Here is a 144179-nt window from a genome sequence, read left to right as displayed (position 1 = left end):
GAACAAAGCCCAACACATCAGGCGCTGGTTGGGATTTTGCAGGGACCTCAGAAAAATAAGTGGGTTGTGGTCAGTGAACACAGTTAAAGGGGTCAAACCAGAACCAACATAGACCCGAAGTGTTGTAAAGCCCAAATGATTCCTAAAGCCTCCTTTTCAATTACAGAATAGTTCTGCTGATACTTATTACATTTCCGGGAGAAGAAACTGATTGGACACTCAACATTGTTATCATTCTCCTGGAGAAGCACAGCCCCAGCGCCGATTTGACTGGTTTCCCAAAATGTGGTGCTGCCAATACAGGTGCCAAACACAAAAGAGCCTTAACTGCATCAAATGCCTCTTGACACTGGGTGGACCAGATAAATTCAGCCTTGGCCTTCAACAGATTGGTCAGGGGGGACACTACTACTGAAAAGTTTTTTACAGAAAGCACGGTAGTACTCCGCCATTCCCAGGAAGCGCATCAGTTCTTTCTTTGTGGAGGGCTGTGGGAACTGCTTCACAGCCTGGACCTTGGCTTCCACGGGACAGACAAAACCCTGACCAACAACCTTGCCTAGGTATGTGACTGTAGTTTTGGCAAACTCACATTTAGCCAAATTAATAGTCAACCTGGCCCACACCAGTCTTTCGAACAGGGCTTGCACTCTCCAAACATGCTTCTCCCAGGAGTCTGAGTAGATGACCACGTCGTCCAAATACATGGCACACCCTTCCAGACCTGAGACCACCCAATTCATTAGCCTCTGGAAGGTGGCTGGAGCATTCCGCAAGCCGATAGGCATCACTGTATAAGAGAACAAACCAGATGTAGTTATAAAGGCAGCAATCTCACAAGCTCTTTTGGTAAGGGGTACTTGCCAATATCCCTTTAAAAGATCAAATTTGCTAACATACTTTGCTAACCCAACTTGATCAATGCAGTCCTCCATCCTAGGAATAGGCTAAAGGTCTGCTTTAGTAACAATGTTAACTTTTCTATAATCAGTGCAAGGTCTGAAAGTGGAATCAGACTTTTTGACCAAAAGACAGGGTGAAGCCCAATTTGAACAACATGGCTCTGCAATACCATTGTCCAACATATACTGCACCTCTGTTTCCAGTTTCAATCTCTTCTCCTCAGATACACGATAAAATCTCTGTTTGATAGGCTTAGCATCTCCGATGTCTATATCTGTTATGGAGAGTGAATGAGGACCCAAAAGCGAACTAACTTAAACAGAGCTTCTTTAATGACCAAACATAGGTAGGCTCAGATAGACCGGCAGATTCCGACAGGACAGGACAAGGTTACAGCAAACATGACGATAGTCTGGCTCAGGCATGAAACACAAACAAGAATCCGACAAGGACAGGAACAGAAACAGAGAGAGATATAGGGACCTAATCAGAGGGAAAAAGGGAACAGGTGGGAAACGGGGTGAATGGGTAGTTAGAGGAGACAAGGAACAGCTGGGAGAAAGCGGGGGAGAAAAGGTAACCTAACAACGACCAGCAGAGGGAGACAGGGTGAAGGGAAAGGACAGAGACAAGACACAACATGACAGTACCCCCCCACTCACCGAGCGCCTCCTGGCGCACTCGAGGAGGAAACCTGGCGGCAACGGAGGAAATCCTCGATCAGCGCACGGTCCAGCACGTCCCGAGAGGGAACCCAACTCCTCTCCTCAGGACCGTACCCCTCCCAATCGACAAGGTACTGGTGACCACGGCCCCGAGGACGCATGTCCAAAATCCTGCGGACCCTGTAGATGGGTGCGCCCTCGACAAGGATGGGGGGGGGGGGGGGAAGACGAGCGGGGGCGCGAAGAACGGGCTTAATACAGGAGACATGGAAGACCGGGTGGACGCGACGAAGGTATCGCGGAAGAAGAAGTCGAACTGCGACAGGATTGATGACCCGAGAAATACGGAACGGACCAATGAACCGCGGGGTCAACTTGCGAGAAGCCGTCTTAAGGGGAAGGTTCTGAGTGGAGAGCCAAACTCTCTGACCGCGACAATATCTAGGACTCTTAGTTCTACGCTTATTAGCAGCCCTCACAGTCTGCGCCCTATAACGGCAAAGTGCAGACCTGACCCTCTTCCAGGTGCGCTCGCAACGTTGGACAAAAGCCTGAGCGGAGGGGACGCTGGACTCGGCGAACTGAGATGAGAACAGCGGAGGCTGGTACCCGAGGCTACTCTGAAAAGGAGATAGCCCGGTCGCAGACGAAGGAAGCGAGTTGTGGGCGTATTCTGCCCAGGGGAGCTGTTCTGACCAAGACGCAGGGTTGCGAAAAGAAAGACTGCGTAAGATGCGACCAATAGTCTGATTGGCCCGTTCTGCTTGACCGTTAGACTGGGGGTGAAAGCCGGAAGAGAGACTGACGGAAGCCCCAATCAAACGGCAAAACTCCCTCCAAAATTGAGACGTGAATTGCGGACCTCTGTCCGAAACGACGTCTGACGGAAGGCCATGAATTCTGAAAACATTCTCGATGATGATTTGTGCCGTCTCTTTAGCAGAAGGAAGCTTAGCAAGGGGAATGAAATGAGCCGCCTTAGAGAACCTATCGACAACCGTAAGAATAACAGTCTTCCCCGCTGACGAAGGCAGTCCGGTGACAAAATCTAAGGCGATGTGAGACCACGGTCGAGAGGGAATAGGAAGCGGCCTGAGACGGCCGGCAGGAGGAGAGTTACCGGACTTAGTCTGCGCGCAGACCGAACAAGCAGCCACGAAACGACGCGTGTCATGCTCCCGGGTGGGCCACCAAAAACGCTGGCGAATGGAAGCAAGCGTACCCCGAACGCCAGGGTGGCCGGCTAACTTGGCAGAGTGAGCCCACTGAAGAACGGCCAGACGAGTAGGAACGGGAACGAAAAGAAGGTTCCTAGGACAAGCGCGCGGCGACGGAGTGTGAGTGAGCGCTTGTTTTACCTGCCTCTCAATTCCCCAGACAGTCAACCCGACAACACGCCCCTCAGGGAGAATCCCCTCGGGGTCAGTGGAGGCTACTGAAGAACTGAAGAGACGAGACAAAGCATCAGGCTTGGTGTTCTTAGAGCCCGGACGATAAGAAATCACGAACTCGAAACGAGCGAAAAACAGCGCCCAACGCGCCTGACGCGCATTAAGTCGTTTGGCAGAACGGATGTACTCAAGGTTCCTATGGTCAGTCCAAACGACAAAAGGAACGGTCGCCCCCTCCAACCACTGTCGCCATTCGCCTAGGGCTAACCGGATGGCGAGCAGTTCGCGGTTACCCACATCATAGTTACGTTCCGACGGCGACAGGCGATGAGAAAAATACGCGCATGGGTGGACCTTGTCGTCAGAGAGGGAGCGCTGAGAAAGAATGGCTCCCACGCCCACCTCTGACGCGTCAACCTCGACAACGAACTGTCTAGAGACGTCAGGTGTAACAAGGATAGGAGCGGATGTAAAACGATTCTTGAGGAGATCAAAAGCTCCCTGGGCGGAAACGGACCACTTAAAGCATGTCTTGACAGAAGTAAGGGCTGTGAGAGGAGCGGCCACCTGACCGAAATTACGGATGAAACGACGATAGAAGTTCGCGAAGCCGAGAAAGCGCTGCAGCTCGACGCGTGACTTAGGGACGGGCCAATCAATGACAGCTTGGACTTTAGCGGGATCCATCTTAATGCCTTCAGCGGAAATAACAGAACCGAGAAATGTGACGGAGGAGGCATGAAAAGTGCACTTCTCAGCCTTCACAAAAAGACAATTCTCTAAAAGGCGCTGGAGGACACGTCGAACGTGCTGAACATGAATCTGGAGTGACGGTGAAAAAATCAGGATATCGTCAAGGTAAACGAAAACAAAGATGTTCAGCATGTCTCTCAGGACATCATTGACTAATGCCTGAAAGACAGCTGGAGCGTTAGCGAGGCCGAAAGGAAGAACCCGGTATTCAAAGTGCCCTAACGGAGTGTTAAACGCCGTCTTCCACTCGTCCCCCTCCCTGATGCGCACGAGATGGTAAGCGTTACGAAGGTCCAACTTAGTGAAAAACCTGGCTCCCTGCAGGATCTCGAAGGCTGAAGACATAAGAGGAAGCGGATAACGATTCTTAACTGTTATGTCATTCAGCCCTCGATAATCTATGCAGGGGCGCAGAGACCCGTCCTTCTTCTTGACAAAAAAAAAACCCGCTCCGGCGGGAGAGGAGGAGGGGACTATGGTACCGGCGTCAAGAGCTACAGACAAATAATCCTCGAGAGCCTTACGTTCGGGAGCCGACAGAGAGTATAGTCTACCCCGGGGGGGAGTGGTTCCCGGAAGGAGATCAATACTACAATCATACGACCGGTGTGGAGGAAGAGAGGTGGCCCTGGACCGACTGAACACCGTGCGCAGATCGTGATATTCCTCCGGCACCCCTGTCAAATCACCAGGCTCCTCCTGTGAAGAAGAGACAGAGGAAACAGGAGGGATAGCAGACATTAAACATTTCACATGACAAGAGACGTTCCAGGAGAGGATAGAATTACTAGACCAATTAATGGAAGGATTATGACAAACTAGCCAGGGATGGCCCAAAACAACAGGTGTAAAAGGTGAACGAAAAATCAAAAAAGAAATGGTTTCGCTATGATTACCAGAAACAGTGAGGGTTAAAGGTAGCGTCTCACGCTGAATCCTGGGGAGAGGACTACCATCCAGGGCGAACAAGGCCGTGGACTCCCTTAACTGTCTGAGAGGAATGTCATGTTCCCGAGCCCAGGTCTCGTCCATAAAACAGCCCTCCGCCCCAGAGTCTATTAAGGCACTGCAGGAAGCTGACGAACCGGTCCAGCGTAGATGGACCGACAAGGTAGTGCAGGATCTTGAAGGAGAGACAGGAGTAGTAGCGCTCACCAGTAGCCCTCCGCTTACTGATGAGCTCTGGCTTTTACTGGACATGAAGTGACAAAATGACCAGCAGAACCGCAATAGAGACAGAGGCGGTTGGTGATTCTCCGTTCCCTCTCCTTAGTCGAGATGCGGATACCTCCCAGCTGCATAGGCTCAGCTCCCGAGCCGGCAGAGGAAGATGGTAGTGATGCGGAGAGGGGGGCAACGGAGAGCGCGAGCTCCTTTCCACGAGCTCGGTGACGCAGATCAACCCGTCGCTCAATGCGAATAGCGAGTTCAATCAGGGAATCCACGCTGGAAGGGACCTCCCGGGAGAGAATCTCATCCTTTACCTCTGCGCGGAGACCCTCCAGAAAACGAGCGAGCAAAGCCGGCTCGTTCCAGCCACTGGAGGCAGCAAGAGTGCGAAACTCAATAGAGTAGTCTGTTATGGATCGATTACCTTGACATAGGGAAGACAGGGCCCTGGAAGCCTCCTCCCCAAAAACAGATCGATCAAAAACCCGTATCATCTCCTCCTTAAAGTCCTGATACTGGTTAGTACACTCAGCCCTTGCCTCCCAGATTGCCGTGCCCCACTCACGAGCCCGTCCAATAAGGAGAGATATGACGTAGGCGACACGAGCAGTGCTCCTGGAGTAAGTGTTGGGCTGGAGAGAAAACACAATATCACACTGGGTGAGGAACGAGCGGCATTCAGTGGGCTCCCCAGAGTAACACGGCGGGTTATTGATTCTGGGCTCCGGAGATTCGAAAGCCCTGGAAGTGGCCGGTGGATCGAGGCGGAGATGGTGAACCTGTTCTGTGAGGTTGGAGACTTGGGTGGCCAGGGTCTCAACGGCATGTCGAGCAGCAGACACTTCCTGCTCGTGTCTGCCTAGCATCGCTCCCTGGATCCCGACGGCTGAGTGGAGAGGATCCGAAGTCGCTGGGTCCATTCTTGGTCGGATTCTTCTGTTATGGAGAGTGAATGAGGACCCAAAAGCGAACTAACTTAAACAGAGCTTCTTTAATGACCAAACATAGGTAGGCTCAGATAGACCGGCAGATTCCGACAGGACAGGACAAGGTTACAGCAAACATGACGATAGTCTGGCTCAGGCATGAAACACAAACAAGAATCCGACAAGGACAGGAACAGAAACAGAGAGAGATATAGGGACCTAATCAGAGGGAAAAAGGGAACAGGTGGGAAACGGGGTGAATGGGTAGTTAGAGGAGACAAGGAACAGCTGGGAGAAAGCGGGGGAGAAAAGGTAACCTAACAACGACCAGCAGAGGGAGACAGGGTGAAGGGAAAGGACAGAGACAAGACACAACATGACAATATCATGCTCAATTAAGTGGGTTTGCGATGGAGTGTCAGAAAACAAAACAGGGTAGTTTCTAATAAGAGCTACCAATTCATCACGTCTCTCAGAATCTAAATGATCTACCAAAACCCCAAGGTTTTGCAAAGTCTGGGAGTTTTTCAACCGACCTTGTAAGACCTCATCCGAAACCCTAACGTCCTCCTCTTCTCCCCCTCCACCAAATGAAAGACAAGATGCAGTGACTGGAGCAGCAGTCAACGCTGACCTCCCCGCTGGAGTGCCTTCAACTTTGCTTAGATCCTGGGAGTGATAACATTTTAACAGGTTCACATGGCATAATTTAGAGGACTTCCTATGACCAGGGGTTTCAATAAGATAGTTCAAATCTGACACGCAACACATTGAAAGGACCACAATATTTTGCCTGAAAAGGTGAACTTACAAGAGTGAGAAGAGCCTGTCCGTCCTATTTCAGTTTCATTTTCCGTTGAGAAGATTTTAGTTTTTCCTTCGCCAGTTCACCAGCCCTATACAACTTCAACCTAAAACCATTTACATAGTCAATAAGATTCTGAGGTGGTTCCTCAGGCAAACAACCATCCTGCAACACTGCTAAAGGCCCACGCACCTTATGACCAAACACTAAGTCATTTGGGCTAAACCCTGTGCTTTCCTGCACTACTTCACGAGCAGCTAGTAACAGCCAAGGTAACCCCTCCTCCCAATCTGCAGACAGTTCTGTACAGTATGCACGAAGCAAGTATTTTAAAGTTTGATGAAAGCGTTCCAAAGCTCCCTGGCTCTGGGCATGGAACGCAGTAGACTTGTTGTGTTTAACTTTAAGCTGTTTGAGAACCCGAGCAAATAAATGGGAGGTAAAGTTAGACCCCAGATCTGACTGGATGATTTTTGGAATCCCAAATGTTGAAATAAATTGAGTTAACGCTTTAACTACTGCAAGGAAAAAGCTGCCGAATATCTGGTTGCTTGACACATAACAGTTAATAAGTAGCTATGACCTGACTTGGACCTTGGTAAAGGCCCAACACAATCGACAATAAGATGCTCTAAAGGTTGCCCTACGGCTGGTATTGGATACAAAGGTGCTGGCTTTACAACCTGGTTTGGCTTGCTTGTGCGCTGACACGTATCACAAGTTTTAATAAACTGAGATACATCCCGCTTTAAACGTGGCCGGAAAAAATAAAGAAGTATGCGATCATAAGTTTTACGAACACCCATATGACCTGCCACATCACCATGTGAAGTTTGCAACACTTTATTTCGCAAAGTAGTAGGTACAACTATTTCAAAGATTGGTTCTCCTAGACCCTGATCATAGTGTGGAACCCATTTCCTGACCAACAGCCCATCAAGAAGAAAATAACACTGAGCACTATTCCTCACCACTGAATCAGGAACAACTTTATCAAACAGATCAGCCAAGTTAGTATCGGCCTTTTGCTCAGCCATCAATGAATCTCTAGAACTAGTCAACTGTTCTGTCTGGAGTTTGACTGGCAACTCAAGACTTTCTGGCTTACTCTCAATCGCCGCGCTGGTAACTGCACAAACTGGAAATACCTCAGGAGACATACAGTTTTGATCCTACGATTCCCTTGCAGGTGAGACTGAAGGTTGCTTCTTACAGATGTTTAGTTTGCCATCTGCCCACACCTTACTACCTGCCAAGTCATTCCCCAAAATCATGTGGACTCCCTCTACTGGCAACTGGGGTCTAACCCCAACATCTACATCACCCTCTACCAGACCACATTTTAGGGTAACTTCATGTAAAGGACAAGAGAATGGAACTAAACCCATACAACTGCCAGTATCAGACTCTTTAGAGAACGGCAAAACAGATTCCAGAATAAAATAATCTAAAGCTCCAGTGTCTCTTAAGATCTTGATTGAAACATTTTGGTCATCTACCAGGGACACTACACCATCTGAAATAAAGGCTGAAAAATCACAGTGGGAAGACTGAGAATCAAACTCAACGAGTGGCTGAAAAAGTTCACCCTGGTGGTCAGAGGCTGTAACAGGACTTGCCATCACAGCAGGTTTAACTTGACCTGACTTTTTTTTTATTTAAGCAGAGGACAATCTTTCTTCCAATGTCCTTCAACTAAACAGTAGCGACAGGTATTAGCATTAACCGGTGCTTTAAGTCCTCCAGACCCAAACTTCAGCTGAGGTCTTTGGAAAGAAGCCCCAGAAAAAGGTGACCTATGATTCCTAGGAGTAAAGTTATTTTTATGGTACATGTCACTGTTTGACTCAAAATGGCTTTTATGTGTTAGCCTGTACTCATCTTCAAGGATTGCTGCATCACTTGGAGACTTAACTTTACATTCATTCATGTATGTAGCAACCTGGTCAGACACAGAATTTTTGAACTGTTCTAACACAATCAAATTAGACAGACCCTCAAAAGTACTAACTTCAGAAGCTGTACACCAACGATTAAATGCAGAAGTCAAATCACGAACAAACTCAGAATAGGTTTGTGAATCTACATTTTTCCTGTAACGAAAACGTTGACGATATGCCTCTGGCACAAGCTCGTAGACCTTCAGAACTGCTGATTTAACTTTAGCAAAAACTTTACTGTCAGCTACACTCAGTGCTGTAAAAGCCTCACATGCTTTACCTGTAAGTACACATTGTGACAGTGTGTAAATGCTGTGTGTTTGTAAATGTTGTGTGTGTGAGTAAATGCTGTGTGTGCGTATATGCTATGTGTGTATATGCTATGTGTGTACAAGCTGTGTGTGTAAATTCTGTTTGTGTATATACAGTATGCTATGTGTGTAAATGCTGTGTGTAAATGCTGTGTGTAAATGCTACGTGTGTATATGCTATGTGTGTACATGCTGTGTGTGTATATACAGTATGCTATGTTTGTAAATGCTGTGTGAATGCTGTGTGTACATGCTGTGTGTATATGCTGTGCGTGTAAATGCTGTGTGTAAATGCTATGGGTGTACATGCTGTGCGTGTAAATGCTCTATGTAAATATATGCTATGTGTGTAAATGCTGTGTGTGAATGCTGTGTGTGTATATATGCTATGTGTGTACATGATGTGTGTGTACACGCTGTGTAAGTAAGTGCTGTATGTGTACATGCTGTGTGTCTAAATGTTGTGTGTAAATGCTGTGTGTGTATAAATGCTGTGTGTGCATAGGCTGTGTGTGTACATGCTGTGTGTTTAAATACTGTGTGTAAATGCTGTGTGTGTATATGATATGTGTGTACATGATGTGTGTATACGCTCTGTGTAAATGCTGTGTGTGTACATGTGTGTGTAAATGCTGTGTGTGCACATGATGTGTGTATATGCTGTTTGTACATGCTGTGTGTAAAGTATGTGTGTGTATATGCTGTGTGTAAATTATGTGTATGAATGATATGTGTAAATATTGTGTGTGTAAATGCTGTGTGCGTGTGCATGTAGCTCCAGAGTAAAATCAATAAGAAAATAGGTGTTTTATTGTCACATGCACCTGATAGGTGCAGTGAAATATGTTGTTTTACAGGGTCAGACATAGTAGTACGGTGTCCCCGGAACAAATTAGGGTTAGGTGCCTTGCTCAAGGACACATCGACAGATTTCTCACCTTGATGTCTCAAGTATTTGAACCAAAGCTCTAACTGCTAGGTTTCCTGCCACCCTTGTCGGTTGTTGGTTGTCGGTCTCCTCTGGCACAGGAGATGGATGTGGATCTGAGTTTGAACTTGAAGGGTGAGCTAGATGAGCAGCCAGCCAGCCAGCCTGCCAGCCGCTGTGACAAGACAAGACGCTTAGGGGACTTGGGCCAGAAACGGCAGGGGTGTGTGTGTTTGTGTGCGCGTGTCTGTGCGTGCACCCTTTTTACCAAATCCCCCCCATCATCCCTCTCTCTCTCCCTCTCTCATTCGTCAGTGGTTGGGGTCACAGCCCTGTCTGAAAGGAAAGTCTCCTGGGTCTCTCCTAGAGCATCTTTTGAAAGATCACAGCATAGGCTACATCTGAGAAGCCTTCCACTCCTCCATATCCACGTCTCCCTCTCCATCCCTTAAACTTCAGCAAGCGTAGATCTGTCACTTGGAAGGTCATTGATTTAGTTTGTTTTGAGGAATGCACTTGAAAGACAATAACATGCTCCATGGAGAACTAGACCTAGACATACGATTAATATCATCCTCACCAAAATACTCTTTTATGTCTTTTTGTACTGCCTGAAGGGGACATTTTGTAAACCTGAATATGTATGTGTGTACCTCTGTATGTGGTAGCTATAATTTACAGTAATTGTGGTGGTATATTATGTGTGGTCTTGCATCCAGATGCTCTGAGTTTTATAAAACTGCATTGGCTGTGTTTAAAAGCAGTTAAAAGTGATTTTGTTTTGATGAGACAGAGAATGTATCTGACAGACATAAAGGAAAAAGGCACTTCCATTTGCACCCATTTTTTTAACCTTGACTTCATTTTTGAATGATGTACATAGTAGGCCGTGTTCATTTATGGTTTCAAGTATTTTTGACTGTATGCTTGTTAATGGTCTTATGTTGATGATCTTGTGGAGCTGTATGCTTGTCATTTCTCTCTGAGGTCTTTTTGCCTGCAGACTGTGCTTGACTAGGGCAGGAGCTCACCGGAGCTGAGTACCGGCACCTCAGATGTTCTACTGCTTGAGCTCCTATTCGTCTTATAGAATATTAGCTCAAAAGTATTGTGGAGCTCCTGCACCTAAATAAAAACAGTACTGGCACCCAAAATGAGTACCGGAACCTATTTCAGTCCAAGTCAAGTACTGCCTGCAGTGTTTCCTGTGACATCAGCTTCACTTTCCTTGTACTGGTCAACGGTTCTAGAGGACAAAGGTGGGGATTTTGGGGTGGGTGGGCAGTAAGGAAAAGTTATGAGAAAATAATGTACAGCTATTAAGACTATATAAATGCACCTGATGCACGTAGATTATTTTGAAAAATGTGAAAAATATTAAATATTTTGTATAATCTTTGAAGGTTTTTCATTCATCGCCAAAATAGCGAGTCATTGAGCTCCACGAAGACCAAAACATAGCCAGCCAAAGGCGTGTGTAGGACTGTGTATGATTTGACACAGAAGGGTGATTTAAAGCATGTGTAGTTTGTGTGTGTTTTAGTTTCACAGTGCACAGAGGGGGATAGAGAGCCCTTCTACCCCCCTCTGTGAATCCTCTGACCAGATCATTTATTAGTCTGGGAGTGTCTCCACTGTCTGATACCCCTTCATCTAAACCCCTGTACACCACACAGCCCCATGAACGACGACATACATACCTACCCCCTCACAAGAGGTCAGGAAGGAACTGAGGGTTATTTGTTCTCCATCTCTTCTCTTCTCTGACGGACACACACCATCCTCACTTCTCATGTTCTAATCTCTATCTCTCCTAACACACACGCTACAGTATAAGCCGCTCTCTCCATTGATGTTCCCCTCTCAGGAAACAGGTCATCCCTCACCGTTGTCTGTGTGGCTAGGTTAGGGTTAGGCTGTTCCCTGGGCAGCCAGAGGGGGGGAAGGTGGGGGGGGGGGGGGATTACCACTGGCTACCACACCACGTGGCCCCCAGATGAAGCTCTTCCATCTCTGTCCTGTGCCTCTCTCAGGACATTACGTGACCAAACATGACAGGACCACTCCAGACCCCTCAATAGATGTTTCCACTGCCAAACACAAAGACAGAACTTTGAGTCTGCGTGCATGTGTACATGTTCAACAGATTTCTTCCCCAGTGTGTTACCCTTTCAAGAGCTCTGAAATTAAGTGTTGAGCAGCATGGTAGAACAGCATGGTAGAACTGCTACTGAAAGCACCAGTAGGTAATACTGCTGAGAGATTGTTGCTGTGTGCTTTATTTTGACTCCTGACCCACTAGCAACTATATATAAATCGGTTGTGTTGGAGGAAGGTGTAGAGTCAGTGAGAGTCACAAGAAGTGGTCTATTTAAAAATGTGTGTGTGTGTGCAGAGCAGAAGATGCGTTTTAAGACTCAAAAAGATATTGGTCTGGAATGTTTCCTGCGTGGATATTCATAGCAGGGTAACTATCAAGGGGGTTATTTCTGGGGTGGAGCAAGAAATAAAGGCAGAGGATATAACTGAAGACATCGATGGAGTGGTTGACTGACCTGTATAGTGGATGGAGAAAATAAATTCACTTCATCCATGCTACTGTTCTTTGATTAAGAGTCTCTCCCGTCTCATACGTATAAAGTTAGGATTCATGAGATACCCTCTAAAAGCTTTTGTGCAAAAGCCCCTTGAGTGTCATGAATGTAAAATATTTGGTTATGTGTCAAGTGTGTGCAGAAGAGAAGAGTATTGTATGCCAGGAGAAGTGAAATGCTGCAACGGTGGAGGAGAATGAGGTGGCATGGGTAAAGGTCTTCGTGATTTCACAGTGCAAGAAATCCTGTCGGTGAATGTTCCACCATCACAGGCCCCTGAGTCTGTGAATGGATGTATTTTGGAGTGGAATGTGATTGATGAAGTGGGATGGGTTTTGTTAGTTGACATGTTTAATTTTGTATTTTGTATGATGTCGTTTTATCCCTTTCCTGCAATGGTTTTTACATTTCTTATTCAATACCCCGTTCAGCTGGTGGCGGTAATGCACCATTAACATTGGATGCCAACCACCATTAAACCCCATCAAAGAAGAAGACGCATTGTGGGTTTGCCACATGGAGAGCAGCAGGAACTGCTGAAGACTCTCCAAGCTCCATGGACCTTTATGTTTGAAGGAAGGCCTTTGTTTCAGTTTGAGTAAGTTATATGCTCTGACAGAGCCTTGAACCTGCCTCTTGAGTGGTTGTACTGTGATTTTCTATTCCTGGTCCTTGTGAGTTGTGGTCAACCCTAGCTAGCACCATAATCTATGGATTTCACAGCCGTGGGTGGGCCTGGGAGGGCATAGGCCCACCCACTTCGGCGCCAGGACCATCTACTGGGGAGCCAGACCCAGCCAATCAGAATGAGTTTCCCCCCACAAAGGGCTTTATTACAGACATACAGTAAATTCTCCTCCTTTTCATTCTCAACTGTCCGGGTGGATGGTCTCAGGTGTTCCCGCAGGTGAAGAAGCCGGATGTGGAGTTCCTTGGCTGGCGTGGTTACACGTGGTCTCGGTTGCGAGAGCAGTTGGACGTACTGACAAAATCTTTCAAATGAGGTTGGAGGTGGCTTATGGTAGAGAAATGAACATGACATTTTCTGGTAACAGCTCTGCTGGACATTCCTTCAGTCAGCATGCCAATTGCATGCTCCCTCAAAATTTGAGACATATGTGGCATTGTGTTGTGTGACAAAACTGCACATTTTAGAGTGGCCTTTTATTGTCCCCAGCACAAGGTGCACCTGTGAAATGATCATGCTGTCACACCCTGACCATAGTTTACTTTGTATGTTTCTATGTTTTGGTTGGTCAGGGTGTGATCTGAGTGGGCATTCTATGTTACATGTCTAGTTTGTCCAGTTCTATGTTCGGCCTGATATGGTTCTCAATCAGAGGCAGGTGTTCGTCATTGTCTCTGATTGGGAACCATATTTAGGTAGCCTGGGTTTCACTGTGTGTTTGTGGGTGATTGTTCTTGTCTATGTGTTTTCACCAGATAGGGCTGTTTAGGTTTTCGTTACGTTCATTACGTTCTTTAATTTGTAGTGTTTGTATTGATTCGTGTTTTACGTTTGTTTATTAAAACATGGATCGCAATCTACACGCTGCATTTTGGTCCGACTCTCCTTCTCATATAGAAAACCGTTACAGAATCACCCACCACAAAAGGACCAAGCAGCGTGTCAACAGGCAGGAGCAGCGCGAGGAGATGCGCAATAAGGATTTCTGGACATGGGAGGAAATCCTCGACGGGAGAGGACCCTGGGCTAAACCAGGGGAGTGTAGCCGCCCAAAGGTGCAGCAGGAGAAGAGGCAACAGGAGCAGCCCAAAGAGGAGGTATGGACATGGGAGGACGAATTAGAAGGAAGAGGACCCTGGGCTCAGCCAGGAGAATATCGCCGCCCCAAAGAAGAACTGGAGGCGGCGAAAGCTGAGAGGCGCAGATATGAGGAGGCAGCACGACGTAGCGGATGGAAGCCTGAGAGGCAGCCCCAAAAATTTATTGGGGGGGGGCTAACAGGGAGTATGGCTACGCCAGGTAGGAGACCTGGGCAGACTCCCTGTGCTTACCGGGGGGCTAGAGAGACCGGACAGGCACCGTGTTATACAGTGGTGCGCACGGTGTCTCCAGTGCGGGTGCATAGCCCGGTGCGGTATATTCCAGCTCCGCGTGTCGGCCGGGCTAGATTGAGCGTCGAGCCTAATGCCATGAAGCCGGCTCTACGCAGCTGGTCCCCAGTGCGTCTCCTTGGGCCGGCTTACATGGCACCAGCCTTGCGCTCGGTGTCTCCGGTTCGCCTGCATAGCCCAGTGCGGGCTATTCCACCTCGCCGCACTGGCAGGGCGACCGTGAGCATTCAACCAGGTAAGGTTGGGCAGGCTCGGTGCTCAAGAGCTCCAGTGCGCCTGCACGGTCCGGTCTTTCCAGTACCACCTCCACACCCCAGCCCTCCGGTAGCAGCTCCCCGCACCAGGCTTCCTGTGCGTGTCCTTGGCCCAGTACCACCAGTGCCAGCACCACACATCAGGCCTACAGTGCGCCTCGCCTGTCCAGCGCTGTCGGAGCCCTCCTCCTCTCCAGCGCTGTCGGAGTCTCCCGCCTGTTTAGCGCTGTTAGAGCCTTCCTTCTCTACAGCGCTGCCGGAGTCTCCCGCCTGTTCAGAGCTGCCAGTTTGCAAGGAGTTGCCAGTTTGCAAGGAGATGCCAGTTTGCAAGGAGCTGCCAGTTTGCAAGGAGCTGCCAGTTTGCAAGGAGCTGCCAGTCTGCAAGGAGCTGCCAGTTAGCATAGAGCTGCCAGTCTGCAAGGAGCTGCCAGTCTGCAAGGAGCTGCCAGTCTGCAAGGAGCTGCCAGTCTGCAAGGAGCTGCCAGTCTGCAAGGAGCCGGCAGAGCTGCCTGTCTGCAGGATGCCGCCAAAGCTGCCAGTTTGCAAGGAGCCGCCAGAGCTGCCAGTCTGCAAGGAGCCGCCAGAGCTGCCAGTTAGCATGGAGCAGCCAGGGCCGCCAGTCAGCATGGAGCAGTCAGGGCCGCCAGTCAGCATGGAGCAGCCAGTCAGCATGGAGCAGCCAGAGCAGCCAGTCAGCATGGAGCAGCCAGAGCAGCCAGTCAGCACGGAGCAGCCAGAGCTGCCAGTCAGCATGGAGCAGCCAGTCAGCATGGAGCAGCCAGAGCAGCCAGTCAGCATGGAGCAGCCAGAGCAGCCAGTCAGCATGGAGCAGCATGAGCTGCCAGTCAGCATGGAGCAGCCAGTCAGCATGGAGCAGCCAGAGCTGCCAGTCAGCATGGAGCAGCCAGTCAGCATGGAGCAGCCAGATCTGCCAGTCGACCAGACTCTTCCAGATCTGCCAGTCGACCAGACTCTTCCAGATCTGCCAGTCGACCAGACTCTTCCAGATCTGCCAGTCGACCAGACTCTTCCAGATCTGCCAGTCGACCAGACTCTTCCAGATGTGCCAGTCGACCAGACTCTTCCAGATCTGCCAGTCGACCAGACTCTTCCAGACCTGCCAGTCGACCAGACTCTTCCAGATCTGCCAGTCGACCAGACTCTTCCAGATCTGCCAGTCGACCAGACTCTTCCAGATCTGCCAGTCGACCAGACTCTTCCAGATCTGCCAGTCGACCAGACTCTTCCAGATCTGCCAGTCAGCCAGACTCTGCCAGATCTGCCAGTCAGCCAGGATCTGCCAGAACCGCCAGCCAGCCAGGATCTGCCGGATCCAACTACCTGCCTGAGCTTCCTCTCAGTGCTGAGCTTCCTCTCAGTGCTGAGCTTCCTCTCAGTGCTGAGCTTCCTCTCAGTGCTGAGCTACCCATCAGGCCCGAGCTACCTCTGTCCCGAGCTGTCATTAAGGAGGGTAACCTATCTAGGGACGCTAAGGAGGTGGACTAAAACTATTATGGAGTGGGGTCCACGTCCAGCGCCAGAGCCGCCACCGCGGACAGATGCCCACCCAGACCCTCCCCTATAGGTTCAGGTTTTGCGGCCGGAGTCCGCACCTTGGGGGGGGGGGGTACTGTCACACCCTGACCATAGTTTACTTTGTATGTTTCTATGTTTTGGTTGGTCAGGGTGTGATCTGAGTGGGCATTCTATGTTACATGTCTAGTTTGTCCAGTTCTATGTTCGGCCTGATATGGTTCTCAATCAGAGGCAGGTGTTCGTCATTGTCTCTGATTGGGAACCATATTTAGGTAGCCTGGGTTTCACTGTGTGTTTGTGGGTGATTGTTCCTGTCTATGTGTTTTCACCAGATAGGGCTGTTTAGGTTTTCGTTACGTTCATTACGTTCTTTAATTTGTAGTGTTTGTATTGATTCGTGTTTTACGTTTGTTTATTAAAACATGGATCGCAATCTACACGCTGCATTTTGGTCCGACTCTCCTTCTCATATAGAAAACCGTTACACATGCTGCTTAATCAATTTATTGATATGCCACACCTGTCAGGTGGATTAATTATCCTCGCAAAGGAGAAATGTTCACTAACAGGGATGTAAACAAATTTGTGCACAAAATTTGAGAAATACGCTTTTTGTGCGTATGTAACATTTCTGGGATATTTTATTTCAGCTCATGAAACATGGGACCAACACTTTACATGTTGCGTTTTATATTTCGTTCAGTATAAATCAAAACCAAATCCCTGGTGTTGCTAGGACAATGTAATCCGACTGGTGGTTGTCGACAGTGCAGCTTTTAAAGTAATTTCCGATTGAGTCAACATTGTTTGCTAGTGAGTGAGATCTCCACTAGCTCGGGAACATTGCCTTTTAAAGCCGCATTAATGACAACATGCGGTTCGATTGAATCCTGGCCTAACTCGAAGAACAGGGTTTTGGAAAGGGGTTAGAGTGAATAGATGGAGTGAATCTCAGTTATTTATTTTTCTTTAGGGGGTAGATCAGCTTTAATATTGTATATAGCTTGTGGCTTCTATCAATTTAATTGTCTGCATGATTTCCAATCTCCCATAATATATACAGTACCAGTAAAATGTTTTGACACACCTACTCATTCAAGGGTCTTTCTTTATTTTTACTATTTTCTACATTGTAGAATAATAGTAACCAAAAAAGTGTTAAACAAATCAAAATATATTTTAGATTCTTTAAAGTATACACCCTTTGCCTTGATGACAGCTTTGCACACTCTTGGCATTCTCTCAACCAGCTACACCTGGAATGCTTTTTCAACCGTCTTGAAGGAGTTCTCAGATATGCTGAGCACTTGTTGGCTGCTTTTTCCTTCACTCTGCGGTCCAACTCATCCCTAACCATCTCAGTTGGGTTGAGGTTGAGTGATTGTGGAGGCCAGGTAATCTGATGCAGCACTCTCCTTCTTGGTCAAATAGCCCTTACGCATCCTGGAGGTGTGTTGGGTCATTGTCCTGTTGAAAAACAAATGATAGTCCCACTAAGTGCAAACCAGATGGGATGGCGTATCGCTGCGGTAGCCATGCTGGTTAAGTGTGGCGCAGCGGTCACAGACAGTGTCACCAGCAAAGCACCATCTCACACCTCCTCCTCCATGCTTCACGGTGAGAACCACACATGCGGAGATCAACTGTTCACTTACTCTGCGTCTCACAAAGACATTGAGGTTGGAACCAAAAATCTCAAATTTGAACTTATCAGACCAAAGGACAGATTTCCAGCAGTCTAATGTCCATTGCTCATATTTCTTGGCCCAAGAATGTATCTTATTCTTGGTGTCATTTAGTAGTCATTTCTTTGCAGCAATTCAACCATGAAGGCCTGATTCATGCAGTCTCCTCTGAACAGTTGATGTTTTTCATTTTAAGTGAACCTTTATTTAACTAGGCAAGTCAGCTAAGAACATGTTCTTATTTACAATGACAGCTTACACCAGCCAAACCCAGACAACACTGGGCCAATTGTGAACCACCCCATTGGACTCCCTATCACAGCCAGTTATGATACAGCCTGGATTTGAACCATGGTATATGTAGTGACACCTCTTGCACTTAGATGCAGTGACTTAGACTGCTGCGCCACTCAGGAGCCCAATGTTGAGATATGTCTATTACTTGAAATCAGTGAAGCATTCATTTATAGGTAACTCTGGGTCTTCCATTCCTGTGGCGGTCTTCATGAGAGACAGTTTCATCATAGCGCTTGATGGTTTTTGCGACTGCACTTGAAGAAACGTTCACATTTTCAGCTTTGACTGACCTTCATGTCTTAAAGTAATGATGGACTGTAATTTCTCTTTGCTTATTTGAGCTGTTCTTGCCATAATATGGACTTGGTCTTTTACCAAATAGGGCTATCTTCTGTATACTACCCCTATCTTGTCACAACACAACTGATTGGCTCAAACGCATTAAGAAGGAATGAAATTCCACAAATGAACTTTTAACAAGGCACACCTGTTAATTGAAATGCATTTCAGGTGAATACCTCATGAAGCTGGTTGAGAGAATGCCAAGTGTGTGCAAGACTTACATCAAGGCAAAGGGTGGCTACTTTGCAGAATCTCAAATATGAGATATATTTTGATTTGATTAACACTGTTTTTGTTACTACATTATGTGTTATTTCATAGTTTTGATGTCTTCACTATTATTCTACAATGTAGAAAATAGTACAAATAAAGAGAAACTATTGAATGAGTAAGTGTTCTAAAACTTTTGACTGGTACTGCATATATGTTTTTCAATTAATGTATTTGAGTTTAACCATAATAATTGTAATATTTGTTCTGTCTTTTCTGGTGGATTAAACTGAAATTGCAACCAGCTTTCTACTGCTTGTTTAAAAATAGCGATATTTTGGAGATAATTAAACATTCTAACAACCAAAAGTGAGAGGTTGTAATCTGAATCAAAAAGGCCATTCTTGAACACGGGGTGAGCCATTCTTACTAATCTGCTAGAGAACCAGTTCGGATTTAAGTATAGTTTTTGTATGACTGAAGCCTTTAGTGAGAGGTCCATGGCTTTAATATTTAATCATTTCTTCCCTCCGAATTCATATTCATTATATAAATATGCCCGTTTATTTTGTCTGGCTTGCCGTTCCAAATAAAGTGGAATGTATTTAGCTCATGTAATTTAAAAAACAAGTTGTTAGCTGTAGGCAGGGCCATAAGTAACTAAGTAAACTGGGATATGACTAAAGAATTACTCATGGGGATTTTTCCACAAATAGACAGGTGTTGTCCTTTCCATGGGAGCAAAATATTATCTAATTTGGCGAACTTTCTATTAAAACATATTGTAGTGAGATATTTTCTTTCTTTCGGGATATAAATACTGAGTATGTCCACTTCACCGTCAGACCATCTTATTGGTAAACTACACAGTAATGTAAAAGTTGCATTATTTAAGAGCCAGAGAAGTTAGAAAAAGTATCTCGATCCTCTATGAGGCTGTGCACGTGTCTAAATTGCGGATTCAAAAGAAAACATTAATCGTCAGTGTACAATGGTACTTTTGTTTTTAAGCCTTGGATTTCTAGCCCCTTGATATTATTGCTGGATCTGATTTTAACAGCTAATATTTACATGGCCATAATAAATTGATATGCCGATAATGAACAGCCTTATTTTACTCCTCTTGACAATTTAATACTTTCTGAGGAGTAACCATTATTTACTCTTTTTCAACTGGGGTTATTAAACATAACTTTAACCCATTGTATAAGAGATTCTCCAAAATGTAAAATAGTCCAGTCATTTATATATAAATTCCAGTCGTACTTTATCAAAGGCCTTTTCAAAGTCAGCTATGAATACCAGGCCTGGTTTCCCAGATTTCCCAGAGGACAACCAGCGGTTGGATTGAATCTCAGCCTCTCGAAGAACACTGTTCTGGAAAGGGGTTAGAGTGAATACATTGAGTGAATCTCAGTTGTCTTTTCTTGATTCCACCTTTCATCTTTTTCTAAAAGCACATTGGAGCAAAATGAGGTTCCTCCCTTGGATCTTCTCCTCCAGTGTGTCTTGAGAAGATCAAGATCAAGTAAGAAATCAGGGAAATACAATTGAGATTCACCCATTGCATAGAAACCCCAGTCATGGATGTTAGCGAATGTCCTCCATTGTCACAAACAAGAGTTGAAGGATGGTTTGGTTTTGAGGGTGAGCATTCCTTGCTACGAAAAGGTAACATAAATAGACCTTATTACAGAACGGGCATCAGCGAGATGTGAACATAGGACCTTCTGGTCCCCATCCTAGTGCCTAGTCCAATGAGGCAGCAGGGGGGAGAGCACCAGATACATTTTTCCACATATTTCATTCTGTTCAGTTCGAAACGTTGAAAGTTAGATTAGAAACGTGTCGTTGGTTAAGAATGTTGGGTATGGTTGGAAAACAAAAGTCGCAAACGGGATTCAAACTGGCAACCTTGCAAGTTGTGACCAGCGTGTAATGCCCTCCATGCACCTCCAACTTAAGACCTTTTTTAATTTGACTCTCACCTCACTCTCTCCACACTGATGTTTCACTCCAAGCTCTGCCCACTGAGCTTTAAATTGAACCAATCACAGTAGTTCAGCACTTGAAACGGAGCATCCTTTAGAACAAGATTAGTTTTGCGTTGCCCATGCGAAGATGCTGTGTGATGATGTCGTCTCATAAAGGCAGTTTTTCATTGAAAAAAATGAAACGGTTCCGGTCTTTGTAAGTTGGCATTCCCCCTCTCACGTGAGCATGCTTCACGTGTGAACTCACAGTTCCTCCATAATCTCTGGTATGATCACGCGAGAGAGGAAATGCCCATTTACAGAGACAGGATTTATATATTATTATATATATATTTTTTATAACAGCTGGCTCTGGTCTACTTATTACCATCGAGCTGCTTATTTTAGAACATTCCATTGGTCCTAAAGTGAAATCACGAACTACCCAGTGCACTGGGGAATGCAAACTGAACTTGCCCATTGGGGCTGTGATTCAGTCCAAGGCGCATTTAAATGTTCATTGTCAGCAGTTGTTTCGAGCGATGCTCTATAACACACCTTTTATTGAATCTCGGCCTGAATGAGGAAAACCCCTGAGCACGATTAACCCCCACCCCACCCCAGACAGAAAAAAATGTGCCACTTTTTACATACCTACATTATGATCCACTTTGGTTTTCCAACCCATAGTTTAAAAAAGGCTGCTGTAATTGGTTAAACCTACCTATCTACATAGCCCTTGGTTACATTCAGGTGAGGAAGTTGTGCAGCGGCTGTGAATTTAATTATCGATGGCTGATGCCTGGCTCTGACCCCAGTCTCGGAGGGTGTCTCGGGGGGAGTGGGATGTGCAAAAAACATATTTCCAATTCACACATACATTTGTAATAGTACCTAATTATCTTAATTATCTTAACATAACATATTGCACCAATTCCCAATAAAAAATATACACTGCTCCAAAAAATAAAGGGAACACTTAAACAACACAATGTAACTCCAAGTCAATCACACTTCTGTGAAATCAAACTGTCCACTTAGGAAGCAACACTGATTGACAATACATTGTACATGCTGTTGTGCAAATGGAATAGACAACAGGTGGAAATTATAGGCAATTAGCAAGACACCCCAATAAAGGAGTGGTTCTGCAGGTGGTGACTACAGACCACTTCTCAGTTCCTATGCTTCCTGGCTGATGTTTTGGTCACTTTTGAATGCTGGCGGTGCTTTCACTCTAGTGGTAGTATGAGATGGAGTCTACAACCCACACAAGTGGCTCAAGTAGTGCAGCTCATCCAGGATGGCACATCAATGCGAGCTGTGGCAAGAAGGTTTGCTGTGTCTGTCAGCGTAGTGTCCAGAGCATGGAGGCACTACAAGGAGACCAGTATATCAGGAGACGTGGAGGAGGCCGTAGGAGGGCCAGAACCCAGCAGCAGGACCGCTACCGCCACCTTTGTGCAAGGAGGAGCAGGAGGAGCACTGCCAGAGCCCTGCAAAATGACCTCCAGCAGGCCACAAATGTGCATATGTCTGCTCAAACGGTCAGAAACAGACTCCATGAGGGTGGTATGAGGGCCCAACGTCCACAGGTGGGGGTTGTGCTTACAGCCCAACACCGCGCAGGACGTTTGGCATTTGCCAGAGAACACCAAGATTGGCAAATTCGCCACTGGCGCCCTGTGCTCTTCACAGATGAAAGCAGGTTCACACTGAGCACATGTGACAGACGTGACAGTCTAGAGACGCTGTGGAGAACGTTCTGCTGCCTGCAACATCCTCCAGCATGACCTGTTTGGCGGTGGATCAGTCATGGTGTGGGGTGGCATTTCTTTGGGGGGCTGCACAGCCCTCCATGTGCTCGCCAGAGGTAGCCTGACTGCCATTAGGTACCGAGATGAGATCCTCAGACCCCTTGTGAGACCATATGCTGGTCCGGTTGGCCCTGGGTTCCTCCTAATGCAAGACAATGCTAGACCTCATGTGGCTGGAGTGTGTCAGCAGTTCCTGCAAGAGGAAGGCATTGCTGCTATGGACTGGCCTGCCCGTTCCCCAGACCTGAATCCAATTGAGCACATCTGGGACATCATGTCTCGCTCCATCCACCAACGCCACGTTGCACCACAGACTGTCCAGGAGTTGGCGGATGCTTTAGTCCAGTTCTGGGAGGAGATCCCTCAGAAGACCATCCGCCACTTCATCAGGAGCATGCCCAGGCGTTGTAGGGAGGTCATACAGGCACGTGGAGGCCCCACACACTACTGAGCCTCATTTTGACTTGTTTTCCACTTTAATTTTGAGTGTGACTCCAAATCCAGACCTCCATGGATTGATACATTTTATTTTCCATTGATAATTTTTGTGTGATTTTGTTGTCAGCACATTCAACTATGTAAATAAAAAAGTATTTAATAAAAATATTCACTCATTCAGATGTGTTATTTTAGGGTTCCCCCTATTTTTTTGAGCAGTGTATTTATACATAATCTATAAAAACACTGCTGACATAACACAAAATAACATGAACAATTGCTAAAAAAAAGAGTAAGAAGAAATATAATCGACAACAAAATGGCCCCTGAAACAGATTATTAATGACACAATCAGTTTGACATGTGGGCCGGGATTCATCCCAGTGCACGTTCTAGAGGAGGAGGAGGAAGTAGGGGGGTTGAAGAGCAAATGGGTCAGCAGGCAGGAGCAGGCCTCCAGGAAGGGCAGGCCCCTGACCTCATTGCCTCCAGGGCCACTTCTCCAGTCAGGGCGCTGCATCAAAGCTCCTCCCTCAGCATGGCATTTGAAACCAGCTCCAGTGCAGTCCGGCCATGGCCGTCTTTCTGCTGCAGCAGATCCTTCAGGACAGACGGACAGAGACAGAGGGAGGTCACCTTTCACCTTGACCCCAACAAGATCACTTTATTTCCACTTTAACCCTGCATTCCTTACTATTTTAATATTTTGGATTTTCCTATTTTTGCTATTAATACCATGTTCATGGCATCTTAAATCAAATCTCATTTTATTGGTCGCGTACACATATTTAGCAGATGTTATCGCGGGCGTAGCAGTGCAGTAATATTAAACACTACATAACAATACACACAAATCTAAAAGTAAAACAATGGAATTAAGATATATCAAAATATTAGGACGAGCAATGTCGGAGTGGCATTGAATAAACACAGTAGAATATAATACAGTATATACATCTGAGATGAGTAAAGCAGTATGTAAACATTATTAAAGTGGCCAGTGATTCCATGTCTATGTATATAGGGCAGCAGCCTCTCAGGTGATGCAAATGATGGCTATTTAACAGTCTGATGGCCATGAGATATAAGCTGTTTTTCAATCTCTTGGTCCCAGCGTTGATGCATCTGTACTGACCTCGCCATCTGGATGCTAGCAGGGTGAACAGGCTGTGGCTCGGGTGGTTGATGTCCTTGATGTTTTTGGCCTTCCTGTGACATCGGGTGCTGTAGGTGTCCTGGAGGGCAGGGAGTGTGGCCCCGGTGATGCATTGGACAGACGACATCACCCTCTGGAGGCCCTGCCTTTGTGGGCAGTGCAGTTGCCGTAGCAGGTGGTGACACAGCCCGACAGGATGCTCTCAATTGTGCATCTGTAAAAGTTTCTTAAGGGTCTTAAGGGCCAAGCTGAAATGTTCAGCCTCCTGAGGTTGAAGAGGCGCTGTTGTGCCTTCTTCACCACACTGTCTGTGTGGGTGGACCATTTCAGATTGTCAGTGATATGTACACCGAGGACCTTTAAGCTTTCCACCTTCTCCACTGCGGTCCCGTCACTGTGGATAGGGGCTCCCTCTATTTTTTCATGAAGTCCACGATCATGGCTAGTTCTCCCTTTATAATCCGTGATTGTCTGGAGTCCCTGCCACGTCTCGACTCTGAGCCTTGGAATTATGACTCCAAATCAAATCAAATCAAATGTATTTGTCACATACACATGGTTAGCAGATGTTAATGCTTGTGCTTCTAGTTCCGACAATGCAGTAATAACCAACGAGTAATCTAACCTAACAATTTCAAAACTACTACCTTATACACACAAGTGTAAAGGGATAAAGAACATGTACATAAAGATATATGAATGAGTGATGGTACAGAACGGCATAGGCAAGATGCAGTAGAGGGTATCGAGTACAGTATATACATATGAGATGAGTAATATAGGGTATGTAAACAAAGTGGCATAGTTTAAAGTGGCTAGTGATACATGTATTACATAAAGACGCAGTAGATGTTATAGGGTACAGTATATACATATGAGATGAGTTTGTCTCTCTACTGATTGTTTGATTGCCTTACAGCTGGACTGTTTGTGCTCGTCCCTGTTCACAGTCACATTGCCGTGGTTAAATGTGGTGGTTTGCGCTTTGTTTTGCAAATGCTGCCATCCATCCAGATTTTTTTGGTTTGGATACGTTGTTATCGTCACAGTGGAAACAACTTCCCTGATGCACTTCCAGTCATTGAGTCAGTGTATACATTTATACCCAGAATATATCCCAGTTCGCGTGATCAAAACAATCTTGAAGAATAGATTCTTATGACTGTAGGTTATAGGGAATCAATTGAAAACAAACATACTAAATTAAAACATTGCAACACACTTGTCCTAAATGTGTGATTTGGACCTGAAAAGTGGAGGGAGGTTAACACGTGCCCCATGCATTCAGCCAGCCGAGCATCATCGATCATATGACATACAATGATGCACCGTTGGGCAGCCAATTTAAGCAACATAATTATGAAATAATGTGGAAGAGAGACAACATGGGGGCCAATGGGAGGATACTGCAACAGATATAAATAGTGGATGCACATACACACTCACACACACACACACATACACACACACACACACACACACAGAGAGAAGAGAACAGCTGTTTACCCATTGGGCCACAGTGCCAGCCAGGGAATATAACGCACTTCACTAATTGTGTTGACACAATTAACTGGCTGACTCACTGGTCACATTGTGTTCGGGAATCTAGTGAGATAGTGACCTGATAGAGGTTTAGGGTTACATGTGCTTATGTAACACATTAGACTGTGTCAGTGCAGATGAATCAAACTGATTGGGAAGGGCTGGATGGAGTCATTGGGAAGGGCTGGATGAAAAAATCATGGAGGCTAGAGTACACTAAGGGCTGTAATTAAATCAGATCCGCTTTAGCTGACATCCTCAACACAGTTGTTTTGGCAGTGTCGGAGGTGGAACTGTGTTAGAGCCACAAACGGCTCATGGCATTATGCCATCTAGCATCTAGGCCTAAGATTAGTACTGTTTCGAACACAAGACTGATTTGATTTGACCCATATTGATCCTTCATCAGTAGGACTGTACATAACACACATACACATTTATATTAAGCCAGTTAACTGTGTGTAGTAGGGGGATGTGTTATATTACTTCTGCCTCTTCCCTTCTCTTTGTGTGTTCAGAATAAAAGCAATTTCCAGCAGCGGGCCCACGCACACATGGCCAATGTGGAGCAGGCCGAGTCAAGTGTGAGCTCTTTGTTTGCTTTTAGATATCCAATTTTTATGGCAAACTGTGCTTGATGGCACTTGACTGCTCAACCTCCGCAATGTTCCTGCCACTTGTGAGCTAGTTTAGGGCTCTCTGACGATTCGCCACAGCGCCTGAAAGCTTGCCGACAGACAGCCAGGCACCGGTTTCTGTTTGACAGACACTCTTTGAGGCTTGTGAAACATGACGTGTCAAGGAAGAAAAATTGTCCTTGTTGTTGGGTGTGTGCTGCTTGTGCGGAGACGGCATCAGATTTTAAAGACTATAAAGGGGCATTCCACTTTGATCCTACGATTTAACATGGCTAATGTTGTTCTTTACCTTACGAGTGCAAGCAGGCATTCAGTAAGATCAAGTTTAAGTAGTTGATTTGCTATTTGCAAGTATTAAAATAAATACATACATGCTCTCTTTCTCACATTCTCTGTCACATATAGTACATACACATCTACATACAGTACCTCCATATTCTCATGCTAAATAACTACGTATTCACAGTGCAACTTTGTGGAGGTATTCCCCTTTTAAGGCGGCCATCATGACTTGTGTAAAGAAAGGAACTTGAGAATTATGAAGCGTTTCTTTTTCCCTCTTGAGTACAACTAGGCAGTTATGGCGCTCTGAGGTATAGGGAAGGCCATGCGCATGGCTCAGGTACCACAGGGTCAGCGCTCATCTACCTTTTAGTGCTTCAAGCTCGAGTGGGAAAAACTCAATCTGAATAAATTGTTGCGTTAATCTACATAAACTTTTACATTAGCAGGAAAATGTACAATGCAGAGGTCAGCCATGAAGCAGCAGTTGAGGAAGTAAAGGATTTGATCAAAGCCACTCAAGAGAGGGGGAGAGAGAGACTGCTCGAGAGAGAGAGACTGCTAGAGAGAGAGAGACTGCTAGAGAGAGAGAGAGACTGTTAGAGAGAGAGAGACAGAGAGAGAAAGAGATTGCTAGAGCGAGAGAGACTGCTAGAGAGAGAGACTGCTAGAGAGAAATACAGACAGCAAGAGAGAGAGAGAGAGAGAGACTGCTAGAGACAGAGTGGGCGAGGTGAGAAGAGATCTTCACACATAGCAGGTAGTAATAGCCAACCACTCCAGGTTGATTTGGTCTTGACATCAGGCCCACGTTAAGTTGCTGTTCAACCATGTCAGGATCAGGCAAGCGCTTTGGGCCTTGAAGGGAAGCTTTCAGTGTTCACCGGGTCTATCAAGTTGGAGATGGAGTTGTCCAGTGTTAATGCTAAATTGTAATTATTTCACCTCTGTGGCCTATTTATTGCCTTGCCTTCCTACTCTTCTACATTTGCACACACTGTACATAGATGTTTTCTATTGTACGTTTGTTTATGTGTAACTCTGTGTTGTAGTTTGTGTCGCACTGCTTTGCTTTATCTTGGCCAGGTCGCAGTTGTAAATGAGAACTTGTTCTCAGCTGGCCTACCTGGTTAAATAAGGATGAAATAAAAATAAAATAAATACATGTAAAGTGTTGGTCCCATGATTCATGAGCTGAAATAAAAGATCCCAGAAACCCCATACGCCCAAAAAGCTTATCTCAAATTTTGTGCACAAATTTATTTACATCCCTGTTAGTGAGCGTTTCTCATTTGTCAAGATACTACTTCCACCTGACAGGTATGACATATCAAAAGCTGATTAAACAGCACGATCATTACACAGGTGTACCTTGTGCTGGGAATAATAAAAGGCCACTCTAAAATGTGCAGTTTTGTCACACAACCCACAGATGTCTCAAGTTTTGAGGAAGTGTGCATTTGGCATGCTGACTGCAGGATTGTAAACCAGAGTTTTTGACAGAGAATTGAATGTTCATTTCTCTACCATAAGCCGCCTCCAATGTTGTTTTACAGAATTTGCAATATGTCCAAATGGCCGCACAACCGCAGACCATGTGGATTGCGTTGCGTAGGGGAGCGGTTTGCTGGTGTCAAAGTTGTGAACAGAGTGACCGTGGTGGCGGTGAGGTTTGGGCAGGCATAAGCTACGGACAACGAACACAATTACATTGAATTCACAGAGAACAAGATCCTGAGGTCCATTGTCGTGCCATTCATCTTCCGCCATCTCCTCATGTTTCAGCATGATAATGCACGGCTCCATGTCGTAAGGATCTGTACACAATTCCTGGAAGCTGAAAATGTCCCAGTTTTTCCCTGGCCTAGATACTATCCAGACATGTCACCCATTGAGCACTTTTGGGATGCTCAGGATCGACGTGTACAATGGTGTTTTCCAGGCTATTCCAACTGAAGATCTCGTACAACGGTGTACTACTCCCTTCACAGAACAGTGCAAATTGGCTCTAACCAGAATAGAAAGAGTGGGAGGCCCCGGTGCAGAACTGAACAAAAGGACAAATACATTAGAGTGTCTAGTTTGAGAAACAGACACCTCGCAAGTCCTCAATTGCCAGCTTCATTAAATAGTACCCGCAAAACACCAGTCTCAGCGTCAACATATCCATATCCATTCCATATCTACTGTGTAGATATTCCATAAGAAATCTGCCATTTCCAGCTACAATAGTCATTTACAACATTAACAATGTCTACACTGTATTTTTTATCAATTTGATGTTTTAACGGACAAAAAATGTTGCTTTTCTTTCAAAGACATGGACATTTCTAAGTGACTCCAAACTTTTGAAAGTCAATTGACTGATTTCCTTATATACAATATAACTCTTTGAAATTGTTGCATGTTGAATTGATTTTTGTTCACAATAGCTGTAGCTTTCAGTGGAGGCTCCAGCCTTGGGTTGTGCTCTGTATGTGCCTTTCAGTGGAGGCTCCAGCCTTGGGTTGTGCTCTGTATGTGCCTTTCAGTAGAGTATTTCACACCGTCAAATGACATTTCAATGGCAGAAGGACATGTTCTAAAGTGCTTTTTGGGACTATTCTCCAAAAATAAGAATTTCTCTTTTCAATCAACAGAATTCAGGTTCATCTGAAGTTGCCTTCAATGTTCCATGATGTGTGTGCAAAAACCACAGAATAAAAACACGTGCACCTTCATCCATGACTGTGTATTTTCTGTTAAAGCATTATATGGGCCTCCCCTAAAATACAAGGAAACCAAATGCAAAACCTACAGATGGGTGTGATGGGCATAGATGCCAACGCTGTTCCGCTCCCCCTCTCTGTGAACTGAGCCCTCACCCCTCCTTCCCCTACCTCTTTCTGAGCTGACTGCTCTCCTCCCCACCCTCTCTCGTGCAAAAGAGGCCTAGGCCAAAATCAGAGCCATCAGCTGTGAGTGAGGCGTCAGGCTGGGTGAGGCTGGCTTGACGCGGTCCCTGCCTGCTGCCCGCTGCCATGTCAAACTGCCTGACAGACAGGCCCCAACCTGGGGGGTGACAGAGGCAGAGAGATTGGGGAGGGTGCAGCAGGGGCCTGTCTGTTTGTCTCTGGCTGTCTCTCTATCCCTGCCTCTCTTCACCCCACCCTTCTCCTCACATTCACAAGGGAGGGGACATGCACACGCTTGCTCTCACCCTGTCTGCCCAACTACCTCTCTCTCGCTCTCTATCTCCCTCTCTCTCTCTCTATCAGAATGTCTGTCTCTTTGTCTCTTTCTCTCTCTCTCTTCCTGTGCAGTTGCCAGTAGAACTTGATGAATGCACACAGCAGTGGATCTCTCTCTGTCCCAGGACAATGGAATCAGCCACTGCCTATTATTCACAATGAAATACACACCAGCCAGTGCTTTACTTCACACCTACACACACCTACACACACACACACACACACACACACACAAACACCTACACACACACACACACACTTACACACACACCTACACACTGACCTACACACTGACCTACACACACCTACACAAACACACACCTACAAACACCTACACACACACACACACACTTACACACACACCTACACACTGACCTACACACTGACCTACACACACCTACACAAACACACACACACACATACCTACACACACACACCCCTAGACACACACCCGCTAAGAGTGTTGTGAGAGTGGCTTGGTATGATATTGGCTCCCGTATCAAGGAAAGCGACTGAAGTCAGTCCAGGTATTGGCCCAATGTGTCAGATATGCTGCCCTGGCGATAAATAAAACACCTGAGGGATTAAATGTGAGCAGGGGTAATTACTCTGTGCCCTGTGTGTGAGTAGCCCTGCTCAGACTCGTGAATTCACACACCTCATGAACACTACTGCTGCCTGCACCAGCCAGACTCATTCTGACTGCTACACACACACACAGTGCGAAGCCCTCTGGCCTTTAGAGGGCAGGCGAAGACAAGAAATACAAAGGCCAGAGTGGAGGAGGGGAGAAACAGAGTGGAGGAGCTGAGTTCCATCTCTCTCTCTCTCTCTCTCTCTCTCTCTCTCTCTCTCTCTCTCTCTCTCTCTCTCTCTCTCTCTCTCTCCTGGAACTAAAGCAGACAGACTGGGATACAGCTCCACAGCACAGTGGAAAACATCCCTCTTTCTTTTTTCCCTTCCGCCTGACAAACACAGAGAGACTGTGTGAACTGAGGCCAGGGGCAGCACATCACACTCACACCCGGAGGAGCGCCCACCCTACAAAAACGGCAACAGCCATAGGAGGACAATACCACAGAGTCATCCAATGGCGCTGCACCACAGTCAATGTACACATCTCAGCCAGCGGAACAAAGCTTCCTTTCCTCAACGTCGTTTCCTTCATTCACACTGATCTAAAAAAATAAAGACTAGTTTGATGAAAAATATACAGAGACGGTGCATCCGGAAAGCTTACCTTCAACAGTCCGGTTCCACATCTCTGTGGATCAGACAACAGGAGACAAAGAAAGGAAACCACTTGCCATGACTGAGACGCAGCCCACATGCAGAAATCAGCAGTTGAAACAATAACAAAGCGTTCTTTCTGACCCTGTTTCGGTAAAAAGATACGGCTGGAGAACCATTCAAATTCATTGAAAGAGCTATGGATGCAAGGACTGACGATACATTATATCAAAATTATAGTTTTAACCATGTTTTGAGGCTATATTATGTTTGTTAACGAAGTAAATATAAACAAACATTGGAGTGAAACAGCCTTATATTTTGGGTTTTGAAAGGGTACTTTATATTCTTCAAGAATCAATGGGTAAATATAATTCATTTTAAAGTCCAAAAATGTATGTAGCAACTACAGATTGCTCTTGTTTAAGAGAACACAGCCTGCTAGCGATAGCTAGCATTGTCAGAATGATTGCTATCCGGTTCAATGGCTCCTCACCCAAATAAACATGGGCCTAGGCAGACAGAGATGAGAGCCAGTGGAACACTCAGACCAGTGAGAGTGGGCATCCACGCCATGTGCACAACTGCCATGACTGTTGCCCAGTATTTTGGGTTCATGCTGTTATCCAGGCTACTGTATGACTTTGTAGCGATTTGAAAATATCGTCAGTGAGATCCAGTGGCTGGTCACTAGATGATAGGGATGGGAATTGCCAGGGACCTCACTATACGATATGATCACGATACTTATAGTTGAAGTCAGAAGTTTACATACACCTTAGCCAAATACATTTAAACTCAGTTTTTCACAATTCCTGACATTTAATCCTAGTAGGAATTCCCTGTATTAGGTCAGTTAGGATCATCACTTTATTTTAAGAATGTGAAATGTCAGAATAATAGTAGAGAGAATTATTTATTTCAGATTGTATTTATTTCATCACATTCCCAGTGGATCAGAAGTTTACATACACTCAATTAATATTTGGAAGCATTGCCTTTAAATTGTTTAACTTGGGTCAAATGTTTCGGAAAGCATTCCACAAGCTCCCACAATAAGTTGGGTGAATTTTGGCCCATTCCTCCTGACAGAGCTGGTGTAACTGAGTCAGGTCTGTAGGCCTCCTTGCTCACATACGCTTTTTCAGTTCTACCCACACATTTTCTATAGGGATGAGGTCAGGGCTTTGTGATGGCCACTCCAATACCTTGACTTTGTTGTCCTTAAGCCATTTTGAAACAACTTTGGAAGTATGCTTGGGGTCATTGTCCATTTGGAAGACCCATTTGCGACCAAGCTTTAACTTCCTTACTGATGTCTTGAGATGTTGCTTCAATATATCCACATCATGATGCCATCTATTTTGTGAAGTGCACCAGTCCCTCCTGCAGCAAAGCACCCCCACAATATGATGCTGCCATCCCTGTGCTTCATGGTTGGGATGGTGTTCTTCGGCTTGCAAGCATCCCCCTTTTTCTTCCAAACATATCGATGGTCATTATGGCCAAACAGTTCTATATTTGTTTCATCAGACCAGAGGACATTTCTCCAAAAAGTATGATCTTTGTCCTCATGTGCAGTTGCAAACCGTAATCTGGCTTTTTTATGGCGATTTTGTAGCAGTGGCTTCTTCCTTGCTGAGCGGCCTTTCAGGTTATGTCGATATAGGACTCGTTTTACTGTGGATAAAGATACTTTTGTACCTGTTTCCTCCAGCATCTTCACAAGGTCTTTTGCTGTTGTTCTGGGATTGATTTGCACTTTTCGCACCAAAGTACGTTCATCTCTAGGAGACAGAACGTGTCTCCTTCCTGAGTGGTATGACGGCTGCATGGTCCCAAGGTGTTTATACTTGTGTACTATTGTTTGTACAGATGAATGTGGTACATTCAGGCGTTTGGAAATTGCTCCCAAGGATGAACCAGACTTGTGGAGATCTACAATATTTTCTGAGGTCTTCGCTGATTTCTTTTGATTTTCCCATGATGTCAAGCAAAGAGGCACTGAGTTTGAAGGTAGGCCTTCAAATACATCCACAGGTACACCTCCAATTGACTCAAACAATGTCAATTAGCTGAATTATTATCTGAAGCTTCTAAAGCCATTATATTATTTTCTGGAATTTTCCAAGCTGTTTAAAGGCACAGTCAACTTAGTGTATGTAAACTTCTGACCCACTGGAATTGTGATACATTGAGTTATAAGTGAAATAATCTGTCTGTAAACAATTGTTGGAAAAATGACTTGTGTCATGCACAAAGTAGATGTCCTAACCGACTTGCCAAAACTATAGTTTGTTAACAAGACATTTGTGGAGTGGTTGAAAAACGAGTTTTAATGACTCCAAGCTAAGTGTATGTAAACTTCCGACTTCAACTGTAGGTGCCAATACTATATGTATTGCGATTATATATTTACCACTATTGCATTTTGATATTCCAAGCATATTGCTCACTATATGCCTGCTCAGAGCCATGAGAAAACAAGTTTTGATCAGTCGTGGAAATAAAATTGATGGACCCATGTTGGTTTACCATTCAAGGAGAGCTTTGGCGCACATATAGCCGACTAGCGCTAGCTAACGCTAACTACCTAGCACAGGTATGTGAAAGTTGAGGTCTCTAAGTCAAAAAAAAAAAAGACATTGTCTAAGAAATGTCGAATAAAATGTCTAAGAAAGTCCATGGCGTAGGCAAATCATTTGGTAAATAGATTAGATTATCTCTTCATATGCCTATGACCCACTCAGACCAGAGCCCTGTATCTAAATACAGACTGGTTACCATGTAATGATTGATGTATCTTTAGTGCCCTTGGACCTTTATTGGCCAGTGAACAACATATCAAGTATAAGGAAGGCTACTTTAGTACCAGGTGAAAGACGGGATCCCCATGATAGTGAATGGGAAAATGGTGTTCTTTGTTGTCATTCTTTGTGTAAATGAAACATTTCCGAAGATAATCATGGTACCAATAATTGCTTCCAACACAGCAGATATACAGTGAGCTCCAAAAGTTTTGGGACAGGGACACATTGTTGTGTTGGCTCTCTATTGAAATGATACATTACTGTGATGGTTAAAGTGCTGACTGTCAGCTTTTATTTGAGGGTATTTTCATCCATATCAGGTGAACCGTTTAGAAATAACAGCACTTTTTTGTACATAGGGGACAAAAAGTATTGGGAAAAAAATCCTTTATGTGTATTAAAGCAGTCAAAGTAGCATTTTTTGGGGGGTCTGATAATCGTGCGGCTAACTTCTCACTCATCATTATTCATGATTAATTCAGGACTATACGTAATCATGGTAGCGTCCACATATATGTAGAAGTCACAAGGTTTATCTGTTTATTCTAGGACTTATTACTGTTCCATTACACTGGTATTGTTGTTTAGGTCAGGCCTGAACCGAGAGGAGGGACAGTCCTAGAAAAGCTGTGTCTATATTGGACAAGGTGATGCTAACTTTGCCTTGTTTCTATCCCTTCATCCTTTGTGTAATTATTATTAAGTGTTTTGTTTTTCTATTGTTTTCACTATTTTTTTTCTCTCTGCATTGCCAGTAAGTAAGCATTTCATTGGTAGTCTACACCTGTTGTTTACGAAGCATGTGACAAATGCAATGTTATTTGATTTCTTCTGAGAGGAAAGACATGAAACTGAACACGAATGGAAATGGTGTGCAGCAGTACCAGTTGCTCAGCCTATGTGTTTCTCACATAAAATAAGCCTCCCTCCTGCCAAGGCTGCCTTGAAACCACAAGGCCATGCATTGGTTCTAACAGAGGAGTGCTAGTTTAGTCTGTGTGGGGGTACAGTGAATGTACTCTTGGGCCTTTGGGGCTAGGTGGCCTGCCAGAAAACTTCAAGACTGAAAAATAGCACAAAGCCAAGTAGAAGCACACCCTTGAATAAATAGCAGCTTTCCTGCGCTCACACACACACACATGCTTACGCACACAGACACACCACACTCAGTCTTGAGCATGGGCTCTGCCAGCACAAAGACCAGAGTAAGGGTCTCGATATAAGCTGTGTGCTGAGAGAAGCCTGAAAGAGGAAACTCATTCTACGAGAGCGCTAGGAAGTGACATGAGGAGGGGGAGGGATAGAGAGGGTGGTGGGGGGGTTTGCAGACTCTATCCTGGCAAACACCCAACACCCCAATGAAGGTAGAGAAATAGAGAGTGAGAGTAGAAGATGTTGAAGAAAAGGCCTAGGGAGTTTTGGGAAGCCTTTTGAAACAGCGGCAAGTTGCAGTGCATGAAATCCGTTTTGGTCTGGATATGGCTAGCTTACAAAGTAGCAGTTGCTAACAGAATGTTACTGGTTCCATGAATTGGATTGGCTTGGGAAGGTAAAGGGGGGGGGGGGACTGTTTAGGAGACAAGCTGATGAATGCTGGTGGTGTGACAGACAAACAAAAAGCAGCAGGGGAAGGCCCTAAACAAAATGTCAAAGACTCCAGCCACCCTAGTCATAGACTGTTCTCTCTGCTGCCGCAGGGCAAGCGGTACCGGAGCGCCAAGACGAGGTCCAAAAGGCATCTTAACAGATTCTACCCCCAAGCCATAAGACCCCTTATACAGCTAATGAAAGGGCTACCCAGACCCCTCTTTTACGCTGCTGCTACTCCCTGTTTAAAATCTATGCATAGTCACTTTAATTCTACCGACATGCACATATTACCTCAATTATCTCGACTAACCGGTGCCCCCCCACATTGACTCTGTACCGGTACCTCCTGTATATAGCCTTGCTTGTTATTTTACTGCTGCTGTTTAATTATTTGGTGCTTTTATTTTCTATTTTCTACCCATCTATTTTTTACTTAACACTTTTTTTTTCTTAACTTCTTAAAGAATTGTTGGTTAAGGGCTTGTAAGTAAGCATTTCGCATAAGGTTCGGCGTATTTGACAAATAAAATTTGATTTGAAGAGCTGTCCTTTAAGCTTGCTTTAATCGACAGTCGGACAGAGACTCTGAGACTCTGAGGAAGGAAAAGTAGGATGAATATGAATCTAGTGTAGTGTAGTGTAATGATCTAAACTAGCTGGTAAGTGGGTCAGTTTTAGCCGGGTCTCAATGAGACTAGATGTGGAGGGCTCCTAGGCTCTGCTTACTAACATGGTTGGCTTTACAGAGCAGACGCCACCAGAGAAAATCTATTTTCTGTCTGCCTCTCTCCCTCTCCACGCCTCTCTGGAGCAGCCACAGGTCATTTTCCATTCCAATATGGTTCTCTCTCTCAACATCCTGCAAAATTAAACACTGGCAGGCACAGCGAGCGGGCAAACACACGCGTGCACTAACATAAGCAAACACACAGGGTCGTTTGGGCCAGCCTTGAGAGAGGGAGGGGTGAGAGCAGGCCTTGCCCTCATCCATGGCATGCTTTCCCTGCCAGCAACCCAGGGTCGAGGGTGGGGGCAATACGTTATTCCCCCCACCGCCACCTTCCTCCCCCTGTCCTCCAGCCAGGCTTATTATTTCAGGGTGAGAACACTGCCATTGAAAGGCGTTGTTTGTTTCTGATCAAGCCCTGGCAGCAACAACACAGCAGGGTGACAGCAAGTCAACAGCCATTTAGTAACCACTGCAGAAGCACTAGCTAGCTAGTTCACCTCACCAACAAAGACAGCTTTCATTGATGCATTTATTCAGTGTCCATCATATCACATACACAAACTCAGTAGAAAACATGTAATAGACTACTACATTATAGTTGCTTTACCTGATGTCCAAATTTAGCCTAAACTGAGTAAATGGAGCCAAGCTGCTCCACAACCATTTAGTGTGAAATCAGAATCAACCACATGATAATTAAAGCTGCTGGTTCCAATGTACTATTCCACAAGAATCACTCTCTCTGTCCTTTCCATTGATCAGTCTGGAGGGCAGTGGTGCCCATGGCTACAGACAGACATTCTTCCCAGCTAGCCTCACTCCCTTCATTTTCCCAGCTAGCCTCACTACCTTCATCTTCACAGCTAGCCTCACTCCCTTCATCTTCACAGATAGCCTCACTCCCTTCATTTTCCCAGCTAGGCCCACTCCCTTCATCTTCACAGCTAGCCCCACTCCCTTCATCTTCCCAGCTAGCCTCACTCCCTTCATTTTCCCAGATAGGCCCACTCCCTTCATCTTCACAGCTAGCCTCACTTTCTTCATTTTTCCAGCTAGCCTCACTCCCTTAAAACAATAAGGTGGCGTGGATCAGAAAACCAGTCAGTTTCTGGTGTGACCACCTCATGCAGCGCGACACATCCCCTTCGCATAGAGTTGATCAGGCTGTTGAATGTTGGTTGTGGAATGTTAGCTAGTGTTGTAATAACATATTAAAACATGTAATGACGCATTCACTGACTGTTGTTAAACACACTGATAACCTATGAATATACACTGCTCAAAACCCTTTGGGATGGGCTACAAAGACAAAGAACTCTGTCAAGAACCAATGGGATACTGACAACAGGCTGGAGAGGACTGTCTATCACCTACGAACAACCAACCAGGAGCCAGGACTACTAGAATCTACCTACGTCATTTCAATGTATAAATGTACTGCCCAAATATGTGTTACGCTCTCTTTTTCCGAAAGCTCCCTAAGAGTTGGACGATAAGGGCCGTGCTGCACGTTTGCCAGCTATCACTATGCTCGATTAAAAGCCTCAAATATACCGTATCCGCCTTGTCCAGAGTCTCATCTTGGTCTTGTTTCTCCAATAACTAATCATTGACAAATTGGTAGCAGAGGATGGTTGAAATCCATGAATTCGGTCCATAGATTTGATGAGAGAAAAGACAAGTTGACGACAGATTCTAGAAGGACGGGCGACCTGTCTACAGGAGCCATCGGGGATTCAACTCGCCTCAGGAAACTGACCAAAGAGCTCGACATTATAAAGGTAAGCAGAACCGGTTTAATCGAATTCTGCATATTATAGTATAATCAATATCCAAATTATGGTCAGAAGTACTGAGTGCGTGAGTATGAATTGCCGTTAAATTTATGAAAATTGTTCCGATAACCAAAGGCATTTGCATAATGATATCTGTGTAAATATATTGTTCAAATCTGATTCAAATAGTCCTGCAACAGTAATAAAATTACTGGGTGTCGTGGTGAGGAATTGGAGGACAGAATGTGATATGATGTGATATATTGTTTAAAATTTAATCCAAATAGGCTGGCAGTAGTTGATATGTAAATCGACTAGGTGTTACGGTGAAGGATTTGATAACAGAATTTGATGGAATGTGATGCACTGTTTTAATCGGGTCCAAATAGGCTGGCAATTTTCGATTTGGCAATCGTTTAGGTGTTACAGTGAGGGATTCGATAACTCAGTGAAATGAAATATGAATGAGATGATGAAATGTTTTGTTAATTGATCGAGACGTATATTTAAGACTGTAACTAGTGGAGTAGCATCCCACTAGGAGCAACAGTTAACAAGCTAAATAATTGGACTAGGAGTGAAGGAATTAAACCTGATCTCTCCAGATTAATGTCACTGATTCACCGTTCCATGAGACCGAGGGATACTGACCACCGGCTCTAAATTTGACCGCCGAGTCAAAAGTTTGGGCGGGGCTGTGCGGCCGCCGTGCCGTGTAACGAATTGATTTCTGTTCTCTTTGTGCTGTTGTGGTTGCCTAGAATTAATTTGCCAAATATTATAGAAGGCATCTGAATGCATTGACATTGACCCAAAAGTAGGCGTTTGGGACACTAACATTTCGCCAGGCAGTAGAAATGTGTGATCCTGTAAAATTACTCCAGTAAAATACCCTAGACGCATGATTATCTCGCGAATATCCCTTTTCGATATTATAGTCCAGTAATTTTACAAAGCTCTGTGTGCACGAGGGTGAAACACGAGAGATAAGTCTGTGTGGGCACCAGGGATACATCGCTGGTTTCGACCAAGTGACGGGCTAAGTGCACATAGTTGCTGAGGGCCATAGCGCAATGTCGTGTTAGCACATTTAGTTGTTTTATTTTATTTTATATTATTATTTTTATTTTTATTTTCTATTTAAAAAAAAATATATATATATTTTTTTTATTATTATTAATTTTTTAATTGTTTTACATAATTTTTATCGGACCCAGACACAGTGAATCGACAATATGGCTTCAACTACCGTTCCCAAACTCCAATGAATATTTAGATCAGAAAATACAGGAAAGGGCGGGAGGAAAACAGGAATATAAAACAATAAAGAAGATATGGGGGGAAATTAGGCTAAGATGGACCCAGGCAGGTTACATTAGTGGAGTTGCCCCATCCAGGGAACAACTCAGCACTATGGAAAGAGAATTAGAGGAGGCAGTCAGGCACGGGAGAGAGAGTGAGGCAGAAAAAAATAGCAGCCATTTTTTCAAGAAGGAAGGAACGAAGGAGAGAGAGAGAGCGGAGGCGGAGCTGAGAATAGGGACATGGGCAATAGAGGAGACTAAAAGGACACGCCCACAAAAGAAACCTGATATGATGGGGGTGCTTGCTGGGGCCTCAGATGATGTCAGAGAAGGCACAAACAACGACCACAACACACCACCGCCCACCGTGACCACCCCATCGGCCCCGCTCTCTCTATACCCGCCACTGCCACAGGAAGAGAAGATTGAAGTGCCACCTCCCTATTCACAAAATCCATTCGCATACAACCCATTTAAAACCCACACCACACCAGCAGCAATACAGGCCCCGGTCTTCATGGTGCAGGGAGGACAGCTAAAAGGGAACATGACTGTGGGGATTCAAGAAGGCCACCTCGTCTGTGAAGAAAGGCCCGATTGCTCAAGCCCCACAGCACTACAAGGCCCAGGTGGGTCCCTGCTGAACCACCCACAAGGAAGGGAAGGTGAATCACAAACGGGCCTCCTAAAGAGAGAAGGCCACGATCTTATTCAGTTCTCCTCCACTCCGAACACAGAGTGGTACGGACGCAGAGGTAAAGAAGATGATCAAGGGTCGTGGGTGTCACAAGGAAAATGTTCCGTCAGGGCTTCATCAAGAGAACACCCCAGTAAAGACGATGAAAGCGAAAATAAATCTGGACTGGATGAGGAGGAAATGGATCGGGACACCCGGAACTCACTAGCCAAAGCCAGAACTATGATAGATGAAGCGAAACAAGGAGGGGGCACATTCCATGTGGAAGGGGTGATGCTAGGAAAAGTGACGGACCTGATCGAACCTGTCAGACAGTCCGTAAGGCTCTCAGAACTAAGAAGCAGGGGAGTCTCATCCAGAGCGGACTGGGATCCCCTACATGGAGAGACTGAAAGGACAGGTTTCCAAATGCCGTTAAGGCCCACTCCTGGTGGAGAATACGAAGAGTACCAACCCTGGAAAATGACAGACCTCACCACTTTAATGGAACAGTTGCCCAGTCTGCATGGGGGTGCCTCTGTATGGCTCCTCCAACTACAGACTCTTACCTCTGGCCTACGCCTCTGTCTGGGAGACATGAAGGCCCTGTTGGCTAGAGCTACAGACCATACTACCATGATGGCTCTCATAAGAGACGCAGATCTGGCCACGGGCCCAGCTGCACTAGGTCTAGAACGATTCCGAACTCAGTTATGGGCTGAGTTGAGAAGAGCATACCCTACCGAACGAAACCACTCAACCCTGTCATCGTTCACCATCAATCCAGGGGAACAACCAGCAGCCTACCTGGATAGAGCAAAGACAACATGGAGAACCGTTCATGAAGACCCATATGATCACACTGCTACCACACTCAGCATGTGGAAGGAAATGGTGGTGAACGGAACCCAGAATGAAGTCTGTATAAAACTAAGGGGCACAGTGGGGCTGATGGCGCTACCGTTAGCTCAGTTTAACTCCCATGTGCATCACCACATCACCCAATTTAACAAGGAAAAGGGTGGAGCGGATACACAAGTTCAGTCCCTACAGGTACAACTTCTGAAACTTCAGATAAAAGAAGCCCAAAAGGGGGAGAAACCCAAGAAACAGATGATCTCGGAGGAACATCCTGATATCACACAAATCATTGAGAAAACTGTTTCCCAAATGATACAGAAACAACACCCCCCCACACAGGGAATTTCCCTGCCTCTTCAACACCGGGAGACGCCCCATCTCATGGCGCCACCTCCACACTATCTACCACCTACACAAGGCTATCAGTTGCTGGGGGGACAGCAACTACGTCACACTGCACCATGGGCGAGCTGTTATAACTGTAAGCAGGGTGGACATATGGCTCGACAATGCCCATATCCAATGACAGCGGCCCAAAACCACTGGATGGCAAACAGGGGAAGAGGATACTCACCAAGAGGAAGAGGAGTCCGCCCAATGATGTATCAACCACGAGTTCCCCTTCAACCTGCATACAACCACCCTACTCCAGACCCAAATCAGCAACCACCACCTCCGTTCCAGGGCATGTCGCACGACTATGCCCCTTGGTCCTGAAGATGCCCACCACCACCGGACGGGAGGGAGGGTCAGGTTTTTCCCCTTCACACAGAACCCACCGTGATGTGTGAGGTGGAAGGAGTGACCCACGAATTCCTGGTAGATACTGGATGTACGTACTCTGCTATAAGAACCCGTCAACCACTCTCTTCGGAATCAATACAGGTGGTGGGGGTATCTGGGGCACCCGAAGCACAAAACAAAACCGTTCCGTTGCTCTTTACATGGGGCCAATCAAACCTGAGGCATCAGTTCCTATACTGTCCAAATTGCCCAATCAACCTCCTTGGGAGAGATCTCTTGTGCAAGCTGAAATGTTCCATCTATCTGACTGAGAAGGGGGTAGAGGTTTCTATTGATCCCATTACCTCCACTCCTGCTCGTCCTGTCAGGATGTTAATGTTACCCCTCATCCCATCCCCTGTTCTGTCGGCAACACAAGAAATCTATTGGCTGAAATGTGTGGACACAGGCCCAGGGACTCCAGCAATCCAATTTCACTTCAACCAACTGAAACAACAGATCTATGCACTGCATCCATACAAGACCCCACAGGCTGAGATTCACTGCACACTCAATGTAACGGATGATGACGTCAACCCATACACAGACGACTGGGATGAAAACATGATGCACCTCACTCCATCCATCAGATGTTGCACCATCGTCTGCGGTCAGGAAGTAGTCGCAGCACCAGTCATATTATCACCTTATCTGAAATCATGGTTCCTTCTAGGGGAGGAGTCAGCACCCCATGTCACACTAGCTGTGGGTAATGGTTTCGAGGCCAGGAGCTTGGGCCAAATGATCAGGCGAGCATCAAAACTGGAGTGGGAACCAACCCAAACACCGGGGATACACAAAGCCATCACGGAGGAAATGTGGAGGTTTATGACAGTCGATACTGAAGAGCACTGCCTACCGGAAAGACTGACCCTGCCTAGACACCATGGCAAGCCATACACAGACCACCCGTCTACTGAAGCATTGCTCTCTACCATAGATGAAAAGATATGGACTCACACCCCTTTCGATGTTGGTAAGCTACATGTGGCCCCAGTCTCCATTACACTATTGGATCCAAACCAGATACCAATATACCGAACTCAGTATCGTCTAAAGCCTGAACAAACCAATGGGATCATGCCAACCATTTATGGGCTGTTAGGGGCTCAGGTGATTTATCGAACTGTCTCCCCATGGAACACACCCATTCTACCAGTACTGAAGGCAGGGGGAGAAACATACCGGATGGTACAAGACTTCCGAGCAGTGAATGACGTCACTGCACCTATAGACCTGCCTGTCCCTGACCCTCACATCACTCTGAGCAACTTGTCACCGAGACACCAGTATTTCACGGTCGTGGACTTGGCTAATGCATTTTTCAGCATTCCTTTGGATGAAGCATCCCAACCACTTTTTGCATTCACCTATGAAGGACAGCAATTTACTTACTCCGTCTTGCCAATGGGGTACAGATGCTCCCCTGGCATTTTTAACCATATCCTCAAGACTCACCTGGCTGAGCTGAAAATTCCAAAGGGGGTGATTCTGATCCAGTATGTAGACGACCTGTTGTTGGGGGCTCCCACTTCGGATCTCTGTCTACAGATGACAAAATCGTTACTAGACTTCCTTGCAGTCAAGGGATACAAGGTAAAGAAGAGTAAGGTCCAGTCCTGTCGCAGAACTGTCCTTTTTTTAGGCAGAGAAATCTCTGGGGAAGGTGCAGGGCTCTCCAAAAGCCACAGAGACTCGATACTCCATCATCCACGCCCCATCACAGTGTCAGGAATGTTGTCGTTCCTTGGGCTGACTGGTTACAGCCGCACACACATCCCTGACTTCACTGGCAGAACTGAGCCCTTGAGGGAAATGGTGCGTGAGGCGGGGTCGAGAAACCTACACTCACCACTGGTATGGACTCCTGAAGCATCATTGGCGTTTTCACTCTTGAAGACGGATCTCTCAGTGGCCGCAGCTTTAACCGCACCTGACTACAAAAACAAATTCCATCTGGATGTTTCGGAAAAGGAAGGATTTACGTCATCCATCCTTTTTCAGAAACAAAAGGGGGAGAGGAGAGTGCTGATGTATCACTCCTCGAAACTGGACCACATTGAAGTAGGACAAACCACATGTTCTAGGTATATGGCTGCAGTGGCAAAAGCCATTGAAAAAACCGCCCACCTGGTAATGTGCCATCCGTTGGAAATCCACACCCACCACGGAATTGCGGCATATCTGATGAGCAAAGAATTCACATTCAGCGCCGAAAGAAAAACGAAAATTCAGAACAAATGCACACAATCACACATCACATTTGTCAACACTGAAAAAAACATGGCTGACGCGCTCAACGCGGAAGAAGGACTGCCCCATTCCTGTGCGGAACGAGCTGCACAAGAATTAAAACTGAGACCTGACCTGGGGAATGAACCACTCTGTAACCCCGACCTATGGTTGTACACAGACGGATGCTGTTACAGAGGAGAAGATGGAAACGTAGCAGCATATGCAGTGGTGCAGCAGCTGCCGGATGGATCACACGTGACCCTGGAGTCGGCGATCATTCCGCAACCTGCATCAGCTCAATTGGCTGAAATCATAGGCTTGACACAAGCATTGAAAGGAGCTGAAGGAAAAATTGTAAATATTTACACCGACTCGGCATATGCCCATGGAGCAGTTCATACGGATGGACCACAATGGGTGAGGCGCAACTTCACCACCACAGGGAACCTTCCAATTAAACACAAGACACAGATGGAGAAACTAATTACATCCGTTTCCCTACCCAAAAAGGTGGCCATCATGAAGTGTAAAGGACATCAAAAACATGAAAAACAGAGTCAGCGAGCGGAATGATGCAGCTGACAAAGCAGCCAAGAAAGCTGGTGGATACACTCCAAGACAAATGGTGCTGCAGACCCAACCACCCCAGACTGAACTAACAGAACAACACATACAAGAACTCCAGATCTCGGCAGGACCATATGAACATTCAGTTTGGGGACAAAAGGGGGCTACCAAAGGACAGGATGGACTGTGGAGATGCCATGACGGCAGATTGGTAGCTCCCGCAAATCTATGCCCAGAACTACTACGGGAAGCTCATGGGCCCACCCACGAAGGCAAACTAAGGACTTTACAGAAGGTGTCTCACATCTGGTGGCACCCTCACATGAAAGATATGACAGACTTATTTTGTGACGAGTGCAGCATTTGTGGTAGCTACAATCCTAAGAAACCATACCAAACTCCAATGGGCTCATACCCAGTACCTAATGCATGTTTTCAGGACATTAGCATAGATTACACAGACATGGGGGCGGATAATGTGGTCAATGGGAAACGATATCTATTAGTGATGGTGGATAGGTTTTCCAAATGGGTAGAGGCAATCCCAACGGCAAGAGAGGATGCGAGGTCAGTCATTAAATGGCTACAAACTGAACTCATACCCAGGTATGGGGTTCCGCGTCAAATCCGTTCCGACAATGGTTCCCACTTCAGCAATCAGCACCTGCGAAAGGTGGAGGAGCGATTTGGCATCACACACAAATTTGGGTCTGTCTATCGGCCACAGTCCCAAGGTCTCGTGGAACGCGGGAATCAAACGCTTAAGTCCAAAATAGCTAAGGTATGTGCCGGGTCGAAGTTGAAGTGGGTCGAAGCCCTGCCCCTGGCGTTGATGGCCATGAGAGCCTCACCAGGGTCAGGCACCCATCTCTCTCCTCATGAGATAATGACTGGTAGAGTCATGCCTGGCCCACCAAGGGAGGGAGGTCATATGCCCGCTCTTGATGTGCAACAAATTTCTATGTCTAACTATGTAAGAGAACTGACGAAACTTTCTGCAGCTCTCTCTGCCCAGGTTCGAAAGGTCCAGGAGGGAGAACTGCCGCTGGAACCAGTGCCACTGAAGGTAAAGGTCGGAGACTGGGTAAGGGTGAAGGTCCACAAGAGAAAGTGGCTGGAACCCAGGTGGACTGGTCCGTACGAAGTGAAGGAGGTTACTTCACACTCAGTCCAGGTCAAAGGTAAATTGGGCGCACCTTGGCACCACCTCACACATTGTACACCAGCTCCAACCCCTTCCCGCACACTGACGGAAGTCAGAACCGACCTAAGTGGTCTACATTCGGCCCCAAATCTTGCACCTCCTTAGTCAGGGAAAATGGGAGGTTCAGCCCCATATTCACTGACTAAGTCACACCGTACTCCTTGGGAGCGGTTGGGGATCTCCGGACCCCTGTTTGTTATTTTTCTTCTCATGGGAGGAGTCACTGTATGTACACTCACATGGCTTATAAACCAACAGATGCACCCACTACAGACTCACACACTGAATTCTACTCTGCCAGGTGAAACTAACTCTCTCTCTTTTCCCTTTTATCTACCACAAGACCATACCGTTTCTAGGCGTGAGGTGGGGGTCACTAAGTGCACCCCCCAGGAGTTGAAGAGCACCACCTTGTGTTTGCCTTTCAATGCCACCACCACTGTTTACCTGCCTTGGGGCCTTTTGGGTCATGCGCAAAATAGTTTGGGGCTACCTGCCTGGACCTATTCCAGTTTTAACTGGTATATAACCAAAGGGGGATATGGTGAGTGGTCTTGGAAAAACTTGGTGGCAGAAACGGGGCATGACTGGTCCAGCTATTCCAAGGGACGGGTTGTTCTTGCCTGGCGCAAACGGCTTACATTTTCACGCACTGGTTTTCAACTAAAGCTGATTGTACGACCGGGGACCACTATGGGGTGTCAGGTTTTTACGTTGGCCCCATATGTAGATACCGACAGGGCTGAAGTCCATTTCACACTATATATCTGTGTTACGCCAGAACCACAGCCTACTTCTGTGACGGTGCGTGACGATATGGCAAAGCCACATACCCTGCCCCAGCACAGGGATGGGTGGGGTTCTGCTGTTTTAGTGGTCACCACCCCTACCCCGGATGAGAACATTCGGGTTGCTACAGGTATCTCAGGTTTGTCTAACAATTGGCTATTATTGACCGAACAAGCAGCCAATACAACCCCCACTAGTTGTGTAGTTTGCATGGGTGCCCGACCATTGCTCCGCATTGTCCCGGCTACTGTCGAGATCGGATGTTTAATGCCCCTTATGGACCAAGACAATCCGACTGGTAATTGTTTCTTGTGGGATGCAGTTTACCCTGTTGTCTCCGCTACGGACAGGGCACCAGTATTTTCCTCTGATGTTGCCAGGGCCGAATTCTCCTGTATTAACATGACAGGGGGTATACTACAGTTAGGTTTGCTCCCTGTTGGTTGGTGTACAAATACTATCGTAGTAGTTGGTGTTTTTAAGCCAGTGATCAGGGCTGACATCTGGTGGTGGTGTGGGGGACCTCTGCTTTTTGACAGACCTCCCAATAAGGCTACGGGTACTTGTGCGCTTGTAACACTTCTACTGCCTATCTCTGTTTACCCTATAGGTGTGGGTGATTTGGTGACCCGGATACAGGCTGTGGACCCACAGTTTCTGCCTACCAGAACCAAGCGGGAAGCAGCCCTGACTGTTGGGGATCCCACATATATTGATGCTATAGGTGTTCCTAGGGGGTTCCCTGATGAGTACAAGCTGGTGGACCAGGTCGCCGCAGGTTTTGAATCATCTCTCTGCTGGTGGTGCACTGTGAATAAAAATGTTGACCGCATTAACTATATACATTTCAATGTCCAAAAATTAGGGAACTGGACTCAACAAGGTTTTGAGGCCGTACATGGTCAACTGGCGGCTACCTCCCTTATGGCTTTTCAAAATCGCATTGCCGTTGACATGTTGCTGGCTGAGAAGGGTGGGATATGTTTTATGTTTGGGGAGCAATGTTGCACATTTATCCCCAATAACACAGCCTCGGATGGCAGTCTCACTGTTGCGTTAGAAGGACTACGTACCCTGAATGGTAAAATGAAATCCCACTCTGGGGTTGATACCAGCACGTGGGACTCCTGGATGGATGCATTTGGTAAATATAAGGTCCTGGTCTCTTCTATTCTGGTCTCTATCTCTGTGTTTGTTGCAATATTAACCCTCTGTGGCTGTTGTTGCATCCCATGTGCCCGCTCCCTGCTTTCTCGAGGTATTACTTCTGCTATTGCACCAAATAATGACCCTGCACTGATGTTCCCCCTCCTACAACAGGAGGATCCTCTGGTGGAGTTTGAAACATGCACATATGAGTAATTTTCACGTCTCTTTGGAGACGTGAAGAGGGGGACTACAAATTTCCTAAAATTTCCTATTCTATTTTTCTTACTTTTAGTTTTTGTCACGTCTAATAGACGTGAAGAGGGGGTGTTGTAATAACATATTAAAACATGTAATGACGCATTCACTGACTGTTGTTAAACACACTGATAACCTATGAATATACACTGCTCAAAACCCTTTGGGATGGGCTACAAAGACAAAGAACTCTGTCAAGAACCAATGGGATACTGACAACAGGCTGGAGAGGACTGTCTATCACCTACGAACAACCAACCAGGAGCCAGGACTACTAGAATCTACCTACGTCATTTCAATGTATAAATGTACTGCCCAAATATGTGTTACGCTCTCTTTTTCCGAAAGCTCCCTAAGAGTTGGACGATAAGGGCCGTGCTGCACGTTTGCCAGCTATCACTATGCTCGATTAAAAGCCTCAAATATACCGTATCCGCCTTGTCCAGAGTCTCATCTTGGTCTTGTTTCTCCAATAACTAATCATTGACACTAGCTAACATTGAAATTAGTTAGTTAGCTTTAGCTACCTGCAGATTCATGCAGGGTAGTAATGTTTTTGAGTTGGGATTATGGTGAATTACCTAAACAAAAGACTCCACTATTCAAGTAACCATTTCACTGTACCATTTACACCTTCTGTATCCTGTGCATGTGACAAATACACTTTCACTGTGTGTTTACCAGAGATGGTAATTGGAAGAACAACATGACCTACCCAGCTAGATCCACTACCTCTATCTACCCAGCTAACTCCACTACCTCTATCTACCCAGCTAGATCCACTACCTCTATCTACCCAGCTAGATCCACTACCTCTATCTACCCAACTAGATCCACTATCTCTATCTACCCAACTAGATCCACTATCTCTATCTACCCAACTAGATCCACTATCTCTATCTACCCAGCTAGATCCACTACCTCTATCTACCCAACTAGATCCACTATCTCTATCTACCCAGCTAGCTCCACTACCTCTATCTACCCAACTAACTCCACTACCTCATCTACCCAGCTAGATCCACTACCTCTATCTACCCAGCTAGATCCACTATCTCTATCTACCCAGCTAGATCCACTATCTCTATCTGCCCAGCTAGATCCACTACCTCTATCTACCCAGCTAGATCAACTACCACTATCTACCCAGCTAGATCCACTATCTCTATCTACCCACCCAGCTAGATCCACTATCTCTATCTACCCAGCTAGATCCACTACCTCTATCTACCCAGCTAGATCCACTATCTCTATCTACCCAGCTAGATGCACTAACTCTATCTACTCAGCTAGATCCACTACCTCTATCTACCCAGCTAACTCCACTACCTCTATCTACCCAGCTAGATCCACTACCTCTATCTATCCAGCTAACTCCACTACCTCTATCTACCCAGCTAGATCCACTACCTCTATCTACCCAGCTAGATCCACTACCTCTATCTACCCAGCTAGATCCACTACCTCTATCTACCCAACTAGATCCACTATCTCTATCTACCCAACTAGATCCACTACCTCTATCTACCCAGCTAGATCCACTACCTCTATCTACCCAGCTAGATCCACTACCTCTATCTACCCAGCTAGATCCACTATCTCTATCTACCCAGCTAGATCCACTATCTCTATCTGCTCAGCTAGATCCACTACCTCTATCTACCCAGCTAGATCCACTATCTCTATCTACCCACCCAGCTAGATCCACTATCTCTATCTACCCAGCTAGATCCACTATCTCTATCTGCCCAGCTAGATCCACTATCTCTATCTACCCAGCTAGATCCACTATCTCTATCTACCCACCCAGCTAGATCCACTAACTCTATCTACCCAGCTAGATCCACTATCTCTATCTACCCAGCTAGATCCATTACCTCTATCTACCCAGCTAGATCCACTACCTCTATCTACCCAGCTAGATCCACTACCTCTATCTACCCAACTAGATCCACTATCTCTATCTACCCAGCTAGATCCACTATCTCTATCTACCCACCCAGCTAGATCCACTAACTCTATCTACCCAGCTAGATCCACTATCTCTATCTACCCAGCTAGATCCACTACCTCTATCTACCCGGCTAGATCCACTACCTCTATCTACCCAGCTAGATCCACTACCTCTATCTACCCAACTAGATCCACTATCTCTATCTACCCAACTAGATCCACTATCTCTATCTACCCAGCTAGATCCACTACCTCTATCTATCCAACTAGATCCACTATCTCTATCTACCCAGCTAGATCCACTACCTCTATCTACCCAGCTAACTCCACTACCTCTATCTACCCAGCTAGATCCACTACCTCTATCTACCCAGCTAGATCCACTATCTCTATCTACCCACCCAGCTAGATCCACTATCTCTATCTACCCAGCTAGATCCACTATCTCTATCTACCCACCCAGCTAGATCCACTATCTCTATCTACCCACCCAGCTAGATTCACTAACTATATCTACCCAGCTAGATCCACTATCTCTATCTACCCAGCTAGATCCACTACCTCTAGCTACCCAGCTAGATCCACTATCTCTATCTACCCAGCTAGCTCTCTATCTCCCTCTATCTATCCAGCTAGATCCACTATCACTATCTACCCAGCTAGATCCACTATCTCTATCTACCCAGCTAGATCCACTATTTCTATCTACCCACCCAGCTAGATCCACTATCTCTATCTACTAAGCTAGATCCACTCCCTCTATCTACCCAGCTAGATCCACTATCTCTATCTACCCAGCTAGATCCATTACCTCTATCTACCCAGCTAGATCCACTACCTCTATCTACCCAGCTAGATCCACTACCTCTATCTACCCAACTAGATCCACTATCTCTATCTACCCAGCTAGATCCACTATCTCTATCTACCCACCCAGCTAGATCCACTAACTCTATCTACCCAGCTAGATCCACTATCTCTATCTACCCAGCTAGATCCACTACCTCTATCTACCCAGCTAGATCCACTACCTCTATCTACCCAGCTAGATCCACTACCTCTATCTACCCAACTAGATCCACTATCTCTATCTACCCAACTAGATCCACTATCTCTATCTACCCAGCTAGATCCACTACCTCTATCTACCCAACTAGATCCACTATCTCTATCTACCCAGCTAGATCCACTACCTCTATCTACCCAGCTAACTCCACTACCTCTATCTACCCAGCTAGATCCACTACCTCTATCTACCCAGCTAGATCCACTACCTCTATCTACCCAGCTAGATCCACTATCTCTATCTGCCCAGCTAGATCCACTACCTCTATCTACCCAGCTAGATCCACTATCTCTATCTACCCACCCAGCTAGATCCACTATCTCTATCTACCCAGCTAGATCCACTATCTCTATCTACCCACCCAGCTAGATCCACTATCTCTATCTACCCACCCAGCTAGATTCACTAACTATATCTACCCAGCTAGATCCACTATCTCTATCTACCCAGCTAGATCCACTACCTCTAGCTACCCAGCTAGATCCACTATCTCTATCTACCCAGCTAGCTCTCTATCTCCCTCTATCTATCCAGCTAGATCCACTATCACTATCTACCCAGCTAGATCCACTATCTCTATCTACCCAGCTAGATCCACTATTTCTATCTACCCACCCAGCTAGATCCACTATCTCTATCTACTAAGCTAGATCCACTCCCTCTATCTACCCAGCTAGATCCACTATCACTATCTACCCAGCTAGCTCCACTACCTCTATCTACCCAGCTAACTCCACTACCTCTATCTACCCAGCTAGATCCACTACCTCTATCTACCCAGCGAACTCCACTACCTCTATCTACCCAGCTAGATCCACTACCTCCATCTACCCAGCTAGATCCACTATCTCTATCTACCCAGCTAGATCCACTACCTCTATCTACCCAGCTAGATCCACTATCTCTATCTACCCAGCTAGATCCACTCCCTCTATCTATCCAGCTAGATCCACTATCTCTATCTACCCAGCTAGATCCACTATTTCTATCTACCCACCCAGCTAGATCCACTATCTCTATCTACTAAGCTAGATCCACTCCCTCTATCTACCCAGCTAGATCCACTATCAATATCTACCCAGCTAGATCCACTACCTCTATCTACCCAGCTAGATCCACTACCTCTAACTACTCAGCTAGATCCACTACCCTTATCTACCCAGCTAGATCCACTACCTCTATCTACTCAGCTCTCCTCACTATCTCCTGTCACAACGCCAAGAAATAGAAACTAAGTGAAAGAAAGAGGGAAAGTGAGCTGCGTGTCTCCAGCAGTCGTGGCTCCCTCCATCGCTCCATCTGTGGACTAGAGGGCAGTACCGAGCATTCTGAGTCCTAGACAGTCCTAGACAGAGCGAGCTGAGTCCTAGACAGAGCGTGCTGAGTCCTAGACAGAGCGTGCAGAGTCCTAGACAGAGCGAGCTGAGTCCTAGACAGAGCGTGCTGAGTCCTAGACAGAGCTTGCTGAGTCCTAGACAGAGCGAGCTGAGTCCTAGACAGAGCGAGCTGAGTCCTAGACAGAGCTTGCTGAGTCCTAGACAGAGCGAGCTGAGTCCTAGACAGAATGTGCTGAGTCCTAGACAGAGCGTGCTGAGTCCTAGACAGAGCGTGCTGAGTCCTAGACAGAGCGTGCTGAGTCCTAGACAGAGCGTGCTGAGTCCTAGACAGAGCGAGCTGAGTCCTAGACAGAGCGTGCTGAGTCCTAGACAGAAGGGGTCTGCAGTGACTGGTGCAGCCCAGGCAGCTTGCTTGCACGCACGCACTACACACACAGACAGTCACACACACACACTTTTTTCTAATTTTGCAAACAGTCTCTTCCTCTGACCCCTTTAATTTGCTCCTTTTCTCCTGTCACTCCTTCGTTTTCTCACCGGGACGAAACAATCCCAATCTCATTTATTTTTGAGGACAGAATATGTACATGTGTTAATGGGAAAGCCAAATCAAATTAACTATAATTAGTCAAAGTGGAGAGTGAGGCAGGGAAGTGGAGGCGGCATACATGGAAGTCTCGCTGTCTAGCCCCCCCCCCCCCCACACACACACACACACACACACACACACACACACACACACACACACACACACACATATACATCCCCCCCACACACACACAAACACACATATACATCTCCCCACACACACACAAACACACATATACATCTCCCCACACACATACACACCACCCTCATACACATCTATACCCCCCCCCCCCCCCACCCCCACTACCATACACACACACATCTATCCACCCCTCCACCCCACCACCACTACCTTACAAACACATATCTATATCTTCCCCCACACCACCACTACCATACACACACACACACAGCTACCCCCCTACCCCCACTACCATACACACACACACATCTATACCCTCCCCCCACCACCACTACCATACACACAGCTATGCCACCAACACACCCTTCCCCCAATTCGTTTTGACACACGTCACACTCACTTCAAAGCTCCCGGTCAGTGATTGCATGTGGCAAGCAAACACACAGAGACAAAGTATTTATGTTGTGACATGTTTCCCACCAAACCAGTGTATGAATTTTGCAAGCGGCAGAACCTGACAACTGTAATCTCTTCAGAAATACATTAACAGACATCTTATGAGAGGATAGGTGATACGTTGCGACAGAGCACAGAAAGGAAGAGAGAAGCAGGGACGAAGAAGATGGTGGGGGGGGGGGGTGGACTGTAGAGATGCAGAGATGATTCAGATTTGAGACTGTGGGCAAAGGACTGTTAGGCCTCTAAGGCCCAGTGTCAATTTCAATGGTTCCTTTTCCAAGTACCATAGTGGTCCAAATACCCCTCAAACTTGTACCAATATCTTTGTGTGTGCATGCATTTGTTAATCTGTGTGTATGTGTGTGTGTACTGACCTGCATGCTGGAGCATCTTGTCGATGTCTGTGTGTCCACAGAGCATCGTGTAGCAGACTGACTCCGCCTACCTGGCCGTTCAGGTGAGGGACAGCAGGGCCTCCTGCACTGCTGCCATGGTTACACGCCTCTGTGTACACGCCTCTGCAGGGGGCGTCCAGCCTGCAGGGGCGTCCAGCCTGCATGGTCTGAGGAGTAACACACACGTACAACCACACATGCAGGCACACATGCACACACACACACACACACACACACACACACACACACACACACACACACACACACACACACAAAGAACAAATGAAGCACCGGTCACTGCACCGGTCACTGCATCTCAGTGCTAGAGGTGTCACTACAGATCCTGGTTTGGTCCTGGGCTGTATCACAACCGGCTGTGATTGGGAGTCCCACAGGTTAGGGGAGGGTTTGGCCGGGAGGTCTTGGCTCATCGTGGTTTAGCGACTCCTTGTGGCAGGCCGGGGGCCTGCAGGCTGACCTCGGTCATCAGGTAAACGGTGTTTCCTCCGACATATTGGTGCGGCTGGCTTCCGGGTTAAGCGGGCGAGTGTTAAGAAGCGCAGTTTGGTGGGTCATGTTTCGGAGAACGCATGACTTGATCTTCACCTCCCAAGCCTGTTGGGAAGTTGCAGCAATGAGAAAAGATCAAAATTGGGGAGAAAAAGGGGGGTCCATTTTTTTTAATAAATAAAGAATGCATTATGAGTGAAATGGAGGACAACCCCTAAGAAAACCATTAATCACATTCACACATCATACTGCTAATAGCTTCATAGCTAATAGCAGCCACCTTTTCATTTGAAAACCAAGTCATCTGGGATACTCTAATGATTTCACTACATCCAAAGCTAGACACACATTAAAACGTAACAGTCGGAATAGTTTCAATCGATCTTGATCTAAATAAGCAAGTCTAAATCTATGTCTACTGTACGATCAGTGGATCAGAGGTCTCATATTATGGGGACACGGTTTGCGTTTCATGTCATCAGAGTATGTCACCAGAGACTCAAACTCACCACTTCGCCATTTCAACCCTTTCATCTTGTCCCATGTCCTTTTCCACTTAGCACTTTAGACGACCGTTAAAAAATACATTAAAACTATTCAAATTGCGCCTCATCTGTATAAACTATTGCATTGGACTTAAAAGAAAGACAACTGTTATGTCATTTTCCCTGGGAGGGTATAAAAAACTGCAGTTGAAAATATCAGAGGGCGTGCATTCGCTTGGCAGAGCGGCTGTAAATCTAGCCTCCAACTCACCCCGTTCCTCCAAGACACACCCTTCGCATTATAACTAAAGGTTACACTTGTGATGACCACATTCCTTGTATTCTTCATTCTAAATGTCCATGTTAATCGCTCTGCGACGCACTAAAGTGAAGGCAGCGGGAGAGCGAGGGGTCCGGAGACCTACCTTTCACGTTGACGTTCATCTTATAGGCTCTGTTCTGTAGTGTCTTAACTTCGCCAGGACCACCGTATCCACGGAGAGAGAGAGGAAGTAGAAAGAAGAAAAAACAGAGAGAAATTCCTGAATTAGGGTGTGTCCTGTCCATTATCCCACACCAATAACGCACTGGAGAAATTTCCCCAACGACCCCACAAAAAACGGACGAAAAAAAAGGCGACCCTCCAATGAGAATGCGATTCAGAGAAGACATGAAAAACGGGAATAAAAAAAACGATGGTGAATTGGGCTCTTTCTTCTCCTCCTTTATTGGACGGAGTGATTTTCCACTTAAACAAGAGCCCCACAAAGTTAATAAATGGGTAAGTGTGAGAAGAGCCTCTTCCTGTCCCGTATTGTTCCACTGGAGGAAGTTATGGTACACAGCCCAAGCACAAAGGCTCCAACAGGATTCTTCACACATCCAGGGTTCAAACGCTCCACTGGGCATTACCAATGTACCACGTGATATTTAATCAGCAAACTACAACACCCGGCCACAAAAGCCTCTTAAGGCTTCTATTTACATTTTCCACCCCCCCCCTCCTCTTCCCTTTCCCTCCTCCCCTGCTCTCTTTTTGATACAATATTAAATCAGGAATACATTAGAGGACCAGTAGCCCCTCTTCATGTATGGCTGAACTTCACAAGAAAGTTAAAGGCCAAGCGTGAGTGCCTCTGTGCTTGCCAGTATAATACAGGACTGAAAAGCCACTAATAAACGTTTTACTAGCCCTCTCCAGGACGTCTGCCTGGCTCTTCAGAGGCTTCAATGGAGCAGATAGAGCAGGGTATGGGGAAATAGGGAGGAGAGGAGAGGGAGGAGAGGGCAGACTGAGGGACAGGCAGGAGTGAAGAGGAAAAGGCTTGCTGTATTTCAAGGCACAGCGAAATTTGGAAAATGCTCAACGCTTTCAACTTGAAGAGTTCCTTTCTTCCCAGAGGTGTCCTTGAGGCTGCATTAGACACATTAAACGTGATTCCCACCTGACAAATAAGTTGAAGGGTGGGACAGCGGAGATATAGAGGCTGTTTATCTGTAGCTTCGACAACATCTGGACAAGGAACAGCAATGATTCATTATTAGTTTTTTGTGTGCCATAATGCAGAGGTAAGCCACAAAGCAGAGGGTAGCTTGTGTTGTTGGGGCAGCACGTTTCAGATCTCCAGTGCTCAGTGGCCCTAACTGTATCATGCCCCAGCACCTTCTCAGAAAATACCTCCTCTTGTCAGACAAACCCAGCGCCTCTATGGTGGGTACCCTCTCGCCACAAGAAAAAAAAAACACAGGAAATCCAAAATGAATCCTGCTCCTGTTCAGTTAATAGGTTTGTATTGTGTTACTTCAAACTGGAATAGGCTGAAATTCTGCAGGACAGCTGGGACTGGTGGATTGGATCCGGTCTTGGAGCCTCCCAGAACAGTACCGTGACCCAAAAGGCACATTCCTCTCGGAGTTACTAGTCCGTACCAATACTCTCACGCCGCACAGTGTGCAACACACTGGAGACCAGATGTCTGACAGAAACACAGTTTCCAATGCAACTTCTCCCTCATATGCACTAGCCTCCTTCCAATAATACACTTAAAGAAATCAGATAAATAAGATCACATTTGTTTAATGGAAAATACATTATTTACAATAAAGATAACATTGGACAAATAATTCAGAGAAATTAAAATAAAGAACACACAAAAAAAAGCTGCAAATCCTACTGTATGCCATAGAGAGTGAAGTCCAAGTTGGCCTTAATGAGTTGTTCTGCACTGTGGCAGGTCAGCGTTCTACACTTTGTGTTCCACCATTACGGCCTCTAAAACGCTGTGATTAAACACCCATTCCACAGCTCCCCATGTGTACACATCTTCGCAAATGCCAAGCCCAATCCACGCACTGTTAAATCACTTTAATGGCTCCAATTTGGACACAACTCCACCATTATTAGGGGTAATTGCATGCTCAGCATTTACAAAAGCATGGAAAAGATAAATCCACCTGTCCTTTTCTATAAATCCCTCTAACAATCCCCCATTTCACTCTTTAATAGAAAAGTTCGATGTATGTGTCCACTTTCTCTGTGTAGCTGTACTGTGTAGCAGTACTGCGTGTCGGCTGGTGAGCTGGTTAAAAAACCTGCCGGCAATGGTTCTAATAACAATGCTATTTGTCAGAATGGTGCTAGAAAGCTATACACAGTATTCATTTAATCCATTGTTTTAATGTAGAATCTCTCTCTCACACTAACATGGGCTTGAATGGAAATATCCTACTGTATGAAACTACAAACCCTGGCTGGCCATGGAGGTTGAAAAACAGAGCATTTAAAATAAACAAATTAGGCTTTAGGTAGTTTGGGTCCTGGATACTGATTGGCTGAAACAGCATTTTAGCTGTGTATACTAGACAATATACCACAGGTATGACGCAGAAATACAGTACTTGTACACTGATGTACAGTACTTGTACACTGATTTATGTTGGTAACCAGTTTCTAATAACAATAAGGCACCTCGGGGGTTTGTGTCGCGCCTAAGAACAATCCTTAGCCGTGGTATATCGACCATATACCACAAACCCCCGATGTGCCTTAAAGTGGACCACAAGATGGTGGTCACTGGATAGCGACGTAACTGCCTTGTCTAGTTAAATAAAGGTAAAAAATGTGATTGAGCATTCTAACAGGGAACAGAGGCACAATATGTCACGTTTTAATGTTATTCCTTGTCTGTCTGCTCTGAATACATGTTATGTTAGTGGTACCCAGGCAACTCAATAGTCTAGTCAGGGGACACAGGACAATAGTTTTAGGAGGGAAAACAACCTTCCTAAGCCCTCAGCCCCTTTCAGCTGCTAGAAGGGAGATCCAAGTGGCCGTGGATGAAGATATGCAGCACAGAAAAATAGCTCATAGGAAAGCAACATGAAATCTGTGTGTGTGTGCGTGCGTGCGTGTGTCTGTGTGTGTGCATGTGTGTGTCTGTGTGTGTGTGTGCATGTGTGTGTGTGCGTGTGTCTGTGTGCCTGCCCTCCTCTCCATCTCCCCACCCCGTCTCTGGTGCAGAGAATTTCTGGGGGGAGGGGATATGAGCACAGAGTGCCAAACCCCTAATTTATGGAAGTTCCTCACACAGTCACTCATCTTTACAGGGCGGCACTAATTTCTGTGTTTAATATTTTAAACTGGAGATCTGACGATGAATGTGCACCGTGTGTTGTCTTTTCCCATTATCTCTGCGTTTCTGTCTCATCCGTGTGTTGTCTTCTCCCATTATCTCTGCGTTTCTGTCTCATCCGTGTGTTGTCTTTTCCCATTATCTCTGCGTTTCTGTCTCATCCGTGTGTTGTCTTCTCCCATTATCTCTGCGTTTCTGTCTCATCCGTGTGTTGTCTTCTCCCATTATCTCTGCGTTTCTGTCTCATCCGTGTGTTGTCTTCTCCCATTATTCCTGCGTTTCTGTCTCATCCGTGTGTTGTCTTCTCCCATTATCTCTGCGTTTCTGTCTCATCCGTGTGTTGTCTTTTCCCATTATCTCTGCGTTTCTGTCTCATCCGTGTGTTGTCTTTTCCCATTATCTCTGCGCTTCTGTCTCATCCGTGTGTTGTCTTTTCCCATTATCTCTGCGTTTCTGTCTCATCCGTGTGTTGTCTTTTCCCATTATCTCTGCGTTTCTGTCTCATCCGTGTGTTGTCTTCTCCCATTATCTCTGCGTTTCTGTCTCATCCGTGTGTTGTCTTTTCCCATTATCTCTGCGTTTCTGTCTCATCCGTGTGTTGTCTTTTCCCATTATCTCTGCGTTTCTGTCTCATCCGTGTGTTGTCTTCTCCCATTATCTCTGCGTTTCTGTCTCATCCGTGTGTTGTCTTCTCCCATTATCTCTGCGTTTCTGTCTCATCCGTGTGTTGTCTTTTCCCATTATCTCTGCGTTTCTGTCTCATCCGTGTGTTGTCTTCTCCCATTATCTCTGCGTTTCTGTCTCATCCGTGTGTTGTCTTCTCCCATTATCTCTGCGTTTCTGTCTCATCCGTGTGTTGTCTTCTCCCATTATTTCTGCGTTTCTGTCTCATCCGTGTGTTGTCTTCTCCCATTATCTCTGCGTTTCTGTCTCATTCGTGTGTTGTCTTTTCCCATTATCTCTGCGTTTCTGTCTCATCCGTGTGTTGTCTTCTCCCATTATCTCTGCGTTTCTGTCTCATCCGTGTGTTGTCTTCTCCCATTATCTCTGCGTTTCTGTCTCATCCGTGTGTTGTCTTCTCCCATTATCTCTGCATTTCTGTCTCATCTGTGTGTTGTCTTTTCCCATTATCTCTGCGTTTCTGTCTCATCCGTGTGTTGTCTTCTCCCATTATCTCTGCGTTTCTGTCTCATCCGTGTGTTGTCTTTTCCCATTATCTCTGCGTTTCTGTCTCATCCGTGTGTTGTCTTCTCCCATTATCTCTGCGTTTCTGTCTCATCCGTGTGTTTTCTTCTCCCATTATCTCTGCGTTTCTGTCTCATCCGTGTGTTGTCTTCTCCCATTATCTCTGCGTTTCTGTCTCATCTGTGTGTTGTCTTTTCCCATTATCTCTGCGTTTCTGTCTCATCCGTGTGTTGTCTTTTCCCATTATCTCTGCGTTTCTGTCTCATCCGTGTGTTGTCTTCTCCCATTATCTCTGCGTTTCTGTCTCATCCGTGTGTTGTCTTTTCCCATTATCTCTGCGCTTCTGTCTCATCCGTGTGTTGTCTTTTCCCATTATCTCTGCGTTTCTGTCTCATCCGTGTGTTGTCTTCTCCCATTATCTCTGCGTTTCTGTCTCATCCGTGTGTTGTCTTCTCCCATTATCTCTGCGTTTCTGTCTCATCCGTGTGTTGTCTTTTCCCATTATCTCTGCGCTTCTGTCTCATCCGTGTGTTGTCTTTTCCCATTATCTCTGCGTTTCTGTCTCATCCGTGTGTTGTCTTCTCCCATTATCTCTGCGTTTCTGTCTCATCCGTGTGTTGTCTTTTCCCATTATCTCTGCGCTTCTGTCTCATCCGTGTGTTGTCTTTTCCCATTATCTCTGCGTTTCTGTCTCATCCGTGTGTTGTCTTTTCCCATTATCTCTGCGTTTCTGTCTCATCCGTGTGTTGTCTTCTCCCATTATCTCTGCGTTTCTGTCTCATCCGTGTGTTGTCTTCTCCCATTATCTCTGCGTTTCTGTCTCATCCGTGTGTTGTCTTTTCCCATTATCTCTGCGTTTCTGTCTCATCCGTGTGTTGTCTTTTCCCATTATCTCTGCGTTTCTGTCTCATCCGTGTGTTGTCTTTTCCCATTATCTCTACGTTTCTGTCTCATCCGTGTGTTGTCTTCTCCCATTATCTCTGCGTTTCTGTCTCATCCGTGTGTTGTCTTCTCCCATTATCTCTGCGTTTCTGTCTCATCCGTGTGTTGTCTTCTCCCATTATCTCTGCGTTTCTGTCTCATCCGTGTGTTGTCTTCTCCCATTATTTCTGCGTTTCTGTCTCATCCGTGTGTTGTCTTCTCCCATTATCTCTGCGTTTCTGTCTCATTCGTGTGTTGTCTTTTCCCATTATCTCTGCGTTTCTGTCTCATCCGTGTGTTGTCTTCTCCCATTATTTCTGCGTTTCTGTCTCATCCGTGTGTTGTCTTCTCCCATTATCTCTGCGTTTCTGTCTCATCCGTGTGTTGTCTTTTCCCATTATCTCTGCGTTTCTGTCTCATCCGTGTGTTTATTTCATTTTTTATAAAAACCTGTGTTGACTCGGTTTAGACCTCTGGGGATGTTTTCCTTCCTCCGACCAGACTGCTGGGCATTCTGGGTAGAGACAGGAGACAGGGTCAGGGGTCACCTCTGATAACATCAAACATTATCATCAACACCATCTGATGACCGGCATCTCTTCAAACTATTTAATACTCCCACAATGAATGTCCATAAAAAGGAAATTAGATAGACAAACACACACACACACAAAGCACAAGAAGGAAGAGCTTGTGGAACATCCTCTGAGGAATAGAGTAGTGGCAGCAGTGTGTAGGGGCCACTGTGCTGTGGCTCATTCAAACAGACAGCTATCAGGACCCTAGCAGTGAGATACTCTCAGCTCAGTCTTTTAATGGACGTCACTGTCAAAACATTGGAAGGCCTTGTGCACTGCCACCTATTAAGGCCCATACCCTCAAATACAGTGCAGTCAGTGTGTTACTTGTCTTCTCTGTTTTTCCCTCACTGGACGGTGAACCAAGATGAAGGTCACAACCCATTTCAGTGGCACTGACAAAAAGGCCCCCCGAGAGTTATTGTAGGCACCTAGGCAGGAGCTTGGTAGGTACGTAGATGGTATGTTAATCATCTGAATTCAATTCAATGTTTCATACAGTATTAATGACCTGGCTGTAGCTATGTTTTTACTACATAGTCCCATCTAGGTAGTGCCACTCTTGATCAAACTACCACCGTCTACCTCGCTCACTGGCTTCGCAGGCATCACACATTCTTTTTCTGTCTCAGCCTTCCGCTCCACTTAGTGAGTAAAACAGCAACAGAGTAAATTCAATGGGGAGAAAAGCAGATTATGAGAAATAAATAAATAAAGAACTAGTGAAGGTGAAAGCGGGCTCTTCAAAGCTGCGTAGTGCTAATAGCTGAATGGCTGTCAGGAGTCCTGCGTGTGAGCCTGGGCGCAGAGCTGCTGGCTGCCTGATGCGTGGGGAACAGGGAAGAGGAGGTGAGAAAGTGAGGGTAACCATGCTTTACTACAGGGAAGCCTGCTTGTTTCCCTGGTAATTGGGCTGTTCAGAACCCAGGCGGAATCTCCTAGCAGTGCGGGAGGAACACACGTCCTGTCACGTAACTTATTATTTGTTTTATTTATTTAATTTTACCTTTATATAACCAGGTAGGCTAGTTCTCATTTATAACTGCGACCTGGCCATGATACATGGAATAAACAAATGTACAATCAATAACACAATAGAATTGTATTATTATTATTAGCAGGGACAAGTCTGGCAAGATGGTGTGTGTGTGTGTTTGGTTTTAATATCCATTTTGGGACCAGAAGTCCTCATAAGGATAGTGAAACAATGAAAATTGGGGACATTTCGCCGGCCCCCACAAGGACAATGGCAATTTTAAGCTTAGGGGTTAGGGTAAATAGGATTTTGAATGGGAATCAGTTTTTTTTGGTCCCCATAAGGATAGTGGTGTCTGATAAGAGGAAAAGTGGCACGTTTCATCTCATCCCACCCAGAAGTCCCCTGTCCACATGGGGAGACTGACAATAAACTTGACTTGGCGAGTGGACCTAGTTTTTCTAGTTTTTGTCATTCTGTCATTCTGGCTGCAAGATCACTGCAAGCCCTGGAGCAGTGTACACTAAGCCATACACCAACACTCAATACACACACATACATGTGTGCACACACACACACGCAGAGACGCACGGACACACACAGACAGCAAACTCTCACCTGTATCATTTCCACCCCACGGGGTGGGATAAAGCACTCTCAGGATACAAAATGTCAGCAAACAGATCAGATCAACTCCACAATCGACATTGCTGTTTAATTCCTTTAAAATCAGCCTAAACTAAAATGTTTTGTTAATCAATCCTAGATATCAAAGCAGAGATCTTCAGTTAAAGGATGCAGTGATTCACTGTGCTGTGGTACAGTAACGTGTGTATGGGAGCAACAGACAGACAAAGAGAGGGCGAGAGAGAGTGACAAAGAGAGAGGGCAATGACTAACAGAATAGCAATAAGTTCTGCTTGATTAAGCCAGCAGGAGGAAACAGGGCTTCAATTTTTTTAGAGCCTCCCGCCAGCCTTTGTTTGGACTTTTGCAGAGAGAGATAGAGAGAGGAGAGGAGAGAGAGACACCTAAATCAAGGGGAAGAACTGAATGATCATTTAGTCATTTAGCAGTTATCCAGAGAAACTTACAGTTATTGCATTCGTCTTCAGATAGCTAGGTGGGACAACCACATATCACATGCATCGTAAGTAAACTTGCACAGTAAGTAAACCTCAATGAAGGTTTGCATAGTAAGTAAACCTCAATTAAGGTTTGGATAGTAAGTAAACCTCAATAAAGTAGTTATCAGCAGTCAGAGCTGATAGCTATTGAAAAGGTGAATGTTGGTGAATAAAGTCTGAGGGGAGAGTGGCTGAGGCTGGTCGGTGAGTGAACCGCTAGCCCTGAGATGAACCTCGTCCTGCCTGCCTGCCTGTCTGTGCCAACGACGGGGTGTTGAACAGCGCAGCTGCCTGGTATGGGGCATAGAGTGGATGTGAAGGGGGAGAGAGGGGAGCTGTCTGTCTGTCTATCTGCTGTCCAGATGAGCAGTAGCTGTGGTTCTCTAACCTGCTCTGTGCACCTCTCCTGTTAGCTCTGATACACAGCCATGTGATGAGGCATGTCTACTGCCGCCTCCTCTTCTCCACACTCGCTCTGACCTACCGTCCTCTCATCTCTCACTCTCACCCCCCCCCCCCCCCCTCCTATTCCCACTCCAGGTGTTCTCCCACCTTCCCTCATTTCATCAGATTTATTTTCTCACTCTTCCTTCCACTCTTCTCTCCCCTCTGCTGCGCTCAGGGAAGTTGGTTGGCTGGCCTCTGTGTAGCCTGTCTGGGGTAGTCTGTGGTCTTCAGGGGGGCAGAAACAGATAGACAGACTCAGCCTGTTGCGGTCCCCTGGGTGCTCCAACAGCAGGGGGTGGGTTCGGTCCCAGGCCGAGGGCCCCTGTTGTCTGCCCGGGGGCCTCTGGAGCCACCTGCCCTGACCACACACAGCCTCCCCAGGGCAGGCAGGTAGAGGGACACCTGTCAGGACACACAATAAGATGCAGGGGAAGCGGGAGAGAAAATAAGGGACTCTGCCTCTGTAGTGTAGGAGGGTGATTGTTTGTGTTGCAGTGTGTCAGACAGGAGGATAAAGACACAGAGTTAGCAGCTGTGAGTGAGAAGCCCAGCTGTGAGAACAGCAGCTAGTGAATTTGATCACAGCAAAATAACTGTCCTGTCTGCACCAGACCTCTAATACACCAGTACTACACCTGGGACAGAACAGCCAGGACTGGGAAACCAAATATACTATACCTATAACTAACCAAAACTGTTTGACCCTCTTCTGGTCAAACAACATTTTTTCCAAATTCTGCTAAGACTCGCCAGCAAGCTGATTGGTCGGCTGTTAAAACTAGTAAAGGGTTCTTTACCTCCAGACCAAAAAATATGACAAATAAGAATGGCAATATATTCAGCCTCCATCCTCAGTAGCTTTCCATCTAAGTTTTCAATACCAGGTGGTTTCTTATTATTGATGGACAACCTTCATTTTTACAGTTTTTATAGTTTTTATAGTATTTAAAATTACAATGCTTTTTTTTCCTTATTACGCATTTTATGCATGAATATGATGGCTCAGTTTGTTGACATTTCATGCCTAAGTTTGCCTACTTAACCAATGAAAGAAATAATATAACAGGAGAGCCATTTGAACGTAAAATCAATGTCTTTATCAAAATGTTTTTTGTTGTTGTTGAGAAATGCCTTCTTGAACATGTGAACTCATATGCCATCTGTAAATACGAATAAAATTGTTACATTTACAAGCCTTGTTGGATAAGCCACAGAAAAAGCTAGAAACCTTCCCAGGAGTCATGATTGGCTGAGATAATGAATGGGCTGGACATGCCGAGAGAAGAATTTGGATAGGTCTGCCATAGGAGCTCGTCAGTCTGTGATTGGTAATCCTGTCGAACACGTCTTTTTCAAAAATGTATTGTGTGGTGGAGCTGCATAAGTGTGGCTTTCCACTTACTTGAGGATCAAGTTTTGAAATCAGTGGAATTAGAGTATGACAGCTAATGAGATGGAGGAAACACCTGTCTCCGGATTACATCTTCAAACTAAGGGCAACCGTAGTATGGCATTCCGGACAGGGAGACGCGTCCATGTACGATGATGCATATAGGTAAGATAGTCTAGCGTTAATTAGCTAAAGTTACCTTTTCAGATATTACACGTTTTCTAATTTTGACAGAATGTGGTTTCATTTCAAGCTAACGTTAAATGGCTGGCTCACTAGCTGACATTATTATTAGTTTTCCAGTGCCGTGTGCTGTTCTAGTTAGAGTCTAAAGTTAGCAGGCTAACATTGAACATGGTTGGTTAGAACTTCTTCAGGATTGGTGTCCCTTCCACAGGACAGTAACATAGGCTAATGCATGAGGTTGTAAATAACATGAACATTTCCCAGGACATAGACATATCTGATATTGGCAGAAAGTTAAAATTCTTGTTAATCTAACTGCACTATCCAACTTGAAGTAGCTATTACAGTGAAATAATACCATGCTATTGTTTGAGGAGAGTGCACAATTTTGAACATGAAAAGTTATCAATAAACAAATTAGGCACATTTGGGCAGTCTTCATACAACATTTTGAACAGAAATGCAATGGTTCATGGGATCAGTCTAAAACTTTGCACATACACTGATACACTGGCCATACACTGGCCAAAATATACATTCCACCTGGGCTGGAATAATACATTATGGCCTTTCTCTTGCATTTCAAAGGTGACGGTACAAAAAAATACAAAAGAACGGCTATTTTTTCCTTTGTATTATATTTGACCAGATCGATTGTGTTATATTCTCCTACATTCATTTCACGTTTCCACAAACATCCAAGAGTTTCCTTTCAAATGGTACCAAGAATATGCATGTCCTTGCTTCAGGGCCTGAGCTATAGGCAGTTAGATTTGGGTATATCATTTTAGGCGAAAATTGAAAAAAAGGATCCTTAAGGGGCTTTAGCTCCCAGCACTGTGGCATTGTTGTCACTGTTTATTGATTAACTAGCTAATGCTGGCTGGCTGGCTCCCTAGCTGACGTTATTATGTGTTTCCCAGAGCTGTGTGCTGTTCTAGTTAGAACCTAATGTTAGCTAGCTAACATTGAACATGGTTGGATAGCTCCCAGCACTGTGGCATTGCTGGCACTGTTTATTGTTTAACTAGCTAACGTTGGCTGGCTGGCTCGTTAGCTAACATTACGTGACGTGTGTACAACACCCATTGAATATGGCCGGTGTCAGTAAACATCTGCATCATGGAATATTTTTCAGCAGAGCTGTTATCCAGAGGTAAACAAATCATCGGCCAGCGCTTCGAGAGCGAAACGAGATGGGTGGGGCTAAAGCTTAGTGTGAGGCTGTGAATGATGCTGAATGGGTGTAGACAAAGAAGAACTCTTCACGAGATAGCAAAACATTCAAAGGCGATTTTCTCAAAAGTGAGTTTGATCAACTTTCAAAGCAGAATTACATACCTATTGTTCCTCAAATGCAATGTATGATATACCATTTCTTAGGACTGAGTCTCTACTCAACCAACTATAGAAGGCCATAAGCAAAGAAGAACATGCTCACACAGATTACAGGCAACATCCACATCGAGCTAAAGGCTAGAGCTGCGGCTTTCAAGGAGTTGGAGACTAATCCGGACGCTTATAAGAAATCCCACTATGCCCTCAGATGAACAATCAAACAAGCAAAGCGTTATTACAGGATTAAGATTGACTACACCAGCTCTGACACTCCTACTACACCGGCTCTGACACTTGTCGGATGGGGCAGGGCTTGAAACTATTACAGACTACAAAGAGAAAGCCAGACGTGAGCTGCCCAGTGACTTGAGCCTACTAGACGAGCTAAATGCCTTTTATGCTCGCTTTGAGGCAAGCAACACTGAAGCATGCACGAGAGCACCAGCTGTTCTGCATGACTGTGTGATAACGCTTTCGGAAGCCGATGTGAACAAAAACTTTAAACAGGTCAACATTCACAAAGCTGCTGGATGGACGGATTACCAGGACTTGTCGTTTTCAACCTCTCCCTGACCGAGTCTGTAGTACCCACATGTTTCAAGCAGACCACCACAGTCCAAGTGCCCAAGGAAGCGAAGGTAGCCTGCCTAAATGTTTACCGCCCCGTGGCACTCACGTCGGTAACCATGAAGTTCTTAGAAAGGCTGGTCATGGCTCACATCAACAGCATCCTCCCGGACACCCTAGACCCACTCCAATTCGCATACTGCCCCAACGGATCCACAGATGACACAATCTCAATCGCACTCCACACAGCCCTTTCTCACAAAAGGAACACCTATGTGTGCTATGCTGTTCATTAATTACAACTCAGTGTTCAACACCATATTGCCCACGAAGCTCATCACTAAGCTAAAGACCTCCCTCTAAACCTCCCTCTGCAACTGGATCCTGGACTTCCTGACGAGCCGTCCCCAGGTGGTAAGAGTAGGCAACAACATGTCTGCCACGCTGATCCTTAACATAGTAGGGTGTGTACAGTGTGGCCAAACACAACTCCAACACCATCATTAAGTTTGCTGACGACACAAGAGAGGTAAACCTCACTAACAACAAAGAGACAGCCTATAGGGAGGAGGTCAGAGACCTGGCAGTGTGGTGCCAGGACAACAACGTCTCCCTCAATGTGATCAAGACAAAGGAGCTGATCGTGTTCTACAGGACAACAGGCCCCCATTAAAACTTCTTCAGGCTAGTTAAGGTCCTTTTTTCTCAATTTCCGCCTGACTGATGTGCCCAAAGTAAACTGCCTGTTGCTCAGGCCCTGAAGCCAGGATATGCATATAATTGGTACCATTGGATAGAAAACACTTTGAAGTTTGTAGAACTGTTCAAATAATGTATGAGACTATAAAACAATAGATATTGTAGGAGAAAATCCATTGAGAGCCCATGCTCTTACAATGGAAAGTATAGGGGCATATCCAAATCCAGCTCCCAGATTGCAATTCCTATGGCTTCCACTAGATGTCAACAGTCTTTGTTCAAGGTTTCAGGCTTGTTTCTTCCAAAACAAGGAAGAATAATTAGTTTTAGTACTGGGATACACACTGACTCGGTACCGGTGCCAGATATAGTATATACTGTAGCCTCGTTATTGTTCTTCTTATTGTATTACTTTTTATTTGAGTCTACTTGGTAATATTTTCTTAACTCTTCTTGAACTGCACTGTTTGTTGAGGGCTTGTAAGTAAGCATTTCACTGTAAAGTCTTGTTGTATTCGTGACAAATAAAGTTTCATTTGATTTATATAATGTAAAGAACACCATTTCAAATTTTACTACATAAGACCGAATCCAGGTGGTGAGTCACAATTAGTAGACAATTAGTAGGCAATTAGTAGGCATTGCCTACTCATAATTGATTAAAATCACACAATGCACACCAATGATGTCATTGGAAACACTTAGAGGACAAGATAAGTATTTCCAAAGACATCATTTGTGTACATTTTGTGAATTTAACCAATTATGAGTAGGATTTTCCTACTAATTGCCTACTCTTTTTTGACACTGGGGACAATGCAGCACCCTCGTGACGAATGTACTTCTAGCAGGAGAACCCCAGAGAGGGTTGTTCCTCAGGATGCTATGGAGAACCGTGCGGTACTTGCTGAGAAAGAAGAGCTTGCGTGCCCCTGGTTGGGGAAAGAGGAGCTATGAGTGGCCAAGGGAGCAGGTTTTGGTTTTCGGTAAGAACACAGACACAACAGTTGGTGTGATCTTACATGTAGAGCGTGATGCTTGAGGGGCTGGAGGAAAGGGGCTGGAGGAAAGGGGCTGGAGGAAAGGGACTGGAGGAAAGGGGCTGGAGGAATGGAGCTGGAGGAATGGGGCTGGAGGAAAGGGACTGGAGGAAAGGGGCTGGGGGAATGGGGCTGGAGGAATGGGGCTGGAGGAAAGGGGCTGGAGTAATGGGGCTGGAGGAAAGGGGCTGGAGAAATGGGGCTGGAGGAATGGGGCTGGAGGAAAGGGGCTGGAGGAATAGGGCTGGAGGAAAGGGGCTGGAGGAAAGGGGTCTGGAGGAATGGGGCTGGAGGAATGGGGCTAGATAAAAGGGGCTGGAATAATGGGGCTGGCAGAAAGGGTCTGGAAGAAAGGGGCTGGAAGAATGGGGCTGGAGGAAAGGGGCTTGAAGAATGGGGCTGGAGGAATGGGGCTGGAGGAATGGGGCTGGAGGAATGGGTCTGGGATGAGCTTCCCTGGCACCAGACAGAACTGGAGCTCATCTAGGGCTTGAGTGAAGAAACCAGACAGACCGATAGACAGCGAGACAGACAGAGAGAGAAACAACTATGACAAATGGTTTGATGAAGAATGCAAAAACCTAAGAGAAATCTTTCCAACCAAAAACATACAGTAAAGACCCTGAGTCTACGCCTTCACTATGGCGAATCACTAAAACAATACAGAAATATACTATGGAAAAAGAAGGAACAACTGGTCAAAAATCCATGGAATCTAACCACTTCTGGGAAAACTGAAACACACTAAACAAATAATAACACAAATAGTTATCTATCCAAAATTGAGATTTATTGATAAATCAGTTCTTCAATCTTTTGGCTCTATAACAAAGTACAAACAGCAGAAACATATACATGATCCATTAAACAACTTAGAATCAGCTATTAAAGACCACCAGAACACACTGGATTCTCCAATTACGTTGAATGATCTGCAGGACAAAATACAAACCCCCCAGCCCAAAAAAGCATGTGGTGTTGATGGTATCTTAAATTAAATTATAAAATATACAGACCACAAATTCCAATTGGCAATACTAATATCATCCTCAACTCTGGCATCTTCCCCAATATTTGGAACCAAGGACTGATCACCCCAATCCACAAAAATGGAGACAAATTTGACCCCAATAACCTCTATGGGATATGCTTCAACAGCAACCTTGGGAAAATCGTCTGGATTATCATTAACATTAGACTCCTTAGACAGTGAAAATAATGTACTGAGCAAATGTCAAATTGTCTTTTCACCAAATTACCGTATGACAGACCACGTATTCATTCTGAACACCCTAATTGACAAACACACAAACCAAAACAGAAGCTAAGTGTGGGGGAAGGGGGAAATATCCATGGGGGTGGGGAGAATGTCCATAGGGGGAGTAGCAGGGGGAAGGGGGGAGCAGGTAGCTGACTAGTGGTGGCTATTCAGCAGCCTGATGGTCTGAGGGTAGAAACTATTGGCCAGTCTTTAAGCTTTTGCCATGATGCTCCTGTATTGCCTGCATCGGAGTAATTGAAGCTAGGAGAACAGGGCATTGCCTTCCAGTGACACCTTGTGATTTAGGTGTCCTGTAGGGCAGGCAGTGTGCACCCAGTGCTTTCGGCTTCACGTGTCACCCTCTGAAGACCCTTGCGGTCCGTGGCGGTGAAGTTGCCATACCAGGCTGTTATGCAGCCCACAGTATGCTCTCGATGGTGCTCCTGTAGAACACTGTGAGGGACCTTGGGGACAGGCCAAATTTATTCAGCATCCTGAGGTTGAAAAGTCACTGTTGTGCCTTCTTCACTACCGTGTCCGTATGGTTAGACCATTTCAGATTCTCTGAGATGTGTACGCAGAGGAATTTTAAGTTATTGACCATCTCCACGGTGGCCCCATTGATGAGGATGTGGACATGTCCAGCCTGGTTCCTCCTGAAGTCCACAATCAACTCCTTTATTTTGATAACATTGAGGGAGAGGTTGTTTACCTGGCACCACGCTAACTCATGGTAGGCTGTCTCAACGTTATTGGTGATCAAGCCTACTACTGTCATGTCAACAGTGAACTTGATGATGGAGTTGGAACTGTGTGAGGCCACGCAGTCGTAGGAATACAGGAAGGGACAGAGGACACAATCTTGTGGGGCCCCCTTGTTGAGGATCAGTGTTGAGGAGGTAATGTTGCCTACCTTCACCACCTGGGAGCGGCCCATCAGGAAGTCCAAGACCCAGTTGCATGGGGAGGAGTTCAGACTCAGGGCAGTGAGCTTAATGATGAGCTCATAAGGCGCTATGGTATTGAAGGCTGAGCTGTAGTCGATGAACAGCATTCTGACATATTTTTGTCCAGGTGGGTAAGGGCAGTGTGCAGTGCAATGACGATTGCGTTGTCAGTCAACCTGTCAGGGTGGTAGGCGAATTGGAAAGGGTCAAATATGTCGATATGGTCTTTGGCTAGCCTCTCGAAGCACTTCATGATGACGGGCAGGCTGCCTTGTGAGGGTTAACACGTTTGAATGACTTACATATGTCCTCAGTGGACACAGTGTGTATCCCATGTTGTCGACGGGGGGCTCTCCTCGGCAGCTCAGGGTCATTGTGCTCGGATCGTGAGAAAAATGTGTTTAGCTCCTCCAGTAGGGTGGCGTTGGTGACCGTGATGTGGCTGGCTATCTTTTTCTAATCCGTTATCGTTAGGAGTCCCTGCCACATACGCTTGGTGTCCGACCCACTGAATTGCTACTCCACTTTGTTTCTATACTTGTGTTTTGCCACCTTGATCGATCTGCGTGAGTGATATATGTACTGTTTAACCATAACCAACTATTGTCCTCGGTCACCTTGCCCTGTTTATTAGCAGCATCACCCTCTTTCAGTTTTCCTACAAGGCTGCCATCAATCCACGTGTTTTGATTCAGGTATGTTTTGAAATATACTATCGGTATCACATCATCTAATATTTTTTTATGAATCCGGTGACTGAGTCGGTGCATTCATTGACAATATCTCCAGAGGCAACACAATTAGACCCAACCAAATAATGAGAAAGCTCAAATATAATTTATTGTGAAATTGGAAAAAAATGTACAAAAATAAACAGCAAACTGGAAAGTTATTTGGCCCTAAACAGAGAGTACACAGTGGCAGAATACCTGACCACTGTGTCTGATCCAAAATGAAGGAAAGCTTTGACTATGTATAAACTCAGTGTGCATAGCCATGTTATTGAGACACTGTCAAAAAAACGAGGTGGAAACTGAGCTGCACTTCCTAAACTTCTGCCAAATGTATCACCATATTAGAGACATAATATCACAGCAGAAAGATTTATGCTGTAACTTTTTCTCCCTCATCCTTATTCAGCATTATCCGTAACCATGGTAGCATCCACATTAATATGGAAGTGTGTAGAAACATTCTATTCTTATTTACAATAAAAGTGACTCCGGAATGACACAATACATTAGTTACACAACCAAAACAAACAGACTAAACTTCTGGCGCCGACAGAGATGGCCGCCTCGCTTCGCGTTCCTAGGAAACTATGCAGTTTTTTGTTTTTTTTACGTGTTATTTCTTACATTAGTACCCCAGGTCATCTTAGGTTTCATTACATACAGTCGAGAAGAACTACTGAATATAAGATCAGCGTCAACTCACCATCAGTACGACCAAGAATATGTTTTTCGCGACGCGGACCCTGTGTTCTGCCTTACAAACAGGACAACGGAGTGGATCCTATGCAGCGACCCAAAAAAACGACTCCGAAAGAGAGGGAAACGAGGCGGTCTTCTGGTCAGACTCCGGAGACGGGCACACCGTGCACCACTCCCTAGCATTCTTCTTGTCAATGTCCAGTTTCTTGACAACAAGGTTGATGAAATCCGAGCAAGGGTAGCATTCCAGAGGGACATCAGAGACTGTAACGTCCTTTGCTTCACTGAAACATGGCTCACTGGAGAGACTCTATCCGAAGCGGTGCAGCCAACGGGTTTCTCCACGCATCGCGCTGACAGAAACAAACATCTTTCTGGTAAGAAGAGGGGCGGGGGCGTATGCCTCATGGCCAACGTGACATGGTGTGATGAAAGAAACATACAGGAACTCAAATCCTTCTGTTCACCTGATTTAGAATTCCTCACAATCAAATGTAGACCGCATTATCTACCAAGAGAATTCTCTTCGATTATAATCACAGCCGTATATATCCCCCCCCCAAGCAGACACATCGATGGCTCTGAACAAACTTTATTTAACTCTCTGCAAACTGGAAACGATTTATCCGGAGGCTGCATTCATTGTAGATGGGGATTTTAACAAGGCTAATCTGAAAACAAGACTCCCTAAATTTTATCAGCATATCGATTGCGCAACCAGGGGTGGAAAGACCTTGGATCATTGTTACTCTAACTTCCGCGACGCATATAAGGCCCTGCCCCGCCCCCCTTTCGGAAAAGCTGACCACGACTCCATTTTGTTGATCCCTGCCTACAGACAGAAAATAAAACAAGAGGCTCCCACGCTGAGGTCTGTCCAACGCTGGTCCGAACAAGCTGACTCCACACTCCAAGACCGCTTCCATCACGTGGACTGGGAGATGTTTCGTATTGCGTCAGATAACAACATTGACGAATACGCTGATTCGGTGTGCGAGTTCATTAGAACGTGCGTTGAAGATGTCGTTCCCATAGCAACAATTAAAACATTCCCTAACCAGAAACCGTGGATTGATGGCAGCATTTGTGTGAAACTGAAAGCGCGAACCACTGATTTTAATCAGGGCAAGGTGTCTGGTAACATGACCGAATACAAACAGTGCAGCTATTCCCTCCGCAAGGCTATCAAACAAGCTAAGCGCCAGTACAGAGACAAAGTAGAATCTCAATTCAACGGCTCAGACACAAGAGGCATGTGGCAGGGTCTACAGTCAATCACGGACTACAGGAAGAAATCCAGCCCAGTCACGGACCAGGATGTCTTGCTCCCAGGCAGACTAAATAACTTTTTTGCCCGCTTTGAGGACAATACAGTGCCACTGACACGGCCTGCAACGAAAACATGCGGTCTCTCCTTCACTGCAGCCGAGGTGAGTAAGACATTTAAACGTGTTAACCCTCGCAAGGCTGCAGGCCCAGACGGCATCCCCAGCCGCGCCCACAGAGCATGCGCAGACCAGCTGGTCGGTGTGTTTACGGACATATTCAATCAATCCCTATACCAGTCTGCTGTTCCCACATGCTTCAAGAGGGCCACCATTGTTCCTGTTCCCAAGAAAGCTAAGGTAACTGAGCTAAACGACTACCGCCCCGTAGCACTCACATCCGTCATCATGAAGTGCTTTGAGAGACTAGTCAAGGACCATATCACCTCCACCCTACCTGACACCCTAGACCCACTCCAATTTGCTTACCGCCCAAATAGGTCCACAGACGATGCAATCTCAACCACACTGCACACTGCCCTAACCCATCTGGACAAGAGGAATACCTATGTGAGAATGCTGTTCATCGACTACAGCTCGGCATTCAACACCATAGTACCCTCCAAGCTCGTCATCAAGCTCGAGACCCTGGGTCTCGACCCCGCCCTGTGCAACTGGGTACTGGACTTCCTGACGGGCCGCCCCCAGGTGGTGAGGGTAGGCAACAACATCTCCTCCCCGCTGATCCTCAACACTGGGGCCCCACAAGGGTGTGTTCTGAGCCCTCTCCTGTACTCCCTGTTCACCCACGACTGCGTGGCCACGCACGCCTCCAACTCAATCATCAAGTTTGCGGACGACACAACAGTGGTAGGCTTGATTACCAACAACGACGAGACGGTCTACAGGGAGGAGGTGAGGGCCCTCGGAGTGTGGTGTCAGGAAAATAACCTCACACTCAACGTCAACAAAACTAAGGAGATGATTGTGGACTTCAGGAAACAGCAGAGGGAACACCCCCCTATCCACATTGATGGAACAGTAGTGGAGAGGGTAGCAAGTTTTAAGTTCCTCGGCATACACATCACAGACAAACTGAATTGGTCCACTCACACAGACAGCATCGTGAAGAAGGCGCAGCAGCGCCTCTTCAACCTCAGGAGGCTGAAGAAATTCGGCTTGTCACCAAAAGCACTCACAAACGTCTACAGATGCACAATCGAGAGCATCCTGGCGGGCTGTATCACCGCCTGGTATGGCAACTGCACCGCCCTCAACCGTAAGGCTCTCCAGAGGGTAGTGAGGTCTGCACAACGCATCACCGGGGGCAAACTACCTGCCCTCCAGGACACCTACACCACCCGATGTCACAGGAAGGCCATAAAGATCATCAAGGACATCAACCACCCGAGCCACTGCCTGTTCACCCCGCTATCATCCAGAAGGCGAGGTCAGTACAGGTGCATCAAAGCTGGGACCGAGAGACTGAAAAACAGCTTCTATCTCAAGGCCATCAGACTGTTAAACAGCCACCACTAACACTGAGTGGCTGCTGCCAACACACTGACACTGACTCAACTCCAGCCACTTTAATAATGGGAATTGATGGGAAATGATGTAAATAAAATCACTAGCCACTTTAAACAATGCTACCTTATATAATGTTACTTACCCTACATTATTCATCTCATATGCATACGTATATACTGTACTCTATATCATCGACTGTATCCTTATGTAATACATGTATCACTAGCCACTTTAAACTATGCCACTTTGTTTACATACTCATCTCATTTGTACATACTGTACTCGATACCATCTACTGTATCTTGCCTATGCTGCTCTGTACCATCACTCATTCATATATCCTTATGTACATATTCTTTATCCCCTTACACTGTGTACAAGACAGTAGTTTTGGAATTGTTAGTTAGATTACTTGTTATTACTGCATTGTCGGAACTAGAAGCACAAGCATTTCGCTACACTCGCATTAACATCTGCTAACCATGTGTATGTGACAAATAAAATTTGATTTGATTTGATTTGAAATGCATCCAACAAATGTGTAGAGTCACAAGCTTGATGTAGTCATTGCGTGTTATGGGACCAAATACTTGTTTTTTGACTACTTTAATACACATATAAGTGAATTTGTCACAATACTTTTGCTCCCCTAAAATGAGGGCACTATGTACAAAAAGTTCTGTAATTTCTAAACAATCTGCAGTTCATAGTCATTGTTTGAATTCAAGTCCAATCTTTTAGAGTAGAGATCCAAAACAAAAACAAATGTTTCACTGTCCTAATACTTATGGAGGGCACTGTATAACCACTTTGTATGATTTATGGATGGCCAGGGGAAATAGGATACTTCATTCAGTCAGATTGACACCTTTTATAACTGTCAACACTGTTCAGTTGTCAATCAAAGCACACTAAATAACCTACTATGCTATGAGAAACATGTGAAAGAAAATAAATGAATGTGTCAGAGAACAATAACTTGGCTAAATGGATTTCGACTCATCGTTGCCACTTACATTACATTGGACGTGCAAAATCATGAGCATCATGCTCTCTCCCTATTTTGTGTAGAGATTCGACTTCAACCAACCATAGCACAAACACTTTGTACCGGGAGGCGAGTCAGACAGCTGACTGCATTTCCCTGTCAGCGCTCGCTTTGTGATTGACAGGTGCCTATCCTGTGAATAGATCTCTAGAAGTTCGTTCATTCTAGTGGAAGAGGGCTCGACAGACTAGCAAATTTAAATTTGAAAAGTAGCCTAGTTAGTATAAAGTGGAAAAAAGTAGCTGGCTGAAAATGTGTCTGTAACTGGCTGATTAGCCGGCGCTAATGGAAAACACTGAGTAAGTGTAATGCTTATTTATGCTCATCATTATTTATTAAAAAAATATGTTGTTCTGTCCTTGAGCTTTTCTTGTCTATTTATGTTCTTTATTATGTCATGTCTCATGTTTTGTGTGGACCCCAGGAAGTGTAGCTGCTGCTTTCGCAACAGCTAATGGGGATCCAAATAATATACCAAATACTAATTAATCCTGCACAGGATGCCACGAAATTCTCACTGGCCAGGGGTCTTTATTTTTTTTATTTACCCTTATTTTACCAGGTAAGTTGACTAACAACAAATTCTCAGTTACAGCAAGGACCTGGGAATAGTTACAGGTGAGGAGAGGGGGGCTGAATAGGCCAGTTGGGTCACAATGAGATGGGTGGTGATCAACAAATCTTCTAGGTTTACAAACATGCAACATAAAGCCACATGTTTTGGTGGCATTGAAAATAGCCTACGTGGTCGGCCAAGTATATAGTAAATAGAACAATGGATACCAAGACGTCAAGCACTTTGTGCTTAATCTACAATACAACTCCATAACGGTTACCCGTGACCATTTTGCTTTAACCCTCATGCGTGGTGGTGGAGATAAAGGGATATGAACATTGCAGCACATTGTGTGCCCCTGAGACTGGAGTAACTCAATTAAGTGGCAATTCAAAGGCACTGATAAAATAAGAGTAAAAAATGCATTCCAACATCAGAAACCAATTAAGGTCATTTTTCAGGACTAATCTCCCACTGTCAATCTTTCTCTCAATTATCTTGCCATCCAGCTCTCACAATGGCTGCCTCATAGCCTAGCCCTTGAAGGTAAACCTTTGCCCCAGTCTGAGTTCCTGAGCACTCTGGAGCTGGTTTTCATTTTCAAGGATCTCGCTGTACTTTGCTCCGTTCATCTTTCCCTCGATGCTGACTAATATCCCAGTCCCTGCCGCTGAAAATCATTCCCACTGCATGATGCTACAGTACCACCATCATGCTTCACCATAGGGATGGTGCCAGGTTTCCTCCAGATGTGATGCTTGGCATTCAGGCCAAAGAGTTCAATCTTGGATTCATCAGACAAGAGAATCTTGTTTCTCTTTGTCTGAGAGTCATTTAGGTGCCTTTCGGCAAACTCCAAGCAGGCGGTCAGGTGTCTTTTTCTGAGGAGTGGCTTCTGTCTGGCCACTCTACCCTAAAGGCCAGATTGGTGGAATGCTGCAGAGAGGATTGTCCTTCTGGAAGGTTCTCCCATCTCCACAGAGGAACTCTGGAGCTCTGTTAGAATGACTAGAATGACATTCTTATTTACAATGACTGCCTACACCAGCCAAACCCAGATGACACTGGGCCAATTGTGCACCACCCTAAGGGACTCCCAATCACAGCCGGTTGTGATACAGCCTGGAATCGAACCAGGGTGTCTGTAGTGACACCTCAAGCACTGAGATACAGTGCCTTAGTCCGCTTCGCCCCTCAGGAGCTGAATGGATGTCTACAATATTGTGGTGTCAATACCAGGAAGCAAAATGGAATATTGGAGTATTTGTATCAGCATTTTGTCTAAATTACATCCCAGTGGCTTTGAAAACCACGACTGAATTTACTCATCCACAACATAAGATAAGCTAATGAACTACTCTAGTTTGTGTAAACCTAGTGTTTACCTTCTTTCTTGCATCCACATTACAGTTAACATGTCTGTCAATGGAAAAAACGTAGCACATAGACCAACAACTGTGTTCCGATTTTTTTGTGACATATGTCATTGACAAATATGTCATTGTCTATCTTGTGTATATTCTTATGTATATTTGTATTAACTCTCTGGGATAAAGTAGCATGTCTCACAGCCAAGGGACATGGCAGGAAGGTTCTGTACAACAGTCTTTCAGGTGAAGTCAGATGTTTTACTAACAGAAAGGGCATAGCGGTAGGCAGTTGACTTGGAGATGGATCCATAAAAATAAGAGAAATCTTGAATATATACCTGTCTAGTAAACACTATGGTAATAGGTTATTACAGTTGTTTACCATTGAGCTGCACTTTAAGAATGCCTCGTAAAAAGCATGTTGTATAGTAACCTACATGTAATGGTGGATATACAGGCAGGTTGCTACATTTTTGCTTCAACTGGGCAATCATTTCAATACCACTTTCCTGTCCCATGTCAAAGGGTGACAGGCGATTAATTTTCTTCCTCCTAGTATTTTAGATTTTGCTGAACTTTCTTTCTGTACTTTCCTGACATTTTCAAATATGTTTTATGTATCAGAGATTAATCAAGAAAAGATAGACATTTATTGAAGTTTTCAAGCTCCTCGTTCTCTTCATGGCGTGGTGAATGTGCAGCTGGTGCTTCAGCGGTGGAGATGACTTACCTGGCCTGGGTGACACATGTGGGTGACACATTGTCTTTGGTTTCAGGAAGCTTTTTACAGCAGGTTGCACAAATGTTAAGCCCAGGTACCAATGGACCAGAGAGGAAATTTGGAAATAAAACCCAAACCTCTTCAAAATGTATCTTATGAATTTTGAAGGGGCCACAGCACCAATGTCTCTGTTTTAATCAATAAACTTTTACTTTGACAATTGTCTTCTCTTTGGCATACAAACGCACCCATGCTTTTCTTGTGACCGCAGAGGTTATTCTCAGGCATTTCCTTTAATAGTAATCTGGGCGGTTTTGATTAGCTAGGTGAAGTAAATTTGAATTGACAGAGGAATAAGAGGAGCCCCCCCCCACTGAAAACACCTGTGCTTATTCAACACAGTGTATATGGAACAACATATTGAAAATAATGCCATATCAAAAAGGGAACTTTTGATATGCTTAATGTTGAACAAATTCATGTGAAAATCTGTATTTCAGAATCTAGAGCACTCTATAAGGACTATTATGACCCCAAGACTGGCAGGAATAGGCTAGTACCTGGATTGGGTCATACCAACTCACAACTCTCTAAAATACTGCAACATTACATAATACAGCGTTACACTCTTAATCGGTGGAATGGCCTTCATAGGCTAAATTATCAGCAAAGAACAAAATAGCATATATAAGATAGCCATATAATCCATCAACTCAAAGAAATACAGAGCTCTTTATATTCTCAAATTACAAACATTTAAACTATACGCTTTCGCCAAACTTGACGCCTCCACTCTGGGCATGAATGGGCAACCAATCTGGTGCGCCCCCTTTCCCTTCAGTAGGACCATGAAGAGCATGTCGGATACATCAGAGATACTGTATATAATGACGATATGGTCTTGTCTCTGCCCTAACGATGGGAGTTGTTGTCCCAAAGGCAAGTCTGCTTATCGGTCTGCTTATCGCTGTATTCCTGGGTGGACAGATTTGGACGGGGGTGGGCGGGTGGGCCCTCCCCCTCCCGCCTTGGGGGTGGGGTGGGCCCTCTCGCCTCGGGCCCTCTTCACCTCTTCCTCTCTGTATACAGTAGATTCTAAAGGGGATATTTCCTAGAATGTGGAGGCCTAGTAAGGTACAGTAATAGTGTCTTCATAGCTTGCTTCTGAGAACACATTAAATCACTCTCGGAAACCTTTGTAAAAATGCAAATATGTGTACCTATTTAATTTATTATGTTTTGTTAAAAGGGGATATTAGGTGCCCTGTTTAAAACAGTGTTTAACTTGACATGTTATAAGTGGCTTTAAAATGCCAGCCGGGGGACTAGCTGCTAAATATTTCAGAACAAACTCATTACTCTAAATGGGATTTTACAAGACGAGACAGACTGCAGGAGAACTGCTACTGTAGTTTCTCTCTGAGTGCTCTTAGTACGTCTGCCCCAGTCATCCCAGTGGCAGCAGTCAAAAATACACTGGGGCTCCTCAACATCTGCTTTCAAAATAAATAATGACTAAAGGAGATCCACTGCTTCTGCCACTAATGAGGCCCTGTGTGGTGACAGTGTGAACCTGACACTCTCCCTCAGCTCTCACGTGTACCACACACACACACACACACACACACACACACACACACACACACACACACACACACACACACACACACACACACACACACACACACACACACACACACACACACGCAGGCAGGCATTGATGCACATCCGGTATGCCACATTATCATCACCAGCCTCTGCCACACACGCGCACACTCGCTCTCTCTCTCACACACTCTCTCCTTGTGTAATTACACAGTCGAGTTCCTAATCCGCTGATGGAAAACCGACACCTCTCCAGAAGCCACTCTATAAAATCTCCCAGACAGAGCGCATGCAGGATGATGATGGGTAGAGAGCGCAAGAGAAAGAGAGAAAATTGAAAGAAAAGAGGAAATAATAAATACAATCTTAACTGCAAAGACTGTCAATTGAAGAAAAGTATACTTGTCCAGCTGGACAGGACTCCCTTTGTGCGGATAAATGAATGTTGAGCTTTCTGTCTGGCGTGTCAGGGAGTTAGCCTACGTACTGCAGGCTGTTTGGAAAGGGATTATTAAAATTACAGCAGATGAAGGGGAGAGGAGTATGAGAACCAAATTGACACTGACACTCTCCATTACATTCCACTTGACTTATGGTGACAGTGTTGTAGAGCGGCCCTGCCCCCAAAGAGACTCTTATGTACTGCATGCAAGAATTCCTTTGTGTTGTTTTAGGAGCCCTGCATTATCTCACCAACCCCCATTCTATCACACTTCTGCGATACAGAGGTTATGTTGTCTTTAAATCCTGTAGGTCTGATATCTGATTGGAAGTTAACTCATGCGTAATGCTATTGGTCAATACCCCAGATTTGGAATCCAAAAACTCATATGCTTAGAAAAGGGTCTTAGGTTCATTCTCTCTCTATTTTGTTCCTGACCTGCGCTGCTGAAATACAGCCTTTTTCTCTCCATCCCAAGGACTCTTGGGGCGTAGCCTTCCTGGCTATGATTTCTCTCTCTTCCTCTCTGATCATGCTTTGAATAATTCTTTGTAATAGTTGATAATGCTTTGTAACTTAAACTTTGCCTTGTATAATGTAACCATTAATTTTACTGAGTAATTAAATAGAAACGTATTTAGTGCATCATAGTGCAGACAGTCTGAATTCCAAAGCATTGGTTGATAAGCACATATCTTTCTAGTTTCTGTTCTTGGGCAGAATACAAGGACACAGGTGCAGCTGGTTTGCAACACAGGATTATACTCCCAAGAACAGGAGATGATAATAGGACAGTTTTACAAGGTTAGTTACATACTCAGTTATGTAGACGCATACAATTAAAATGTTCCCATTACACTCCTTCCTCCCTTTTGTTAATTCCTTAACAATAATTGTATAAATGTTAAATGTAGCAAGCATCTAAAGGCATCATATCCTGTGTTCCACCAATTCTTCCATGTAAGTCTTCAACCATTCACACATCACATGAAGTTCTAACTTGCCAGTTTCTGCTAACGATTAGGTATAACACAGATATAACACAGCCAAGTGCATCTTTTCTCAGCAAAGCGTTTTATCCGGCTGTGGCTGCTTAGGAGAGAGCACCTGGCAACCACAGAGACTGGGCGTTCAGCCAATATTCCACTCCCACTGAGCCGACCTTGTGAGAGCAAACCTCTGTCTACAACAGGCACATTTCCAAGCATGCAACAGGTCAAACATGTATGATGAGTGTGAGATACTGCAAAGAGAAAGAGACCCAGTATTTGTGACATTTACACGTTTATCAAAAAGGAGGTATTTATACTAAAATCTTAAACTCAAACGAAAAGAGAAGTCCCAGTGTGCTTAACCCTTATTCCATTAACCAGACTGGTAAATACTTTAACATGGCACAGTACCACTCATTCCTGTGTGTTCTTCTCCTCCTCAGAGTAGAATGGCATCTTATGAAAAAAATAGTAGTGAGTAATGACATTTTTGGTCAAATCACGGGCGTATTGGTTGGGTCTTCATGGCAGGTAAAACCTTTGCCAAAGCACATAAACCATGTTTTGGTCCCCCAGGTAAATAGGGGTAAGCAGTATGATCCCCAGGTAAATAAGGGTAAGCAGTACGATCCCCAGGTAAATAGGGGTAAGCAGTATGATCCTCCAGGTAAATAAGGTTAAGCAGTACGATCCCCCAGGTAAATAAGGGTAAGCAGTACGATCCCCAGGTAAATAGGGGTAAGTAGTATGGTCCCCCAGGTAAATAGGGGTAAGTAGTATGATCCCCAGGTAAATAAGGGTAAGCAGTATGATCCCCAGGTAAATAAGGGTAAGCAGTATGATCCCCAGGTAAATAGGGGTAAGTAGTATGATCCCCAGGTAAATAGGGGTAAGTAGTATGATCCTCCAGGTAAATAAGGGTAAGCAGTACGATCCCCCAGGTAAATAAGGGTAAGCAGTACGATCCCCAGGTAAATAAGGGTAAGTAGTATGATCCCCAGGTAAATAAGGGTAAGTAGTATGATCCTCCAGGTAAATAGGGGTAAGCAGTATGATCCCCAGGTAAATAGGGGTAAGCAGTATGATCCCCCAGGTAAATAAGGGTAAGCAGTACGATCCCCAGGTAAATAAGGGTAAGTAGTATGATCCTCCAGGTAAATAGGGGTAAGCAGTAGGATCCCCAGGTAAATAGGGGTAAGCAGTATGGTCCCCCAGGTAAATAGGGGTAAGTAGTATGGTCCCCCAGGTAAATAGGGGTAAGCAGTACGATCCCCAGGTAAATAAGGGTAAGCAGTACGATCCCCAGGTAAATAGGGGTAAGCAGTATGATCCTCCAGGTAAATAGGGGTAAGCAGTATGATCCTCCAGGTAAATAAGGGTAAGCAGTACGATCCCCAGGTAAATAGGGGTAAGCAGTATGATCCTACAGGTAAATAAGGGTAAGCAGTATGATCCCCAGGTAAATAGGGGTAAGTAGTACGGTCCCCCAGGTAAATAGGGGTAAGCAGTATGATCCTCCAGGTAAATAAGGGTAAGCAGTACGATCCCCAGGTAAATAAGGGTAAGCAGTACGATCCCCCAGGTAAATAGGGGTAAGTAGTATGATCCTCCAGGTAAATAAGGGTAAGCAGTACGATCCCCAGGTAAATAAGGGTAAGCAGTACAATCCCCAGGTAAATAGGGGTAAGCAGTATGATCCTCCAGGTAAATAAGGGTAAGCAGTACGATCCCAAGGTAAATAAGGGTAAGCAGTACAATCCCCAGGTAAATAGGGGTAAGCAGTATGATCCTCCAGGTAAATAAGGGTAAGCAGTATGATCCCCCAGGTAAATAGGGGTAAGCAGTATGATCCTCCAGGTAAATAAGGGTAAGCAGTGTGATCCCCAGGTAAATAGGGGTAAGCAGTATGATCCTCCAGGTAAATAAGGGTAAGCAGTATGATCCTCCAGGTAAATAAGGGTAAGCAGTATGATCCCCAGGTAAATAGGGGTAAGTAGTATGATCCCCAGGTAAATAAGGGTAAGCAGTATGATCCTCCAGGTAAATAGGCGTAAGCAGTATGATCCCCAGGTAAATAGGGGTAAGTAGTGTGATCCCCAGGTAAATAAGGGTAAGCAGTACGATCCCCAGGTAAATAGGGGTAAGCAGTATGATCCTCCAGGTAAATAAGGGTAAGCAGTATGATCCTCCAGGTAAATAAGGGTAAGCAGTATGATCCTCCAGGTAAATAAGGGTAAGCAGTAGGATCCCCCAGGTAAATAAGGGTAAGCAGTACGATCCCCAGGTAAATAGGGGTAAGCAGTACGATCCCCCAGGTAAATAAGGGTAAGCAGTACGATCCCCCAGGTAAATAAGGGTAAGCAGTACGATCCCCCAGGTAAATAAGGGTAAGCAGTACGATCCCCCAGGTAAATAAGGGTAAGCAGTACGATCCCCCAGGTAAATAAGGGTAAGCAGTACGATCCTCCAGGTAAATAAGGGTAAGCAGTACGATCCCCCAGGTAAATAGGGGTAAGCAGTACGATCCCCCAGGTAAATAAGGGTAAGCAGTACGTTCCCCCAGGTAAATAGGGGTAAGCAGTACGATCCCCCAGGTAAATAAGGGTAAGCAGTACGATCCCCCAGGTAAATAAGGGTAAGCAGTACGATCCTCCAGGTAAATAAGGGTATGCAGTACGATCCTCCAGGTAAATAAGGGTAAGCAGTATGATCCTCCAGGTAAATAAGGGTAAGCAGTATGATCCTCCAGGTAAATAAGGGTAAGCAGTACGATCCCCAGGTAAATAAGGGTAAGTAGTATGATCCTCCAGGTAAATAAGGGTAAGCAGTACGATCCCCCAGGTAAATAAGGGTAAGCAGTACGATCCTCCAGGTAAATAGGGGTAAGCAGTACGATCCCCAAGGTAAATAAGGGTAAGCAGTACGATCCCCCAGGTAAATAAGGGTAAGCAGTACGATCCCCCAGGTAAATAGGGGTAAGCAGTACAATCCCCAGGTAAATAAGGGTAAGCAGTACGATCCCCAGGTAAATAGGGGTAAGCAGTAGGATCCCCCAGGTAAATAAGGGTAAGCAGTACGATCCCCCAGGTAAATAAGGGTAAGCAGTACGATCCCCCAGGTAAATAAGGGTAAGCAGTACGATCCCCCAGGTAAATAGGTTTAAGCAGTATGATCCCCAGGTAAATAGGGGTAAGCAGTAGGATCCCCCAGGTAAATAGGGGTAAGTAGTATGGTTCCCAAGGTAAATAAGGGTAAGCAGTATGATCCCCAGGTAAATATGGGTAAGCAGTATGATCCCCAGGTAAATAGGGATAAGCAGTATGATTACAAATCCAATAATGTCCTCCAGGTTCTCCAACTGAGCATTTCCCCTCTGCTGTTGCAAAATTGTGAAATCCTTGTTGAAATGTTGGGCAATCGTCATTCACCTCATTTTTACAGAGGTGGCTATCTAACACAGCATTATACCACATGGTCCCCACAACCAGGGAATCTCACACAACAAGAGAAAGATTCAGGAATAACATCAATAACAACAGTATCAGGAACAGGCGTTCGTCGTCTGCAGTTTAGTTCACACATTTTTGGAGTTGTGGTATTTGCACAGCTCTCAGTCATAGACATTGGCCTTACAAACAGTGTGTGGTGATAGACATTGGCCTTACAAACAGTGTGGGGTCATAGACATTGGCCTTACAAACAGTGTGGGGTGATAGACATTGGCTTTACAAACAGTGTGGGGAGATAGATATTGGCCTTACAAACAGTGTGTGGAGATAGATATTGGCTTTATATACAGTGTGGGGAGATAGACATTGGCCTTACAAACAGTGTGGGGAGATAGACATTGGCTTTATATGCAGTGTGTGGTCATAGACATTGGCCTTACAAACAGTGTGGGGAGATAGATATTGGCCTTACAAACAGTGTGGGGAGATAGACATTGGCTTTATATACAGTTTGGGGTTATAGACATTGGCCTTACAAACAGTGTGGGGTGATAGACATTGGCCTTATATACAGTGTGGGGTCATAGACATTGGCCTTACAAACAGTGTGGGGTCATAGACATTGGCCTTACAAACAGTGTGGGGTGATAGATATTGGCCTTACAAACAGTGTGGGGAGATAGATATTGGCCTTACAAACAGTGTGTGGAGATAGATATTGGCCTTACAAACAGTGTGGGGAGATAGACATTGGCGTTGTATACAGTGTGGGGTCATAGACATTGACCTTACAAACAGTGTGGGGTCATAGACATTGGCCTTACAAACAGTGTGGGGTGATAGACATTGGCCTTATATACAGTGTGGGGTCATAGACATTGGCCTTACAAACAGTGTGGGGTCATAGACATTGGCCTTACAAACAGTGTGGGGAGATAGACATTGGCTTTATATACAGTGTGGGGCCATAGACATTGGCCTTACAAACAGTGTGGGGTCATAGACATTGGCCTTACAAACAGTGTGGGGTCATAGACATTGGCCTTACAAACAGTGTGGGGAGATAGATATTGGCCTTACAAACAGTGTGGGGAGATAGATATTGGCCTTACAAACAGTGTGGGGAGATAGACATTGGCGTTATATACAGTGTGGGGTCATAGACATTGACCTTACAAACAGTGTGGGGTCATAGACATTGGCCTTACAAACAGTGTGGGGTGATAGACATTGGCCTTATATACAGTGTGGGGTCATAGACATTGGCCTTGCAAACAGTGTGGGGTCATAGACATTGGCCTTACAAACAGTGTGGGGTGATAGACATTGGCCTTACAAACAGTGTGGGGAGATAGATATTGGCCTTACAAACAGTGTGGGGAGATAGACATTGGCTTTATATACAGTGTGGGGTCATAGACATTGGCCTTACAAACAGTGTGGGGTGATAGACATTGGCCTTACAAACAGTGTGGGGAGATAGATATTGGCCTTACAAACAGTGTGGAGAGATATACATTGGCTTTATATACAGTGTGGGGTCATAGACATTGGCCTTACAAACAGTGTGGGGTGATAGGCATTGGCCTTATTTACAGTGTGGGGAACAATTGATGAACTAAACATCTTGCAAGTTTCAGTCAGGTTGTTACCATCAGGGGAAATAACCCCTGACACAGATGTAGGTGTCAGTCCACAAACACGATGTCATTGTACACTGGTTTGTGGCACATTGTTACAAAGAAAGACATGAATTCATCAAAGTAGTTTGGGTAGGGTCATGGGGGTGAGCTGGAGAATTGTCAAAATGTTCATTACCTCTCAACCCTACCATCCAACTTCTGACGTCAATCTGTCCTGTTGAACAGAGCAGCAGCAGTCCCAGGATGAAAAGTGTGAATTGCACCACTTCAGATCTGATCGTCCTCAGGGTTGCCCACCTTCCGGCAGCGGGATCTGTGGATCTAGGTGTCCCTTTCAGCAATCCTGACTGCAGTTGGAGTGGTCAGCAGCACTTGGTATGGTCCTCTCCACCGTGGTTAGTGCCAGTGCTTTCGTCTCAGACACTTCATCACAATCCTGTCGCCAGGTGAGATCTTTTGCAGCTGTCCTCCCTTTGGCTCGGGCAGGGAAGCTTGTACCTGTGTATAGATAGAACTAAACAAAACTCTGAAGTCTATCATATACTTTACCATCTGGTCATCCACACTCGTCAAGGTAAACTGGACCTGTTTCACCGGCGCGTTGTCCATCTTCATCGGCTTTCCTGTAAGTATTTACCCTAAAAGGGAGAAAGTTTGATAAAAATCCATCGTCATGTGACTGAAAGGCATTTCTAGTGTTGGGTGAACTGGAATAGGCATGGGTGCAGCTCTTCACAAATAGAACATTGTTTACAAAAAAATGCAGCAAAATTAGTAAACCCAAATGTATGGCAATATCTATTAACATATTTACACATCCCCCCTTTGACTCATAGTCCAAACCCCCCTTTTGACTCATAGTCCAAACCCCCCTTTTGACTCATAGTCCAAACCCCCCTTTTGACTCATAGTCCAAACCCCCCTTTTGACTCATAGTCCAAAATATGTGACAATATTGCAAGGTAGGGAAAAGCCACTGGGGGGAGTACAGGGAGGCCTGCCCTTCCAGGCACCATCAGAGGGATCACGCGTGCATGTTCGTTGCCAACATTCATTTTCCACTGCATCTGTTCATTTTCCCTGTTGTAGCACAAAGAGACATTAAAGGAAAGAGAGGTGACAGGGTCAATGCACGACATGAGAAGGAGAAGGGAGGTAGGGAAATCAGCAGCCGCTTTCGCTGTACAGTCTGCAGCAACATATCCTAGGGAAACAGGGTCAGTGTGTTTAGTATGAGCTGCACATTTACTAATTGCAAGTGTGGAGGGCAGGAGTCTCATGCAGTTCTTTAACAATGTTATGGGGTGCGATTGGTTTACCAGTTGAGGTGAGGAAACCACGATACCCAAAGCGTACAGAGAGTCAGTGTACACTGTGAGGGACTTCCCCTTCCCAACACACAGGCAAGAATGAGAGCACACAGCTCTGCTGCCTGTGCAGAGAAGTGGGAGGTCAGAGAAGAAGTCTGGTTGCCTCAATACTGTGGATTGTGCACACAGCATAGATGCACCTGGATCACCTGATGAAGAACATTTAGCACAACCATAAACAAAACAGATTAGATCACTGTTAGGAATTGTGGGGATCAGGGAGTGGTACACAAGAGGTCAACCACCTCACTGCAGTCATGTTCATCATCATCAGACTGTATGGGGAGTAAGGCTGCAGTTTAAAACAATACCTTGTTTCAGAGTAACATGAAGTAACACATTCTGCCAATGTAGCAGCCTTGCGGGGGTGCGATGTGCTGTCCTTGCCTGTGAGATAAGGGAGAAGACAGAATGAGGCACTTGAACAGTTAAGGGCCGCATAGCTACAATGTCAACACAGGCCAACACTGCCCGTCCGTTGCTGCCGCCACAGAGCGGCAGCAACGGGAGCAGTGCACGTGCAACAGTATCGAGACGTTTCCAGTAGAAACCAACAGGTACAGGTGGGAACAGCCCCCCTGCTCAACAGAGAGGTCAGGATTTTGCCAATGCCTGCCCCTCCCAGGGGCCGATATGCTTTGTGGGGCCGATATGTGCCTTCAGGAGAGACGGCCACAGGTGTCGCTCCTCTCGTCTTCCATATCATCTCCACTGTTGGTTAAGGGCTTGTAACTAAGCATTTCACGGTAAGGTCTACACTTGTTGTATTCGGTGCATGTGACAAATAAAGTTACATTTGACTTAATATCATATTTATAATTTGCCCATAAACAGTCCGGAACCTGAGACAACAGTGAGCTGTCAGGGCGGGCTGGTTAGGTTCAAGGGGAACATGAACTTCATTGTCCACTCTGTGCACATATGTCCTGTGATCCCCAACCACAGAGGAGAATTCTCTCCCATCTGGCTGAGCCTCTCAGTCTGTTGCCAACCTCACACCCCTCACCCATGTACCAAATTCTTCCCATCATTCTTCTTGAATGATGACTCACCAGCTTAGTAAAATATCGACTGAGCGATCACTGACCCCCAACTCCTGTGGACGTCAGGTGGGTACTTCTGTTCCCTCATTTGACGAGGAGGAATTTACCCTAGACTCACAGCGCAGTGAGCTTCTGTCGGCAGGTTACCCTCAGAGCCGCAGGTCAACAATATGTCAGTCCCATCTGTGGTGCCAAATTGTGGTGGATATTCTAAAATAAGGATTTGCTGGACTCCAATTCAAACTAAGATTCTTTGTTTATCTGAACTCAGGAGAATAGTGGAGTTACACAGTGCAGTGCAGACAGTCTGAATTCAGAAGCAATGGTTGATAAGCACATATCTATCTAGTTTCTGTTCTTGGACAGAATACAAGGACACAGGTGCAGCTGGTTTGCAACACAGGATTATACTCCCAAGAACAGGAGATGATAATAGGACAGTTTTACAAGGTTAGTTACATACTCAGTTATGTAGACGCATACAATTAAAATGTTCCCATTACACCCACAAACTGTTAGGGCCTACAGTTGGAGCGCGAGTTCCCAGTTGTCTTGAACGCAGCAGAAGTCATGCTGGATTGACAGCATGGCCAATGTATTCAACCTTTTCTGGCCCATGTTGTTGAATGTTTGTCCTTCACTCCACTGAATAGCAGGTCAGTGATTACTTTGCAACGCTTGCAGTTAGCCACTGATTCCTTCCAAGCCACTCATTGTTGAATTTGCGATTTCCAACTACATATGACAAGGATTGAAAAAGATTTGCCAGTAGATTGTCGAATTGATTCATGATGACTACTTGTCTAGCTTGCTAGCTATGATTTGTAAGATACAGTATGTTGACATGATCAGTCCAATCAAAGCTCGAGCTCTTCCTCTAGCTCTTCCCGCAACTAGAGAACATTACCAACCCCTACGCTCCGTATTTTCCGCTGGCTGTCCCACCACCACAGAAAGCATTGAGCTAGTATGAAACAGCTGTCTTACTCAAGAAAGCCAAAAAGAGACAATGTTTGTATGCGGCTTTATTAACTTTTTGTTTTACATTGTTTGCAAACTGATAGGCGGCATGGCACGTATTAATGCTAAAGTAACATGCAAAACAGACAACAAACATTTATTTATTTATTAGGCTAACCAGGTGGGGCTCAAAACAGCCCTGAGTGACGGGTCGCCACTGTTTGTATTTAGAATTCCTTCCTCAGACCTTTCTTGATTGCCTATTACTGTAACTCAACTATAGTCTCTTGCATTTATTTTCAGATAAACATTTGAATATGATAACTGCATAGTCTTATTATGGGTCACATGTAAGGCATACAGTATATAATATGCCTACACATCACATTTTACAGTAACTCACTACAGTAAATGGTGACCCCGACGTGATATATCTTACGGATACTTTGGACTAAATTGGAGTTTATTCCAATAGATTCCCCAAAATAAAATTCAACCATGCATGAGGGAGAATATGCAAGCAATTTATATTTTTGAGTTATGGCAATTGACGATTATTAATGATTTGTCTGAAAAGCTGTTTAAAAAAGGAATGAATGTATAATATGCATACATATCAAACATTTCCCCACCACACTGTTCACATGGGCCGAGCCACTCCACGATTGGCTGTTTGGGATGTGTTATTCACATAGCAGGCTTGAGATTGAAGTGCGCAGAGATGGATAGTTTATTTAAAGCCTGAGTGAAGAGACCCCTTTCTAGTGAGTTATTTATTTACATATTCTTTATGTTAACTGGTTGTAGTGTCACTGGCTGATAATACTTAGAGGCTATGCATTTTGATCAGGGGTGCCTCTACTGTAAGTGGAACAGAAGATAGGGAAAGGGAGGGATGAGGTGGAACATTTTATTGTTGGTGATAAGTTGCCTCTTGTTTCAGGTGCAGTTGATTTACGGCTCCTGATAACAATCTTGTTTGAGGAGAAATCAAATTACAATGTCTCATATGTTGTGCTGGTTGTGGTGGCGGCAGTGCTTGTGTGTGAGTGCGTGCGCGTGTGTGTGTGTGTGTGTGTGTGTGTGTGTGTGTGTGTGTGTGTGTGTGTGTGTGTGTGTGTGTGTGTGTGTGTGTGTGTGTGTGTGTGTGTGTGTGTGTGTAAGATCTAGTCCATCCATGGGTTGTTGTTGCATTCATTATTTACTGAACGCATAATGCATTCAATAGGAGCTATACAAAAGTTTTTTATTTATTACATTTTTTAAGAAACATCCATTGAAACAAAGTATTTCTCATCTGTGATACTGTGAATGTCTTGTTTGTGTGAGCACGTATCTTCTCCTTTATTCTCCATTCATTGTCACTCTCCCTTTTCTCCCTCCCTCTCTCTGTGTTCCAGGCAGGATGGAGTGGCAGGGGGCCCTTCCTCAGGATCATGCCTTCGTAGAGCTCCTGCTTCCTGGGCTTAACAGAGAGCTGGACATTCAACAGCTGCTCAAAAACACAGAGGACAAAGTCAAGCTCAATGCCTGCAGGTCAATATCTCTTAGAACCGCTATAACTAGGACTCAGGGCCCGTATTCACCAATTGTCTGATCTAGGATCAGGTCTAGGATCAGGTCCCCCCTCTTATTCTTAATGATTTAAAAGTCTAAACTGATTCTAGATCAACACTGAGATGCTTTATGAATATGGGCTCTGGTCAGGTTATGTGGTCAAGTGAAACTCCCGGCCCTAATGCTTCTTTTGGAATGTGAGCACAGCCAGCGAAGGTTCCATGCAGCAGAGGATGAGGTCAGAGTTGGGCACTATGCCATCTGGTGGAATGAGCAGTATTCTTGGTAGAGAAAGGAGCTTGTCATCCCGAGAAGCTTTGTTGGTTGATGCGGTTGCCCAGAGGATCCATCTATGCCACACGGAGGTTCTCTTACTGTCAAAGTCCTTCTGACAGGATGTAAAACTCGAGAGTTTGGACACTCACACGCACACACAAACACACACACACACACACACACACACACACACACACACACACACACACACACACACACACACACAGGCATAAATAAGCAGACAGACAGGGACACACAGGCACACACATACACACACACACCCAGGCACACAGTCACGCACACATGCACGAATTTACACACACATTCAGTTTTGAGCTGACATGTCCCAATTCTTGTCCTTGTGCTCCTCTGTGTAGATGGGCACATTTGAAGTGGATTCCCAGACTGAATAATGTGTTGTATTCAAGACATTAACATTGAGAAGAGGGTTATTACACCTCAAAAAGCACAGGAAATAGGATTTAGACACCCACCATTGTTCTGATATTGTTTCTGTAGTTGGTAACAGATACGATTAGAATTCCTGAAACATTATTATGATCTCTAAGATATTAAGCTAATTCATTGCACCCAAATTGGACAATTTCAACGTATAGGATTCAGATAATATTCTATAAATGTACCCAACATCCGACTTGGACCAAATGTCTTCCTAACAATGACTAAGACACAAAGGAATCCCCCCCCCCAAAATAATGTAAAAGCCACCCACGGACTCCCCACACCAATCCCACCCCAACAACCAATATACAGTGTCAGTTCTCTGTGTTTGGCAAGTATTATGAAGCTGCTGCTTGGAGTTTGGCTTCGCTTGCATTATTACTTGAAGTCGCTTGCATTATTTACCTTAAAGTAGTGGGAAAGTACCATGTTTTGACCACTAGATGTCACTGTTCCTGCTATGCTACCACACTCTTTTATCCATTTTGCTGGTCTCTTGTGTTTATTAAATAGATCACAACATTTCCTTTGCAACTTTGGGTAGAAAAACAAATACATTTGGCTCATTATGAAAATGTACAGATATTACAGGTGAATTTGAGGAGTGAATGGTTTTTAAAACGCTCTTCATTTACATTTAGATATTTTGTGAGCTTTAAGACAATTCCGTCTAAAAACGCCACGAAGCAGAGACTTCAAGCGTTAGAAAATGCACTAATCTCAATGTGCCCTTTACAATGAAGAGATCTTTCTCCAACCCATATGAAAGAACATCCTTTTACCACAATAATTCAGATAAATATCCTCTGATTGACTGTCTCCCTTATATTGTGTTTCAATACTGATACCCGTTCAGAGTATTCCATAAATGTATGACACAGCATGATAACTATATCTGCTTACAGTAAAGGAGTGAATCTTAACTTAAGATATGTGCCTGTCTGGACTGTTATGCCAATCTAGCATAGACAGTTTAAGCATACATTTGAATCATATCCCATCTTGGGATTTATACATGAAGGGGAACCTTACACCTTATTTTCTCACCACATACCACTGACTCTTTTTGAGGTGTGTGAACACCACTTTGATGGCAACCTCTGCTCCAATATTACCATAGTATTCTTGTCCCCCCCCCCCGCATGGGCTGGCTCGACAGGCCACCCGATTTTATGTCTGTCGTTCTCTTTCGTTCGTTCTCTCTCTCTTTGAAAACACACAACACTCAGGACAGGGTGACTTGGAGGAGGCTCTCAATGTTTTGATGGAAATATTTGAGAGAGAGGAACCAGAGGAGATGGGGCATAGGGACGGAGGGAGATAGAGAGGGCGAAAGAGAGATGGATAAATCTAGCTATATTTCAGCTCTTTTATCCTTTGTGCTGCTGTGAGGGCGAGGACAGACGATGAGGGACAGGCTAAATGTGGCGGCTGAACAAAGCCTCTCACTCTAGCACCATTAGCCTAGCGTCTGTGTCTCATCCCCCGTTTTTTCACCCTCTTTTTGGGGGGGGGGGGGGGGGGGGGGTGAAATAAATAAAGATTCCACATCTTGAAACGAAAACCCTTTGGTAGGTAATTCAAGGCTTATTACTGAAGGCCAAACCATTGTTCTGCCTTCTAAACATTAAAGGCTTATTTTGTGTTCCCGTGGAGATGGGAGAGGGATAACCATTATGAGAACAAAGGGAATGGGGAATTGGGCAAAAAATAAGGCGATCCCCACTCAGTCTGCACCTCTGGTCAGTCAGCCTTGGACTCATTTCAGCCCATTTGAGGCTCCACTCAAATAGTACTTCCACCAGGGTGGGCCTCTGTTACACACGCGCACACACAGTCACACACACACACACCTGCTGCCTAATCTACTTATCAGTGTCTGGGACAAGTTATGGAAGGAAGAGAGTAAGGGGATGCGGGACGGCGAGGGGAGAGAGGGAGAAAGAGAGAAAGAAAGAGAGTGAGCTGCCACTGGCCCGCTCCCATGAAGGAAGGCTTTAACCAGTGTGTGGGTCAGACTGGCTGTCCCGCTCCCATGAAGGAAGGCTTTGCCCGCTCCCATGAAGGAAGGCTTTAACCAGTGTGTGGGTCAGACTGGCTGGCCCGCTCCCATGAAGGAAGGCTTTAACCAGTGTGTGGGTCAGACTGGCTGGCCCGCTCCCATGAAGGAAGGCTTTAACCAGTGTGTGGGTCAGACTGGCTGGCCCGCTCCCATGAAGGAAGGCATTAACCAGTGTGTGGGTCATACTGGCTGGCCCGCTCCCATGAAGGAAGGCTTTAACCAGTGTGTGGGTCATACTGGCTGGCCCGCACCCATGAAGGAAGGCTTTAACCAGTGTGTGGGTCAGACTGGCTGGCCCGCTCCCATGAAGGAAGGCTTTAACCAGTGTGTGGGTCAGACTGGCTGGCCCGCTCCCATGAAGGAAGGCTTTAACCAGTGTGTGGATCAGACTGGCTGGCCCGCTCCCATGAAGGAAGGCTTTAACCAGTGTGTGGGTCAGACTGGCTGGCCCGCTCCCATGAAGGAAGGCTTTAACCAGTGTGTGGATCAGACTGGCTGGCCCGCTCCCATGAAGGAAGGCTTTAACCAGTGTGTGGGTCAGACTGGCTGGCCCGCTCCCATGAAGGAAGGCTTTAACCAGTGTGTGGGTCAGACTGGCTGTCCCGCTCCCATGAAGGAAGGCTTTAACCAGTGTGTGGGTCAGACTGGCTGGCCCGCTCCCATGAAGGAAGGCTTTAACCAGTGTGTGGGTCAGACTGGCTGTCCCGCTCCCATGAAGGAAGGCTTTAACCAGTGTGTGGGTCAGACTGGCTGGCCCGCTCCCATGAAGGAAGGCTTTAACCAGTGTGTGGATCATACTGGCTGGCCCGCTCCCATGAAGGAAGGCTTTAACCAGTGTGTGGGTCAGACTGGCTGGCCCGCACCCATGAAGGAAGGCTTTAACCAGTGTGTGGGTCAGACTGGCTGGCCCGCTCCCATGAAGGAAGGCATTAACCAGTGTGTGGGTCAGACTGGCTGGCCTGCTCCCATGAAGGAAGGCTTTAACCAGTGTGTGGGTCAGACTGGCTGGCCCGCACCCATGAAGGAAGGCTTTCACCAGTGTGTGGGTCAGACTGGCTGGCCTGCTCCCATGAAGGAAGGCTTTAACCAGTGTGTGGGTCAGACTGGCTGGCCCGCACCCATGAAGGAAGGCTTTAACCAGTGTGTGGGTCAGACTGGCTGGCCCGCTCCCATGAAGGAAGGCTTTAACCAGTTTGTGGGTCAGACTGGCTGGCCCGCTCCCATGGAGGAAGGCTTTAACCAGTGTGTGGGTCAGACTGGCTGTCCCGCTCCCATGAAGGAAGGCTTTAACCAGTGTGTGGGTCAGACTGGCTGGCCCGCTCCCATGAAGGAAGGCTTTAACCAGTGTGTGGGTCAGACTGGCTGGCCCGCTCCCATGAAGGAAGGCTTTAACCAGTGTGTGGGTCAGACTGGCTGGCCCGCTCCCATGAAGGAAGGCTTTAACCAGTGTGTGGGTCAGACTGGCTGGCCCGCTCCCATGAAGGAAGGCTTTAACCAGTGTGTGGGTCAGACTGGCTGGCCCGCTCCCATGAAGGAAGGCTTTAACCAGTGTGTGGGTCAGACTGGCTGGCCCGCTCCCATGAAGGAAGGCTTTAACCAGTGTGTGGGTCAGACTGGCTGGCCCGCTCCCATGAAGGAAGGCTTTAACCAGTGTGTGGGTCAGACTGGCTGGCCCGCTCCCATGAAGGAAGGCTTTAACCAGTCTGTGGGTCATACTGGCTGGCCCGCTCCCATGAAGGAAGGCTTTAACCAGTGTGTGGATCAGACTGGCTGGCCCGCACCCATGAAGGAAGGCTTTAACCAGTGTGTGGGTCAGACTGGCTGGCCTGCTCCCAGCTCTCAGATGTCAGAGATTTGCCTAAGAGCTGTTCCCTAATTGAAGGAGATAGGCTGGCAACGGGCCCGGCTCCCCAAATTGAAATGCTGTAATCCATTATGTTTCATCAAATGGGTCACATTAGAGGCCAGCAGGAAAAGGCCTCTAATGAAGTGTCAGTGCAGGCCAAGGGCCGTCGACGCCTTTCAGCAAGTGGCTTACACTAGCTTACACGTTTGTGTGTGTGTGCCTGCCAATCTCCTAGTTATATCTGTGTGTGTGTGTGTGTGTGTGTGTGTGTGTGTGTGTGTGTGTGTGTGTGTGTGTGTGTGTGTGTGTGTGTGTGTGTGTGCGCGCGTGCGGTCTCTGTGGCAAGGTTGAGGGCACTAAGTGGGCCACAGGCAGGACGAGGGAGGATCCATTTTCAGGCTGTTCATTGAACCCCATTCACTCTCATTCTAGTGTAGAATGGGGCCCTTTGATGGGGCAAATATTTGGTTCCCAGGTGGCCGGTCTGGTTTGGAGCTGGGGATTATTTGAAAGGGAAAGGGATCTCTTCCTGACCCTCCTCTGCTCTCCTCTCCCTGGAGCGCGACAGACAGCCCACCCACACTAAATTAATTTTGACAAGGAACTTAAGATAAAGTCAAAGCACTGACTAATCACAGGATTGGTCACAGAGCTGTGAAATGTATTAAAAAAAAGCCATCCGATCACTCCTTTCTTTGGGGAAAGAGGGTGGGAAGAAGGGGTGGTGGTGGGGCCAGGCTGTATTGCAATGTCTTTCTATAGCCCAATCTGAAAAATGATTAGATTTTTTTGGGGTGAGTAAGGAGTAAGGGAGATGATTGACATGTTTGTCGAGATATCCTAAAGAAACCTCTTCTCCACTCATCTCTCAACTTTTTGTTCAGCTTTAACTTAGTGGTCTTCTCCACCTCTGCTCTGTCCGTTTAATATTTTGACATGGAGAATTGACCGGCGTTCTTTTCTGTATCTTCAATTTTTTTCCAAAATGTTTGTTTCTTTCTCTGTCCAGCTTCTTCTTTGTCTCTATCTCTCTGCATTAGCTGTCTCTATATCTCTAAATTAGCTGTCTCTATCTCTCTGTATCGGCTGTTCCTATCTCTCTGCATCAGCTGTCTCTATCTCTCTGCATTAGCTGTCTCTATCTCTCTGCATTAGCTGTCGCAATCTCTTTGCATTAGCTGTCCCTATCTCTCTGCATTAGCTGTCGCTATCTCTTTGCATTAGCTGTCTCTATCTCTCTGTATTAGCCGTCTCTACTTCTCTGCATTAGCCATCTCTATCTCTCTGCATTAGCCGTCTATCTCTCTGCATTAGCTGTCTCTATCTCTCTGCATTAGCTGTCTCTATCTCTCTGCATTAGCTGTCTCTATCTCTCTGCATTAGCTGTCTCTACTTTGCGTTAGCTGTATCGATCTCTCTGCATTAACTGGCTCTATCTCTCTGCAGCTTGTGAGCTGTGTGCAGTGAAAGTAATTGTGGTTGAGGCTAATCCCATAGAGTTGATTAATTTGCAGGTAGTTCCCACACCTTGGGGCTAAAGGTGGGGCATTGTGGAGAGCTGGGAGGGCTCCTTCACATAGTCCACACACCCTGAGTTCGCCCCCCAGTCTGGCAGGTGGCACACACACATTATATCAAACTAACTCCTACAGTGAACCTTCAAAGCTGGAATGAGCAGAAAAGAGAGAGGGGTGGGAGAGAAGTAGGGGATGTATGTGTGTGTGTGTGTGTGTGTGTATGTGTGTGTGTGTGTGTGTGTGTGTGTGTGTGTGTGTGTGTGTGTGTGTGTGTGTGTGTGTGTGTGTGTGTGTGTGTGTGTGTGTGTGTGTGTGTGTGTGTTCGCCCCGGCGTCTTTCTACACTACCGGTCAGAAGTTCTAGAACACCTACTCTTTCAAGGGTTTTTCTTTATTTGTGCTATTTTCTACAATGTAAAATAATATTGACGACATCAACATTATGAAATAGCACATATGGAATCATGCAGTAACCAAAAATGTGTTGAACAAATCAAAATATATTTTATATTTAAGATTCTTCAAATAGCCACCCTTTGCCTTGACCACAGCTTTGAACTCTTGGCATTCACTCAAGCAGCTTCACCTGAAATGCTTTTCCAACAGTCTTGAAGGAGTTTCAACATATGCTGAGCACTTGTTAAAACATTCCAGGAAAAGCAACCAACAAGTGCTCAGCATATGTGGGAACTCCTTCGAGAATTTTGGAAAATAATTCCAGGTGAAGCTGGTTGAGATAATGCCAAGAGTGTGCAAAGCTGTCATTAAGGCAAAGGGCGGATATTTTAAGAATCTCAAAGATAAAATATATTTTGATGTGTTTAATACTTTTTTGGTTACTACATGATTCCTTATGTGTTATTTCATAGTTTTGATGTCTTCACTATTATTCTACAATGTAGAAAATAGTGCAAATAAAGAAAACCCTTGTATGAGTAGGTGTTCTAGATCTTTTGACCGGTAGTGTATAAGGAGGGAAAGGGAGTAAAATGGTGTGTTTCGATGGAGTTGAGGAGGCAGACTGAAGGCCCAGATGGAAGCTCATTTAAGACCCACTGTATGAGTAAAACCCTGGGGGGAGCCCAGAACACACATTCACATTTACGACTAACATCAAATAGACTGACTTTATCTGCCTCTCATATCACTCACATTAGACCATTCACACAGTAATAGCAACAGCTAGACATGTGGGCTAAAACAAATGTCAGCCGTAATTGATTTGGTTGGTAGAGTGGAACTAGTGATTTCTTGTTCTGTGTTATATAGAGAGCAATATTAATGGCATCTTTTTGTAGACACTAACGGAGGCTAACTCCGCCATGGCTCGTTGGCCACAGCCTATGGGGAAATTAATGGGTTTTTTGGAGGGCTTCTGGATAAACGCAGAAAGTAAGGTCTGTAGTAAACACAGGCTTAGGAGATCTTATACGTTTTGTTCTATGAGATAATCTTCATCAGCTATTTTGAAGCATTTATGTAAAACAAGCACATAACGGCTTCATAATTCATACAGGTCATGCTAACTGACTGATATTATCTCACAGAAGAAAACATACAAGATATTCTAAGCCTGTGTTAACATCCGACCTGATTTTCGGGCCATTATTCCAAAACCCCATTCTTTCCCTATTGACTTGACCCATTTTTCATTTATTTATCCATTATTTTACCAGGTAAGTTGACTGAGAACACATTCTCATTTGCAGCAACGACCTGGGGAATAGTTACAGGGAAGAGGAGGGGGATGAATGAACCAATTGTAAACTGGGGATTATTAGGTGACCGTGATGGTTTGAGGGCCAGATTGGGAATTTAGCCAGGACACCGGGGTTAACACCCCTACTCTTACGATAAGTGCCATGGGATCGTTAATGACCTCAGAGAGTCAGGACACCCGTTTAACGTCCCATCCGAAAGACGGCACCCTACACAGGGCAGTGTCCCCAATCACTGCCCTGGGGCATTAGGATATTTTTTATGATTTTTTAGACCAGAGGAAAGAGTGCCTCCTACTGGCCCTACAACACCACTTCCAGCAGCATCTGGTCTCCCATCCAGAAACTGACCAGGACCTACTCTGTTTTAGCTTCAGAAGCAAGCCAGCAGTGGTGGTATGCTTCCGGCAAATAGGAATGGCAGAACAAACCAGAAGTAACTGTTTTTTAGGAAGTTCTATTGCTTTATTTGGTGGATCAAACCATGCATACGTACTCAGTGATATGCTGACTAGATTATTATGCACAAGAAAACCTTTCTCTCGATTTCGTTTGATCCTGTCATACTTGAACCCTGTGACATCCAAGATAAGGCCATAGATGTCATACAATAAAATAAAAAAAAACAGCAATTAAAATGCTGTCAGCGTTTCTCACACAAGCTGTGACGGGAGTTAGTTGGAGCTAGTGTTGTTTTACAACTAGCTCTGGGTGATCATTCTCCTGACTGGGAGAGTTTCAGTTCCCTCCAACACAACCTATCACTACTCTGATGTCCTCTGTGGTTTCACAAACACACCACCACTGCCCCAAAGTATTCAGGCTTTCTGTCAGTCAGCAACTTAGCGTCAAATAAATAATTAAATATTCTGTGTGTACAGTATGTTTATATAGAGCTTTCCTCTAGCCAACTAAAAGCAACTCTGTGCAGTATTCAAACCACAGCGATTTAGATACAGATCGTTAAAGTCTATAATGTTTTATGCCTCACGTTTTCCCCCTGGAATGAAAGTGTCAGTATTTAATGTGTCATCATTGGAAGACATCTGGATGTGTGCATCATGGTCTGGGAGCGGACAGGAGGTGCTTTATAGGCCTGGGGTGGTGGATGAGCTGGGTGCTAGTAAACTGGAGCTGTTTCCTTTTCTCTCTCTCTCTCTTTTTCCCTCCTTCCCTACATCCCTCACTCACTCTCTCTCTCTCTCTCTCTCTCTCTCTCTATCTCTCTCTCACACACACACACACACACACACACACACACACACAAACACACACACACACACGCACACGCACACACACACACACACACACACACACACACACACACACACACACACACACACACACACACAAACACACACACAGACACACACACACACACACACACACAAACGAGCGCTAGCATTGATTTGCATGGAAACTACTAAACATGTTGAGCCCGCGGATGTCATTTCTAATCTGTCACATTAAAGGGGAGACAGAATTGCTGATGCAGTCTGTTAATATGGAAGGCCTGCCTGCCTGTGTGTGTGTGTGTGTGTGTGTGTGTGTGTGTGTGTGGCGAGGAGATGAGAGAGACGTGACACTGGGAGACGAGCCTGTATCAGACGTCTGTAACACGACTTCACACCAGACACTCAGTACACACACACTCACACCCAGCTGGCATATATTGATGCCTGTGTTCATTACCGCTGATGTGTCTCTCTCAGGGTTTGGGGATATGTGTGTGTGTGTGTGTGTGTGTGTGTGTGTGTGTGGGGGGGGGGGGGGGGGGGAGATACAGTACTGTTATGGGGTATGTGATGGCAGTGACAGTCAGAGGTTTATTGTGAGTGGCATGTCTCTGTCTCTTTCCAGGATTGAGCAGTGTCTGAAGGAACTGCGGGGGAAGATGGGTGAGTCCTGGACGGCGGAGTGTCCGCCCAGCCCCATAGAATGTCTGCAGTAGTTTAACCCACAGAAACCAGCACTGTCAGGCCTGTCGCCACGGGATACCAAGAGCGTCTTGACCTCCTGAAAGCTGTGGTAATAATCAGTGGTGTAAAATACTTCAGTAAAAATACTTGAAAGTACTACTTAAGTCGTTTTTATGGGTATATGTACTTCACTTTGCAATTTATATTTTTTACAACTTTTACTTCACTACATTCCTAAAGAAAACAATATACTTTTTACTCCATACATTTTTCCTGACATCCAAAATTACTTGTTACATTTTGAATGCTTAGCAGGACAGGAAAATTGTGTAATTTACACACTTATCAAGAGAACATCCCTGGTCGTCCCTACTGCCTCTGATCTAACGGACTCACTGAAACATTAAAACACTTTGTTTGTAATACCTGAGTGTTGGAGTGTGCTCCGTAAATAAATAAACAACAAGGAAATGGTACTGTCTGGTTTGCTTAATATAAGGAATTAGAAATTTGAACTTTTTCTTTTGATACTTAAGTATATTTTAGCAATTATATTTACTTTTGATACTTATGTACACTACCGTTCAAAAGTTTGGGTTCACTTAGAAATGTTATTGTTTTTGAAAAGAAAAATGATTTTTTTTTGCCGAGTTGCAAAGAAAAAGCCATATCTCAGACTGGCCAATAAAAATAAAAGATTAAGATGTTCAAACGAACACATACACTGGACAGAGGAACTCTGCCTAGAAGGCCAGCAACCCAGAGTCGCCCCTTCACTGTTGACGTTGAGACTAATGTTTTGGGGGTACTATTTAATGAAGCTGCCAGTTGAGGACTTGTGAGGCATCTGTTTCTCAAACTAGAAACACTAATATACTTGTCCTCTTGCTCAGTTGTGCACCGGGGCCTCCTACTTCTCTTTCCATTCTGGTTAGGGCCAGTTTGCACTGTTCTGTGAAGGGAGTAGTACACAGCGTTGTACCAGATCTTCAGTTTCTTGGCAATTTCTCGCATGGAATAGCCTTAATTTTTCAGAACAAGAATAGACTGACGAGTTTCAGAAGAAAGGTCTTTGTTTCTGGCCATGTAATCGGACCCACAAATGCTGATGCTCCAGATACTCAACCAGTCTAAAGAAGGCCAGTTTTATTGCTTCTTTAATCAGAACAACAGTTTTCAGCTGTTCTAACATAATTGCAAAAGGGTTTTCTAATGTGATCAATTTGCCTTTTAAAATGATACACTTGGATTAGCTAACACAACGTGCCACTGGAACACAGGAGTGGTTTTTGCTGATAATGGGCCTTTGTACACCTATGTAGATATTTCATAAAAAATCTGCCGTTTCCCGCTACAATAGTCATTTACAACATTAACAATGTCTACACTGTATTTCTGATCAATTTGATGTTATTTTAATGGACAAGAAATGTGCTTTTCTTTAAAAACAAGGACATTTCTAAGTGACCCCAAACTTCTGAAAGGTAGTGTATATTTAAATCCAAATACTTTTAGTCTTTTACTCAATTAGAATTTTACTCAGTGACTTTCACTTTTCCTTGAGTCATTTTCTATTAAGGTATCTTTACTTTTACTAAACTATGACAGTTGTGTACCTTTTCCAGCACTGATAATAAGACTTGAGGATGAGAGGAGGTGTGAACTTAAAATGCACAACGATATGTATTTCACTAGTCCGCTAAAATGTTCTTCCCACATCTACAAGTAAATGTAATCAGTTAACTTTAATTCTGAGCATTGCATTTTTTTGTTGCAAAAACCCATAACTGATCAATCTGATGAAACAGGCGTGTTGATCATATTGATACCTCCGGGGTGACAGCGCTCGGGAGAGCCATGAGGTGTGGGACGAGGTGGGGCTCCATCTGCTGGACAGACTGACCTCTCCCCGTCCCTCAGCGGATCCACTGCCTGCAGTAACTCTTCTTCCTCTACCTGAACACTTTGTCCTGGAAACTGGATGCCATGACGGGAGAGAGTGTGAGAATACACTGAAGGACAACAGCACGCTCAGCAACGGCAAGGGAACGAAGACACACATACACACTGAGAGAGACACATCAGCGGTAATGAACACAGACATCAATATATCCCAGCTGGGTGTGAGTGTGTGTGTACTGAGTGTCTGGTGTGAAGTGGTGTTACAGACGTCTGATACAGGCGCGTCTCCCAGTGTCACGTCTCTCTCATCCCCTCGCGGCAGGCAAGCAGGCAAGCAAGCAGGCAGGCAGGCAGGCAAGCAGGCAGGCAGGCAGACAGGCAAGCAGGCAGGCAGGCAAGCAGGCAGGCAGGCAGGCAGGCAGGCCTTTCATATTAACAGAGCACAGTAAGGACCAAGGCTGCTGCAGGTCAGTGGAATAACCTGTCCCTCTCTGTGTGCTGTACCACACTCTGCTCACTCAGACCAGGTGCTGGAGAAGGAGCCCTGCTGCTTTACGTTAATTTCATTTCCACTCCTTTGAACACAGGTTGAGTTTTCAGTCTACTACTAGAGTGCTTCACATAAGGCTTTCCTAAGCAACCAAGGGTAAAACAGGCAAGGATAACCTTGGTTTTGAGCACAGGCCTAGAGAGTAGAGGCCTTGTAGCCTATCCTTCACAGCTAAGGCTAAAGCTAAAGGTTGAGAGAGAGCCAAGGAATCATTGAATGGTTCCTTGTGTTATCAGCCTTGTGCAAGAGAGAGGAACAGAATGAAACAGATGAGAAGTGTTTATAGAAATTTGAAATAAAGTTATGTATCTTGTGAGAGTCCTTTGTGGGAAGGAAAGGGTGATGTGCAGAGACTGGAGAACAGCAAAGCAGTACATGGTGTGTCACATTATTCCTCATACTCCATGTTTGGCTCTCTGATTGGCCTATTTATGGGATATACGGGGTAAACATCCACAAAGTACACTATGCCATTGTTTACTTTCCTAAAATGGTGCATATGTCAGGCTTACTTCCTTCTGGGGATGGGAAGTGGGCTTTTTACATCTCCTACACACAGCCTCTCTCTCTATGCTTCCCTCCCTGCCTCTCTCCAACTCTCTCGCTCTCTGTCCCTCTCCTTAAACGTGAGATGAGAGAAGGCAGCCGGGATAATTGGCCATGCGTCAGTTGGCCTGTTTGATCACGTAATGCAGCGCGGCGGTGGCAGTGGGTACACGCTTACGAGCCGCTCAACAAACCGTCAAATGTAGCACCGGAGGCAGAACATTGCCCCAAAGGGTAGCAGCGCCCCCATCGTGTAACAACTATAAAGCCATGCAGTTTTTTGCCTCGTGTCGCTCGTGTCGTGTGAGTGCCTGCTCTACACTAGCAAAAGTGACTTGTTGGAACAACTTACATGAATTACTTCAAGTGGTATCACATAAATGAGTTCAGTTTTTTCACATAAATACTTTCAATGTAATTATTAGCTCAATGATACAATGTAAACCCCAAGGTATGTTAAACTCAAATACTTCTCGTAAACTGAACTCAAAGTCAACGAAAAGTCATTTTTACTTAAAAATGTTGTGCTACTGACTCAACACTAAATGAGAAGTCAAATCAACTTTTTGTAGGTTATGATAGCACATTAACTTTTTACCCAACATGCTCTACCGCAGGTAGATTTGTTTTTAATATCTGTGTTTTTGCGTGTACATTGATTGATTCATCTTACGCTACACAAAGACACAGTGTAAATACCATATATTTTTCTAAACTAATCCAATCATTTAGTTACATTTTTAGCTCCCATAACTGAAATGGTTGTTCCAGTTTAAATGGCTTAGCTAGTCTCCTCACACTATTCCTAACTATTCCTAAATCATTATGAATGCAGGTTGCGGGTGAATAAAAATTCCAAATATTGGATATCCTAACTCTGGCTGGATTTAAATAGAGTATCACATTATGAGTCATAATACCCATTAAAGCCTAGTGGAAAAACAGGGAAATGGTTCCAATAGTTTTTTCACCATTCAGTTTTTCCCAAAAGGGATTTTAGAAACACCTGAAATAAGGGCTGTGTTTCGTATAGGCTTACCCTGGCATGTTGTTTTGATAACCATATAAATCTCTCTAGGACAAGGTCACTTTTATCAATACATTAACCTGTATTTACCCCCAAAAATGAAAAAATTAATGTGGCCATCATAAAGAACTACAAATGCCACGATGATCTGGATGAGACTGACGAATTGAGGCAAAGGTAAGAACCTCTGGATTAACTATCTAATGTTAGCTAAATGTAATAATTAATATATTGGGAAAATGTTTAAATGAACAATTCTTTGAACTGTCTTGTGCAAGTTTTAAATTGACACAATACCTGTTAGCAAAGGTGTCAGCTAGAGATGACATGCAGGAGCTTGCAGGGATTTGTAGTTTTTCATGATGTCTACTTTGATGCTAATTTGCATTCTCAAATCTTTTAGTAAATAGAGCCGAATATATTGATAAAAGTTACCTTGTCCTTGAGAGATTTACATGGTTATGAAAACATCATGCCATGGTAAGCCTACACAAAACACAGCCAGCATAATGTGAATTGCAGGTAGTGTTGCAAAATTCTGGTACATTTCCCAGGTTTTCCCAAAATCCCGGTTGGAAGATTCCTTGATATCCTGCAACCAGGATTTTTTTTAAAATCTGGGAATGTTGTTAAAGTTACTGATGTGTCCTGTAAACCATGAGTTTCAGGCCAATGTATTAGGGTAAAGCTAGACCTCAAAATAAGGTCTTATGAGATATGTAGTGTGTTGCCATAAAGAGTTTAATTAATAATGATAATATTTGCCTACGAACTCACTTTGTGTAGGCCACAGACTGAAAATGAACAAATTCAACAACCTTGTCTCTGTCAGTAACAAATACAGTCATGGGTAGGAACTCTACAATTCACTTCAAAAGACAAGGTACACTGGAAAATTATATTGGAGGCGTGGCTTAGTTGCTCAAAAATGTAAAGTTGAAACAACTCAAATCTGGACCCTCAACAGTGCGTGTCAAACTCATTCCTATGAGGGCCGAGTGTCTGAGGGTTTTTGCTCCTCCCTTGTACTTGATTGATGAATTAAGATCATGAATTAGTAAAGAACTCCCCTCACCTTGTTGTCTTGATCTTAATTGAAAGGAAAAACCAAAACCTGCAGACACTCCTGTTCTACAGAGTCACAGTGGAGTGTTTCCTCAAAGGTTTTGAGTAATGACAGCACATTAGGGTTTACAGTGTACTTGTATCATTAGATTATAATCAAATCAATAATTAACCTCAGTAAAATCTAATTTGACTACAACTCAACTGCAATTTCTTGATTATTTGCTTTGCAGAAAACTAAAATACAATGCAATTACAACCTTATAATTAAGCTTAAAGAAAAGCACATTAATTGATTGGAGTAACTTAACTGTGTTACTTCAATTGGTAACATCTAATTGAAGAAATTTCCTGCAAATTAAAATATTAGGTTGCACTATAGAAATGATATCGGAGCTCTGAGGCAAGCGTCGAAATCACTAAGCAGCTAACTTCGAAGTACGGTCGAAGCAGTGTCCATACTTGTATCACTTTAACAGAAGTACGTCAACCTTGACCTCTGAAGCTTTGTTTGATCATGTGTTCTTTCAAACCATGTGTTGCAAAAATGTGAGATCCCACAGATTTTTCCACAGTTCCACTGCTTCCTTTCATTCCAAGCTGTTTGAAGCACCGTCCTCTACTGGAATGGCTTTCGGGCTAACGGGTGGGCAAAAATAACAAGCTGAAAGCCAATAAACCACACCTCCAACTCTTCTGATAGGCTGATGCCACAACATTGCCCACACCTCTAATCAACAGTCCTGAAAATGAGGTGTTGAAAGCAATTTCAAACCTTTCATTCAATAAAAAAAATCTAATTGATCTGTCGAATTTATCATTGGATTTCAGGCAAGTTGAATAGAATAGGTTAAATGAACCAAAGTTACATTTTCTATTATTTTAATCAGTAAAAGCACTTAAGATGAACATCAGCCCCATCCCACTTTTTACAGTGTTACTGTGGGATGGGGATCAGGCCTGGGATGGGGAACGGGCCTGTGGGATGGGGAACGGGCCTGTGGGATGGGGATCAGGCCTGTGGGATGGGGATCAGGCCTGGGATGGGGATCAGGCCTGGGATGGGGATCAGGCCTGGGATGGGGATCAGGTCTGGGATGGGGATCGGGTCTGGGATGGGATGGGGATCGGGCCTGTGGGATGGGGATCAGGCCTGGCATGGGGATCAGGCCTGGGATGGGGAACAGGTCTGGGATGGGGATCGGGTCTGGGATGGGATGAGGATCGGCACTGTGGGATAGGGATCAGGTCTGGGATGGGGATCGGGCCTGTGGGTTGGGGATCGGGCCTGTGGGATGTGGATCGGGCCTGTGGGATGGGTATCAGTCCTGGGATGGGGATCGGGCCTGTGGGATGGGGATCAGGCCTGGGACTGGGATCGGGCCTGTGGGATGGGGATCGGTCCTGTGGGATCGGGATCAGGCCTGTGGGATGTGGATCGGGCCTGTGGGATGTGGATCGGGCCTGTGGGATGGGGATCGGGCCTGTGGGATGGGGATCGGGCCTGTGGGATGTGGATCGGGCCTGTGGGATGTGGATCCGGCAAGTTTTTAGGGTCATATAAGTAAAAGATAACAGCATTCACCCAAACATAAATAGACCACCAAAGATACCATGGCCTAGTAGGTACAGTAGCTCATGTCATTTTCCACTTCTATGGTGGTTGTCTTTCAGGTTTACTGGTGGAGATCTGCAAGTGCTGCTGTAACAATGATGACATAAATAAAAACAGTATGCATAGCTTCCTTTTATGCATACATCTTCAGATCCTTATTGTCTCCCTGTGGCATGTTATTGTTTGTTTCTGCCTATCTATTTATGTGCTGTATTTTCCAAGGAGGGCAGAGGAGCCTGGGAGGCAGCCTGAGCCTGTGCTTCCTTCCCAGAGCTCTCCCAGGGGAGTGCAGTCTCTGGCATCAGCTACTGTCAAACCACTGAACCATTTAACAGCGTTCACGGAGAGATGTGGCAGTTCTTTTAACCCCTCTGTCTGAAAGGGAAGCTCTGACATTGTTCCCAGACAGATGTGAGGGTCTCAGCCCTTTGTAACCCTTCCTCCCCATCCCGCTCTCCTCCTGCTTTTCTTTTTCTTCTTCCCTTTCTCTCTCTTTCCCGGGAGTAATGGGGTGAGCAGTAGGACTCTGGAGTCTGCCAGACAGGTTGACTGGCCAGGAACAATGCAGGCTTTAAACCCTTACTACCACACCTCACTGCATCTGCACAGAAAAGGGCTGGCCAAGTGTATGTGCGGCGTATAATTGTTGTATGTGTAATTTCCATTATGTTTAACGATTACATAATTCAGCAGAAAATAGTATCTTATAGGCCTAACAGTATGTAAATAGCAGATTTTCAAAATGACATTAATAATTGCTTCCCAGTTGAAATACATTGTTACATTATAGAAACTGAAAACAGGTTTCATGAATACCATATAAAGCAATACATCTGTTTAGCCTGCCTATATCTGTCTATAGACTTTCCATAACAATCACTTAGGGAGGGTAAAGTTCAGCTGAAGGTTCTTCATTCAAACATAGAATAACAATCCTGCATGCTCCCCTAGATTTGAATTCCATTCCCAGTTCCCAATATTTCTCCCATAAGGTGACTTGTTCCATGCCCTATAGAGGTATACAGAAGGGTTTGAACATGTATAGTAAGCACATTCCCCTTCTCCTCTTTCCCCCTTCCCTCCATCCCTCGCTCTTTGAACTCACTCCTGTCAAAGCGCACCCAGCTTATTCAGTAGTGAGAGCGCTTCAGTAGCAGAAGAGATAGTCGCAGAGGCTTTCTTTTGGGGATTGAGGCTACTTGGGAATGGTGTTTGTTAATATTTAATAGGAGCTGCTCCTCACTAGATCATATCTGTGCCTGGGATTATACACGCTGTCAGTTGGGCCGTGCTAACGCATGCAACTGTGTAATTACAGCAGGGAGAGCGGGGAGAACGGAGGGTTTTATATGCTCTCTGTTTATGGCTGCTGCTTCTCATTCTGCGGACTGCACTCTCCCGAGAAGGCCTGGTTTAAGAGCTGTGGGTTCACACCTAGCAAAGCCTTGTTTGCTGATGTTAATGACTCTGACTGAGTCTTCCTTATTTGTACACATGTACGTGTGTGTGCGCGTTCGTGTGTGTGCGTGCCTTGTGTGTATGTTTGCATTTGTGTGTGTATGTATTTGTATTCATTATGGATTCCCATTAGTTGCTGCCAAAGCAGCAGCTACTCTTCCTGGGGTCCAAACACATTAAGACACTTAAATTACACATAAAACAAAAAAGTAAAACAGTACATCATATAACATTATTACACCACTACATATCTACAATACAAAATGTATAATACCACCATACAACAATATTACAATGTACATATGTGTAGAGTGTGTGTGCTAGCGTTTGTGTGCTAGCGTTTGTGTGCGTATGCGTTTGTGTGCGTGTGTGTGTGTGTGTCTCTTCACAGTCCCCTCTGTTCCATAAGGTGTATTTTTATCTGTTTTTAAATCGGATTCTACTGCTTGCCTCAGTTACTTGATGTGAAATAGAGTTCCATGTAGTCATGGCTCTATGTAGTACTGTGTGCCTGCCATAGTCGGTTCTGGACTTGTGAAGAGACAAAAACAATTAGGGATGAAGTCAATCTCTCCTCCACTTGGAGCCATGATATGTGACATGGGGCAGCAGGGTAGCCTAGTGGTTAGAGCGTTGGACTAGTAACCGGAAGGTTGCGAGTTCAAACCCCTGAGCTGACAAGGTACAAATCTGTTGTTCTGTCCCTGAACAGGCAGTTAACCCACTGTTCCTTGGCCGTCATTATAAATAAGAAATTGTTCTTAACTGACTTGCCTAGTTAAATAAAAAAAGGTAAATTTGTACTTTTATGAGCTAGCCATGCTGCCCTGTTCTGAGCCGATTGTAATTTTCCTAAGTTCCTCTTTGTGGCACCTGACCACACGACTGAACAGTAGTCCAGATGTGACAAAACTAGGGTCTGTAGGACCTGCCTTGTTGGTAATGTTGTTAAAAAGGCAAAGCAGCGCTTTATTGTGGACAAACTTACCCCCAACTTAGTTGTTATATCAACATGTTTACAACATGACAATTTACAGTTCAGGGTTACTCCAAGCAGTTTAGTCACTTCAACTTGCAAAATGTCCATATTATTCATTACAAGTGTTTGAGGTTTAGGGTTTAGTGAATGATTTGTCCCAAATACAATGCTTTTTAGTTTTTGAAATATGTAGGAGTAACTTATTCCTTACCACCCATTCTGAAACTAACTACAGCACTTTGTTAAGTGTTGCAGTCATTTCAGTCGCTGTGGTAGCTGACGTGTATAGTGTTTTGTCATCCTCATACAAAGATACACTGGCTTTACTCATTAGTAAAGATTGAAAAAAGTAAGGGTCCTAGACAGCTACCCTGGTTAATTCCTAATTCTACCTGGATTATGTTTGAGAGGCTTCCATTAAAGAACACCCTCTGTGTTCTGTTAGAGAAGTAACTCTTTATCCACAATATAGCAGGTGGTGTAAAGCCATAACACATATGTTTTTCCAGCAGCAGACAATGATCGATAATGTCAAAAGCTGCACTGAAGTCTAACAAGACAGCACCCACAATATTTTAATCAGCAATTTCTCTCAGCCAATAATCAGTAATTTCTGTAAGTGCTATACTTTAATATTTAATGTCCTAAGCGTGGTGAAAGTCTGTTGTCAATTTGTTTACTGTGAAATAGTACTGTATCTGGTCAAACACTATTTTTCCCAAAAGTTTACTAAGGGTTGGTAACAGGCTGATTGGTTGGCTATTTGAGCCTGTAAAGGGGGCTTTACTATTCTTGGGTAGAGGAACGGCTTAAGAGCACACACTTTCTAGTCGGCTTACAGTGAAGATGTGGTCATATTTTCCGCTATTATCCTCAGAAATGTTCCATCCAAGTTGTCAAACCCCGGTGGCTTGTCATTGTCTCTTAGACAACAATCATTTTTTCATCTCTTCCACACTCACTTTACGGATTGCAAAATTGCAAGGCTTTTATTTCATAATTTGGTCAGTTATACTTGAATGTGCATTGTTGGCATTTGTTGCTGGCATGTCATGTCTAAGTTAAAAATGAATAACATATAAGGCAATATCAGTGGGTTTCGTGATGAATCTGATTTCATTTAAGGTGCTCCAAAGCTTTTTACTATCATACTTTACATATTTTATCTCTGTTTCATAGTATAGTTTCTTCTTCTTCTTATTCTTGTTTAGTCCCATGATTTCTCAATTTGCAGTACGTTTGCCAATCGGTTGTGCTGCTAGACTTATTTGCCATATATTTTGCCTCATCTCTCTCAACCATTCCTCATTAATCCAAGGGGATTTAACAGTTGTTACAGTCACTATTTCTTAATGGGTGCATGCTTATTAGTAACTGGAATAAGCAATTTCATAAATGTGTCAAGTTCAGCATTTACTAAAAAACGTATTGTATGATCTCTTATAAACTATGTTAGGCCCAGCCTCTGGAACTTTGGTTTTCCTAGATATGGCTACTATAATGTGATCACTACATCCAATGGATTTGGAATCTGCTTTAAAGCACATTTCTGCTGCATTAGAAAAGATGCGTTCAATACATGTTGATGATTTTGTGCATGTGTGTGCGTGTACGTGAGTGCATGTATATACACTACCGTTCAAAAGTTTGGGGTCACTTAGAATTTTCTTGTTTTTGAAAGAACAGTTATTTTTATGGACAAAAAAAAATTGCACCAAATTCACCAGAAATAGAGTGTAGACATTGTTAATGTTGTAAATGACTACTGTAGCTGGAAATGGATGATTTTTTTATTTGAAAAGGCTAATTGATCATTAGAAAACCCTTTTGCAATTATATTAGAACAGCTGAAAACTGTTGTTCTGATTAAAGAAGCAATAAAACTGGCCATTTAGACTAGTTGAGTATCTGGAGCATAAGCATTTGTGGGTTCAAAATGGCCAGAAACAAAGACCTTTCTTCTGAAACTTATCAGTCTATTCTTGTTCTGAGAAATGAAAGCTTTTCCAGGTGAAAAATTGCCAAGAAACTGAAAATCTGGTACAACGCTGTGTACTACTCCCTTCACAGCGCAAACTGGCTCTAACCAGAATAGAAAGAGGAGTGGGAGGCTCTGGTGCACGATTGAGCAAGAGGACAAGTACATTAAAGTGTCTAGTTTGAGAAACAGACGCCTCAAGTCCTCAACTGCCAGCTTCATTAAATAGTACCCGCAAAACACCAGTCTCAACATCAACAGGCGACTCCGGGATGCTGGCCTTCTAGGCAGAGTTCCTCTGTCCAGTGTCTGTGTTCTTTTGCCCATCTTAATCTATTTTTATTTAATCTATTTTTATTGGCCAGTCTGAGATATGGCTTTTTCTTAGCAACTCTTCCTAGAAGGCCAGCATCCCGGAGTCGCCTCTTCACCGCTGATGTGCCTTCATTTCTCAGAACAAGAATATATGATGAGTTGCAGAAGAAAGGTCTTTATTTCTGGTCATATTGAGCTTGTAATCGAACCCACAAATGCTGATTGTAGCCAGTGCGCTGAGAGCCGGGAAGCAAGTTCAGTGAGTGAGTGAGTGTTTTAATAAATAAAAGGCACAATGACCACAACACAAACAATGCACCGACATGAAAACAGAGTCAATAACACCTGGGGAAAGAACCAAGGGGAGTGACCGATATAGGGAAGATAATCAAGGAATTGATGGAGTCCAGGTGATTGTCATGAGGTGCAGGTGCGCAAGATGATGGTGACAGGTGTGCGAGATAATCAGCAGTCTGATGACCTAGAGGTCGGAGAGGGAGTATACGTGACACTGATGCTCCAGATACTCAACTAGTCTAAAGAAGGCCAGTTTTATTGCTTCTTTAATCAGAACAACAGTTTTCAGCTGTGCTAGCATAATTGCAAAAGTGTTTTCTAATGATCAGTTAGCCTTTTAAAATGATAAACTTGCATTAGCTAACACAACGTGCCATTGGAACACAGGAGTGATGGTTGCTGATAATGGGCCTCTGTACGCCTATGTAGATATTCCATAAAAAATCAGCCGTTTCCAGCTACAAAAGTCATTTACAACATTAGCAACGTCTACACTGTGTTTCTGATCAATTTGCTGTTATTTTAATGGATTTTTTTTTTTTCAAAAACAAGGACTTTTCTAAGTGACCCCAAACTTTTGAAATGTAGTGTACATGTGTGTGTATGTAGAGAGAGTGTGAGAGAGAGTGAGAGAGAGAGATGTAGTGAGTTCCCCCAGCTATGCTCCATTGTCTCTGAACACTGAGTCTGATAAAACTACAGCTAGAATAAACATGACACTTGTGTATGTTTGAGTGTGCGTGTGTGTATGTCAAGTTCAATTTCCTCAAATTGGTCACAATAGCTTTTGCGCATCACTCTTGTTAAGCTCAAGGATATCAACAAAGTATTAAATTATTCCAGCACCTTCTTTTGAGTGGGAGTGTAGAAAGGCTGGGCTTATAGAGAGAGAGTACAGACAGACAGCATAACACTCTGCTACTGCATGGAGTCCTAGAGGGTCCAAGAACACGCTCAGAGACCAAAACAAGTGTCCTGTAATTAAATGTTTCCAGACAATACGTCCTTCTGAGCTGATTGGCTATAGAGCACAAGGAGAGAGCTGACAGCAGCCCTAGCATGGACACAACACCCACCCACCCCTTTCCCAAAGCAGCTTAATCGAGATATCAAAACTTGCCACTTTTCCCCCCTATGAAGGGCAAATGGCCCCTGCTGGGGCTCAGAAAGACTGTGCTTCTGGCAGTCCAGGGGCCATGAGGGCCACAGGGGGCCCAAGGGGCCCGAGCGGGGGGTCATTGGGAGTCACCCATAATAAGGCTGTCTGGTTGAGCAGCGGGCCGCGACTGACGGAGCGGGACCCAGCCGTCACGGGGCCCTGCGGGCGGTCCTCTCTGGGCCCCTAGCTCCGCTCTGACCCTGCCACCCCCGCACAGGGGGCCATACAGCGCCTGGAGAGCAGCGCCTGCTGTAAACCCCTCTTAAACTGTCATGAGAGTGAAGCTTAGACGTACCACACACACACACACCATCCCAACTTTTAGGATATGTTGGGAGATAGGCGAAGGGTTGACAGGAACCCAGCTTGATGTAGGAGTGAGGGAGTCCCTGGGCACTGCGTTTAACATCTGCATCTTTGTGGATCTCTGCCTCCAACACACTGATGGACCTTTGTTGTTCTGTCAGTGCCAGTCTGCGGAGAATAGCACCCGGCGATCTTACATGCATGATAAACTTGTCAATGGGCTTTTGATTTTTGAATCCCTCTCTCTCTAGACAGAACTGGAGCTTGCATCACCAGCAACAACACGCACACACACACACACACGCACACGCACACGCACACGCACACGCACACACACACACACACACACACCCTGTACTCATATCTCAGGTGGGGAAGAAAGGGAGGGAGATAGATGGGGAGTGAGTAAGAGAGAGCTAGTGAGCAAATAAGAGAGAGAGAGAGAGAGAGAGAGAGAGAGAGAGAGAGAGAGAGAGGAAATTAAATCAGTGGGTAAATTCTTAAATGATTGCATGATTGACTATTCCCTACAGAGTCTAGCATGATTTAGAAGAAAGTATGTAATAATTGGTTTTCGGCCATGTCAGACACATGCAATTTCCCTCACTAACAGCTCTGTTAGGTAGTACATATCAGTCATTTAGCAGACTCTCTCTTATCCAGAGGAGCAAATAGGGGGCCTTGCTCAAGGGCACATCAATAGATTGTTTTACCTTGTTGGCTCTGGGATTCAAACTAGCAACCTTTCAGTTACTCACCCAACACTCTAACCACCAGGCTACTTGCCTCTTTCAGGTAGAGGTGGGCCTCATTGGTCAAAGAGGGACAGAAGACGACCAGCTGTCAAGCCCCTGCACCCCACTCTGACGACGGAGAGAGGGAGAGTGAGCTCTGAAGAAATGAAGTGGCAATAAGTGCAACCCAAAGGGGAAATTCACTTCAGTGTGCATTTAGGCCGGGGACTTGGCAGCCCGCCAAGACAGCAATTGTTTACCTTTTTGCTCACTGGCTGCATCTGTTCTGTTTTGTAAACGGCACTAAACTATCCGCCCGTAAAACCAGAATCAATAACAACTGCTGAGGGAATTCCCTCCCTCCCACCATCCTTCCGTTTTCATACTCCCGTCCCCTCTCCCTACCTGCCCTCCCTCCCATCCCTTCTCTTGCTTTTCATGCCAGTCAAAGGGAGTGTGACTGTGAAGCAAATGCTGTTCAACTCAGGTGGAACACACAGGAGACTGCCTGGGAGAAGACTGATGGCTTTCCCCAAGTGGATGTTTGTGTTTCTTTGTGTTCTAGTTTAGTTTCCTACAAACCACATGCTGTCATTGGCTACCATACTCTACAATTAAAGCACTTGTTGGCTTTACTGGTAGATTGTCTTTCTACCTAGTCAGCTTGGTCAAAATGCATTTCATTGTTAATTGAGTTTGACAATGTGGTTGAAATTCTGGTCAGCCTCTGACCACACTGTTTCCTCTGATTTGTCACCCTCTTGCATGTGTTTTCACAAGGTCACCAGTTCCAGATCCGTGACACTAATTATCCATCACCACATAACACCAGCTACAGTGTGGTAACATCTACAGCTGCAATATAGTCATATTTCATTAATTTGGTCTCCCAGTTAGGTTAGTCCAGCATTTCCATAATCCACTGTCTTTTCCTTATCAACCTCATTCAAATAAATAAATGATCATTCAGATATGTCCATTTTGGGGTTGCAGCTCTCGTTTTCTTTATAGATTCTCTGCAGACAGACACTTGAGTGAACCCTCCCTCCATCTCTGGCTCTCTAGTCTAGTACCGCGACACACCTGGGAGACTTAAACACCTCTCTCTATCGCGGTGCGGCAAGCACCTCCATCCTGTACAGTAGTGGAGCAGGGGCTATTTGGTTTCCTGGGCTATAAATACCTATCGATATGTGACTGTTGAAGTAGACAGGGGACATGGTACAGAACTGTCACTGAGCAGTTACACTCCAAGGTCATGTGTCACAGTGTTTGAGTTAGAGAGATGGATGAGGGAAAACCTTTCTGGGTTCACGGACACCTCACCCGACAGAATTACGATCAGTGTCATGACGGTTTCAACAGGAGGCCCACGCAGGAGAGCACAGAGAGAGGTCTTTATATTACGTTTGTTATGCGTTGGTGTTTCTTTGAATGAGGTATGTCACATCTAGTTTAGGTTCTTTGCTTTGGAGATGTTGACATTAGTTCTAGTTTGACAGGGTATGCATGTGTTTGTCAGCCAGGTCAGGCATGAGAGGTATTCTCTGTAGTGTCGACTTCCACTGGAGACCACTACTGTGAATCTCCAGAGCCATGGGCCTATGCTGCTTAATTACACTTTCATGCACACACACACACACACACACACACACACACACACACAGTTGACATTAGTTCTAGTTTGACAGGGTATGCATGTGTTTGTCAGCCAGGTCAGGCATGAGAGGTATTCTCTGTAGTGTCGACTTCCACTGGAGACCACTACTGTGAATCTCCAGAGCCATGGGCCTATGCTGCTTAATTACACTTTCATGCACACACACACACACACACACACACACACACACACACACACACACACACACACACACACACACACACACACACACAAACCATACACACCAGAGGAGGCTCCTCATAGGAGGAAAGGGGTGCTTGTAGATGGATCCGAGAAATAATTATACAATGGTCAAAGGGATCATCCTGTATCTATGTCACCACTATGAAAGCGAACAGTGTTTGCGTGTGATCAGGGGTGTATTCAATCTGCCGATTCTGATTAACATTTTTCTTAAACGGAAGCAAACAGAACGAACAGGGATAAACATAACTGATTTTTTTCCAATAGAAACTCTTGTTTGCAAATGTTGGACTAATGTGTTGCACATTCATAAATTCATCATTTATTCTGCGCTCTGGCACAGACGAGAGTGCTCTGAAATCGGAGTAGATAGCCAGAGTAAATTTACGAACGCACGCCTTGATTACTCATAATTTTCTCTCGACCTGTGTGCACCTACGTTGTAAACTGTCATTCATAAGCTAGGTTGTAGCAACCTCATGATGGGTAAAGGAACATTTTGAGTATCATGTAGTAGCCTAAACCTATCGATGTTACATTGAACTGGGTAAATGGGATATGAACGACCGTCATCCAATATGCTGTAATTGTCACTCCTGCTCCCTCTCTCCCTCTCTGGCACTTGAGGGCTCTAGGCTTCCCTTCATTACGCACACCTGACACCATCATTACGCGCAGCAACGCTCATTGGACTCACCTGGACTCCTTCCCTTTGTTGATTGCCCCGTCTATAACGGTCTGATCCCTCGTTTGTTCCCTGTGTCAGCATTATTATGTGTTCATGTCCAGACGCTGTCCTGTCCTGTCTTTGCTATTAAATGTTCACTACCTGTACCTGCTTCTCGTCTCTACTAGCGTCTTTCCTTACAGTAATAGAAATAAGGCCATGCTCATAAAAATAAATGATAATCCTCCCTCATCTTAAACGTCACCAACCGCCACTTATACACACATACTTAAACATGCCAACACAGACACTTGAATCATGAATATTATTTCCCTGATGACAATCCAGCTCCTGGGACTTCGAAGCATTGGGCTAGTCATCTAGAAAGACTGACACGTGCAAATGTAAGGCTAAATCCATCCACAAATAAAGATATTTACCAGCCCCTCCACATACACACTCATGCATGATTAAGCCTGGAGGCGGGGGACTGAGTGTGTTGTCATATTTTCTGAATTTTTTTAACAATGTGACAAAATTACATTAGGATCTAGAGGCAATATTGTTGCAATTATTGGAAGCCTCTTCTGATTCCACACTCAATCATGGCCATGCTTTTAAAGCAATGGCTAATGCCGCACTGATCCATTCCCAAATGACTTTGCAGTGGAGGAACTTATTTAAGCGGACACACAAAAGTATTTGCTCTCGTGTCTGGAAGTACAGCAACCACATTTCACAGTCGCCCATTCTTTGTCTTAATGTGGATAATCCCCTGGGTGATGGGTTTGGCAGTTTCAGAAAAGGGGAAATCTATATTTGCTGAGGGGGTCATCCATGGGTTAGGGGGAGAAAAGTTTGCGCCGAGGATGTGTGACTTCATTGGGAGAAAGTAAAGGGTGTGATATGATGGAGTGGAGATGTGTGTGTGTGTGTGTGTGTGTGTGTGTGTGTGTGTGTGTGTGTGTGCATGTGCACTTGCTGAATATCGCATGAGGTTGAATAATCCTGTAATATGAAATGACAGTATACTAGCGACAGAGGCTTGAGTGGTTGTTTTTTTTCTGTGTGTGGGGATGGGGGGGGGGAAGAGAAGAGAGAGAGAGAGGGAAAGAGAGAGAGAGAGAGAAGGAAAGAGAGAGAGAGAGAGCCCACACGGTGTGAACCAACTCCAGACACTGGGCACACTGGTTGAAGCAATGGAATGATGTTGAACCAATGTAGAATAGACTCTGAATTGATGTCTGTGCTCAGTGGGCATACTCTCCATGTCTTATTTATTATCTGTGTGTATATTATTATCCTGGGTGGTGTACAAGTCTTTAACAGCCCTCTCCCCTCTCCCCTCTGAACTGGAGCAGAGAAGTTAGATGAAAGCTTTTGGTGCGTGTAGTAATTTCCATAAAGGTTACATTAAAAACAAAACATGCAGAAAGGCTTGATTTACAGAGAAGTAAACAGCCTTTAAAGGGCAGTTATCCAGATCATTAACTTGAGGCAATCAAACGGCTTAATTACCAGAAATTCATCAGATGGGCTTAAAGGTCAAAAAGTGACTCGCAGGCCGTTTCCTCTCTTCTTCTGTTCCGCACTGTCTTGTTCAGCTAAATTGCCTTGCCTGGGGTCTCACTTCTCCTCTTCTGATTAGAGAAATGTGGCCTTGATGTCTGCTCCTTTTAATTTGCTCCCCCATACACCCGTCTTATCCTACCCCTCACCCCCCTCTAAGGATTAGCCCAGTTATGGCCGTTGCTATCTGGGTTCAAATGAACTCCAAGCCCCAGATTTAGACTAATAAAGCGCTCACTGTTCCATTTCTTTGAGAAACGCATTCATTCAATGGTCACTCCTACTGATTGGTGCATTGAAGAGGACAGGGGAGGGAATTGTACTGCTTTATCATGTACAGTTATGTATTTTCCATGCTGCCCGCCCTTTACAATGGGATATTATCAGAAACAGTATTAGTGCCAAAGACGACTTCTTCTAAGAATTACACACTAGTTATGTTTCCTGAATAGATGTTTTATCTTTGAGCTTATCTCATGGCCTTGTCTTTAAGTTGACTGCCATTTCATTTCCCTTTGGCGAAATCCATAAAATCGAATAGCTTATTCAAATATTGCAACACATTTTTCAAGCCATATCTGTTTCTGTTGAAAGGAATTGGAAAAGACCAAAGACGACTTGAATCTGAGCACTGTGGATGATACCAAGACCACGGCAGAGAGCACAGAGGTTAAACTGCCCTCTGCTGCATCGGAGGAGGAACTGCAGCCTAAAAAACATTTTTCCATAAACCGCTACAATACCAACACAATTTTGACGAATCAGTCTTTAAATGTCAATTTGTTCTATCCCAGTGTAGATTGGCTGTACTGTTGTTTCTTCCTGGTTGTAAGCCGTGAATCTAGAGTTTGATTGGAGAGCTGTGTTCAGGGAGCTGGTACCCCAGATGGCTCATTGTCTAAAGGTGATGCTGCAGTATGTGTGAAGCAAGTCTGCAGCAGGAGGAGCTGTCACACACATCTTACTCGCCCACATCACACTGAATAACACGCCCCATAGAGATGACTCCTCCCCCACTTGCCCATAGAGGGACAGCCCTAAGATGGTTGCCAAGGCAAGCGCAACGTCCAACACAAATATGACTTTGTGTGTGCGTGATCCATCGTCGTGTGTTGTCCATATGACAGTGCTCGGTCACCTTGGTAACATGAGAACATCTGTGAAGAAGAACCAGGCTGCATTACAGAGGCAGCCCTGTCTCCCCAAAGTCGAGAGCAGCTTGCCCTGGTTAAGTCCCCACCCTCTCTCCTCTTTAGACGAAGATGAAACCCCCTCTCCTCCGCCAGGAGACAGTCTCTCATTCATCACCATCACCGACCCCATGCACATTGCCCCCCCATCTCTTTCTCTTACATTAGTGTTCCTCACTCATACCTCTTTCTCCTCCTCCTCCTACAAAATGTACAGTACCAGTCAAAAGTTGACACACCTTCTCATTCAAGGGATTTTCTTTATTTTTTAAACTATTTTCTACATTGTAGAATAGTAGTGAAGACATCAAAACTATGAAATAACACTTATGGAATCATTTAGTAACCAAAAAAGTGTTAAACAAATCAAAATAGATTTTAGATTTTAGATTCTTCAAAGTAGCCACCCTTTGCCTTGATGACAGCTTTGCAAACTATTGGCATTCTCTCAACCAGCTTCATGAGGTAGTCACCTGGAATGCATTTAAAATAACAGTTGTGCCTTCTTAAAAGTTAAGGAATTTCTTTCCTTCTTAATGCATTTGCGCCAAACAGTTGTGTTCTGACACAGTATGGGTGGTATACAGAAGATAAGAGTCCATATAATGGCAACAACAGCTCAAATAAGCAAAGAGAAACGAGTCCATCATTACTTTAAGACATGAAGGTCAGTCAATGCGGAAAATTTCAAGAACTGCACTTTAAGAACTAAGCGTTTCTTAAAGTGCAGTTGCAAAAAACTTCAGACGCTGTGATGAAACTGGCTCTCCTGAGGACTGACACAGGAAAGGAAGACCCACAGTTACCTTTGCTGCAGATTATACATTTATTAAAGTTAAACTGCACCTCAGATTGATGTGTGCTACATCAGATGACATGGCCTCCACAATCACCCAACCTCAACCCAAATGAGATGGCTTTGGATGAGTTGGACCACAGAGTGAAGGAAAAGCAGCCTACAAGTGCTCAGCATATGTGGGAACTCCTTCAAGAATGTCGGAAAAGCATTCCTCATGAATCTGCTTGAGAGAATGCCAAGAGGGTGCAAAGCTGTCATCAAGGTAAAGGGTGGCTACTGAAGAACCTCAAATATAAAATATATTAGATTTGTTTAACACTTTTTTGGTTACTATCTGATTCCATATATGTTATTTCATAGTTTTGATGTCTTCACTGTTATTCTGCAATGTAAAAACAAAGAAAAACCATTGAATGAGTAGGTGTGTCCAAACCTTTGGCTGGTACTATATGTCAAGTGTTTTGTCTCAAATGTATTTTTCATTATGTGTTGGACCCCAGTAAGACTAGCTGTTGCCATTGGCATCGGATAACGAGCATCCCAATAAATCACATCAAAATCAAATCCTCCTCTTTCTCCTCCTGCTCCTCATCTTCCTCCTCCTCCTTCTCCTTCTCTTCCTCCTCAGTCTCCTATTCCTCCTCCTTCTCTTCCTCATCTTCCTCCTCCTCCTTCTCCTCCACTTCCTCATCCTTCTCCTCTTCCTACTCTTCCTCCTCGTCCTTCTCCTCTTCCTCCTCTCTTCTTCTTCCTCAGATGGTTTATTGTTTCAGGGTTCTGTCTCTTCTTCTTCCTCCTTATTTTCTGTCTGCCCAAACTGAAGCAGCCCCCCTCCTCCTCCCCCCAATATCACCAGAGTTAAACCACCCACCCACAGCTGCTTCCTGCCCATTTGTTTTCACTGCAGCTGGGACAGAGCTGGGACAGGGCTGGGGGGTTGCTGCCTGGTGTCCATGTACATTTTCCCCTCCACTACTACTCACTGCGCTGGGTTTGAAAGGGGCCTTCCTTCCCACAGCCCGACCCAGGGAGATTGATGGGCCTGGTGGGCCCCAGAGTAGGGGCTCTCAGCTGGGGAGAGCTCAGATGGTTTGGACCCGATATGGTTGACACTCTGGCTCAGGTTGGTCCCAGGGAAGCGTACTTTGTTGTGTATATTTGGACGGGGGACGTAGTGGAAGGGTTAAGGCCCTTAGTTAGAGAGGCTGGGGATGGGCTGGACACCATGATTGACTGTGGTTCCATTACGCTACTGTTCTATTTATATTATATTTATTCAACTGCGCAACCAAGACACCGTTCACTTTATATTTGTAAATACAGTCATACCTGACATAGCAGAATCATTATTTATACTGTATATCCTACTGGTTAGTGAATGCATATTAGTTATATCACTATGCATAGTTCTTTCTCCTACTACTACAATTTTTTAATTTTAATTATTATATCGATACTGATATTTGTACTTTTGAGGGAGCTTGTATCCTTTATACCTGCTGTAAACTGTGTATGTGACGCTTAAATGCTGATTTGATTTGATTTTGATTTACCGCTGAACCACTCAGAGGATACAAACCTCTATGTGATGTCATCCATGCTCACCACCCTGGGTCCTACAGCTAGCTCTACAATACTGAGGCCCAATTCAACCAATCACAGACAATAGAAAAAATGCACTGCAGGTAGACTTGATTATGATTATGCTGTATTTTAAGACAGGTTTGGTTTCATTGAATATTGAATGATAACGTCCTTGAGTGGAACAGGTTGTGCAACATTTTCCGCCAAGATAGAACTGCCAAAGGGGGTGGAGTTGCAATTTACTGCAGAGATAGCCTGCAGAGTTCTGTCATGCTATCTAGGTCTGTTCCCAAACAGTTCGAGCTTCTGCTCTTAAAAATCAACCTTTCCAGAAATAAGTCTCTCAATGTTGCCCCATGTTAAAGACCCCCCTCAGCCACAAGCTGTGCCCTGGACACCATATGTGAATTTATTGCCCCCGATTTATCTTCAGAGTTTGTACTGTTAGGTGACCTAAACTGGGATATGCCTAACCATTCTACAATCTAAGATAGATTCCCTCAATCTCACACAAATTATCATGGAACCTACCAGGTACAACCCTAAATCCGTAAACATGGGCGCCCTCATAGAAATCATCTTGACCAACCTGCCCTCTAAATCACTGCCTCATTGCCTGCGCCCATAATGGGTCTGCGGTCAAAGGACCACCCCTCATCACTGTCAAACACTCCCCAAAACACAGCGAGCAGGCCGTTCTAATCGACCTGGTCCGGGTAACCTGGAAGGATATTGACCTCATTCCGTCAGTAGAGGATGCCTGGTTATTCTTAAAAGTGCTTTCATCACCATCTTAAATAAGCATGCCCCATTCAAAAAATGTAGAACTAAGAACAGATATAGCCCTTGGTTCACTCCAGACCTGACTGCCCTTGACCAGCACAAATACATCCTGTGACATGCTGCATTAGCATCGAATAGCCCCCGTGATGTGCATCTTCAGAGAAGTTAAGAACCAATATACACAGTCAGTTAGTAAAGCAAAGGCTAGCTTTTTCAAACAGAACTCCAAAAAGTTCTGGGACACTGTAAAGTCCATGGAGAATAAGAGCACCTCCTCCCAGCTGCCCACGGCACTGAGGCTAAGAAATTCTGTCACCACTGATAGATCTACGATTATGGAGAATTTCAATAAGCACGGCATGGCTGGCCATGCTTTCCACCTGGCTACCCCTACCCTGGTCAACAACTCTGCACTCCACGCAGCAACTTGCCCAAGCCTCCACCATTTCTCCTTCACCCAAATCCAGACAGCTGATGTTCTGAAAGAGATGCAAAATCTGGACTCGTACAAATCAGCTAAGCTGGACAATTTGGACCCTCTCTTTCTACAATTATCCATCGCAATTGTTGCAACCCCTATTACTAGCCTGGTCAACCTCTCTTTCGTATCGTCTGAGATCCCTAAAGATTGGAAAGCTGCCGCGGTCATCCCCCTCTTCAAAGGGGGAGACACTCTAGACCCAAACTGTTATAGACCTATATCTATCCTACTCTGCCTTTCAAAAGTCTTCGAAAGCCAAGTTAACAAACAGATCACCGAACATTTAGAATCCCACCGTACCTTCTCCACTATGCAATCTGGTTTCCGAGCTGGTCATGGGTGCACCTCAGACACGCTCAAGGTCCTAAACAAAATCATAACCGCCATCAATAAAAGACAATACTGTGCAGCCGTATTCATCGACCTCGCCAAGGCTTTCGACTCTGTCAATCACCACATTCTTATTGGCAGACTCAACAGCCTTGATTTCTCAAATAACTGCCTCGCCTGGTTCACCAACTACTTCTCAGATAGAGTTCAGTGCGTCAAATCGGAGGGCCTGTTGTCCGGGGCCCTGGCTGTCTCTATGGGGGTGCCACAATGTTCAATTCTCGGGCCGACTCTCTTCTCTGTATACATCAATGATGTTGCTCTTGCTGCTGGTGATTCTCTGATCCACCTGTACGCAGACGACACCCTTCTGTATAATTCTGGCCCCTTTTTGAACACTGTGTTAACAAACCTCCAGACGAGCTTCAATGCCATACAATACTCCTTCCGTGGTCTCCAACTGCTCTTAAATTCAAGCAAAACTAAATGCATGCTCTTCATCCGATCACTGCCCGCACCTGCCCGCCCATCTAGCATCACTGCTCTGGACGGTTCTGACTTAGAATATGTGGACAACTACAAATACCTAGGTGCCTGGTTAGACTGTAAACTCTCCTTCCAGACTCACATTAAGCATCTCCAATCCAAAATTAAACCTAGATTTGGCTTCCTATTTTGCAAAAAAGCATCCTTCACTCATGATGCCAAACATATCCTCGCAAAACTGACTATCCTACCGATCCTTGACGTCGGCGATGTCATTTGCAAAATAGCCTCCAACACTCTACTCAGCAAATTGGATGTAGTTTATCACAGTGCCATCCGTTTTGTCACCAAAGCCCCATATACTACCCACCACTGTGAGTATGTTCTCGTTGGCTGGCCCTCGCTTCATATTCGTCGCCAAACCCACTGGCTCCAGGTCATCTATAAGTCTTTGCCAGGTAAATCCCTGCCTTATCTCAGCTCACTGGTCACCATAGCAGCACCCATCCATAGCACGCGCTCCAGCAGGTATATTTCACTGGTCACCCCCAAAGCCAACTCCTTGTTTGGCCGCCTTTGCTTCCAGTTCTCTGCTGCCAATGACGGGAAGGAATTGCAAAAATCACTGAAGCTGGAGACTTATATCTCTCTCACTAACTTTAAGAATTAGCTGTCAGAACAGCTTACCAATCATTGCACCTGTACATAGCCCATCTGTAAATAGCCCACCCAACTACCTCATCCCCATACTGCTATTTATTTATCTTGCTCCTTTGCACCCCAGTATCTATACTTGCACATCTTCTGCACATCCACCACTCCAGTGTTTAATTTCTAAATTGTAATTATTTCGCCACTATGGCCTATTTATTGCCTTACCTCCCCAATCTTACTACATTTGCACACAGTGTATATCAACTTTTCTATTGTGTTATTGACTGTACATTTGTTTATCCCATGTGTAACTCTGTGTTGTTTAGCCAGGTCGCAGTTATAAATGAGAACTTGTTCTCAACTGGCCTACCTGGTTAAATAAAGGTTTAAAAAAGTGTGTTTTAATGTGTCTAATAACTATGTTAAGATACAGCATAAAAATGTTTATTGAACCCACAATGGTTTTCCTTGATCTGCAATTGATTGTTTTGGGGCCTAAGGCTTCTCGTCCATCTTTGCTTTGCCTCATAAGGAGCCTATGTTTTTTCTCTTGTCTTCTCATCTCCTCTTCCTTCACCTCCTCCCTCACCTCCTCCTCTCCTCTAGCCATTTAAACAGACGCTAGTTGTGGCTCCTCATCGCTAACGAGTGTCAGAATTTGTCTCCACTCAAGGCCTGTACAACATATTTATGTGTAGGTCAACGCTTAAATGATGAGAGCCTCTCAGCTGAAAGGTTATACATGCATGCATTTGCATTCAGGAGCATCCACCAAGGTTTTTTTTCTCTCCCCTTTTTTGACACATGCATGCCCCGCGTTTAGGTAAGAGAGAATACAAGCACCGAGCATGAAATGTGCCAGTTCGAAAGCATTAGCCCAATCAATATTTCACTCATTCATATGCAGACATATGTAGCTCCATCTCAGCTTTAGTCGCATGACCCGTTCCCCTGCCTACATTACCGTAGGTACTGTATGTCCATCAGACCCATAGTAGTGCTGAAATGTTGATATTTGCTCTTTCTGCATTTGCCCCTGCCTGTAAATTCACATGCCTGTTCGCGGTTAGCCTTGCGTTACAAACGCCTCATAGATACAGAGAGAGATCCAATAGTTGCTTTATCTTTGTATCAGTTCAATCACCTAGCAGTGGAGCGCTCCTGTAAGACAGGTAGGAATTAATTTGGTGGCAGGTAGCCTAGCGGTTAAGAGCATTTGGCCAGTAACTGAATGGTCGCTGGTTCAAATCCCTCAACTTACTAGGTGAAAAATGTGTTGATGTGCCCTTGAGAAAGGCACTTAACCCTAATTGTTCCTGTAAGTCACTCTGGATAAGAGTGTCTGGTCTAATGTATGTGTTTGATCAGAGCTAGTTGATCTCCCAAGACAACTACATTCCTCATTCACCTGAGTCTGTCTGTGATGGTGGACATGCTGCTGGCACCATGGCCCTCACTGCTAAGCTCCTAATTATTCGATGCGCTCTGTCTATTTACTTCCTGGTCTGAATGGACATTATTCCCAGGCTTTTCAAAGCTCACTAGAGGTTTCTTCTACAATGTCTATTCTTCTGCGATGTCTACTAATATTAGTAGGGTAGTGTGAGTATAAAACAGAACTGAGCTGATGTATCTGGGACTGATTGAAGGTACTTTGTTATGGAGAATGGTGAAAATGCATTCAGGGCTTTTCCACTCTAAGGGCAAGGCAACTCCTGTTGGAATTTTGGAAATATATTATAGTACCTGGCAATGTTTTACTGCTTTTGAATCACCCTGGCTCATAACTCACTTCTATAGGAGTATAAATTGTGAGGTGAACTCATTTACACATGTGTGACTCTGGCCTTTGCTGATCCTCTGTCGTTATTCTCAATGTGCTGTCAATGGGAAGCACATGAGCCAGAGTGTATATGGAATGGTGTATGTGTCATTGTGTGTGTGTGTGTGTGTGTGTGTGTCTGTCTGTCTGTCTGTCTGTCTGTCTGTCTGTCTGTCTGTCTGTCTGTCTGTCTGTCTGTCTGTGTCTGTCTGTCTGTCTGTCTGTCTGTCTGTCTGTCTGTCTGTCTGTCTGTCTGTCTGTCTGTCTGTGAGGTGATTTAGGTGACGCTGTCGGACAGTCCTCTCACTTCCACCACATCCCCATCCTCCTCCTCCCCTTAAAACAAAAACAACCATCCTCCCACAGACACAACACACACGTCTCCTACGCTCTTCAAGCGTCCTGTGCTTTCCGAACAGAGGGGTGCAGCGCAGCCTAAACAGAAAAGTTTCCCCAGGACCAATGTGGAAACATGAGATAAGTGTTGCTTCTGCTCTCCAAGCGCTGCGGGAGGAGAGCTGGAAGACGTTCAGTCAATAAACCACCGGTCCGGCGAGGCACCGCAGCTCCCAACCGTCTTTCAAACTGAATCTCACTAATAGAATGCACATTGGAATCCTTGTCCCAGGACTTCAACAGCCAGTTCGTCTATAGTAGAGAAGGAGACATTCTCATCCTGGGGTGGAACAAATTAGATCTGTTCTGATGATCTGAGCTGAGGTGTAGAGGTGATGTCTGCCAGGGGAACAGTTTATAACCAGGAGGAAGAGTGAAAATGTCTCTGTAGCTCTGAACCTGAACTTTTCATTTTAGGGCCAAACATCACCCTGCTGTCTTCAGTATGAGAGGAGTTTACTTACATTGACAAGATGGGAGTGGTTCTTAATGGAAGAGTAACAGGGGAAGATGGTGGTGGCTGTTATAGGGAGAGTAACAGGGGAAGATGGGAGTGGTTCTTAATGGAAGAGTAACAGGGGAAGATGGGAGTGGTTCTTAATGGAAGAGTAACAGGGGAAGATGGTGGCGCTGTTATAGGGAGAGTAACAGGGGAAGATGGGAGTGGTTCTTAATGGAAGAGTAACAGGGGAAGATGGGAGTGGTTCTTAATGGAAGAGTAACAGGGGAAGATGGTGGCGCTGTTATAGGGAGAGTAACAGGGGAAGATGGGAGTGGTTCTTAATGGAAGAGTAACAGGGGAAGATGGGAGTGGTTCTTAATGGAAGAGTAACAGGGGAAGAGATTATATAGATGTGTTGTAGTGGGTGATTCCACGCCAGCGTAGTCTCAGATTGTTCTGGGACTACCCTGGCTGTGCCACTATGACAACCAACGCCAGATCAATACCACCGCAGCCAGAGTGCGAGTGTGAGTGCGTGTGTGTGTGCGTGTGTGTGTGTGTATGTGAGTTTGTGTGCCTGTGTGTGTTGTGTGCCTCTGGTTGTTTCTACACACAAGAGCGTAGTAGTTGTCATAAACGCCATACGCTGTAATCTCCAATTGTTCAACAGTCAACCTTCCATCTCCTTCTCAGTTCCAGAATCTCTACAACCCTGCATCATGGCTAATAGAAAACTGCACCACCATGACAACAAAGATTTAAAACAAGCAGAAAGCCATTAAAAAGCCAGGGTCCACCAGACATGTTTTCCTAAATATTCTGGGGGATTTATCGATGTCCGGTGTAGTTTATCTGTCCAGGGAGATTGTCAGTGGACTGCCAAAGGTACTAAAACTCTACAATTGAGTTGTAAAGAATCTGCATATCTGTGTGAGAGCGATGGCCTCACTGCACCGTCCGTTTGTTTGTCTGGTGGAATGGAGGAGATGTTGGTTGGAAAGCAGATGTTGCCACTCAAACTGAGCCAAAGGATGAAGGCAGGGGAGAAATATAGAGAGTCTGTGTGGCCTAGAGCTGACATAGAGGGGTGGGGAGCAAGATGTAGAGAGTTTGGGGTGAGGGGTGGGCCGTTTGAACGGGGAGGAGTTAAGTGAGAGGAAGGGAGGGAACTGATTGACAGGTTCTAATCACAGTCATTTGTGAATACTGTAGATCAAGCGGCTTTATTCACCTCCTGCCCTTGTGGCCCCTTGCCCCGTTCCCCTGCCCATGGGCCCCCATGCAACCCTGTTAAATGTGTGTGTGTGTGAGCGTGTGAGTGGCCCTGCAGGCCCCTGACTCTGCTGCCGCCCCTGAGATACCACGATGTTGTGGAGGGCCTGAGAGAGCAGCTGAACAGCTACTGTGTTCAGTTGTGGACCAGTACTATCCTGCAGGACGCAGAGAGACACCACTGGGCTGACCCCAAACCCTTTTAGGAGGTGAACTAGACCAGGATTACTGCCTGTTTCTGGAGCTTTGCAGCTAATGTTTAGATACTAGACGGGGGGGTCCAACAGTAACAGGTGTCTTGGAGTGTTTGTAGTGCTTGTCGTGTTCAATGTGGTTTTTAGACACTACAAATCTGCAGAGTCTGGTAGACTTGGAGATCTCTCACTCTCTCTCTCTTTACTTTTATTCCAGAAATGTACTATTTGCACTCTTAGCACCCCCGTCCCCTTCCGGCCCCCAACCCAGGGCTCCACTCTCAGCTCTCCCTGCACATCTGGGGCTCCTGTACTGCCCTGAGGGCTGGTGGGATTGAGCCGTCTGCACTGTGACAGTCTGGAATCAGGGCTGCTGGAACATCCGGCCTCCACTACCTATGACCCCTATACCAACCCAGACCCCTCCCTCTCCCTCCCTTTGTTCCCAGACAGTGAGGCCAGACAGGCCTGCTGTGTGCAGGTGTGTGGGGCTGCCATGCAGGCAGGGCAGTCTGGGCTGTCTGGCTCTTGTCCGTCTCTCTCCTGCAGCCTGGAGCCTGGAGCTCAGAGGAGGCAGCTCAGCTCTTCCGCCCCAGACCTAGACCCAGACCCAGCCAGTCTCAGCCACACATGCACACCCTCCTGGTCCACATATAGGGAGGTCTACTGAGTCCAGAGGCAGAGGATGGAGCCCTAATCCCGGATGTACGGTCACGCTTAATCCCTAAATGACTGGCTTCTGGGGAGGCGGGGGAAGAGGGGAAGGGGGGTTGGAGACAGTCCCCGCTCACACCAGCCAAACTGAACTCATCCTGGGATCATTACGAGGACACTTTGGACAATAATCTATCTTTGGTCACATTACAAACTCTAGGGCCGTGTCTGAGAACAATTAGAGTCACAGGAAACCAGCCTCTCTTCTCTCTCTCTCTCTCTCTCTCTCTCTCTCTCCCTGTCCCTCCTGCTCTATTTCTCTCCCTCTTTCTCTCTCTCTCTCTCTCTCTCTCTCTCTCTCTCTCTCTCTTTCCCCCTGTCCCTCCTGCTCTATTTCTCTCTCTCTCCCCATCTCCCTCTCTCTCCATTTCACTCAGTCTGTTTAACTTTTTTTTTTTTACCCAATGTAAAACCCATTCATGTTTCTGTCATCTCATCTCATTTCCGTTTGTGTGTGTGTGTGTTTGAGCCACCATCTGTGTGTTCTTGTCAGTGTGTGTGTGTGTGTGTGTGTGTGTGTGTGTGTGTGTGTGTGTGTGTGTAGTGATATTCCAGATGGTCCCTCTTGTCTGTGATGTCTTCCACAGATCAGGACATGAAAGAGGTCTTTAGTCCCACAGGGACAGATGTAGAGTGCTGGTGGTGTGACCATGGAGTCTTCTATTTGATGACAACTCTCTCTCTCTCTCTCTCTCTCTCTCTCTCTCTCTCTCTCTCTCTCTCTCTCTCACTATTTCTCTATCTATCCATCTCTCCATTTTCTTTCCCATCCTCTCCCCTCTGTCTGTGCTGCAGGGTGAGAGGTTTTTCTTGTGGCACTACTTCCTGACTGGCCTGCGTATTCACCTGTGGTTAGCTGTGGCCTTATTGACCTGTGGTTAGCTGTGGCCTTCGTATCGAGCTATGGTTAGCTTTGGCCTGCATATAGACCTGTGGTTAGCTGTGACGGGTTGTGGGGGGCGGGACGTTCTGCCTCAGGTGCTCACTGAGAGTTTGCAGAACCTGGTTCGAAGGTACTCCAGGGCAAGGGTCCTCCAAAATGAGACACCTGCAGATCAGGTACACTATGAAATCCTGCAGAACGCACACGTATACGCATGCACAAACAAACACAAACACAACGACCACATCACTTTATGCTCAACAGTTTTAGGGAGACCATGTAGGAACCAGGGACCAATGATGTGGTAATAGCATTGTTACTAGTATTATTTGTGTTACTAGTGTTATGAGTGTTATTAGTGTTACTAGTGTTATTGTGTGTAATTAGTGTTACCAGTGTTATTAGTGTTGCTAGTGTTGCTAGTGTTACTAGTGTTAGTAGTGTTACTAATGTTAGTAGTTACTAGTGTTACTAGTGTTAGTAGTGTTAGTAGTATTAGTAGTGTTACTGTTGTTATTAGTGTTAATACTGTTACTAACTTTACTAGTGTTACTAGTGTTAGTAGTGTTATTAGTGATAGTAGTGTTACTAGTGTTAGTAGTGTTAGTAGTGTTACTAGTGTTACTAGTGTTAGTAGTGTTACTAGTGTCAGTAGTGTTAGTAGTTACTAATGTTACTAGTGTTAGTAGTGTTACAAGTGTTAGTAGTGTTAGTAGTGTTAGTAATGTTAGTAGTGTTAGTAGTGTTAGTAGTGTTACTAGTGTTAGTAGTGTTACTAGTGTTAGTAGTGTTATTAGTGTTACTAGTGTTAGTAGTGTTAGTAGTTACTAATGTTACTAGTGTTAGTAGTGTTACTAGTGTTAGTAGTGTTACTAGTGTTACTAGTGTTAGTAGTGTTACTAGTGTTAGTAGTGTTAGTAGTGTTACTAGTGTTAGTAGTGTTACTAGTGTTACTAGTGTTACTAGTGTTAGTAGTGTTATTAGTGTTAGTAGTGTTATTAGTGTTACTAGTGTTAGTAGTGTTAGTAGTGTTACTAGTGTTAGTAGTGTTAGTAGTGTTATTAGTGCTACTAGTGTTAGTAGTGTTAGTAGTGTTACTAGTGTTAGTGGTGTTAGTAGTGTTAGTAGTGTTACTAGTGTTATTAGTTTTAGTAGTGTTACTAGTGTTAGTAGTGTTAGTAGTGTTAGTAGTGTCACTAGTGTTATTAGTGTTACTAGTGTTACTAGCGTTACTAGTGTTACTAGTGTTATTAGTGTTACTAGTGTTACTAGTGTTACTAGTTTTATTAGTGTTACTAGTGTTATTAGTGTTACTAGTGTTAGTAGTGTTAGTAGTGTTAGTAGTGTTATTAGTGTTAGTAGTGTTATTAGTGTTAGTAGTGTTACTAGTGTTAGTAGTGTTAGTAGTGTTAGTAGTGTTAGTAGTGTTATTAGTGTTAGTTGTGTTAGTAGTGTTAGTAGTGTTACTAGTGTTACTAGTGTTACTAGTGTTAGTAGTGTTTCTAGTGTTAGTAGTGTTACTAGTGTTATTAGTGTTACTAGTGTTAGTAGTGTTTCTAGTGTTAGTAGTGTTACTAGTGTTATTAGTGTTACTAGTGTTAGTAGTGTTAGTAGTGTTAGTAGTGTTATTAGTGTTAGTAGTGTTATTAGTGTAAGGGAATACCCCCCTGATTTGTACAAAAATGAATGTCAAAATATTGGCATTGGACAAACCATGTACACGATGTCCAATACCACCCAAAGCGGCGTTGATTCGTGCAAAGTATATGGCAAATGCCATATGGCAATTGCCAATTGTAACACCTCAAAAATCCAACAGGGGGCGAGTGCGCTCCACCTGGGTTTTTCATATTGGAAATGCAACCCAAGTCAACATCCAAAAGAAAAATTTTGAAAAAATGATATTTTTTTCAAAAACTTTTTACCCCTTAAAAAAGTGCTTTCTGGGCCTTTTTTCGAATTTCTTTCGCTTTTTTTGTCAATTACACATGTGTAAGAACTGTATGAATATACTTTTGTCCAATTTTGATATCAAAATTTTTTTTTTTTAATTACATGCGCATAAGGCACATGTTTTGTCAATTTGCAATATGATTTCATAGGAAGTCAAAAGTCAAAAGTCAAAAATGTCAAAATTTGGTAAAAAACTTCACACATCCTTAAAAAAGTGCTTTCTGGACCGTTTTTCAAAATTCTTTCAATTTTTATGTCAATTACACATGTATAAGAACTTTATCAACATACTTTAGTCATACTTTATTATCATTTTTTTTTTTTTTTTACTAGTGCATAAGGCATATGTTTTCTCCATTTGGAATATGATTTCATAGGAAGTCAAAAGTCAAAGTCAAAAGTAACGATTTTCCTCCGTGCAACTGGTGATCTGAAATGTGCAACTGGTGATCTGAAATGTGCAACTGGTGATCTGAAATGTGCAACTGGTAACCCAAAAAAAAATAATTTGATTCTATGTTTCCTTACTTTTTCAAAGTCACTGTGCATTTGCAATATGTTTTAATGGGCAGGTACCATCACGAATTTGTCATGCTATAAAAATCCTGCAGGAATGTGAAATTGACTGGCCCGATGAACTCGGGATGGCTTTGCAGTGATTCTGGGTCATCTCAATCGCTCGTTTGGGTTGATTTCAGAATGTCGCTTTTGGTGATGTTTTTTCACTATAGAATCATATTGCAAATGCACGTGCAACTGCTCACCCAAAAAAAAAATGTTTAGATTTTTTTTGTTTATGTTTCCTTACTTTTTCAAAGTCACTGTGCATTTGCAATATGTTTTTTCACTATAGAATCATATTGCAAATGCACATGCAACTGGTCATCCCCCCCAAAAAAATTTAGATTTTTTTTGTTTATGTTTCCTTACTTTTTCAAAGTCACTGTGCATTTGCAATATGTTTTTTCACTATAGAATCATATTGCAAATGCACATGCAACTGGTCATCCCCCCAAAAAAATTTTAGATTTTTTTTGTTTATGTTTCCTTACTTTTTCAAAGTCACTGTGCATTTGCAATATGTTTTTTCACTATAGAATCATATTGCAAATGCACGTGCAACTGGTCATCCCCCCAAAAAAATTTTTGATTTTTTTTGTTTATGTTTCCTTACTTTTTCAAAGTCACTGTGCATTTGCAATATGTTTTTTCACTATAGAATCATATTGCAAATGCACGTCCAAATAAAATTTGATTTGATTTGATTTGCAACTGGTCACCCAAAAAAAAAATGTTTTGATTTTTTTTGTTTATGTTTCCTTACTTTTTCAAAGTCACTGTGCATTTGCAATATGTTTTTTCACTATAGAATCATATTGCAAATGCACATGCAACTGGTCATCCCCCCCAAAAAAAATTAGATTTTTTTTGTTTATGTTTCCTTACTTTTTCAAAGTCACTGTGCATTTGCAATATGTTTTTTCACTATAGAATCATATTGCAAATGCACATGCAACTGGTCATCCCCCCAAAAAAATTTTAGATTTTTTTTGTTTATGTTTCCTTACTTTTTCAAAGTCACTGTGCATTTGCAATATGTTTTTTCACTATAGAATCATATTGCAAATGCACATGCAACTGGTCATCCCCCCAAAAAAATTTTAGATTTTTTTTGTTTATGTTTCCTTACTTTTTCAAAGTCACTGTGCATTTGCAATATGTTTTTTACTATAGAATCATATTGCAAATGCACGTGCAACTGGTCACCCAAAAATAAAAATTTTGGATTTTTTTTGTTTATGTTTCCTTACTTTTTCAAAGTCACTGTGCATTTGCAATATGTTTTTTACTATAGAATCATATTGCAAATGCACGTGCAACTGGTCACCCAAAAATAAAAATTTTGGATTTTTTTTGTTTATGTTTCCTTACTTTTTCAAAGTCACTGTGCATTTGCAATATGTTTTTTCACTATAGAATCATATTGCAAATGCACATGCAACTGGTCATCCCCCCAAAAAAAAATTAGATTTTTTTTGTTTATGTTTCCTTACTTTTTCAAAGTCACTGTGCATTTGCAATATGTTTTTTCACTATAGAATCATATTGCAAATGCACGTGCAACTGGTCATCCCCCGAAAAATTTTTTAGATTTTTTTTGTTTATTTTTCCTTACTTTTTCAAAGTCACTGTGCATTTGCAATATGTTTTTTCACTATAGAATCATATTGCAAATGCACATGCAACTGGTCATCCCCCCAAAAAAATTTTAGATTTTTTTTGTTTATGTTTCCTTACTTTTTCAAAGTCAGGCTGTTTCTCGGTCCGAGAACCGTCTAGAGCCACGTAACTCACCACGCACCATCAACCGGAGGTCTAGAACAGGTTTCTAAAGTTTCGGAACTCTAGGTCTGACGGTTCTTTTTTAGCTCCAACAAAGCTAACTATTGCAGCCACTGTCTGTCTCTACGCACCCCAATACGTCCCTCCATCCAAGGTGTGTTTTAGTGTGATTTTTTTTTCCTTTGATTTTTTTGGGGAAAAATGACTGATTTACAGTTCATGGGGGTTGCCTAATCACACATATGAAGTTTTGGAAAGATCAGACTTTTTTAACCCCTCGAAACAGCCCCTGAGACACCAGTTATGGCACTTCCGGTTGGCACAGGAAGCTATAAATCAACACATATCCCCATTGGGGTATGCTGTTACAGAATCCTGAGTTTTAAGTCCTTACGTTAAGAACTGACTGATTTACACAGGGTTGAATGCACTATGTCTGTCAAACTGCAGGCAGGGTATGGGTAAACACTTTTAGGGGCATTTTAACCACTTCCGGTTGGTCCAGGAAGCTCAGAATCAACACAGGTAGACCTCATAGTGGCCTGATGGACTGGTACCGAAGACAGGTTCATACGGCATTCATAACCCATATAGACTTCAGGTTGAAATTAGGGGTGCAGGCAATGTATTCCTATGGGGAGAGATGACACTGTAATCTGTGAGATCAAAAAACACTGTTTTACTCTTAAGGGTTAATGCCACACGGTCAAGGTTAGGCTTGTACAGATCGGGAGGACCTTAGGAACATTCATGTGGTGGAATTTTTCTTCTCACCCTAACGGTTCTCTCACTGTCACTCAAAAGCAAATGACATTGTGGGGCAGGCTTCATTTTGGGCCTACTTTTCTAATGGTCGTTGCGCTTAGACCGAGCGAGCTACGGTCAAGCGGGATAGCTCGTTGAACTCAGCACAGTCTGGAGACTATGGTGATGCCATTTTTTTATGTTGATTTCAGAATGCCATTTTGGTGATGGTCCCTCTCCGTTTAAACATATTGCAAATGCACAAAAGTCAACTAGCAAGTCAGTGTCCATCAGTCAATTAGATGTCATTATGACACCAAACCCACTTTTTACTACTCATTTAGAAGCCAACTATCACATATGTCAGAGCAGTCCCATAATTCACAGCGCCTTTAGTTTAAAACATAATAAAAAGGTAAAACACATAGTTACGTTCTAGCTGCGGGTCCAGTTCGGACATTATGTGAAGTCCTATGTGAGGCGACCCCGAATCCCGAGTTTCGGCTCGATAGGTCATTTGGTGTCCGAGAAAAACCCTAATTGGTGCTGAAAATCCACTTTTTTCCATGCCTTGCTACGGGGTCCTTGAACGAGCTATCGGACAGGCACGTCGGGGTCCGTCTCTATGGGCCGAGCCGGTTTCAATGCACCTAGCCTTGCGTCTCTGAGACTTTTCTAAACGTCGTCATTTTCGTAATGGTCAAAATGAATTGAAGGTATTGCAAATGTACGAGGCTGTTTCTCGGTCCGAGAACCGTCTAGAGCCACGTAACTCACCACGCACCATCAACCGGAGGTCTAGAACAGGTTTCTAAAGTTTCGGAACTCTAGGTCCGACGGTTCTTCTTTAGCTCCAACAAAGCTAACTATTGCAGCCACTGTCTGTCTCTACGCACCCCAATACGTCCCTCCATTCAAGTTGTGTTTTAGTGTGATTTTTTTTTCCTTTGAATTTTTTGGGGAAAAATGACTGATTTACAGTTCATGGGGGTTGCCTAATCACATATATGAAGTTTTGGACAGATCAGACTTTTTTAACCCTTTGAAACAGCCCCTGAGACACCAATTATGGCACTTCCGGTTGGCACAGGAAGCTATAAATCACCACATATCCTCATTGGGGTATGCTGTTACAGAATCCTGAGTTTTAAGTCTTTACGTTAACAACTGAGTTATTTACGGAGGGTTTAGTATGTGTGTGTTATTTCAGAAAATCATAGAAAATCACAGAAATCTCGCAGAGCTCCGCAGCACACTTTAAAAAGATTCGTATGAACACCCTGCAACTGGATCTGTAACCGTTGAAAAAAAAAAACGCCTATTTGTGACCATTGCCAAGTTGTCATTGTTCCGTTTCTCTTAAATGACGATAGATAAATGGCTGGTTCTTTTTTTATTGACACCGGAGGCTCCTTGACTTTGACCTGAAGTGGAAAAATAATTTCTCTATTTCCATTTAGGACCTTTAATCCCAGAAAAACGGCCATAACTCAAAAACCGTCGAGGCCTAGACGCCATCTTGTTCGGGGCCAACTGCCCATTATGCCAAACCTACGCTCACCGAGTTTCGGCTTCGAAATATTTTCCGTTTTCGAGATAAGGCCCCGTCGTGATTCGTGATGTTTTGCCAAATTGCCATATGATTCCGTATGCCCTCTTGTGGGAAATTCCGGGATAGCGGAAAAACGCTCAAAAACTTGTTTATTTTATAAAACGGAAACCGAATGTCCGACAAAGTTCATTTGATGACTTCCCGGTAGGTCTGGCCCTACCGCACGGCCCGACGCCGACCGCGAATTTTACAAACGATTTCGGACGTCTAGTAAGGGACCGTACATTTGCAATATGGACTTTCTCACTGATCATACACGAAATGCCGAAATGTTCCCTTAAGGTATGTTAGTAGTGTTACTAGTGTTAGTAGTGTTAGTAGTGTTAGTAGTGTTAGTAGTGTTATTAGTGTTAGTTGTGTTAGTAGTGTTAGTAGTGTTACTAGTGTTACTAGTGTTACTAGTGTTAGTAGTGTTTCTAGTGTTAGTAGTGTTATCGATCTTCAGCATTTGGCCACATGTTCTCGTCCACATCACATCTTGTGTCGTAGATAGAAATGCTTTGCCTGCCTTATCCACCCCTGGCAGTCTTCAGTTGAGATGTCTCTGCAGTCGGCATCCATTGCATCTGCAGGACCAAACCAGCACTTGAGATTGCAGCACACATTGTGATACTTGCTCCTTTCTGACCCAGCCCTTTTCCTGATTACTCTTCTTCCTCGCCTACGTGTTTTTGCCAGGTTAAACCCTGCTTCGTCTACATAAATGATTTCATGTGGGGTCTGATTAGCCTCCAACCTCCATGACTTTCTGAAATAAATCAAACAGTATGTGTAAATGCTTTTCAGTATGTCCTACTGAATGTACTGTAACCCATGTTTACATGTAGAGTAGCATAGTGTAAAACTCACTATAGAACAAGACATATTGGATTGACACCATACCTGGACGTATTGATGCCAGAGTTCCTTGACCCGCTCACTGTTTCTTTCAAAAGGAACAGCCTGGTATTACACTGTGTAATACCAGGTTGTCCTTTACAATTCTGGTCTGAATTTCTCTCAGTTTTATTGCATTGTCAGCAATGACCAATCCTACAATGGCATGCTCTTGGTCTTCACTGAGGAGCTTTCCTCTTCCCCCAGAGAGAGGAAGACGTTGTGTCCTTTAGAGGAACAAAAATACAACACATCTATTTGCATTGGGACTGGTGGCCTACAGTTACTGTGGGACATAGCAACAGTAATGATAAAATAAGCCCTTATGAAATGCATTACTTACTTGTTGGTTAGTTTAAAATTCTGGATAATGGAAGCCACGGTTGAACGTCTGAGATTAGGCTGAACTCTTTCACCAGCCTCTCTCAGTGATAGACCATGGTATTAGGCTGGACTCTTTCATCAGTCTCTCTCAGTGATAGACCATGGTCCATCTAAAAAACCTCTGCCACTAGTTTGACACCAAAACACTGAAAGAAAATACATATTGACATAGTAAAATAATAAAAGTGTATGAAAATGAAAAAAAAAATGAAAATGAAAATGAAAAAAAATATTCACTGTTCTACTAAAGACATAGAAGGTTATGCTGTATATTCACTGTTCTACTAAAGAAGGTAGGGGTTATGCTGTATATTCACTGTTCTACTAAAGAAGGTAGGGGTTATGCTGTATATTCACTGTTCTACTAAAGAAGGTAGGGGTTATGCTGTATATTCACTGTTCTACTAAAGAAGGTAGGGGTTATGCTATATATTCACTGTTCTACTAAACACCAATTGTTTACATTTAGGATAATGTTTTACAGCTTTGTCATTCTATATTTTCCTGTAGTCTGATGACCTAGTGGCCTCATGGATGGAATATTATTATTATGTTTCATAATTTCATAATTAATAAACTTAATTTATTTTTTAATGCCAAAAATCTGGTGTTTCTATGTCAAACTGTTGTGTTATATGTCAGTCTCCTGTGATATACGGTTATATACTCCTGTTAAGAGTATATACATTTGTATATTGTATTTTGCATGGTGTATGATGTATTTTGTATATTGTATTTTGTATGGTGTATGATGTATGTTGTATATTGTATTTTGTATGCTGTATGGTGTATGATGTATGTTGTATATTGTATTTTGTATGCTGTATGCTGTATGGTGTATAATGTATTTTGTATATTGTATTTTGTATGCTGTATGGTGTATGATGTATTTTGTATATTGTATTTTGTATGGTGTATGATGTATTTTGTATATTGTATTTTGTATGCTGTATGGTGTATGATGTATGTTGTATATTGTATTTTGTATGCTGTATGCTGTATGGTGTATAATGTATTTTGTATATTGTATTTTGTATGCTGTATGGTGTATGATGTATTTTGTATATTGTATTTTGTATGGTGTATGATGTATTTTGTATATTGTATTTTGTATGCTGTATGCTGTATGGTGTATAATGTATTTTGTATATTGTATTTTGTATGCTGTATGGTGTATGATGTATTTTGTATATTGTATTTTGTATGCTGTATACCGTGTGGTGTATGGTGTATGTGGTATGTTGTATGTTGTATACCGTGTGGTGTATGGTGTATGTGGTATGTTGTATGTTGTATACCGTGTGGTGTATGGTGTATGTGGTATGTTGTATGTTGTATACCGTGTGGTGTATGGTGTATGTGGTATGTTGTATGTTGTATACCGTGTGGTGTATGTTGTATGTTGTATACCGTGTGGTGTATGGTGTATGTTGTATACCGTGTGGTGTATGTTGTATGTTGTATACCGTGTGGTGTATGGTGTATGTGGTATGTTGTATGTTGTATACCGTGTGGTGTATGGTGTATGTGGTATGTTGTATGTTGTATACCGTGTGGTGTATGTTGTATGTTGTATACCGTGTGGTGTATGGTGTATGGTGTATGTTGTATACCGTGTGGTGTATGTTGTATGTTGTATACCGTGTGGTGTATGGTGTATGTGGTATGTTGTATGTTGTATACCGTGTGGTGTATGGTGTATGTGGTATGTTGTATGTTGTATACCGTGTGGTGTATGTTGTATGTTGTATACCGTGTGGTGTATGGTGTATGGTGTATGTTGTATACCGTGTGGTGTATGTTGTATGTTGTATATCGTGTGGTGTATGGTGTATGTGGTATGTTGTATTTTGTATACCGTGTGGTGTATGGTGTATGTGGTATGTTGTATGTTGTATACCGTGTGGTGTATGGTGTATGTGGTATGTTGTATGTTGTATACCGTGTGGTGTATGGTGTATGTGGTATGTTGTATGTTGTATACCGTGTGGTGTATGTTGTATGTTGTATACCGTGTGGTGTATGGTGTATGGTGTATGTTGTATACCGTGTGGTGTATGTTGTATGTTGTATATCGTGTGGTGTATGGTGTATGTGGTATGTTGTATTTTGTATACCGTGTGGTGTATGGTGTATGTGGTATGTTGTATGTTGTATACCGTGTGGTGTGTGGTGTATGTGGTATGTTGTATGTTGTATACCGTGTAATGTATGGTGTATGTTGTATGTTGTATGCTGTAAACTGTTGTCACGACTTCTACCGAAGTCGTTGCCTCTCCTTGTTCGGGCGGTGCTAGGCGTTCGACGTCACCGGTCTTCTAGCCATCATTGATCCATTTTTCATTTTCCATTGGTTTTGTCTTGTCTTCCCACACACCTGTTTTCAATCCCATTCATTACCTGTTGTGTATTTAATCCTCTGTTTCCCCTCATGTCTTTGTCAGAGATTGTTTTGTTGTCAGTGTTGTTATTTTGTTGTGTTGATGCGCGACGGGTCCTCGTACCCATGTTTTTTCATGTCTGTACGTTTTAGTGTTATGGAGCATGTTCTGTTGACATGTATTAAAAGACTCCATTTTACAGTCCATTTTGACTCTCCTGCGCCTGACTTCCCTGCCACCTATACACACGACGCTGACAACTGTATGTTGTATACCGTGTGGTGTATGCTGTATGTTGTATACCGTGTGGTGTATGTTGTATGTTGTATACCGTGTGGTGTATGGTGTATGTTGTATGTTGTATGTTGTATACCGTGTGGTGTATGCTGTATGTTGTATACCGTGTGGTGTATGGTGTATGTTGTATACCGTGTGGTGTATGCTGTATGTTGTATACCGTGTGGTGTATGTTGTATACCGTGTGGTGTATGTTGTATGTTGTATACCGTGTGGTGTATGCTGTATGTTGTATACCGTGTGGTGTATGGTGTATGTTGTATGTTGTATGTTGTATACCGTGTGGTGTATGCTGTATGTTGTATACCGTGTGGTGTATGGTGTATGTTGTATGTTGTATGTTGTATACCGTGTGGTGTATGCTGTATGTTGTATACCGTGTGGTGTATGGTGTATGTTGTATACCGTGTGGTGTATGCTGTATGTTGTATACCGTGTGGTGTATGTTGTATACCGTGTGGTGTATGGTGTATGTTGTAAACCGTGTGGTGTATGCTGTATGTTGTATACCGTGTGGTGTATGTTGTATGTTGTATACCGTGTGGTGTATGCTGTATGTTGTATACCGTGTGGTGTATGGTGTATGTTGTATGTTGTATGTTGTATACCGTGTGGTGTATGGTGTATGTGGTATGCTGTATGTTGTATACCGTGTGGTGTATGGTGTATGTTGTATGTTGTATGTTGTATGTTGTATACCGTGTGGTGTATGCTGTATGTTGTATACCGTGTGGTGTATGGTGTATGTGGTATGCTGTATGTTGTATACCGTGTGGTATATGGTGTATGTGGTATGCTGTATGTTGTATACCGTGTGGTGTATGTTGTATGCTGTATGTTGTATACCGTGTGGTGTATGTGGTATGTTGTATACGGTGTGGTGTATGTTGTATGTTGTATGTTGTATACCGTGTGGTGTATGCTGCATGTTGTATGTTGTATACCATGTGGTGTATGCTGTATGTTGTATGTTGTATGTTGTATACCACGTGGTGTATGCTGTATGTTGTATGTTGTATACCACGTGGTGTATGTTGCATGTTGTATGTTGTATACCACGTGGTGTATGCAGTATGTTGTATGTTGTATGTTGTATACCATGTGGTATATGGTGTATGTTGTATGTTGTATGTTGTATACCATGTGGTATATGCTGTATGTTGTATGTTGTATGTTGTATACCACGTGGTGTATGTTGCATGTTTTATGTTGTATACCACGTGGTGCATGCTGTATGTTGTATGTTGTATGTTGTATACCACGTGGTGTATGGTGTATGTTGTATGTTGTATGTTGTATACCATGTGGTATATGGTGTATGTTGTATGTTGTATGTTGTATACCATGTGGTATATGGTGTATGTTGTATGTTGTATGTTGTATACCATGTGGTGTATGTTGTATGTTGTATGTTGTATACCACGTGGTGTATGGTGTATGTTGTATGTTGTATGTTGTATACCATGTGGTATATGGTGTATGTTGTATGTTGTATGTTGTATACCACGTGGTGTATGCTGTATGTTGTATGTTGTATACCACGTGGTGTATGTTGCATGTTGTATGTTGTATACCACGTGGTGTATGTTGCATGTTGTATGTTGTATACCACGTGGTGTATGCTGTATGTTGTATGTTGTATGTTGTATACCACATGGTGTATGGTGTATGTTGTATGTTGTATGTTGTATAC

The sequence above is a fragment of the Oncorhynchus clarkii genome, chromosome 6 (genome assembly GCF_045791955.1).
Source record: "Oncorhynchus clarkii lewisi isolate Uvic-CL-2024 chromosome 6, UVic_Ocla_1.0, whole genome shotgun sequence".
Classification (NCBI taxonomy): domain Eukaryota; kingdom Metazoa; phylum Chordata; class Actinopteri; order Salmoniformes; family Salmonidae; genus Oncorhynchus; species Oncorhynchus clarkii.
The sequence above is the reverse complement of the archived record's forward strand: the minus strand, read 5'-3'. Positions refer to the sequence as shown.